Source organism: Mytilus edulis, chromosome 4, assembly GCF_963676685.1.
Source record: "Mytilus edulis chromosome 4, xbMytEdul2.2, whole genome shotgun sequence".
NCBI lineage: Eukaryota > Metazoa > Mollusca > Bivalvia > Mytilida > Mytilidae > Mytilus > Mytilus edulis.
In genome coordinates, this window is record NC_092347.1 from 15,486,877 (window position 1) to 15,631,055 (window position 144,179).

Here is a 144,179-nt window from a genome sequence, read left to right on the forward strand (position 1 = left end):
ACAGATACGTCATCTCTACATTTAGTAATATATAGTGGACGTCTTAACACAAGCTTGGGATTCAAATGCCCTTTTACAACTTGCACAGATTTACATTTTAGTTGTACTTTGGGGTTCATATCTTCAAAGGTCTTCAGTCCTGATATTTTGATGGGATGGTAAAAGCTACCTGCATTGTCTGTTGATAGAGATGACTCAACAAATAGCTTCATTTTAGTTCTTCCAGTTTCAACTGATTTTAACAGTGAATATTCAATGTCGTGACTTGCAAAGAGACCAGTTGAAATGCAAATGAGCTGACGGGGTGATTATCAACGTCAAATAGATTTGTCATATTTTCTGTTATATAAACAATTAGGTCTTGTACATGTTTTTCATCCCTTTTCATTGCAGCTGGTTTTGCTGCATCGTGACATTGGTCATCAACCTGGACAAGACACGAACGTGCTCTCATTGCCGATGTTATCTGACTAAGCACATGCCTTGTAAGATTCCATCTTATCAATGTAGCCTTCTTCCTTGTTAAACCAACAATGCCTCTAATGTATTGACCTCACTCAAAAACAACCTAAACACATCATCTTGTCTTTTCCTTACAGCATTCATTAAGGTTGTAAAACCTCTATCAGTTGTCATACTGAGAGTCTCTTGTGCAATATTTTGACATATTAAAAAGCGTTGCCAATTTATGGACATGCGACCGCGCTTCATTGGAGGTGACGCACATTTCACAAGACTTGGACACTCATCCATGATGTACTATTTTGTTTCCCTCCATGTTTTGAAACTGGAGTTGTAATACAAGACTGGTACCTTAATATACGTACCCTAATATAATAATAATATAATGTTATATTATAGGCGCAAAACAAGGATTCGGAGGTTTTTAATGCACCTACCTAACACACGGCTATATGATATATCATTTGAAAGGTCTTTAATAGTACTATTAGAATTGCCTGGTCGTCAAATTGGGAAATGGTCACAATTTTCTAAAAACGGCAAAAAAGGGGGGAAAATATAAGTCATAATTTAAGTACACAACCATTTATTTCAACTGGTAGAGTTATTACAAAAACACAAAATTGATAATAATATACATATTTACATTGAATAACAGTGAGGCAAATTAAACTTTATGTTGCCCCTTTGCTCAAATGCTCTTTCGCTATTAGTCACTGGTATCGTTTTCATCTTCATCATCGTCATTCATTTGATCTTCGAGGTCGGTGTCCTCTTTACAATATATATTTTGGCAGGTATCACTACCCTGACATGGACAAAGCTCAGAGGAAGACATCTACTGCTCTCGGCAAATACATGACGTGCTACATATATATTTCTCCTTGCAAGAAAATAGTAAATCTTGCAGGAAATCGGACTTCATCATGCCGAAAAAGTAGACTGGATCCGGGCCAGGTGAACTCTTCTTCCATCCGTATTCATAAGGAGACAAATGATTAGGGTGATCGAGATGTGAGGACATCCACATTTTCGTTTGAAGACATGACCGCAAAACATGTTCCTTAAATGCAGGTTCGCTTGGTGGCAATCGCAACAAACTTGTGTCTTTGCATGTTGCAAGTTTAACACATAACTTGTTTAGGTCAACATATGATGAAGCGAATTTGTCTTTTGGGTTATACAAGCTTGAAATAAGCTCTCTGGTTACTGACAATGATGAGGAAAAATCAATCGTGTCAAAGTTTTGGAGATTTGTAAACTTACTCGGAGATTTTCTTATCAACTTGAATACAGTCTTTTTGCCGAAAATAAATATGGCGGTAGTGGTTTATCAACCAGGTAAAGCATGAACTACAGGGAGAATGTTAACTAGTAAAAGTGAAAGATTTACTTAACTCATGAATTGGTATGTACCTTCTACAGTCCCTTAGAGAATTAGTTGACCCCGTCAAAAAACACATTTGTTCAGTCGACACAAGAACCTTGAAATAATGAACACAGAGCAAAAGCACATCTGTATCGGAACACTTGATTATGATTCGTCCCCTTATATTCAACTGCTGAAAGATTTTATCAGAGTGTATAACATGAAGCAAGATTCTTTTTTCTGCTTCTTCGTGCGAACAGAAAAGGTCTGGGAGAGCGATTACATTCTCATTAGAGAGTTGTTGCACTATTTCTGGATTGGGAAATGCACCGGCAAGAACCAATTATTTTCCTCCTTGAACATATGAGACAAATTTCTGCTCAGATAATCACCAAGGAAAGTAATCAGAGCTTGATTGATTTTGTTGCCTGATAGAAATTTTGTCCAGTCTGGAACAGTTCGGCCTTCAGCGATTTGCTAAACTTTTGGCGTAGTTGTTATTGCCGATCGTCTATGTCGCTCTACTGATTTTATGTAATGTTCAGTGTCATAGCGATCGAAGAAAACAACAACCTTGTTTGTACCTGCATAATGTAAGATTTGGTCAAGTCTCCGAATGTGGACATCCTTTTAAAATCAAATGACTGAACTAAGTTCATGCCATCTATTATTAGTACGGTAACACTGTGGTCGAATAGAGGAATGTAAGGGACTGATCCTACTAAATTTTCCAATTCATGGGCAAGATCAGACTTATTTGTCTTCCTCATAGTTCCAACGTCATGAAATAATGCAGTGGGAATGGGACAAATTGGATAGGACAAGTCAGTTTCCACAGATACGTCATCTCTACATTTAGTAATAGATAGTGGACGTCTTAACACAAGCTTGGGATTCAAATGCCCTTTTACAACTTGCACAGATTTACATTTTAGTTGTACTTTGGGGTTCATATCTTCAAAGGTCTTCAGTCCTGATATTTTGATGGGATGGTAAAAGCTACCTGCATTGTCTGTTGATAGAGATGACTCAACAAATAGCTTCATTTTAGTTCTTCCAGTTTCAACTGATTTTAACAGTGAATATTCAATGTCGTGACTTGCAAAGAGACCAGTTGAAATGCAAATGAGCTGACGGGGTGATTATCAACGTCAAATAGATTTGTCATATTTTCTGTTATATAAACAATTAGGTCTTGTACATGTTTTTCATCCCTTTTCATTGCAGCTGGTTTTGCTGCATCGTGACATTGGTCATCAACCTGGACAAGACACGAACGTGCTCTCATTGCCGATGTTATCTGACTAAGCACATGCCTTGTAAGATTCCATCTTATCAATGTAGCCTTCTTCCTTGTTAAACCAACAATGCCTCTAATGTATTGACCTCACTCAAAAACAACCTAAACACATCATCTTGTCTTTTCCTTACAGCATTCATTAAGGTTGTAAAACCTCTATCAGTTGTCATACTGAGAGTCTCTTGTGCAATATTTTGACATATTAAAAAGCGTTGCCAATTTATGGACATGCGACCGCGCTTCATTGGAGATGACGCACATTTCACAAGACTTGGACACTCATCCATGATGAGAAATTATGATAATATTTAAGAATATACTATTCTACAAAATGCAGTCTGCTGCTTACATATCACATGCCAATATTGTTAGTAATGCTTAAAATGGTCTTTCGGTAACACATATACGAATATTGATTTAGTAATATGTTAAAACAAGACTTGTGTTTTGGGGCAACTCAAATGTTACCTGTGCATAATAGACACTCAATTTATATGAATTTTGAGCGTGTGGGATAAACACAATACAGATCCGGAATACCGTTTGAAAATGCAGATTTTAGAGAAGTCGTCAAACATTTATTATCAGTCATTGAGCTTTGATGTGTGTCTTTTCAAGGTATATGGAAATTCTAAAAACAAAACATATGAGAGATTTAATAAGTCATTGACACTGACAATCTTAAAAAAGATGGTATTTATTTTTACATTTTAGGGTTGGTCTGACAGATGCCTCTGAATTAACTATTTTTTTTTATAAAATCTTCTTTTTTTTTGATTCGATGTCTTTTTAGAATGTAATCAAAGCTATCTTAGATAAAAATGAAAAATATATTTACAACAATGCCGATATATTCAATGTTAAATGTCACCGTATAATCCAAATCATTTCGATATGTCTGTGTTCTCGCGAGATTTGCAAGAAACGTGACCATAGGGAACTTTGACGACCACCCAAATCGTACGCCCTAGAAGTTTTTCTTTCAATTGATACCAAAATTAGCTGTGTGTTAGATATGTGCATTAAAAACCTTAACGAGAGGCTTTTTCTCAAATCGGCGCTCGCCTATTAAGGTATATAGGGGGAAAAAATCTGAGACAGGTGCCTGTGTCAAGCTAGGTAGGTTAACAACATTCTACTCATGCATTCTTTAGAATTTTAACTATTGTCCAGTGATTTGCTGGCTAGTCTACAGCATGTTCGACGATGAATTGTCCAATAGATTGACAAAGAATCTGTTCGCAGTGAAAGAGGGTCTTCAAAAACACTGTGAAACTGTTTTGTGTGTAGTGAAATTAATCATATGTGGATTCTAAAATACTGCTGAGAACTTCTGGTTAATTTTAAATCTCGATTTTTCTCTGAAATTAATTCAATCAAAACCTTTTACTTTTCCAACCATGTATATACCGCCATTCCCCATGTGAAATTAAAAGATCATCGAAAACAAATAATCAACATTACATTTCAACATAAAAATGGTAGCATACGCTATAAAATTATTACTTTTGGATACCATACTGAATATTTTGTTAATAGTAAACAAAAAGGTAAAACATGTTACACCGAGGAACAAGTGATCAGCCTATGCTTGAGTTTCTTATTGATAACATATTTGTTGATGTCGGAGATTCTCTTTTTCAACAATTTGTCGGCATTCCCATGGGAACGAACTGTGCTGCTCTCCTTGACGATCACTTCTTATTTTCATATGAGTCGGCGTTTCATAGAATCCAGATTATTTAATTTCACATTCAGATATATTTATGATGTCCATTCCATTAACAATCGAAAATGTTCTGGTTGGGCTCTATTAATATAGCCTATTTAATAGAACTAAAAATTAATGAAACGACAGACTCGGCTTTCTCTGCCTCGTTTTAAGACTTATAAATCGAATTTGATATAAGCGGTCATCTAAGTACCATATTTTATGACACACGAGAAGATTTAAATTTTGAAATTATCAATTCCCCCCACCGTAGTCACCAATATACCGACTTCACCTGCATATGGGATATACATTTCCCAACTCATTCGGTATTCAAGAGCTTAAATTACAGCTGCATGCTACTCAGACATTGTAAAACGTCACCAGTGTCTTAACAATAAGTTGGTAAACAGGGTTATGTCAAAGAACGTTTGGTCCTTTTTCTAAAAGAAATTCATCGAAAGATACCAAGACCCTTTTGATAAATATTCCGTATGAACTTCAAAAATAATACACGATGGCCTTGAAGCATAGATTCTACGTTGTTTGTCGTCTTGATATGCGTTATAGTGTTCATATATTTGTTTTTGAAAATTAGTACTCTAACTGTTTAGTCTATTGTTTTGTAAAATTCATTAGACGTGGCTCGGTACTTCTACATCCCGCCGTTGTGTTATTGTGCTATGGTACATTTTTTTATATGACTTTTAATTTTGCTAATATGCTTTGTCTATATGCCTTTTTTTTGTTGTTGATATGTTTATTTGTTTGTTTTTCTAGTGATAAAGATTATAACACAATGTTGACTGCTGTTCCCCTATTTTTGACATTTTTACCTATTATGCCTGTTTTTTTGTTCACACATTGTTGTCAATATAATGATCTTTTTTTTTGCGACTATCATACAAGTCAGAGTTTTAGTTCGGTTCAATTCCCAGTGTTCTACATCAGAATTTGAATTGCCTGTACCAAGTCAGGAATATGACAGTTGTTATCCATTCATGTGATGTGTTTGAGCTTTTGATTTTGCCATTTGATTAGAGACTTTCAGTTTTGAATTTTCCTCGGAGTTCGATATTTTTGTTATTTTACTTTTTTAGCACTACTGTTGCGATTTAAAAAAAAATTTAAATGGAAAAAAAATCAAGAAAGTGCTCTTAGATTCATCTAGGAAGATTTCAATGATAGTTCATACGAAAAAAACTGCTAGAAAAGTCAGAATTAACTTCTTTAAAAATAAGAAGAATACATATCTACAGAATCGTTTAAAACAATTCACAAAATACGACCAAGCTATCTTCGTGATTTATTTGATATTGAAATTAATAATTATATGCTAACTTTTATATGTCATTTATGAAATATTACCTTGCAATGTATGATTGAAATAGTATTGTTTTCATGACTTTTTGTATGTGTGTAAATATTTAGTTTTTCAGTCGATTTGAAAAGATCACTAAAGCATGTGTTTATGTAGTTTATTGAATATCGACTAAATCAAATAAAACTTTAAATTGAATTGAAATCTAGTCGATACCATTTCCAAAAATAGTAACATCTAGTCAATATCATGAATTCCAATTGCATATCATAAAATAAAAAGACATAAAGACATTCGTTTTGTTTTATCATTGGATTTGCCATTTGATTGGGGACTTTCCGTTCTGAATTTTCCTAAGAGATCAGTATTTTTGTGATTTTATTTTTTCCAAAAATACAAACACCGAGTCAATTACATCATTTTCAAACATACACTTTTTTTTAATGTTAATATATGTAAATTAAGGGCTTTCACTCTGTCAATACGTTTTATATGAACCTGTTATATTATTTTGAACATCGGGACTTCGTACATGTTCAATTCTATCTGAACAGGTCCAAGTATAATGTATTGATCTCGTCAAAAGTCAATAATTTATAAACCAATGAACTTGAACAGAAACATACCACACCATTTTTTTAAAGGGATATTTCCAGTTTTCGGACATGAGATACCTACGAAGAGATTTTTGGAAAAAGAAACCTTTTGAATAAATATCATCCATACTTAACGTAATTTTGTTAATTTTGTTAACAGATATTGTACATGGAAAGTCTTCCTATAAGACTTACGAGTCATGCTTAAAAAGGCGATTATTTTGTAGAACACTAATAAAAAATGAAATGAAGTTTGATTTTTTGTTGAAAAGGTAAAAGTAAAATGTACGTGTTATAACTTAAGTATTTATAACTGTTTCATCTCATTTGTCCTGAATGAGGAAATAACAGACAACCACAAGAGACACTATAAACATGTAATACACACAAAAAAATGACGTTTTTAGGATGGGTTACATGTTTTTACACAACAGATACATATGTAATACATTTGTTACACCAACAACTGAATGATACACGTAAATAACATATAACACAAAGAACACGTTCCTGTTATGATCACACCTACTTATATAAATCATACAGTAGTTTGTATCTAAGATTTTTTCCTTGTGTGTTTACAGTCTTCCCTTTCTAAGTGCAGTAGCCGGAGGCTGATTTTAACTGTTATACAAACTACCAAAAGCGTTATGGTTGACGCACAATAAATTTTTCATATAGCATAAAAGTCAAAATTTGTTTCATCGTTGATGGTTTACGCATCACCTGGCTTTGTGATATAATTAATAGTTTACCTGTATATCGCTATATTTAGTATTCAATCTACCGACTATGTAAGATATATTGCAAATTTTGGATCATCGGGAGGAAATTATTTTTCTTGGCATATTTCTGTTTATGTCCGACTTTTAAGAAATAATGGTAAGTAATTACTATTTACACTTAGTTCCTTTTCAAAAAGACTTGGGTTCATTCAAGTCTTTTATATAGTGAATTTTCTCTCCGATTTATTTCATTCTATCATCTATTTCAATAGTGCATATGTTAGTTTTCCAGAGATATAACAAATCTAGCGAAATTTTAAAAGAATACATTTTCCTCAAAATGAAAATATAGATTCATACATTTGCTGAAAAAATAAAAGAGACGGAATTATGGGTAATTCACCCTAATTGACATAAGAATAATACTTATTTGATTTTTTGTAAGTAAGACACACGCAGCAAGGTTCTCTTATACTAATATGTTTGACTGAAAAAGAAATGCAGTCTGATTATTATGATATTAGCAATATATATTTGGATGGGATAAACTCTTTGGTGGTGATACATTATTGACTAGGACATTGAGAGCAATACTCAAAAGTTTTTAAAATATTTTACGGAAAATATCATATAAAGAGGAAACCATGAAATGCACATATTACTTTAAAGTTTAATAACGAAAAAATACCCCTCCCCCACCACACACAAACAAAAGATAAATTATAATAAAAAATAATAACCCAGTTTCATATTATAACATATGAAACATATGGTTTACACAGTAAGCGTAAAACAAATTCCATGTATGCATATTGTCAATATTGTGTTGCATACGGGCAGACGACAAGGTTGTCATGTGTGGGTTTACGTTTAAACTCAATTTAATATTTCGTCTAGCATATGTTCTTTTCTTAGGCTTTTTAGTAATTATTACTATTAATAAAAATGATCATATTCTGATCAGTTAATAGGTAGCCATAAAGACAAACTATTATTTCAACTTTGGAAAATTTGTCAAAGTTGAGGAGCTAAATTAATTTATGACATAAAGAGTTGATACCAAGTAGAATATAAACCATGATGAGAATGCCAACAATCGAAATATTTTTTTTTTTTTTTTTTTTTTTTTAACAAAATCTTAAAGATGTTTACATTGCAAGGCAGGAACATTGACAAGTGGATAGACACAGCATTTTAAAGCATGACAGTAATAGTAGAGATATGCATAGGTCGAGTAAACACGTGCCCATTATTATTTCGCATTGGGATACACAAAAAAAAAAAAAAAAATAGAAATACCAGGAATAATAATAAAACAAATTTTTGTTTGTTTCATTTAACAAAATTTACAATTTGGTTTTGCCCTGGAGTCTATTCGGGTTTAGTTTTCTGTAATTAGTTAATACTTCAGTTTCTTTATGTATATCTCTTTCATATTCATTCGATAAAATTTACTGTTTGCAATAGCATGAATTGTTCTATATAATAAGAATGTTCTTATCCCGGGCATAAAAACAATGCCGTATTTGGCGAAACCTTTTCAACTTTTAATCTTCAGTGTTGTACAACTTTGTTCTTTTTTCACTTTCGATCTTTTATATCTGGGCGTCACTTGTAAGTCTTGTGTGGACAAGGCGCGTTTTTTGGCGTATTGAATTTTAAACCTGATGCTTTTTGTTATCTATTAATCATGTTTTTCTTTGTCTAACATGTTCTATTAATTTGTATTGTAGTCCTGTAATATTATGTTGTCATTTCAATGTTATATTTAACTTTGCCATTAAAGTGCGAGGTTTGGCATGCCACAAAACCAGGTTCAACCCACCACTTTTATTCCCCTTTAAAAGTGTCCTGTACCAAGTCAGGAAGATGGCCATTGTTATATTATTGTTCGTTTCTGTGTGTGTTGCATTTAAACGTTGAGTCGTTTGTGTTTTCTCTTAATTCTTGAGAAATTGAGATAAGACGTGGCACGATACTTGTCTATCCCAAATTCATGTATTTGGTTTTCATGTTATATTTGTTATTCTCGTGGTGTTTTGTCTAATGCTTGGTCCGTTTCTGTGTGTGTTACGTTTCAGTGTTATGTCGTTGTTCTCCTCTTATATTTAATGCGTTTCCCTCGGTTTTAGTTTGTTACCCCGATTTTGTTTTTTGTCCATGGATTTATGAGTTTTGAACAGCGGTATACTACTGTTGCCTTTATTTATCTACTTAATCGTAAGAAATCGATCTAGACTTGCATCTAGAGATTTACAGTAAGGGTCAGTTGAGAACAAAACTTTACGACAAAATAGATCATTCCAGCTCCAAAATGTTATCTTTCTATAAATATGTATCAACATTCCAACAGCTCTGCATATGGAATATATGTATCCGAATTGATACTATATAACTGACCTTACATTTCCTATCATGATTTCCTTGATAGAGGATTACTGCTAGCAAGGAACCTTTTTAGCCAAGAGTCCCAATCGTTCTTCAAAACGTTTACCACGTCATCACAATTTCGTTGACCCATATGGCAGATCATTTTCACAGATGACGACGGATATTTTCCAATTGTCGTCATCACAATCATGTCATCTTTTCATCGAACGTGACCTACCGAATGTTTTATCACCGAGTTCGTATTAACATGAGCAACGCGACGGGTGTCTCAAGTGGAGCAAGATCTACTTACTCTTCCAAAGCACCTGATATTACCCCGATTTCCGGTGGGGTTGCTCTAGTCTTAAGTTTTTATGTTCTGTTTTGTAAACTACTGATTTTGATCGTTTTATTCTTAGCTATGTACTAATCAGTTTGTTTCCGACAAATGAATTTGAATGTCCCTTTGGACCTTTTCGCATTTAGTTAAAGTTTTGTTGTTGTTTATTTGACGTCCAGTGGTTAAAATATTTGATTCTTCAAATTAATATGTAATTTATTTTTATACCTCCATACTTAAATAAAAATTGGTTTTAGAATACAGATATTATAGGTGATGTTCATTCATGTGTAGATTTATGTATATATTAGAGAAGACGTTAGTAAGTTGAAAAACTTGTGTCTAATCCATTTGTCATTTTTGAACAATAAAATATGTTTAAACTAAATATATTTGATTTACATTCAGGACGGTAAATAATTATTAAATATAAATCAATACGGAAATAATTTTGAAATACTATTTATAAATGGATAGGGAGAGATCAAAAAGTGTTTTATAGCGTACAGTGGACCTAAACTCTCCCTTCATGAAGCATAGTATACTAAACATTCAAATTTCGTTCTGAGAGGGCTGTGTTTTGATACATTCACACAACCAAATGATAGTAACTTTTTAAGTATTGGATTTGTGTATAATACTGTAACATTAAAGTGTGGTTGTTCAAATCGTAAAATGTCATTAAAAGATCATGTTCAGGTCGTCTTTTCGCGCTTAAAAACCACACTCCATTCATTAGGTGTCCAACCAAATCCATTTTATCAACAAGGAAAATATCAATATGAAGTTAGGGCTTAAGAATATTGACAAGCATCCGATGACATGTAAAGGGTAACGATCCTGGATTGTAGTCATAGACTATGGAAGATGGTTTAAATTTGTGAACCTTGTGTATTTATACATATTAATGATAAACGTTGTATATATTTGTATAATAAAATGACACGTCTCAAATGTATGAAGCCAAATAATGGCCTAATATCAATCTTTATCTGATGTTAAAAGTTCATGCATTCGCATGTACATTAATATCATTGAATTAATTATCAAATATCAGGCAATAACAGAAATTGCACCTGTCTCAAGTAAGGTGCCTCTGGCTTAAGTTAGTCTTGTATGTTTTTTTTTCCTTATCTTAGTTCATTGTAAAGCCATTTTCCCTGAAGTAGCACATATTTGTGTTTAGGGGCCAGCTAAAGCCTGTCTCCGGGTGCTGGATTTTCTTGCTACGTTGAAGACCAATTGGTGGCCTTGTGCTGTTTTCTGCTATTTGGTCGGGTTGTTGTCTCTTTAATAAGGGAAAAATAAAGGCAACAGTAGTATATGGCTGTTTAAAAATCATAAATCGATTGAGAGAAAAAAAATCCGGGAACATTCCCAAGTCCCATTCTCAATTTTATTCTCTATATGCAGAATAATATTTCATTGCTAAATAGATCTAATCGTAGAACTTTTAAGATAAATAGATAAACAAATAAATAAACAAGTAATTGAAATCAGCGTAGTATGATCATCTCTAATAAATAAAATCATTCATCCAAAAATGTATTCAAATGACATGTTCAATTAAGAAAAATAATATTCCAAAATATAATAGGTTGGTGATCAAGGCATCAATGATCATTATGTTATTAATGAAGACATGAATATAGATCATTGTATACGAACAATAGAATTTTGAGGCAGAATTGAATTTAAAGAATTATTAACGGATAATGTAACTTAAACTAAAACTTATTTTTGTCTGCATATATATTTTGAAACAGGTAATTCAGGAAAACAAAATTTTTTTAAGATACGTTTAAAAAAAAATAATTATATGTTAAAATTGTTGCATAAAGTAAAAAAAAAGGTGATGTGGTATGATTGGCAAGGAGACAACTCTTCACAAAAACAAGTATGAGAACAACAACAGGTCAACGAACGACCTTCAATGGACAACACTCATACCATTATGGTAAAATAAGCCGTAAAAGATATGAATAACTGTCGTTTGTTTCAAAAGATTATCCTATTGTATGAAAGTCTAAAGATATTAGTCAAATAATAGATATGATAATAATAATAATAATAATAATAATAATAATAATAATAATAATAATAATAGTAATAATAATAATAATAATAATAATAATAATAATTATAATAATAATAATAATAATAATAATAATAATAATAAATAAATATGTTTAAGTTGATTAAAACCAGAGGAATATTAAAGAATTTTTTTGTTAATTCAGCATTCTTGAACATTAAGAAATTATACACATTCTATGTTGTAGAATGATGTATACAAAACTTGACACATATTTACTAACTATATATATTTTAATGACAAACATATTCATGTAAAAAGCCAAAAATATACAGAACTTATAATATATGTATCGGACCAAGGTCAACACTTAAAATGTATATTTTTGACACATAATAATTGATGATTTAATATAAAAACCAATAGATGTTACATCAATAATATTGAATTATAGCAATTCCACCGTGAATTATAAGTTATGTACATATTTCATCAATAATAGAATAATAGACATTCCATCGTATATTATGTATACTGTAGATAATACATCAATAAAAGAATGATGGAAATTTCATTGTATATTACTGATATTGTATAGCTGAACTGTATATATTAAGTTATAACAAAGTTGACCCAAGATGAACTTGTCGATTCTTGTAGGTCCATTTGTGTCACAAACCTCTTAATATATCTACCTTATGAATTCGTTAGGTTCGGACGCAGGAAATTCATACTATTTTTCATTCACAAATTCCAGATTTTCAAAAATCAAGATTGAATCGTTCCCGATTATCAGTTCACACGAGTGCGTCGGACACATATAATTGATAGAGTGTTGTTTTTCATTTATAAGCACTAGGTCGATAACACTGCTGGTGGACTGACAGTTTTCGAGGGTTTCAGCTGCTCAGTATTCAGTGCTTTGGAAGGAAATATGTGTAATCTTCCAACTTACTCAGGCAATATTGGCCTCAGATGAATTTGACATAATTTTCTATGTCATTTTAGTAATATAGCATCTACTAACGTTTCTACGTGTCTACACTTCCTTTTTACATGTTTAGATCGGAGTCTTATTAATAATTGAAAATCTGGAAATGCTTATCGGGCAAACGAAACGTGTTAAGTGCTACTTTCATTTCCATTTCTTATAGAATAATCGAAATTCAACCTGTACCAAGTCAGGAATATGACCATTTAGACATTTGATGTGTTTGAGCTTATGTGTTTGTCATTTGATTGGAACTTTTCCTTTTGAATTTATCTTTGAGTTTAGTATTTTTGTGATTTTACTTTTTAGTATCATGACTAAAAAGTAAAATCAGAAAAACACTAGAGATGAGCTGTAAATATTACATTTCTACAGTACATTCTGTTGGAAGTTTGATTGTATTATAAATAAAGGCAACAGTAGTATACCGCTGTTCTAAATTCATAAATTGATTGAGAAAAAAACATATCCGGGTTTCAAATTAAAACTGAGGAAAAAACATCAAATATAAGAGGAGAACTACGACACAATAGAAACACAACATTAAAATGTATCACACACAAAAACGAACTATTATATAGCAATGGATATTTTCCTGACTTGGTACAGGACATTTTTAGAAAAAAAATATGGCGGGTTGAACCTGGTTTTTGGGCTAGCCAAACCTCTAGCTCTTATGGAAATGGAAAATATAACTTTAAAATGACAACATTACATGACAGAACTACTAGTCCGGCGGCTACAAGCATATTTCAGACGAATTGTGCACAATCTGCTACAAGCATGAAATTTGGCATAGACCTTCCTCAACTATTACTCTTTCATTTCAGATAGGGAGGCATTTGAAAAAAATGTCTCACTTCCGGTTAAATTCAAAATGGCGGACATCGTACTTAAATCAGCCAAATATTGAAGGCTAGCATGTGAATAGGTGTTATTATCATCCTACTATCATAATATTTGGTACAAACCTTTGTTTTTTACTACTTTTGGATATATTATATAGATTAGTGGTCTTAAAAATCCCTACTTCCGGTAAAATCCACCATGGCGGACATTGTACTAAAATAAGCTTATTTTTTAGGGAAGGTATTGAAATGTGTTTAACGTATTGCTACCATCATTACATTGTGCAGGAACCTTTCTTTGGTGCTTCTCATTGATGCAATGTATAAGACCTATTTCTTTTAAAGCCTTACTTCCGGTAAAATCCAAAATGGCGGACATAGAAATATCAATTTATTATTTAAATATTCAATTTTTTTCAAATTGTTCTTTGTACTGGTCATTCAACTTATGGCTTTAAGTTATCCCCAAAACCACTTATTCTATTCTGTTGTAAAAATTTAAATACAAATTTGACATTTCCGGTAAAAAAAAATGGCGTAAATTTCAATGATGAGTCTTTAATCCATTTCTTCGATATATAGTTTTGGATAGATTGATTAAAACAAAATAAAATCACTATAGTACTAAAACATTTATAAAATTACTACTATTTGGACAAAAATACATGTTTATTCACGGTCACTCCAACATGCACACAAAGCAGTGCACGAGAGACCCGATGTTCAACATTAAAGTCGACCACGGCATCCTTTCTTTTATCCACAATGTACAAGCTTCTGTCAAAATGATGAGAACGAGTTTTTTTTAAAAGGGATCCTCTTTGTTCCTTCGCCACCCATTAACGCCTGGGCTGGGTAGCATAAGAGCCAATCCCACGCTCGTCCCCCTTAACACCCGCCTTAGTTTATTGCACGTTTTACATGCTGGAAAAGACTATACCAAGTTGAGGGAATAGCCTCAATTAGCCCTCCATATTGTGCAAACAGTTATTTTATTACTTCGTTAGCTCCATCTGATAAGTTTGTGCGATCTTACAGTAAAACCCCGGTGATTTAGGCTGATCAAGCATCATTCTATATGTTAAAGTCAGATGTTCAAATGCCATCAATATCTCCCAAGCAGTCTGTTTCCCTTTTCAAGCAAACATGGAACCGTTTCACCACCGGTAAGGGCATAGATCACAATAAGTGTGTGAGATCACTCGTTGCCTAGTGCATTTAAAGCCATTGACATTAATCCAAAGTTAATTGCTCTCCTAAACCAAATCCATAGTTCGTCTACCCCCATGTCACGGAATACAGAAACAGTAATGACAACATCATCAGTAACGACTGTTCGAGTCATGACTCAGTTAAGTCTGTGTTTTACTGCATCAGATACATGCATCATGATTCTTTTGTCAGCTTCTTAATGTGAACATGATGCTAAACTTGAAATACATCACGTTATGGATAACACTGAACATAAATAAAAATTAATAAAAAACCTTGAAACTGTAACAAGAGTGGATAAAGTCTTGGATGAGTATGGTAGTTGTAGCTACAAATACTCAGGATGTTCAGTATTATCCACCACATGATGATGTTTCAAGTTGATCACTATGTACACGAAGAGACTGACACTAGAATCAAGATGGATGTCTCTGATGCAAGGAAACACAAACTTAACTGAGTCATGACTCGAACAGTCTATGCTGATGTCATTGCTTTTTCGCTATACTATGACATAGGGGCAGACGAACCTTGGTTTATATTTGCAAGTGGCAAAAGCTTTAGATATATATCTATCCATGACCTTTCATATGCACTAGGCATTGAGAGATTACACGTTCGCCGGAAAAGGAACTTCTTTGGTCACATGGATGGTGTTTGGAGATGTGACTTTAGCATTTAGAATGATGATTGATCAGCCAACAACATCAGCTATGGATTTGATAATGTCATTGATAAAACGGTACGTGGGTTTGTTGTAAGATCGATGAAACTTATCAGATGGGGTTAACCAAGCAGGAAAACATGTGTTTTTGGAAGAGAAAAGACTTACTGATGCTATTCCCACGACTCGGTCTAGTCCAGACGATTATAAATGGCGAAGGAAAAAATATGAACCATGGTAACCCTTTTGGACAACTCTTTGTGAGGCTTCTTCATCTTATCAGGAGCTTGTACATTATGGATGTAAGAGACAATATCACAGTCTTTGTCGATTGTGAATAAACATGTATCTGCGTCCTAACGAGTATACTGATTGGGTATTATGTCCTTACTTTAATAAAATATCTTGAAACTATAACATGAGTGGTCTTGGATGAGTATGGTAGTTGTAGCAACAAATGCTCAGGATATTCTATCTCATCCACCACATGATGTATTTCAAGTTAAGCACTAAGTTCACATTAAGAGGCAGACACTAGAATCATGGTGCATGTGTCTGATGCAGTGAAACACGAATTTGAACGAGTCATGATTCGAACAGGCGTTACTGATGATGCGGTCATTATTTTTTTCGCTATTTCGTGACATAGGGGTAGACGAACTATGGATTGTGTTTGGGAGGGCAAAAACACTTTGGACTAATATTCATCAATGGCGTTTCAAATGCACTAGGCAATGAGTGATCACACACACTTATTGTGATCCATGCCTTTACCGGTTGTGATACGGTTCTCTCTTCGCTTGTAAAAGGGCAAAAAGGAAGGCTTATTGAGGCTATTCCCTCAACATGGTCTCAACATGGTCTCGTCATTCCAACATACTAAGGCATGTGTTTAGGGGGACGAGTCTGGAATTGGCCCTTATGGTCGGGCCCAAGTCGAGGCGCTAAAAGATGGCAAAGGGACAAAGAGGATCCCTTTTAAAAAACTCTGAGGTCTCATCATTTTGTCAGAAGCTTGTACATTGTGGATGGAAGAAAGGCTGCCGCGGTCATTGTTAATTGGGAAACTCGGGTGTCCCGTGCACTGCCTTCTGTGCATGTGGGGTGTCCGTGAATAAACATGTATTTTTGACCAAATAGTAGTGATTTAAAAAATGTTTCAGTACTTAAGTTATTTAATATTGTTTTAATCGGTCTATCCAAAACTCTTCAAGGAAGATATGGATTGAGGACTCATCTTTGAAATTTAGGCCATATTGTTTTTTTTCCGGAAGTGTTAAGATTTTATTTGACCCTTTACAACATAATAGAATTAGTGGTTTTGGGGATAACCTAAGGCCAAAACTGTAATGACCAGCACAAAAAAAAACATTTAGAAAAAAAAATGAATGTTAAAATAAGAAACTGATATTTCTATGTCCGCCATTTTGGATAATACCAGAAGTAAGGGTTTTAAAGACATATGTCTCATACATTGTAACCATGAGAAGCACCAAAGAAAAGGTTCCTGCACAATGTTATGATAGTAGCAATTCGTTAAAACACATTTCAAGTACCCTCCCTAAAAAATAAGCTTATTGTAGTACAATGTCCGCCATGTTAGCTTTTAACGGAAGTAGGGGTTTTTAAGACCACTAATCTATATAATATATCCAAAAATAGTAAAAAACAAAGGTTAGTACCAAATTATATGATAGTAGCATGATAATAACACATTTTCACATGCTAGCCTTCGATATTGGGCTGATTTAAGTACGATGTCCGCCATGTTGAATTTAACCGGAAGTGAAACATTTTTTTCAAATGCCTCCCTATCTGAAATGAAAGAGTAATAGTTTAGGAAGGTCTATGCCAAGTTTTATGCTTGTAGCAGGATGTGTACAATTTTTCACAAAGCCGCCGTACTATACAGTACAAATTAATGCAAGAACATTCAGGACAACGAAATACACAAATAAACATTACAATAGGACATTTCGACATGCTAATAGTTATCAAAGTACCAGAAAATAGTAAAGAAAGCCAAACAGGTACAAAATTCAAAAAAATGGTGCAAAATACAATTAAGGTTATCTATGCCTTGGATAAGAAAATCCTATGTATTTATAATTCTTACTTTTGAAAACAGTTAATTTATAAAAACTACCATATAATTGATGTTCATGTCAACACCGAAGTGGTGACTTACCACAGAATAAAAAATAAACATGTAAAACAAAAAACGAAAGCACATAAAACAGCACAAAATAACCTTGCATTGTCAACTACAGAATAATGATATAAGTATCATGTAATTCTGCTTCCATCCTGAGCAAACGAAAATGTGAATATAATTTTTGTGTCGTGTTAATTTTGTAGTCATATTTGCGGTTCATGTTAAAACTTTTCTTTTAGAAATCCCAACTGTTCGGATTTTTTCAAAATAATTAGCTTTTAAAAACAATAGAATATATTGATAAGGGGTTAATAAAGGAACTTAAAAGAGCAACACAAAAAATTATATAGGTCAATGTGCTTGTTTTCGAGATAAAAGCCTTTGAAATTTGGCGGGAAAATGTTCTCTCTTGACTTTCGATAGCTTTATCATCGAGAAGTTTTACAGATAGCTTATCATTATACATGTAAAAGATTTATTAAAAGAAAAATGTGGGTCATTGGGCAAAAATGTTTAAGGCCTTCAAATGGATAAAACCAAAGGATTCCGAAAATCTGACAAAATTTTTAAAACAAGTTGTACTCGCTGCTAAACAAGAAAATAGCTCGGTGAGCATCACTTTTCGTCCTGTTTCTAAAACTCGTACAAAGAAATTTGATAAATTCCAACATTGTAACATAATGTTTGTATATAATAAAATGATAATGTGATAGAATTTAAGTGTAATTTTAATTTCCGAAGACTTGATATATACACCCCTGATGGCTGACTGTCCCCAAAGGGTATCATCAATTCAGTAGTCATAGCTTTGGTACTGACATGATTTATAACATACTATTATAAAATTCACGTTGATAAATTATGAAATTAGGAAGAAGTTAATGTTCCAACTTCCTCAGGCAAAGTCAACCTTAGATGAATTTGGTTACTCTTATGTTATGTCCCGTTTGGTTATATAGCTCGATCATACTTACGGTTTACGTTCAAACGTTTAGTTATAGCCTTATTGTTATAGTAAATTGAGAAAATTGCAATAATAGCTCGTAGTGTATATACTGTTATTTTCACTTATATCAATAATAGAATGGTGAAAATTCTGTGAAATTATATTTCTAATAATAGAAAGATGACTCTGACGCTTTAAATTATAATAAATATACGACTTTTTTGAAAATTAATAAAATTCAACACTTCCTCTTAGACCTAAGATCTAAAGTCAGATATGCTTCTTATTGCCCATCAACCTTTTGTTGTCATTCATTGCAAGCCAAGGTGATCTGTTGTGAACATATAAGAATAATTTTATACCATAATTATACGATTGGAAATAAAAAAGGAAATACGAAAACTGTCGGCGAGTTTTTTCATACTCAGCAAATTTTAATGTAGTCATTATTCAAAATATTTTTCTTGGTGATGAATCGACTGCGGCTTTAAAGATTGAATATGGAACAGTTTATCATCTTTATGACATAATTTCTGGTTTTGTCATGTTTTCGGCTTTCTGTATAAAACACTTGATGCAATTGCCACGTGGTTAAGGGATAATTGTCATTGTGCATGCAAGCCAGTGACATAAAACAATCATAAATAACATGACTGAGAGCATAACATAACTAAACGACCCAAATAGAACTTATAAATCGTCTTAAAAAGTATTTACAAAAATAACAAACTCGAAGGAAAATTTAAAAAGGGATAAGTCTATAGAAAGTGACAAAATTAAATGATACCGAAAAATTCCAAAAACACTGGTTGCTAGGCGAATGGTACTATTGGTGAAAACCAGAACTGGTACCGACCCATTGACAATCAAATGACATATTACGGTTGATTCATGCAAATTGGGATATCCTATCCCGGTCGATGGCCATGGTTTATGCGATTTAAACGGTTTTCATCTGTTGAGACATGGATTTATTGTTTTTCAGCGAAGGGATGCAACTTATATTCATTTTTTTGTCTTATTTTACACTTAGGTTATTCACAAATTCTTGAAAGCGGATTAGTAAAATCCAACCAAATTTGCACAGAACCCTCAGAACATAAAGGCGTGCACCTGCTGTTGTAAATTTTAGTATGAACGATTCTGGAGTGGGGACTGAGTTTTCCCATACCAATACAAGGACGGGGCCATTAAAGCTTAAATCTAACTGAAAGTTATGCGAATTCAATGATTCAGCGACCCAATGACACATATACACACCCGAGAAAAAGGTGGAGGATTTAAAGACTATATGGTTACCATACGGCTGTAAAAAAAAGAAAAAGAACCCCAGCAATTGGATGTAAGCTAGAGAAGACTAAATTTGAAACAATTCAAAAGATAAACAAACTGCTCGACTTAAGTAAATGAAAATCAAATATAACAGACATCAATCAATGACATCTTCTAAATTATGGACTTCTGACTTGGAACAGGTTCAAGAAAACATGTCGGGGTTGTACGTGTTGGTGAGTGCTCAACCTCCACTAACATGAAACAGTTATGTTACTACATGACATAAGAACAAACTTTAAAGATTTAATTGAAAGGGATTGTTTCACCAGACCGGCATTGTAATACACAAAACGTTACAAAAAGACCAATGTCAAAAAACAGTACACACGGTTACTGAAAGATATTTCAAAATCACTATCAACTAATAATAAATCATGTTTCCTAAGATTGCAATATTATTCGGTGCACATCTAACATATTTAGTCAAACGACCCATCACTAGTCTGAACTTATTCTTACAGGTTTCCAGTTTGACACTGTAATTTTATTAGTAATTAGATTTTTGCATATTGTTTTTTTTTAATTGATTTTGTAATCAATAATTAAAACAAACTTTAAAATATTATTATACACCTATGTACATGGGCTGTCCTACATTTATGTGAATACCTTTGTTAGTTTTTATGTGTTTTGTATACCAATCTGATGAGTTACTAGTAAGACCTTTTAAACCGATTTCTACAGTCTTGGTCTTTGGTTGTGCTGTTTCACTTTTGTCCCAGGATATGAGGAGAGATGAACGCCAGCAGACCTGTTGTTCAGTGGTTGTCGTTTGTTGTTATATATCATAATTGATTTTTATTTACTATTTTGTACATTAGTCTTAAAGGTTTCCAGTTTGACACTGTTATTTCTTTAGTAATTAGATCTTTGCATATTGTTTTTCTTTTAAATTGATTTTGTTATCAATAATTAAAACAAAACTTTAAATTATTATTATACACCTATGTACATGGGCTGTCCTACATTTATGTGAATACCTTTATTTTGGCATTGCAATAGGTCACGTTTTTCTCAGACTGTTTATGACGTCTTCCAATTGAATGTGTAATGATTGATATTTTAGATACGTGATTTGTTTTATTACTTGATATTTGTTTTGCACTAGCTTTTGGTAACTGTGAGTAATCGCAGATGTGCACTTTGTGTCTTTTGTTTTTTTGTTAGTTCTTTATGTGTTTTGTATACCAATCTGATGAGTTACTAGTAAGACCTTTTAAACCGATTTCTATAGTCTTGGTCTTTGGTTGTGCTGTTTCACTGTTAATTTTTATTTACTATTTTGTACATTAGTTGTTAGTTTCTTGTCTGCAATATTTTAAAATGGATTTGCTAATTATGTGACCTATAGTTGTTACTTCTGCATCGTTTAGTCTCTGGTGGACAGTCGTATAATTGGCAGTCACACCACTTTTTCTCATATTTATATGACTGAAAGAAAGCACGACTGTGACATAGTGCTATGTCAATATTCAAGTACCAACGTGGTTTTGGACCGTTAGTGTTCATAACTGTACAACAATATCCACCTTACTATGTTACAATTGATTCAAAACAACACCAATGCAAGTACAGTTGTTAATCCGCAACTCCTTATAAACCACTCAATTGAATTTTACCAAACTTGCATACATTGTTTGCAAGATACTGACCCTGAAGTGAAGGACCTGATAAATTCTCATCTGAGTTATTTATTGGGTTTTCATAAACATGAATTAATATAGAGTTATGAGATGTATTATGATAGCAGATGGGACAAATATCCAACAACGTTCAAATGAAGCGGTATGAAGTAACTTTGTCGTTTCGGTTTCTAAACTATTTGCAGATTGCAGGCAAAACGTCATCTTAGGATCTTTGATTTTTCAACTGCCATCAGTTAACTTCTTTCAAATATCTCAATATGCATGACTGTTTTTTAAAGATTGAAACTATCAGATGCACTAAACGAATGTAATTTATACAATGTAACAGTTGTAACTGCCACAATGAATTAGTTTTACTGGTCAACTGAAAAGCAAACCTTAACAATAGAATAATAAATCTTATGAAACAGTTTTCCTATGATTTATTTATTTAGAAGAAAAAAAACCGAGGGGAATCTATGACAATTAATTTTAATTACTTATTAGAAGATGTTCAAACAGTAAGTAAACATACTTGTGGTCTCATTATGCAACATCCGTAGGTATAATTCAATGTCATGTGGTACATAAAAACGTACAAATAATTGAATTATTAATATGGTTTTTAATCAACTTACTTGTCACGATTGAAAAACGCAAAATTTATAAATGAAATAATGAATAATGCAATAAATATTGTGTAGTATTAATGAAGGAATTACATGAAAACGGATGTTTAATGACCAGAAAAACAAAAATTGTGAAGATGTACTTATGTTTTATATATTGCCATAATAAAAAGTAAAATAACAAATATCAAACTCAAGGGAAAAATTTTAAAAAGGAAAGTCCTTATTCAATTTGTTAAATCAATGCACAAGCACATCAAACGAATGGAACGCAACTATCATACTCCTGACTCAGTACAGTCATGACAACAGTTATGATTATTATAATCTGCTGCTTGGTCTTTTTTTGAGTTTGTTTGATTTATTTTGTAATAAAATGACCCATTATGATACCAAAATTTACCATACCTGAATTCGATAAGCATTATAAGATTAAATTTAGCACTTCTACTTTGATTTACCCTCACAAGAAAAGATAGAACATTAACATTTTAAAGCCAGGGATGTATAAACCCGTAGAAACGTTGGGAGTTATATGACCAAAACAGGCCTAAAAGAAATAGCAAAATTATAAAGTCAATTGTGAGTGAGTTGGAACATAAAACGTATTCAATAACCTTATCACAAATACAAGAATTGAAATTTTATACTTGCGCCAGACCACGTGTTTCATTTACAAAAGATTCATCAGTGACGCTTGAATCGAGTGTTAAAACGGCCAAATAAAGTACGAAGTTTGAGAGCATTGTGAATAAAAAATTATGTTCCTGAGATAGAAAATTTTTGGAAACAGCTGCTTTATAATTATGACCACATCAATGATAATTTATGTCAACACAGAAGTGCTGTCTACTGGGCTGGTGATACCATTGGAGAATAAAAACTATGCGTGTTGCGATAGTTTTCATGGGTTCCCTTTTTATGTTGCAATATATTTATTATGTATCATTTACCACACCAAAGTCAAATTATTATTCAAAATAAAACTTATAATAAAAAAGATTTAAAAAACGTGATTTAGAGCGGAAACCTTAAGTTCATCATGAAGTTTAATATGCTTTAAAACCGATACATTATTACATATAACAGTTATGACCACGGAAATCAATCATCGTTCTCTCTGATTATTTTAATTTTAAACCTCGTAAATGTCAATTTGTTCATGGCCAATGAGAACCATTGCAATCTGTTGGAAATCTCATTTATAGCTTAACCACATATCAGAAGCTTTGTTTTATTATTTAATTTATTTGATTCATAAATTTAAATCTATTTGGAATAAAATGAACTCCGTTTCAATGGACGTAAGTATACATTTTTAGTAAATACATTAACACAGTTTTCATGCTTCAATGTTAACTTTTAAAAATTGTATCTATAAAAGTATAAGTATCAATTATCATCATACTGAATAATAAAATGTTACATGTTAGTTCATATTAAAGTGCAACAAAACATTGAAGAATGAAGAAGGTTAATGCAATTTTATGTTTGAAATCTTATGTCTAGCTTTGTTTTGTTCAATTTATTTGATAAGAATAAAACAAAAAAGCCATTGATTAGAATACCAAGGACTTACTTGGTTTTTTTTTTAATTCACTGCTATTTTATTACTTGGTAATTAGATAACTAAAAATGAGGTCGTGGTCGTTCTGTTTGGGAACTTTAAAAGCTTCAAGTTAAGTTAATCATTGTTAAGGTTTAAACATGCTCTGAGACGTTTCCATCTTTTCAAACGCAATAATTGAGCATACCTGACGAAGGTTATATGTATGCACGGTAACCATAATAATCTAAATTATCGCACCGTGGGTAAATTATCACGTTGTGATTGGTTTACCGCCGTCACGTGGTGACCCCTTATTAGACCGTAGGGGGTTAGTAAATTTCATAGGGGATTCATGACGCGTTAACGGTGACGTCATCTATTAATGTTGATGTGTTTCACATCATTGTTTATTTTTCAACAAAACGCAGCAGAAAAAGTCTAGCGTGCGATAAATTCGTTATACGGTTAACTATTGACCCCCTACGGATCCATAGAGGGTGAATAAAATCCATAGGGGACTCGGCCTCCGGCCTCACCCCCTATGGATTTTTACTAACCCTCTATGGATCCGTAGGGGGTCAGAAGCGAACCATATAACTTATAATATTCGATTTTTGGTAACATGTCATGAATGTAATACATTTATTAAGGTATGTTAAAATCTAATTAAACTTTGAAATCTTAACATACATTTATATAAGGTTATATTAACAATTTTAAAGAAAAGTAATAATATCAACGACAGACAAATACTATTATGAAGATGCAGATGAGGTTGCATAATAGTAAATAATGGCGTGCTAACATATAAGTGAAAAATAATGAAACCAAATTAAAGAGAGAATATTGACCAAAATAGTTATATATAAAGATAAAATTCAAAACACCCTCGCCCAAATTTAGACATTCAAATATGCTGGGTTTTTCTTTTATTAAAATATTTGACATGAAAGTTTCACAGAGGCCAATTCAGAATTTGATGTATGGGCGAACGTAACTACACATATATATATATATATTGGAAGTTATCAGTTGAACATCATTTTCTAATTAATCTACCTACATCCTAATTTTTTATTGACATGAACTTTGCATGTTTCTGTCAGCCCTGTTGTCACTATCAACAAATTATTGCCTGAAATTCAGCATAAAACCTTAAACAATGTTAAGTTAACAACCACGAGGAAAGAAACGAAGAGATTTTTTCGTATGTTTACATGTTCTCCAAAAGAGGTGTTAGTTACCAAAGGAATATTTAATTCATAAATCGGTATTGACATTGACATGGCATAACAAAAACGACGAAAAGAAAAACAACAGTTCAGAAAATCAATATAAAAAAGACTGAGCAACACGAACCCCACCAAAACCCGGGGGGTGATTTCAGGTGCTCCGAAAAAATTCTAAATTATTTTATCACGATAAGTTTCATTTGTTTGCAGAAGTCAAATCTCTTTGACATGCATAATCTGCGTTAACCCCAAAGTGAACAGAAGTTGCTGGTAGCAATCAAATTGACAAGAATAAGGATATGTTGTTTTATTTATTTTAGTTCTGATATATTGTTTATACTTGATCATAATATCTGTCATTATATCAATTACAAAACATTTTGTTTATTTGATCTCTAGACAAAAATGTACATATAATTAAACGTCCAAATTCCCAAAATGAAAATATTTTTATATCTTTTTAGATATTTTTGTCTAATTACAATCAATACCATCTTCTAGAAACGGAAATAAAACTATTTAGATTCAATTACCCTGAAATGAGTATCAATAATTACGTATAAGATTTGGTGTGAGTGCCCATGAGACAACTTTCCATCCATGTCACAATTTGGAAAAGTAAACCATTATAGGTCAAATTACGACCTTCAATAAGGAGCTTTAGCTCACACTGTACAGAAAGGTATTTATATAAAGGGCTCTACAAATTGCTAGTGTAAAACCCTTTAAACATGAAAATCTTTTAAAAAAATACTAGTAACGAGAAACACTTATGAACCACATCAACAAACGACAACCACTTGACACCAGGTGCCTAACTTAGGACAGGTGCATTAGACGTTTTAATAGGCGCCCACCTCCACCCAACCTGAAACAATACTGTAACATCACAACATAAAAAATACTTACTATAAAATTTCTCTTGAAATGGCTTAACTCAATCAAAAGACATATAAACAAAATCAAGTGAACATACACCGAACGAATGAATTTGATCTATTACACAATGTAAATACAAAATTAATAAACAAGGGGGTTAGATGTGACAGAATATCAGAAGGACAAGTTGTGAACCATAACCTAGTTCAGAATAACGCCAAAGAAAATAATGTACACAGGTGGATAAAACCATACAATTTGTTTTTAATAATTATATTTTTGTTTTTTTCCAGGTTGTTCTGTCTTATTGGCTGACACTCCTTAGTTCGTTTCTCATCTTTGTGGCTCAAGGTAAGCTTGATAGAGTTATACTTATTAACACCGAGTCACTCATTGATCTACAGACAGTTTCTTGCCACTGAAGTTAATATTTTTTTTGATGGGTCTTACATTGATAAAAAGTACACTATTCTTGATCCAATATAATATTTTTTTTGCTAAGTCAGCAAAAGATTTATCCTAAACGAAAGTATGAGTATTGCACCTTACACATTCAATCAACTTTATGAAGTGTAAAAATATGACTATAGGTGGCACGGTAGTATTTGCATTCCAGAATTTAGGTTGCTCTTTTGTGTACCCTACTTAGGTAAATGTATCTAAACAGTGTGATTGGACAAAAATACAGTATCAACTGAACATACTTTCCCAAACTGAGGGATGAATCAGGTGTAGAAAAATATGAAATAATTTTACATACAGATGAAAATGAATTTTTGAGAATTTTTTTAAATTTTGTATTCACTGCACCATAAAAGACCTAAAATTACTAGTGGCCTTATGTTTCTAAAAATAGCAAAAAAAGTAAACGGTCATGATACATATTCAAATTCATTTCTGAATAGTAAAATGAAAGTACTTCAGTTAAGTGTGAATGTAGATTTTTTTGCAGTGTTAGAAAGTGGTGAAAATTCTAAAAAGGCTATCATTATCCCTATGGGCCAGGAAATACTACCGTGCCACCTATAGCATACGTGTAAATTTACAGACAGACAGCTACACCGCCATCAAAATGACTTACTCATCTCATTATGTTTTGATTATAAATGAGCTATGACTGACGTATACTAATTACTGCAAAATATTTATTAAATAGAAGGGGAATGATAAATCGAAGGTTAAATTATATACTTGATTAAAAATGAATAAATTCATAGGCTGCTTTGTCTGTGGTTTTTGGGACATGAAACAGGCAACAATACCGTCATTTCTAATATAAATGACAAAAACATACTAAATTAATTCTCCAGAATATTTTGAACACTTTTTGCAGTCGGCTCTTTGAACTATCATTTAATATTATTATTGGTTTGGTCATACTTATAAATAAACTGTATCCACAAAAAATACATTAGCTGTATTATATGGCCGTTTTAATTTTAAGTTTCGCTGTGTGTATGTTTTAGAAAAAAAAGAACTTGTTTTATTCTCAATCCGGTCAATCCACTCTATCCACTCTATCAAATATGATCTATTGTCTAGTTAAGCTGCTAACATGTGTCTACTAACAATCTATCATGTTTGTTGTTATATGATATTATGTCAGTTAACATCAAGTAGTTATCAAAGGTATCAAGCTAATAATTTGATACGCCAGATTCTCGTTTCGTCTACATAAGACCTATCAGTGACGCTTAGATCAAAATAGTTAGAAAGCTAAACAAGAATAAAGTTAAAAAGTAGTGAGGCCCCAAACTTTAAAAAAAGTTGTGCTAAATACGGCCTAGGTAAGAAAAACTGCTACTAATTTTCTGATTAAACAATTGTTCTCGATGCCTAAAATGAAATATATCCATGGAACAGTCTGCTGTTCTGTTTTGACATAAATTATCATTGAAGGATAATCTCAATTACAATTTCATAAAATCTCGTTTTGTTAGAAATACGTAGAATTTTCTACCCCAGAAACAGACCTAACACTTGCTTACAATATTTGACAAATCTTTAAGAATTATTTACTCTCAATGCTCTTTATCTTTTTACTTTATTTTGACTTTTAACTTTTGTGATTAGAGCGTCGATGTCAATAATTATTCTATGCATTGCTATCATAAAGGAAACGCGCGTCTGTTGTATCAATTATAAGCCTGGTATCTTTGATGAAGTGTTTTCATACATAGTCTGTGATCTGTCATATTTTATAACATCATCAAGACATAGATGTTAGACACATAGAAACAAATGGACATGTTCACTTAATGTTGTCTTGTGTATTTTATAGGTTCTGAAGCAAGTAGATGGATATCAAGAAACATAAATGATTATAGACGTCCACCATTTCGTCAGCCACCACCTCTTGACATCCATCCGGATTATGGACCCGATTACGGTCAAACCTATCGCCAGGATCCATCTTTCGCCCCTAGATACAATATGATTCCAACGACACCTCCTTCGTTTTATGAGTTTTTCGATCCTATTTCTGGTGTACACAAAAAGATTATAAATCATTTCGACCACCAGAGACCATCTTATCGACCATATCCACAAGATTATACCAGATCTTTAAGATTAAGGGATGCCTCTCCTTTTCCGTCGACATATGAAAAGAAGCAGTTCCAAAATACATACAACGCGCCACATGAAAATTCATATGCAAATGATAAACAATTTTATTCAGACTTTGCTACGAGAAGACACAAAAGTTTTATGAACAATGCCCAATTTTCGGGGCAATTAAAGGGAAACGGCATTAATGACGACTTTGTAATTTATCTGATGGGTGATTGGAAAGGCTACAGAGGCTAGACATACGTAGCATTACAAAATCTTCATGAAATTCCAGAACTGCTACAATCGTGTGTTTACAACAAAAGGGGGGATAAGAGGATAGAAATACATAATAAAAATAGTTAAACCTTATTTCGAGCAAACTACTATCTACACATATTTGTGAACCCTTAATTGCCCCCTGATTTTCAAACTTTTTCTAATATACCATAGCTGCCAATTCCCCTTGTAGTTCTAAAACACAAACAAGATATTAACAGAAACTTTGTTCGTGTTCCAGTGGAATTCCATGTGTCAATGACTGACTACTAAGTGAATCAGACAAAATGTTCCATAATGAGTTGTGAACAGTCTTAAAATATTGTTAAACACTAGTAACAAAAGTCTTAAATCAGGGCCATGAATATAAATTCACTCCCTTTCGTGTTTGTTTTATTTTTTATTATGTAATTAAAATATTATAAACAATAGTGAATACGAAGTTCGCATAGGAATGTAAATGTGCTTTATATTTGTTTGTCTTTTTGTTGTGTGGACAGATCTAGCCAAATATATATATTAGTTTCGCTTAGAATAAGATACAATGTCTACTGTTATTACGTTTGACAAATATATATGCTCCTGTTGAATGCAAGTTTTGCTCCTCAAGCCTTTGGAATCGAGTGCATATTAATCAAATATCGACCAGTTTTATTCCGATTCCTTTCGCTCGAAATGTGTGTCTGTATATAACTGGACTTAGGTACATTAGCTTAACATAGGTATACTACAATCTTTATATTTATTTTAGAAACAAGCGACATATACGAATAAAAATTTTAAAAAATAATGTCTTTTCTCTACCACTGAGTTTAGGACTCTGCTTGGTTGTCTGATAATCCAATAAGTTATCATAGGTCATTTAGTGTATAACTAACAAGAATGAACATGTTAAGCATTAAGAATACGATGAGTCTGTATTCTTTTTTCCCTTTAATCTTAAAAAAGTGCCTATGTCGAACGTTCGGCTTATGCAGGTACTTGTATGTACATATTGCAGACCAATGAGTACCATGTACTTGGAACGTCTAAGTACACATGCTATGTTCGGTTCTTGCATTGGTAATATTCATCGATGAATTTTCTTTCCATAAATCAGTTCTATCGTACACATTCAAAAATGAACATGACAGAACATTGTCCATGGAATTATAGTCATGAGAATATTGTGTCAAAATCAACTAGTAACAGGTAATAATTTGTCCTTGTCTAAATTTGAATAAACTTATAAAAATGAACATAGATTACCAACAATATCCATTTTTTTGAGAGGTCTGTCAACATTCGACAGGGTACATCATGTCAATTCAGTTGAAAATATCACAATAGGGATCTAATTGGTTAATTATAAAGACGAATATAAACAACAGTAGTAAACCGCTGTCAAAAGTCATAAATCGGTTGAGAGAAAACAAACCCGGGTTACAAACTTAAACCGAAGGAAACACATCAACTATATGAGGAAAACAACAAAACAACAGAAACACTGAAGTGCAACAAAAGGCAGACGAAAATGCAGCATACATAGAAAGGAACTATAAGATAACAACTGTAATATTCCTGACATGGTACAGGACATATAAAGAAAAAATGGTGGGTTGAACCTTGCAGATCAGACCATAATGTTGGTGTCTGAAAATAACATATACATCTCTCACTATTATAGATACAAACACTTTTGATAACCGTTAGATTAGATTAGTGTCAATTATAGTTGTTGTTATAAATTTTCCAACCGTAGAAGATTCATTGAAAAGATATATAAGGCCTATGGTTGTATCATAAATGTCAATTAAAAAATTACGGAGATATGGCATAACTGCCGTTAAGAAACTATCCAACAAGTACTTAATGATAAGGATGTATACAATATCAGGTCACCGAACGTCCTTCAACAATGAACACAACTAATATTTCATAATCACTGGTGGGTGTGAAAAAATAACACTGGAACAAATTCAGTTATAACTCTAAAGGTATTTTTTAGGTTACTCACAATTTCAATTTCTAAATATAATTTTTTTAAACTATTTGTCAACTGTTGATCAAATTTTGGAATAAAATCAACATCTGGAAGTCCAAATATTGAAAAATTATGCAAACTTAAAACTTAAAATAAGAGCATGTATTGTAAAACACAAGTGGAGCAGATACTACGCATAGTGCGGTGACTGAAGGCAGTTTATAAGCTTATCCTTGTTTTTGTTGTTTAATCTCTATTTGTCGTGTTGCTCAATCTATTATTGTAGTAGATACTAGCAATTTTATCTCATGAGATCTACTTCTACTCGAAATACCATATCCAACAGATATCAACGCGATGTAAACAATATTGAATAAAACACATACATTAGAGTAAGCTGTATAACACGCCAGGATGACACAGTTGGAAAAACAATTCAAAATAGAGAATCAATAGCTTTAGGTGAAATGCTTAAATTAATTTTCTCGAAAACAAATGCGACAAAAATCAACACAAGAGAACCACTCGATTAACGGTTCCTGACTTAGGACAGGTAAAGAATGTGGATGGGTTAAACATGCATGCTATGTCATTGTGCTGAATGGACTAAATTTTAATTCACATGGTTTCTTTATATATGTCTTTAATTTCCTCTTGTTTGTTTTAGGTATTGTTTTCCAAACTAAAATTTCAATGAACATGTTTTATAGAATTTTAGGACCATCCAAATGCTATCTCAATTCAAGAACTAATGGTGCATATACTAGTTTTCACAACTTTAATGAAGGTGACGAGATCAACATTGGAATTGTTTAACTGTAATTACCTACTCTTGTGGCAATGAATGACAGTCTGCCAAATAGACTGTGAAAAATGAATGTATAATTAATTTCACTATGGTATTTACACACTATTGACACCACTTGTATGATAAAAAAATGTCCTTGCAATATTATCTTGGTGGGCTATTTAACATAAATATAAAGATTTTCTCTGTCATTAAAAATTTACGAAAGGGACTAACGTAGGTGTTATGTCATTCCAATTTTGACATATGAACATACTTGACCTATAATATATTGCATATACTTATACTGTCCTTTATTACTCTTGATGAATATAAGTAATTTGCAATTGTCTTTGAAAAAGTTTATTCCAACCAATATTAACTATTTTAAAACATATTTTAATGAATTCCCAATGACAGAAAAATACCTTAAAAATGCAGAAAATTTTCCATTAATATTTCTGAATCTCTCAGTTTTTCAAGCGCAATTTGTTAAAAAAATCTAAATAGCTTGTAGTAATTCAAGTAGGCATATTTGAAAAGAACAAAAGTAACAAATAAACAATAGCATAAGCATGTCTTTGAAAAATGACTTTTATTCCATGTTCGTATTATTTTTGTAGGGTTTTCTATATGGTTTTGATTTTGAATAAAACAGCATATTCACATGTAGAAAAAAACATATAGCATGTACTGTTATGATCAAATGTTTGATGTACTAGAAGAAAAATGATATTCAACGCTCTAAACGTCACGTGCTTTTATATGTAACATTATGGTAAAATATTTGATTTAGATTTAGACGATAAATGTCATTGAATGATTTGTTGATTCTTAGAATATGGAACAAAACAATTGCGATCTTTTGTCTCAGTAAATATGTGTTTTAAATGACCAATGTCGATTAACCACATATTTACCACATCAAAAGACAGTACTTGTATGCAACTTGATACAATACAAATTACGAGATGTCTGTCCATTAATGTTTAACATCGAGCAAAACCTGTACCGTGATACTGTGACCTGATTTATACAACATCAATGAACGATATTTTAAAGAATAAAATTTAAGTTTCTTCCTAACGAACTTTGATAAATTAATGTGATCAAAAATATTTGCATCTATCCCATAAAAATTGATAAAAACATAAAGACTCATATCTTTTGGTTATATTACTGATTTCAATGTTGAATTCTGTACATGCATTTTCCATTTCCATCTCAGAAAGTATAATTGGTGCTTGGTTAAAAAAGTATGAACATTTCCTACTAAATTATTTAAAGTTAGTTTTATTGTAGACATGTTCTGAATATTATATTCAAATAATGATAACTAGTAAGATTGATTGAGACCAGACTCGGTGCATCAATAAAGAAAAACCCAAAAAACTAATAACAAATAGGTCAATGTCTCAACATTTGCTGGGTTGCAATATTTGTGACTAATCGAAATAAAATGTTTGCAATGTATGCATTTTACAATTGTGAAGGAAAAATGAGAGAAATTTCCCCATTCAAATTTATAAAAGCAGGGCGTTTTCATGAATATCAGGGAATGTATGTAATGTTTGTTTGATATTTGAGGGATCATCGCTGTAAATGTTATTGGAGTTGAATAATTAATACCTTTAAAAATTTTGCTTCAGTAAAAAGTTTAAAAAAGCTTCAAAGTCCGGATAAATGTGAACAAATTTTTCAAGTTCATATTCGATTCATGAGTTTGAATTTCCTTTTTTGTAACTTTTGCCTCTCTTCGCCAAACATTAATAATAGTAGATGTATGTATACAATCTTTATATGAAATCTTTAACTCTTAGCGTGTATGCAAACTGTAGGAGAGGTCAAAACGGCCAACTAACTCGTGATGCCGTCCATAAAAAAATGGCAAAAATAACTTCAACAACTAAAAAAGACAAATTAAAAAAAAAACAACACTGTAGCAGAAATTTCATTAATTTGGTAAAAAAATCAATTAGTTCTAATGTCTGAAAAATTTAGGTTAAAAATCCTCATACAATTATTTTATGTTATCAATGCACAACTTTAATACTATCTAATTTTCCAGTGAAGTTTCAGGGATAGGGATTGACAACTTTTGTAGGAATTGATTACATACATTGAGTACTCACGTTACCCTGTCCATTCCTCAGTGACAACGTTGTTCGCATTTTGTTCTGTTTTCTATTTTTACCACTTCTATAAAGGGATTAAGATATCAAAGGTAAAGCCAAACATATTAAGTCGAAAACATATTGCACAATGTCATGTAATGGTAAAAAATAAACCGACCAAGAGAAAAAAAAATGTCTTCAAAACACAACAGACTGCAGACAGAGCAGAATAAACACCTTATGAAACAGAGTAACATGTGGAACCCGAAGTGTCGATCCTCTTAGTACAAACCTGTCGATACATCTGATTCGGTGGGTCACATTTAAGGATAAGAGGACGGAATTGAGGTAAGGACAATTAGAACATATCCATTGTTATATGTGACACAGATATTCCATAATAATAACATTAGATGTATGTTTCATTATAATACTTTATTCTGAATGGCTAACTGTACATCACGTGTTAATCCTGAAGCAATTGCATTACTCAATAAAACTTTTCATGCATGATAACACGTGGTCCCACAATAAAGTGCACATGTAAATTAAATAAAAAAAAATATAAAATTCGTGTTTTCATGATCATAGCTAAAAATGTAATTATAAGTATTGAATGCTTCTTTTTGTAACTTCATAGGGTTGTAAAAGCGTTGACCATGCGCATATTTTTAGAATGAAGCGCATCCGTTCTTCATACAAAATGTACTTCGGTCAACGCTTCTACACCCCAATGAAGTTACAAAGGAAGCATTCAATTCTTAAATAAGCAAATAAGTGATGTCGTCCGTACACTTTTCAAAGGGACGATCCCCACTTCATCAATACAATATGAGAATTGAAAATTAAAAAAAAAGGACAAGAAATAAAACGAAAACATTAGGTCACCAATAAATTACAAAAGACCATCCAAACGCAAAAAGTAAATAAATTATACATGAATTAAACAATAAAATTACTACATCAAACAAACAAAATAGATGAGTTCATGTAAACACGGTTATGGTGTTTTAAAAATCCAAGGTCTATGTCGCTTGATTGGTATATATATTGTATATGTATTAACCTGAATGGTTATATGTATTTATACGTGATAAAAACCTATAACGTAATGATGTCATTTAAAATATAATGTCGAATATCCAGCCTTTGTTACATGCAAGAGAGTTTTAATATAGTACAAAAGACTCGTCATAAATTCTACAAAATGAAGAGAGAAGTATATAGGGCGTTTTAAATCTGTTTTATTTATGTACATGTAAGTTACTCTGTCAGTCAAGGCTGTGGTATGTCAGATGTATTATTAATGTCATTGATCACATCTTAACTCTTTCCGAAATTCAATTATGTATATTTTTTATCACTTATAATTTACATAACATTTGGATTGCGATTCAATAAACAAATAATACATAAAAAAAAGATTACGTGTAATTACTGACACAGTGACACTCGTGTACAATAGGGTTCTGTTCTTTTTAACTAACCACACACCATGTGCTACCAGCTACTCCTATAAATTATATTTAGTGTCAACGATTTGAAAACAATACAAATACATTTTGAATTACTTCTACCAAAAGCTCAAAGTATATAGATAAAAAATAAAAAGGAAGATCTAAATCTAATTAACATCTTATAATTTTTTACGAATTGTTTGATTGGTTGTTGCTATCTTGCTTTCTTAACAGACAATAAAAAATGTGTCATGTACATTCATTCGACAGAATTCTTTATCACAGGGTGGCTTAATGTAACGTATTTATTTGATAATACAACGTCTTGGTACATCTGTATTACGTTTTTTCTCTTCTCGGTAGTTAGTATTACTAGTAATACAGGATAATTGTTTTGTTTATCAAGAGGTAACGTTAACTGCCCTTCTGGTATCTTTCGTTCCTCTTTTCATGAATGAGGAATCTTGGTTCATCCATTGGTGGAGTTGTAAAATTTTGCATTTTCAAGTGCAACATAGATATACATTCAACAATGTTCAAAATGAATAAGGTGAACGATTGATATTCATTTTTTTAATATGCTCCATCCGTTTGTATGTGTGTGTTAATTTTAAAAACCGTTTCATAACCTACATTTCGGTGTTTAATTTTGTTTCTTCCAGAATCAATTAACAATATCTACATTCCACATGTGTTTGTATTTCTTTTTTCATGCTTTAACCTCACGAATTTGATCTGAAGATGGCGGAGTTCTAACGGGATATCACATGGTTTAGGACACGAGATGACAATAACTAAAATGATAGACATTTGAAAGCTTTTATAAGATAAATGTTTTAATTTTTGATAGAAACGTCATATGCACGTGTTTATAGAAAAACCTTTAAAGTTTAAAACTTATTCAACTTTTTTAAAGAAGTTTCATATGACTTTATATAGGAATGAGATGTGCTTGATAAACTACTAAGAAACTGTTGATATAATATGAAGCAAGACCTATATGTAATATGTGTGAATGAAAGGCAACAAACGTTTACCAATGTTCGAAACTTGTAAATCAGTTTTGAATATGCATAACCAAGATTAAAAAAAAAGTTAAAACTAAATTGAATTAACTCATAACAAAGTGAGACAGATGGCGTCCATATAGTTAATGAATGCTCCATTCATATAGCGAATTAAAACTCAGTTAGAATATTATAATAGGGGACAGGATATACTAGATAGGATTTAACGACTTTTCTAGTATATGTCCAATAAGATCACAGACCATAAAATATGTTTATCAGACAAATACACTTCAGGAAATCACGGTGCAGGAAATGCTTACCCTTCCGGAGCACATGATTTCACTCCCAGTTTTTAGTGGAGTTATATAAGTTGTTTCTTATTTGTTATTTATAACTGTTGATGTAAATGTCCTTTGGTTTTTTCAGTCTTTTTTTACTCCATGGTTTTGATTGTTATCGTCTTTTACAAAATTGCGGAAGCGCCCTATGCAATTGATATCTAAAAGTTTACATGAAATGAGTAGCGAGACGGATGCAACTTTGGACTGAGGACAAATCTTCCTTCCATAAAAGCTAAAAGAAAATAATTATCATTGTTATTATGCCGGGAATTGAGAAGAAATAGCTGTTACGATTGCGACACGAACTATCAGTTTTTTTTCTATTGAATTTCTAATGATCAATATTCTAAAAAATACTTTTCTAACTATCTTTTCGGTCTACCTTTGAAAATACAGTTGAACTTGTGGATATTTCTGAGTGAATCAAATAAATCAGAATATGCAAAATGATCATAATTTTTTACCAGCTTTCATGTGCATGATACAATTTGTCGAGTTATCACAGCAAACGAGTTGAAAAGATCTTTATTATCCGATTTATCGTAGTGTATTTGTCTGCTTTTCATGACAAAACAATACCATTATTCAATTGATTTGCAAACTGGAATAAGACTTAAGTTCGGTTTAAACTTATATCAACGTCGGGTTCAACATAATGACGTCTAGGATAAATATAGATTAAAATGATTAAGACTGGTGCGTTCAATAGGGCTACGTAGTGTTTGAATACTGAATGTATAGCTAACCTAGCTTTTATATAGATTAAGATAGTATAACACATCATATATAATCTAAATTTGTTAAAACGTATGACATATTATTATAAAGATATTTATCTATGTCATTGCATGCAAAGAAATTTATACAAAGACTGGCACAATGTTTAAGCAGAAATAGAAATATTTCCATTCAAGATGGCTTACAATCGACATATGTTTTGAATTTGCTTTGCTGAATATAGGTAGATATCATACTTGCAGAAAATATGTGGGTTCATGCTGCAAATTTGATTGGTTGCCTTGACAGAGTATCGCTTATATATTTATACCCTGTGAACAAAAACGAAGATCATAATAGTACATAATGTTGAAATCAGTTAGATATAAGACAAACTTGTAAATGCAGTTATCGCAATATGAGGGAAAGTAATCTCATACTCTGTACGCAGTACTTGTATTGTAATAAACCAATAACCAAAAAAAACAAAACAAACCATAACAATAAGAAGTAGACACGATTTCAAAGTGATATATGAATGGAAAAATTAATGAGTTGGTAAGCCACAAATCAATTAACAAAATTAAAACTATCCAGAAGACCTTAACGTTAAAGTATTTGAATTTTGGCTAAGACAAGCGGAAGAATCATGTCTGTTTTCGTCAAACTTGATAAATTTACAAAGAAGCATTGAAAAAAAATCAAGTCAAGGATGAAAAAAAACATTAAGGTTTAATTTGTTTCAGACAATGACGAAAATTAGACTTGACATATACTATTTCAATAATCTTCGATGCAATGTTCAAGATGCTACAAAAACATTATTATACATTGTAACAATTGTAGATAAAGAACATTTGTTGTGAAAAGGTGACAGCCAGACGTCTGTTTTTACTTAATAGTCCGAGTGCTGATAGCTATCATAATTATTTTACTATATTGTTGTCATGTATTATAAAACATTTGAGGCTACATGTTAAAAAAAAAACCAAATACATTTGAAAAAGACTTATTTACTGACTCGTCTTCAGGAATAAATTCTAATATATAAATGTACTTTTTATTATAGCAATAATACCGAACTTCAAGGTAAATTCATAACGAATTCAAATGGCAAAATCAAAATCTCAAACCTTGGAGGGGGAGGGGTCTCAAACACATCAAACGAATAGAAACAACTGCCGTATTATTGCCTTGTATTCATATTTGTTTTACATTCCTTAATATATCTTGTATCCAGATATCAATTCTGGTAATCCTTTAGTCTGTCAATACATATATTTTGGTAATGCACGAAAGCATGTTTTTCTCAATTGCGTAGGCCTTTACAATAAAACCATTTTGAAGTGAACTGAATGACATTTTTGTCTGGAAAAATTTATATGTTATTAGTTGAAATTGGTCATTGAACGAGCTTTCGACAATGGAAAATTAAAAACTTTTAACCTCATTCTTTATATTTCTTTATTAAGTTCTGACAATAACTGATTAGCAATATAAATGATCAAAATTAAAATCATTAAATTGTTAATTTGCAAAATTATATAATATACTTTAGATAACATACATGTCTATATTCCGTGTTTTGGTTACCAAATATGTAGTCATCGAAAGTTAAAGTCACATTAAAGTTTAGAAATTACATGAATATAGTGTGGAATATTTACAAATTGATAAAATAAATGAATTGGTTTTATGTAAAAAGTGTGTGAGTGATTGATACTGAATAGTAAATTAATTGCTAAACATGTCAGCTGTGTGAAATAATAAACAATAAATAAACTAAATTAGAAATATTAATAATAGCAGTAGACTTTTTTTTCATATTGCCGTCTTTTTGGAAAAGTCTAATAAACTATGAATAAACCTCTAAATTAAAAATTTTAATAACAGCAGTTTTTTTTATATTAACGTTTTTTACTGCTGAATATAGTATTTGGCTTTAGGTTTCCTAATTTGTGGCAAGACATTCTGGTACTTGTTAAAGAAAGAGGAAAAAAATGTCCATTTACAAATGGCAATATCAAAAGCTTAAACACAGCAAAGAATGGAAAACAACTGTCATATTCCTGACTGGGGATATCAATATAATCTTTATATTGTGTTATATCTGTACTAATGCTGATTTTGTGTCGGATGACTTAAAAGGGAAAGAAAGAAAATATCACTTTCTCAATTGTATGTTTCTCTAGTGCTTTTCTTTTTATCAGGAACGCCTACGACAATAAAAGTCAAAAGCCATAAATGCATAACTACCGACACACACGAAGAGCTGTATAACCAACGGGACCCACAAATGATATCTAAATCCGTCTACTTTTACTGAGGGAATTATAACTTTAGCTTCTTGCTTATTTTATGAGACTTAAATGTCGGTAAGCTGCTGTTATTTTAATTAACAAAATAATACACATTCTGATAAAATCACGTACGAGTTTAAAATTATTGATTTCGACATCGAGGAACCGTTTAAAAACCCAGACCTTATAACAAGGCAATCACAAGTAGGTGAAAATGTCTCTTCAATGTAAAACATGTACGTACTAGCATTAACTAGTATATTCATTAAAAAACAAGTCATTAAAGAGCGTTTTCTAGATAAAACGCGTGCCTGTCGTACAAATTATTAACCTGGTATCTTTGATGTTTTTTTGTGTACACTAGATGTCACAATATTATTGTTTTTAGGATAGACAAAAAGTCGTTAAGACTCGAGAATATCAATGAATCTACTGACCTACCTGATAAGTGCAAGCTTTCAAATTAAACATAAAAAACTGTACAAAGATCTGGACTAAAATCCTAATTTGAGTAGTGTAGCTTATTTTGTATCGAATGGACAAAATATAAATGCTACAATTCATAAAAGAAATTCGATTATTTAATAATTGATTACAGCGGCGTTAACATTGTCAGGGTCTGTCTTTGCAAATGGGATGTTAGAAGTTATAATTGCATTGACAGTCATTACCAACAAAAGAACATCAAAGTATAACAGGTTATAAAGCTAGTATGACATTTGATGTTCGTGGCAATGATATACAACATTCACGTTTCAAAAGAGGGACAGTCAAATAGTTATCAAAGGTACCAGGATTATAATTTAGTACGCCAGACGCGCGTTTCGTCTACATAAAGACTCATCAGTGACGCTCATATCAAAATATTTATAAAGCAAAACAAATAAAAGGAGAGCAAAGTACATTGAGGATCTAAAATTCCAAAAAGTTGTGCCAAATACGTCTAAGGTAATCTATCATAAATCAAAAATAAACTCACAACGCCATGGCTAAAAATGAAAAAGACAAACAGACAAACAATAGTACACATGACATAGTTCAGAATTCACTAGCCAAAATATACTGCTTACTAGTATTTAAAATTACGGATTCGAATATTTAATTATTTTTTCACCGCAATGCCTGACGTCTGTCAAATTTGTCTGTTATAAAACTGTACAAATCTGACGTCTTTCACTTTTCTATATATACCAGAATTTAGTTCCCCCAATAAAGTAATCACCTGGGAGAATATTCCATATTGTTTTAAATAAAAGCTGATAGAAGGGGCCAAGCGTTTTCGGGCAGCATAGAAGGAATAGTTGGTTACATATCGCGTAGCCGTTGTTAATTGACATACATATGTTATAACTTAAAGTTTGTATTTCGAGCTTCGAGACAAAGTTGTTGATCGGTTCGATTGTGTTGAGCATTTCATTATAAATCTTCTGATAATTCCGTTTCCATATTGAAGCCTTCATTGATGATTGTAGCTGGCTCCCTTGTTATTAGTTTCGTTAGTAAAATAACACGTACCATATTTTTTAAGCCAGATAGTTCACAGGAATCTGTTAATCCATGCTTTGAGAGTTTAGGCGTTAATATATGCTAAACGGAGAAGTGGCATTTATCTTAGATCAGATAACAATTAAGTTGCTATTTGTGGCTCCTCAAACTAAATTTGATATACATGGCTGGTAATTATATCGGTTTGATTGAATTGGGTGCCAGGGTCAGGTTTATGATACATTGCTCAGTTTTTAAGACCAGGTTCAACTCTCTCTCCCCCTGCCATTTTTTTTTTCCAAAATAAGGAATATGGCAGTTTTTATCAAAAACTCAGTTTTTATGTATGTTGGCGTTTGTTCTTAATGTAGTTTAGTGTTTCCCTCGGTTGTAACACGGATTTGTTTGCGCATAATCCACTTTTGACTATTGAACAGCGGTATACTTCTGTTGCCTTTATATAGTCGATAGGACTTCATTAAATTCCTAAAAATAAAAGGATCAACGTAGTACTGTCGGATGACATTGTTGGTTTGACTTTCTGACAAATAGCCTTTTCTGAACACAATACAGGACCTGTTAGAAAAATATCTGTCTTCCTAGAAAAACAAATAACCTTATCAATTTGCTACCTTGCTATAGCATTATGTATAATTAAGTCATGATAGATAATAAGAGAGCAACTTTTATAAATACAAGGATTTGACTTGGAAATTTAGTAAAACTTGTACCTGTAGAAACATTATAGTACGATCGAAATATACATCAGCCTAATTTATACAATGAAACACGCGTCGGCGTACTAAATTATATACCTAATATCTTTGACGAGTTTCAACATTGATACGGTCTTTTTCTATTGTTCTGTTCCTAAAACTTTTTAAAATATTTGAAATACTTTTTATCCCAGTCAATGATTACCACATATTTGACATTTCTTTTGAAAGTTTGCTGCTCAATGCTCTTCAACTTCGTTTCTCAACTGTTTTGATTCGAGCGCCACTTATGCGCTTTGTTCAACCTGGTGTACTACTTCATAAGCATGATACCTTTGATGGGTTTTTAGAAAGGAAAAATTTAAAGGTTGTCATATTCATGTCAGTGATAGTAACCAAATAATAAGGATAAAATTATGATTGTAATTGCATTATCATGTAAATTAATCAACAGTTTGACAAGAAGGTAATGTCTTAGATGCACTCAAATCATTTTTTATTCAGAAAAGAGACAAGTTTTGTATTAGTTAACGTTAACAACTTTTCAAGGTTAATTGTCAGTATAAAAGGGTTAGATATTTCCATAAACTTTAAATCGATCATTTTTTAAGCCACTGCCTGTCTATAATGATATATTTGATAACGATTTGTTCAACAGTCTCAAAAGTATGACATATCATGACAACCAAATAAACTAAATCTTTCTTTTGTCTTTTTATAATGTTATGTGATCGAAAGAATATATACAGTACACTATAGGAAAAAAACAAAAACGCAGACACAATCAAACAGATAGCCTCTTCATAACTTAAAATGTAGATCATTCGAAAAAAATATATCTTTTATCAAACCTGTCTGAAAGGTTATTTCTTTTAATTTTTAATAAATATCGTTAAAGACACAACAAAATAAACAACTCTATATTTGTTTTCTGGTGTTTGGAACGCAACCAAAACCCGTTTTAGATCTCTTCACGGAGTTAAATACCGACATGTATGATAACATGGCAAAATAAATGAGGCCGTATATTTTTTTTCCCCCTACATTTTACCATGCTGGAGCTTTTTATAGACAAAACTGCATTACATGGTTTGATATTTGTTGTAGGCCACATTGCACCATGCCTTATATAGCTGTTTAAGTCATGGTTCTTCTAGTATGGATAGATTGTCTCATTTGCAACTCTCTCCTTAGGCTATGGTTACATGATCTAGCTATTCAAACGCACATGTTCAGTAAACGTACTGCACCATATATGCGCTTTTCGACAATTAATATCTCTGTTGATCGAGATAAAAAAAAATGGAGATAAAAACTCTATATTTTCAAATATGCCGAAATATTATAAATATATCTTTTCTATGAAAATCATATAACTTGAAACTACAAAAATAGCGATTTTTTTTTTATATAAAATTTCAAATGTTTTGAAAACCATGAAATTAATCCGGACAAACTTCTACGTCATTTGGTTTCTGTGAGAAGGTTGTCGCATTGGAATTCGTATCACATCGTGTAATTTAAAAAATAAAGTTCAGTTTAATATCAATACTTGAACGATTTACAAGTTAATTATAAAAAAAAACTCAGCAAAAAAAGCCAACCTCAAAACAACAACAACAACAAACATCCACGTAAATATGGTAACCATGAGTAATGTCTACAGAAAAAAAATATATCATAAAATCATTTAAAAAACTTAAAGCACAAAATATTTTGATATTTAAGAATCTAACTGATTCATTGTAAAATGATTTTTTTTATATAGAAAGTACAAGGAAAGTATCATTTTTCTTTATGATTTGCATCTCGAGGAAATAGTTCGGCGTCAATAAAACCTCAAAAATAAATAAAAAAAATAATGATATCATCAAATACAATACATGTATTTATACTTTAAATACGTCACATCACATTTTACCAACAATTTTTACCACTACATCAATTATATGGTATACTGTTTTGTATGTTTTGTTAAAAACTCAAATATATTTGTCTACTTCTGGAATTAAATTATGCTTGACATGAATATTGACGATTTAAAAAAATCACTCTGACGGGAAATGAGTGTGCAGGAATGGCCTTTCAACAGACCAAAATCGGGTAAAGCAGAGATTTGTTGAAAGAGTTACTAGTATATGTTACTCTACAGTAAAAACACAACTTTCAGTATTAAATGTTCCATTGTCGACCGGACATATATATAAAAAGAAAATGTGATTTGATTGCCAATGAGACAAATGACATAGATATTATCAGCTGTTTATTATTCACCAATATGATCCGTACTTAATTTCTTTTCGTTGATACAAATGATGGGCAGAAAAAAAGTATATAGCAAACTCGAAACAAGATATTTTTTTTAGTATCCCTGGCAGTACTAGGGGACAGATGAAATACGAAAGAGGTAATCAACTTTTCACATTTCATGCACTAACGTTTTTGCAGACTTCAAGTGAAGGTCACGATGTCATAACCCTTGCATGAGCAATTTCTCTTTGTCCCGAATACTAGTATTATGAACGGAGTCTACCTTACGATTAACCGATCTTTAATATTCCGTTATAATTTCTTTTGTATTTTTGAAAAATCCTTTTATAGTATGTATCCCTTCGGCCGCTTAATTACACATGCGAAATGCTAGTACGCAAAAGGATAAATTGTTTTACTTTTCCATCAGTCGTTGTTTTACTTTTCCATCAGTCGTTGTATTCGGATTCCATCAGTCGTTGTATTCGGATTCCATCAGTCGTTGTATTCGGATTTCATCAGTCGTTGTATTCAGATTCCATCAGTCCTTGTATTCCGATTCCTTCAGTCGTTGTATTCAGATTCCATCAGCAGTTGTATTCAGATTCCACCAGCGGTTCTATTCGGATTCCCGTTGTTTGTTGATTCCATCAGTCGTTGTATTCAGATTCCATCAGCCGTTGTATTCAGATTCCACCAGCGGTTCTATTCGGACTCCACCAGCGATTCTATTTGGAGTCCATCAGTCCTTGTATTCGGATTCCATCAGTCGTTGTCGTCGGATTCCATCAACCGTTGTATTCGGATTCCATCAGCAGTTGTGTTCAGATTCAATCAGCCGTTGTTTTCGGATTCCATCAGCAGTTGCATTCAGATTCAATATTAGCCGTTGTATATTCATATTCAGTCAGCCGTTGTATTCGGATTCTATCAGTCGTTTTATTCGGATTCCATCAGTTGTTTTTTTTTTCGTTTTCCATCAATCGTTGTATGGATCTAGACTAAGTGTTAATCAATTATCTTATTTACAGGGATCACAACGGTACGATTGGAACTTCAAATACGATTCACCATACTTTAGAAGTCTGCTTCTTTTTTTCATATATATGATAACCCTTTAAAGAACTCTTTTAGGATAAGTAGCTATATATACAGGTGGCATAATGCAAGGGAATATTTCAAACCCTAACCAGCATCTAGTAGTGTTCTAAATTTTTAACCATTTATTCCTGTCAACCAACTATGCAGTAAAAATATTAATTTTCGTCCAAAAAATTAATGAAAAATTTGCCACTAGACGTTATGAAAAACAATGAATCAATCATAATTATCCATTCTAGATGAAACATTTTTTTTTTAAATTACCCTTCACGAAGAAGTTTGAAAGAAAATTTGTCAGTTGAAAACACAGAGGGTTCTAACGAACGGAAAATTCAAAACATAATATTAAGGTAAACTTTGAAGATCAGATATAAAGAAAAGAACCAAAAATATAGCTATATAGAGCAAGAAATTAAATCAGAGCTATGCACGAGGGAGAGGAATTAAAGAAAATTGTAATTTACATTTATATTGGTTACAGGGAGATAACTACAACTTAGAAAAAGAATAAACCAAACAATTGGTTGATATGCTTATTTCAGTAACCTCGAAAATGTTTTGAAAAATTTCAAACTTAAATAAAAGTTGGATTCTTGGTTACTTACATATGGTGAAAAAAAGCTCCCAAACATCGCTGATATTTCATTTTCTTGCAAGAAATAATTCGAGATCACTGCATTCTTTTTATAACTTTAATTTGACCATTGGTTGGAGATGGCCGTGTATGTATACTTGAGACCTTGAGCATATTCATTGAAACAATATACAATTATGGCCCGTTGAAGAGGTGAATATCCAAAATTGTCAACACGAGAAGGTTATTTCATTGAGGGCGCATTGGAAAGGCCTTTCGAACACTTCTTTGGACACAACAGTCAACACAAACACACCAGCTGAAAATACCTTTAACGGCTTTGTGTTCTAGAATTTCTCGAATGTACAACAAAGGTGGAATCTTTTTGTAAAATATTGATGGCCCTGAAAAGGACCGTTTATAAGAGACACGGCTGCTGGCACTCTTTTCATGACCACTGCCTTATTTCCATTTCTCTCGGTGGGCTTCCAGTGTAACGTAAACGCTGCCATTTTGTTTATTTACGTCTGTGACGTCATTTTCATGGGAGGTAACTCAAGTACAAATCAACAAACTGAAAAGGTTATTATACCTTTCATATATTTTAAACAATTCTATTGGGTGAAACGTTATCACGTGACATGGAATAATTCAGTTGTTTTTCATTCAATTGCAAGGAAGGACGAATAACCCTAAAAATTTGCACCAGCGGTGAATAACCCTATTATTCACCGGCGAATAACCTTTTCAGTTTGTTGATTTGTACTTGAGTTACCTCCCATGAAAATGACGTCACAGACGTAAATAAACAACATGGCAGCGTTCACGTTACACTGGAAGCCCACCGAGAGAAATGGAAATACGGCAGTGGTCATGAAAAGAGTGCCAGCAGCCGTGTCTCTTATAAACGGTCCTTTTCAGGGCCATCAATATTTTACAAAAAGATTCTACCTTTGTTGTACATTCGAGAAATTCTAGAACACAAAGCCGTTAAAGGTATTTTCAGCTGGTGTGTTTGTGTTGACTGTTGTGTAAAGTCCAAAGAAGTGTTCGAAAGGCCTTTCCAATGCGCCCTCAATGAAATAACCTTCTCGTGTTGACAATTTTGGATATTCACCTCTTCAACGGGCCATAATTGTATAATGTCAAGAGGGAAAAGGGAAATAATTAAGTCACCAGTACTAACCGTTCTGTTGTCTGAAACTGAGTCCCACACACAAACACACAAATCACATGGTTATACAGGTGTATAATTATGATTTACGTATTGTATTGTATGCAGTCTACTCCTAAAATACGGACAAAATGCCGAGTTCATTTTCGATCTATGAGTTTGACTGTCCCTCTGGTATCTTTCGCCCCTCTTTTATTTAGTACCATTTATTGTTCATTAAGAACTTTTTAAAATTCTAGTTAATATTTTATAATGTTATTAATCAAATGAAAGAGTTTGAGTTACTTTGATAGGCATGATTATGGTATTGGTATAGCTAAAGCCCCTTTAAGGCATATACCATTTAGCATTTTTTTTCTATTTTAAGGGAAGGATATAAACATATGATTATGTGGCAGTATGTGAAAAAAAAAAGATGGGACAACAATTAAATATAAGACCAGTCATTCGATTGAATTACTAATTAAAAAAAAATATTACGAGATCAACTTTGAAATGATAGTGCTATACTATTACGTCCTTATTGTTAAGAATTTTAAGGTTCTTTTTTCCGAGGGAGTTAAATTTGGAAGTAATTTTTGGGGAGATTTTAAGCCATTTGACACTTGTCGCAAGTTTCTGAACGGTAAAGGTGACGGAAGAGTACTTGATGCCAGAAAATGACTAAAAAGGACCAAAAGAAGCTTTGATTTGATATGATGCATTTCCATGATTTACACTCACACGGCTGGTAATCTACACACGCAGAACATTTGGTTCTGCAATGAAAACCGTGAGAGGATTTTCCGGTTGTGCTTGAGTAGAGCAATTGTCACCGCTTCGAAAGGTATATACATTTCTAAATCGCAATTTTCTTATTCGACTGATCAAAATATTGAAAATCGGAGAATGCTATGCTGTGGTGAATACTTTAACGAAGAGATACATGTATCATTTACTGTTGTACGTGGAGTTGAACTCCTAAAAAATCAGTTGCCGCACGAGAATTTGCCTAAAAAAGTGACATTTCGATTTTAAAATGGCTCTAATTACAGACCCACTAGTTCAAATTTACTTTTTATTCGGTCAATGGGTATGGATGTCGTTTTGGAAGGCGTGGACGCTGTCCAGTGTTGATCGACATCTTAATAAATCTAAAAACCTCATATTTGCATTATGACATGCGTGAGGGGATCGGTTTTGATTGAGGACATCGTGAATGCGTGAGGGGACGTGAAATCATAATATTGTATCCAAATTATGAGTATTTGAAAGTTGCCTAAATGTGGTCAGATTGTTTATGAAAAAACACATTTGTGTGCATTTACAAAATTAATGAGATAGAATTTTGAAATACATTGTGGGAAGATAGGTTTTAGGAACAATAAAAGGAAATATTTTGTCAACGATTTGTTTCTAGCTACAAATAAAAGTTGAAAAATTTCATATCAGCCCAGTATATATTTTTTACGAAAAGAGTTAACTCCCCTTGTATTGCGTATTTTTTTAAAAAATGGATCGCTAAAACACAAATTTTGATATTCAGTTGAATATTTTGATTTAAACAATACATCACAAAGTTTTCTGTATATGAATAAACAGTACCAATAAATTGCAAATATGTCTCCAATAAAGGCAACAGTAGTAAACCGTTGTCGAAATTCATAAATTGATTGAGAAAAAACAAATTCGGACTACAAACTAAAACTGAGGGAAACACATCAAATATAAGAGGAAAACTACGACACAACAACAACATAAATTTAAACTTTAACACACACAGAAACGAATTACAATTTAACAATGGCCATTTTCCGGACTTGGCACAGGACATTTTAAGAAAAAATGGTGGGATGAACCCGGCTTCTACGGCAATGGTAAATATATCAGTTAAAGACAACATTAAATGACAGGACTACAATACAAATAAATGATAGAACATATAGCACAGAGAAACACTCCAATTATAGCTATCAAAAGGTACCAGGTTTAAAAAACACTTATATGTCAGACGCGTCTTTCGTCAACACACGGCTTACCAGTGACGCTCAGATGAAAAAAGTTTGAAAGCCAAGACAAGTACGTTGAGGACCAAAAGTTCCAAAAAGTTGTGTCTAATACGGCTAGGGTTTCTGTCTGGAATAAGAACATCCTTGTTATTTCGAATAATTCATAATTTTGCAACCAGTGATGTTTTATATAATGACAATATAATAGATATACATGATAAAATCGAAGTGGTGACTAACTACACAATAAAAACGGATACCTAAAATTACCTAAACCAGCACATAAAAATTCACAGCCGAGTTAGCCAAAACCATAAACGCCAAAAGTGGCGTAATATGTGAATTTCTTAAACAATATCCCAAAAATAGGATAGACTGAATTCAGGATTAGATTTGCAATACTGATATAACATTTATCAATAACAATGAACATTACAATATTAATTAATATCAAATTGTGGTAGTAAACTATATCGATTATTTGCCCAAATCCACGAATTTGGACACATATTTGAAATTTATTGGTTAGACTTTTATTCATAAAAAGAAAACATGGTCATTTATTGTTATTTCAAAATTCTATCTCATAATTTTTATTTATGCACACAAATTTGTTTTTTCATAAACAATCTAACCATATTGAGGCAACTTTCAACGACTGATAGCTTGAATATAGAGATATGATTTCAAGTCCCCTCACGCATTCACGATGTCCTCAATCAGAACCGATTCCCTCACGCATGACAACTTGATAATATGAGGTTTTTAGATGTCGATACCAAGTACTCCTGTTTACGAATCTCCAATGGTTGAACAAAATAGACAATATCAGCAATTCCCTAACATACAGAATCCAAACTTCTTACAAGCCTCTCCAACATCATCAACCTTAGGCTTTTTTCCTGGTACCCCTCACAATACTTACATGCAGCCAATGATGCACTCGACTATGAATCCAACGTTTTTAGATAACGGAGGGAAACTTGATATGCTAACCCAAAAAGTAGACATGATATGTGAGAAAATATCAAATATTGACAAGCTAACCGAAAAACTAAATAAATTTGATAAAACGGTAAACAGTATGGTCAAAAGTGTCGAGAGTATCAATAAACGAGTCGACGAGGTTGAAAAAGGTTTGAACTTTATTAATACAGAATTTGAAAATAACAAAAAGGATGTCCGAGAAGTAAAAAAAAACCTGACTGAGATACGCTCTGAAAACGAAGAAGCAATCGAAACTATTGCTAAACTACAAAAAGATTTCGACGACCTCAACGAAAAACAACTAGATCAACAAACTAGGGCGATGCGGGAAAATTTGGTTTTTACAGGTATCCCAATGCACGACAAAAATGAACTGTCAGATGACACTGAAAAAATCATTCAAAATTTTATGACAACTGAATTGAAAATGTCAACCTTACCAGAGTTTCATAGGGCTCATCGTTTTGGAAAGGAGTACACCGAAAAACATTCTGACGGGTCAATTAAGTTTATTACTAAACCTATAGTGTGTAGATTTGTGAATTACAAACAGAGAGAACTAGTACGAAAAGCCGCTCGTGAACTTAAAGATACGAAATACGGCATAAACGAACAGTTCCCAAAGGAAATAAACGAGCGCAGGAAGGCTCTGTGGCCCCACTTTCAAGAGGCACGCCGACAAAAGAAAAAGGCCTTCTTTAAGAGAGACCGGCTATTCATTGACGGGAATGAGTTTTTACCGATAAACAACACACACCGTGTTATGGATACAGACGAAAGACAGACGCGTTCAAGCCATCCACAAAAAGACCAAGGTGCTCGACCAAAAGAATTCAACCAGCCGAAAAATTCACAACCCCGTAGAGGACCCCGAAAAGGCCCGCACTAGGTATACCGTGGAGGATTAAACAGTACCGTTAGAAATGACCAATGTAAACAAACTAGCGACCTTCACTCTTGTTCATTACCTGTAAATAAAGATATTGATGTTCACAATAAAACTATTGAAATCCTTTCATTAAATGTATGTGGTATTAAAACGAAACTTTTGTATCCGGAATTTAAGTCATTATTAGATAAACATGACATTGTATGTTTAACAGAAACGAAACTAGATGATGTAGACGAAATAGATTGTGATAATTTTATTTTTCATTATAAAAACAGAAAGAAGCTAGCAAATCACAAATCTGGTGGTATTGCTTTGGGTTTTAAGAAATATTTAGACAAGTATATTAAATATATTCAGTCAGATTGCCAATTTGTACTTTGGTTTAGTATAGACAAAAAAGTTTTAGATTTACCAAAAGATGCTATTTTTGGAATTATATATATCCCACCGATAAATACTTCATATACATCAGAAGATGCATTTACTGAAATTGAATTTGAATTACAAAATTTTTGTAGTAAAACAAACTATATTACTATGCTTGGTGATTTTAATAGTCGCACGGGAAATTTGTCTGATTTTTATAACATTGATAAAGATAGTTCTTTTGAAAATAATTTCACAGATTATAATGAATTAAGTGATGTTGATGTTTTAGATGAACTTGGTATACCAAGGCTTAGAAATAGTATAGATACTGTAGTAAATGGGTATGGAAGAAAATTTATTGATTTCTGTAAAAATAACAGAATGTTTATTCTTAACGGTAGACTGGAAGAAAACAAAACAGGTAGTCCAACTAGTAGAAATTCTAGCGTAATTGACTATGCGTTGAGTTCTACTCATTTTCTATACAACATTTGTAAACTTGAAGTGTTAAATTTTTGTAAACTATTTTCAGATGTACACTCTCCTTTGTCTCTTCAATTGTATACAAATAATGAAATAAATGACAAATTGTTAACAGAAATATTTTGTTGTGGTGACGAAAGAGTTAATAAATGGGAAAATGAAAAATGTAATGAGTATAAGAACAATATAGATAGAAATAAAGTTGATGATATATGTAATAGATTGTCTGCATATGTAAATGATGTAAATAATGTTACTAAATATGATATGAATAACATTGTTACTGATATTTGTGATACTTTAACCGAATCTGCCAAGGCAACATTCGGAACTACGACATTTAATAAAACTATGTTTAAGTGCTCAAAGAACCAGTTTAGTAAAGACTGGTACAATAAAGATTGTAAAAAAGCGCAACGAGAATTTAGAAAATCTAAGAGGTTATACAAACATTATGGGTCGAACATTTTTAAAGAACGACTTAGACAAAGTGAATTATATTATAAAAAAGTTATGGATGTTAATATTAAGAATCATAATACTGAAATGAGTAAAAAGATGAAGGAATTAAAAACAAAAAATCCAAAAGAATTTTGGAAATTGTTCAATAGAGGTAGAAAAAGAGAGAAAAGCAATATTTCACTGCAAAACCTATTTGATTTTTTCAAGGACTTAAACAAAAATAAGTTCGAAAATGAGTTTTTGATAGAAAACGATGTAAATTCTGATACAGTAAATGACAATTTGAATTGTCCAATAACCCGGGATGAAATTTTGAAAGCTGTAAAAAAAGCTAAAAATAATAAATCACCGGGTGAAGACCAAGTTATAAATGAATATATTGCTTCTTCTCTTGATTGTATGGTTGATATTTATGTACATTTATTTAATATTGTATTTGATACGGGAATCCTGCCTGAGGCTTGGCTTATTGGAAATGTTATACCTATTTTCAAAAACAAGGGGAGTAAATTAGACGCAAAAAATTATAGGCCGATTACACTTTTGTCATGTCTAGGGAAAGTTTTCACGTCAATTCTTAACGACAGACTTGGGGATTTTGTTGAAAATTATAACATCTTAAATGAAAACCAAGCAGGTTTCCGGCAAGGTTATTCCACAACGGATCATGTTTTTTCATTATATGCTTTATTTGAATTATTACGGGTGAAAAAGAAGAAATTATTTTGTGTATTTGTCGACTTCGAAAAAGCTTTTGATTTTATTCATCGAAACTCATTATTTTTCAAACTGATATTAAACCATGTGAACGGAAAATTTCTAAGAATTATTAAAAATATGTATGATGATGTCAAATCTAGAATTGTTCATAATTCAGAAGTTTCTGATGTCTTTGCTTGTGAAACAGGAGTTAGACAAGGGGAAAACCTTTCTCCTTTACTTTTCTCCTTGTATCTAAACGATTTACAAGAATTTTTAGAAAATTCTAATATTGAAGGAATTCAGTCTGTAACAAAAGATATTGAAAATGAACTTTTTGTATATTTTAAATTTTTTCTGTTATTGTATGCTGATGATACAATACTACTTGCTGAATCTAGCCATGATTTACAATGTATGTTGGACAAATTTTCAGAATATTGTAAACAATGGAAATTGAAAATAAATATAAATAAAACGAAAGTTATGATATTTTCAAAAGGTAGAATACCTAGAAATTTGTTATTTAATATAGATGGAAATGAAATTGAGATAGTCAGTAGCTATAAATATCTTGGTATTATTTTTTCTAGAAGTGGGTCATTTCTTTCCACCAGAAAATATCTACGTGACCAGGCGATTAAAGCAATGTATGCTGTAATAAAAAAATCCAGATTAAATAACTTGTCGATCGAGTGCCAACTCGATATGTTTGATAAGGCTATTGTTCCTATACTAACTTATGGGTGTGAGATATGGGGATTTGAAAATTTAGATATTCTTGAGAGAGTTCATTTGCGTTTTTGCAAACATATATTGAGGTTAAAAAATTCAACCCCCAATTTTATGGTCTATGGGGAATTGGGAAGATACCCGATTTCAGTTACCGTCAAGTCACGTATGATTAATTTCTGGTGTCGTTTACAAGAAGGGAAAGAGAGCAAACTATCATGTTTATTATATAAGCTGTTATATGTAAATCTCAATAACTATGGTTATGATAGTAAATGGATATTATATATAAAGAAAATTTTTGATGACTGTGGAATGTCAAATATATGGCAAAGTCACAACCTTTTTGAGAAACGTTGGGTTGTATTGAGTGTTCAGCAAAGATTAAGAGATCAGTTCATTCAAGAATGGTCAACAGAAATGAACAATTCGCCCAAGGGGCTGTGTTATAGATTGTACAAAAATGTTTTTAAATTTGAACACTATTTATCAGTACTACCATTTAATTTATTAATAACCTTATGTAAATTTAGATGTGGGAATAACCGTTTGCCCATTGAGACGGGAAGGTGGCGCAACATCCCAAGATATGAAAGATTGTGTCACCTTTGCGCCTCAGCTGACATTGGTGATGAATACCATTATATCATGTCATGTAATTATTTCAAAGATGAAAGATGCAAATACTTACCACAATATTGTAATAAAAATATAAATGTTATCAAATTCAAACAAGTATATTCAACCCAAAATATTGTTGAGCTTGAGAAACTTTGTAGATTTATTAAATCTATTTCTGTGAAAGTCTATCCTCCTGGTTAATACAACTATGTGTTTATTTATCATTTGTGTAAATATTTATCATATTAATTTGTATTTCACACATGCTATATCTTATATATGTAATATATATTATTGTAATATCTTCTCTGTAACTATGTATTTGGTTTATGAGAATAAAGATCATTCATTCAGATTTATTAAGATGTCTATCAACACCGGACAGCGTCCACGCCGCCAAAAACGACATGCATACCCATTGACTGAATAAAAAGTAAATTTGAACTTGTAGGTCTGTTAATAGAACCATTTCAAAATCTAAATGTCACTTTTTTAGGCAAATTCTCGTGCGGCAACTGATTTTGTAGGAGTTCAACTCCACGTACAATAGTAAATGATACATGTATCTCTTCGTTAAAGTAATCACCACAGCATAGCATTCTCCGATTTTCAATATTTTGATCAGTCGAATAAGAAAATTGCGAGTTAGAAATGTACATACCTTTTGAAGCGGTGACAATTACTCCACTCAAGCACAACCGGAAAATCCTCTCACGGTTTTCATTGCAGAACCAAATGTTCTGCGTGTGTAGATTACCAGCCGTGACTCAGCACATATAATAATAAAAAAAAGCAATAACTTATCAGCATACATACACTGGTGTTAATTGAATGAAATATCTAAATAAAATACTATAAAGAATAAATGAGAATATTAAACATATAAATTACGATTTTATATAAATTTAACAAATTCTGATACAATGATACTGCGACGCACAACGAAAAGATAAAAAAGGAGCACCATAAACTATCAATATTTAGCTTATTTTGATCCTTAACTAATGCTCTTCCGACTTATAGTATCACTTTTAAATTCTTAATTTATTTAATTTCACCTAAGTACATCCTGAAGTGTACGGTGTATTTTTAAAGTGTAGGTTTATTTATAGAACTTGTGAAGTAGGTTAAAACTTATATAACCATGCTATTTAATTCATGGACATAATGATTCAATGGACATAATGATTCAATGGACATATTTAGAGCTTCTTATATTTATAACTGTGGGGTTATTTACATGGCTATGGATACGATCAAGAAGACCGATCAATTATCCGCCAGGCCCAACGCCTCTTCCGCTGATAGGGAACTTTTATAACATTTCTGATGGAGATTTTCTTAAAGCAGTCCGGGATATCAGGAAAAAACATGGCGATATTTTTAGCATGTCACTTGGAGCCTATTGGGTGATTGTTGTCAATGGTGCCGATAACATTCGTGAATTGCTAAACTCTAGAGGAGAAAAGATGTTAGACAGACCACCAATTTATATATTAAAATTAAACGACAGTTATGGTAAGTTGTTCTTATGAAATTCGAATTGAGGAAACATTTCCCCTAGTATCGATTAATTTATCGACATAGTAAACGGACACATATACGGGTATGGTGTGTATAGTGTGTTGCGTACATTGCGTATGATATCAGTATATTGTGAATATTCTTAAGCAAAAGACTCAATACTTATGGTATTTTTCTCTTTGCTCTTGACATAAAATATATGCAATATATAGTCTGCTTTGCAATCTGTGACTAAGAACTAACAAAGGGAGGGGGGGGGGGGGGGTCAACAAACATGGCAGCCTTATTTATCGACATGTATACAATTTTAGCTATTTATGACTTAACGAAAAATATGTCAGTTTTTTTACCTATCATCTTTCGGACTTTTTATATTATGTATTACAATTATCATCTTTAACTCAAACTTTTCCACATAATTATCTTTTGTTTTAAAATGTATGTTTCTTATAATTCGATGATGGACTTCGTATCTACGTGTCAAAAACAGTTTTAAGCAGATTATCTTAAAAATTGACAATAATTGCTTAATCCGTAGATACGTGTATGTCTTAACCATTCTGTTTTATATAATTTGTAAAAATAACTTATATTCAGTTTTGGAAACGTTCACAACCGTAAACACCGGACTAAACATTGTAACATCGTTTTTATATTATTGTTGGATCGTTTAGATTGTTAAACTTTATACCGACTTGAATCTTCATTTGATAGCCAGCAAATAATCTGATTATATCTTTAATTCAAGAAAGAACCATTTAAACAAATTTGGATGAGAAGACTGTAAAGTGGCAATTTAACACAAAAGACAAAAAAAAAACCCTCTGTTAAAAAGAAAAACGACAAAAAGACAACAACAGTCCAATAAACACCACAAATTAGACTATCAGAGCAACACAAACCCGACAGAAAATCGAGGTCACCTGTGCTCCAGAAGGATATAAAACTCCTTTATACACCATATAAACTTTATTTAGTGAATTAAAAAGAAAACCGATGAATTTGCCTGATTACGTATGCTAAATGCTTTAAGATTATTTTATGTGTTCTGGACTCTGTGGTATAAAATATTTGAGCCTCTCAATAAATGGGAAGTTCTTAGTGTCAGTTCGTAAGCACGTCTTACTAGAATAACCTTCATAAAGATACACTTTAGACAACACCATATAGACATTCGAAATGTTCGTAAAAAACTAGCTACAGATACAACTTTTGAATATTACAGCTCTCATTCGATTGAAAGAATAATGTTGGTATTATATTGTTATGGCATTTATTTAATTTATTAGTCCCCTCTTTTAATATGTTTTGATAGCTTAGACTGCAGTTATACACATAAAACATAAATTATCTTTCTTTCAGCACAACAGTCCTATATATTGTTGAATTTTTAAACTGCATAATGTATTATTTACCTCGTTGTTGTATAGTTCTAGGCTTATGAACTCAAAACAATAAGTCCAACCCAGCAAAAAATGTGTCTGTACTAGTCTGACAGCAAACTCTGCCGTGGTGAACATTTTTCTTATGTGTGTGGGTTTTTAAATTTTTTTTTATTAGTAATTAGAGAACTTGGTGTTTGCAGATCTTTGAATGTTGCTATTTTTAATTCATAACAATTTATTATAGAAATGGGTCGATTAAAAGCTTGACATATTGTACGGCGTAAAATTACAGACTTATGTTGTTCTCCATGTGTCTGTTATTTATTAATGTCGCTGAATTGCTTTCTCATTGCCCTTCACCACCCTTTCTTCATAATGAACTATAAAATAGTGTGTCTTGATCTAAGCCAATCTAATGAACTCTTTTTTACATAATAGTACCAGTTTCGACAATCTTATAGTTTTTGGATACGATTGCTTTTAGGCAATCTGTAGACTTATACAATTGACTCAGTGCCATGCCCTCACGTCAACCGTTTTATTCTAAACATCAAAGAACATCTCAGATTCTTGGGATTGTCTTGCTTTAAATGGTATAAAAAAACAAAAGGATTGAATTTAAACAACTGTCCTATAATTTTCTTCTCATAGTCTTCATGTTTCGATATTTCCTTTGACCTGTATGCGTGTTTTTAACAACACCGAAAATCAGAATTAAGCAGTACTTATATTTAGTGTTTTTATAAATTTAGAAAACGTCAGAGGGAATACCCCAGTTTAGATAACATGCCAGAGTTCTCTGAATTCCGATCGATAAATCTATTTCTGTCATATAAGAACTGAAGTGGAGTTCTCTTATATGTCACGTTATGAAACTGATTTTTGATATTGTACTTCCATAAAGAAATGGAGGTCGTTTAATTAACATTTGGTATCATCTTTGGGTGCTATAAACAGTTTCGTATAAAAAAAACTAGGGTTTATTCCCCGACTAAAAATAACCATGGAGGGAAACTGTACTGGTAAGTCGTTGAGAGTTCAACTGTTTATTGGTATAGACCTCCGGAGAGGGTAAAAAACTGAAAATACAAAATAACAAACATAAGCATACTATTGAGTCAATAAATGTCAAAAAGTAGTACATTCACAAAGAAAATGGTTCCATAGTTCGATACAAGTAACTCTTGTACACTACACTTCGAAAAACAACATCAATTTATCAGAAAAAGGTTACACGTAAGTATCTATATATGCAATAAAAAGTGCAGAGCGTAGAGCGATGGTCTTACCTCGTGCGCAACGCCAGAGGGAGTTATTGATCTTGTTCAAAGAACTAAACAAACTTTATATGACAATGGCAGACTTAGATTGCATAAAGTTGCATCTAACAGCTGGTTAGTGCTCGAAGCATTTCATTCAGATGACCTTGCCAAAAATCTCAAGGACCTTGACCTTGGATCGGCAGATCTTCCGATGCAGAGGAGCTTAGGTCTCTCATGGAACACAGAACTGGACGAGTTCACCTTTAGAGTATCTTCTGACATCAAGCCATTTACACGCCGCGGAGTTCTGTCAACAATTAACAGTCTGTATGACCCAGTTGGCTTTGCTGCACCAGTGATAATAAGAGGCAAATTACTCATGCGCCAGATGCTCTCATCTTCATCTACTTCTGATTGGGACGATCCACTTCCAGAACTTCTAAATCAACAATGGGAATCTTGGGTACAATCATTGAGCGAACTTGAAAATTTTCGTATATCTAGAAAGTACAATGGACCTTCATTTGTCAATAGTGTTAAACGAGAAATTCACATATTCTCAGACGCTTCTAAAGATGCAATAGCAGCTGTCGCATATATCAAACTTTATAGCGCAAATACTGTTAACACTAGCTTTCTTCTCGGAAAAGCCAAAGTTGCCCCGTCTCATGGACACACAATTCCACGTCTGGAACTGTGCGCTGCAGTCTTAGCAGCAGAGCTATCTGACATTATTCGAGATCAATTAGATATCGACCCAGATGATTTTTATTATTATACAGACAGTCGTGTAGTACTTGGATATCTGACAAACGAAACAAGATGCTTCTACATATATGTTGGTAACAGGGTAAGCCGAATTCGTTCTTCATGTCAACCTACTCAGTGGTCTCATGTGTCTACCAATGACAACCCAGCTGATTTAGCTACTAGGTCCATCAGCACGAAAGATCTTCCAGAGAGTCTTTGGATAAAGGGCCCTAACTTGCTCTCGATTAAAACTGTGCGGTACTGTAGTTCTAGAAAATTCGAGCGTGACCCTTGTCTACATCGATAAAACACAAAAATAAATCCTAATATGTGGGATTGACAAATACAGAATGGAATTTAAAGGGCAAATGCATACATAAAAAAATACAAACAGTACTGTAAATTCACAGCGGCAATATTTTTTCATGTCGTGCGTAAATGAGCACCAATAATCAAAAATGAGCTTGCATAAAATGTATAGTTCAACAATATGCACAACGATATAAAAAATGAGCACAAATATAAAAGGTAAACTTACTCTAGTGGTGGATTAAACTTCAAATAGAAAAACAACGTGATTCAGTTTTGACAAATATCGAGGGATAAAGGAGACTGGGGAGTGAAATGATACAAAAAGGACGACATGGTCAATTCGGCACTTTACCAAAACAGTACAGAAACCCCTGTTTATTTACTCAATTGGTGAAAAAGTATCATGTTTTTTGTATTTGATTGTAAAAAGTAGTTAATTAGTTTTCAATTAAAACAGGTTGAATCATTGAAATAATTTTAAAAATTATATCAACTTTACATGTTTTGAGGGGAGACAACACTGTAAATATCCTGTTTTTTTTGGCAGTGAAAATTGAAAACTTATTTGCAGCCACTGTAGCTCTTTTCGGAGCAGGATACCATACCCTGAAACAAGATTTTTTTGAAAGGCCAGGTACAAAACCTACAAATTTCATAGTTTTGATTATGTAAAATGTTCATGGATCATGTCTTCATGGGTGTGCACATGACCTGGTTTCATGTTTTTTATGTACAAATTAGACCTTTTTTTTTCCATGTTCATTGGATGGAATTTTTTTAATATATAAAATGTACACATTTTTTTTTAATTTCATTATAAACTAGAGAACATTCTTATTCCAGTGATATCTAGTTTTATACAAGTATCTTTATAAATCAGTCCACCACTGATGGTCAGTTATGCATGGTCCTTCAAAATGTGACGTCATAGGAAAAAAACTGTTGATAGCACCTTTTGCTACAAATCACAAGTCTAGGGTTGTTTAGGTAATTATGCGCATGCGTATAGTTTTCTTGACTTGAATGGGTATCAGATTGAATGGTTGCTCTGGATTCCCCACTCCATTGATTAATTTGTAACTTACGAGATCCTTTCTATGATTGTCTTCTATTGAGGATTATTATAGTTGCATAATTTTAAATCATATGCTTAATTTAAATTAAAATGAATGTAGCCCACAACGCAAAGACGTAACTAGAACACCCCTTCAGCCAAAATGGAGTCTTCCATATTATCGCTTCGAGTTGTCTCCCTTCCGTAAGTAACTACAGTCAAACGACGATACGTCGAGAAAAAATAACTTGTTCTGTCGTAAGTTACAAATTAATCAATGGAGTGGGGAATCCATGTACTAATGTGAATTTTTGACTTCATCAAAAACTACCTTGACCAAACACTTTTACCTGAAGCGGAACAGACCGACGAACGGACAGACGAAAGGACGGACGGACGAACGAACGGAAGTACAGACCAGAACACATAATGCCCCTTTACTATCGTAGTTGGGGCATAACAATAATAAAACTACATGTATATATGTTTTTGTACCAATAACGGTCCCTTGTTTACATTGATTTGATCAATTTGTGTTTCTAGGTATCCCGTCAGCAAGCGGAAGATTATGGAAAGAACATAGAACATTTGCTTTGAACAAATTGAAGAATTTTGGATTTGGTAAGCGCAATTTTGAATCCAGGATTTTAGAAGAAGTAGAAGTATTTTTAGATGCCCTGAAAGGATTCAAGGAAAAGCCTGTCGATTTAAGAGACATAATTAACATAAGTATATCCAATAATGTTATGTCAATTGTGATTGGACGAAGATTCGATTATGACGATCCTAAATTCAAATATTACATTGACCTTCTGGGTCATAATTTCAGAAATTTGGAAGTAGCAGGTGTGTTGGCATTCTTACCCGAGATTTTCACCAAAATACCAGGTGATCCCTTCGGAGCTCACAAGCTAGACGATCTTATTGCTAAAACTAGAGAGTTTTATATTAACGAAGTAAAGGAGCACAAGGAACATTTCGACGATAACAACATCAACGATTTTATTGATGCTTTTATCAAAGAAATGAGAGAAAGAAAAGACGAAGAGGACACCACTTTTACAGGTAAAGCTGAATTGATATATTGTTTAACTTTTTATAATAAATTTTAGAGGGTTATCGTATTGAGAAGTGAAACGCGACTTCATAATGGACTTATGGAACTTCATACTAAAAATTTGCACACCATTAACGCTTTTCCACCCTATAAAATTACGATATGAAGGATCTAATTCTTTTAATTCATTCATGTGCTTCAAGCATGAAATTACGAGTTGTATTAAAATGCTCCTTGGTTTTCGTATGCATTGTATAGTGATGCTTGTCATAATATTTTTGATTTAATAGATAAGTACAACTTGATTTTGGAATGCCTCGCATTTGTTTTAAAGCGATCATAATAATACGGACTTTTATGAAACAAGCATGTAACTACTTACCAACAAATCCGTTAAGAACAATGTTTATGGATATTTTTTCTTAGAATTCATGGGTTTATCAATAAAACCCAAAACAAACAATGAACGAACGAACAAACAAAAACCATTTTTTAAAAATAAAAATAGACACAGCCCATTCATACAAACCATTAAGTAAGAAAAATACGTTACATTTATTAAATATTCAATAGTAAAAAGTATATATTCAACGGTATTCTATCATGTCTTAATGAAAGAAAGTATGAGGATTAAAGACCAAAAAACAAAAAACAAAAAAGTAGTCGAAGAAAGACGAAAAAACACCGCGAACTAACAAAAACAAAAGCGGAGAGACAAACCAGTATCACATTAACATACCTTCCTACACCTTTCCCACATAAACCGGAAATGACTCGAGTGCATAAAAAGGTTAAGTTAGATCGAAAATATACTGACAATGCAATGGCTAAAAGGAAAAAAGACGAACAGACAAATAAAAGTTCACATGACACAACATAGAAAACTAAAGACCAAGCATTACAAAACCGGTCTACCAAAAACTGGGAATGATCTCAGGTGCTCCGGAAGGGTTAGCAGATCCTGCTTCACATGTGGCACCCGTCGTTTTAATCATGTTATTACAAACCCGGTAAATAGTCCAATTCGGCAGGTCACATGCTAGTCTCACACCACATCTTCCTATATCCATGTAAAATATGATTACCCGAATATTTTGAACATGCTTGACATGGACTAATGTGTCATTGATTTTCTACAGATAAGCAGCTGACTGCAGTTGTTGGAGACCTTTTCTCAACAGGAACAGAAACTACATCCACAACAATCATGTGGGCAATCCTATACCTAATTCGCAATAAACATATTCAAGACAAGATGCACCAAGAAATTGTAGACGTTGTCGGACATTCTCGTTTACCAAATATGGCGGACAAACCACACCTACCATACTGTGAGGCTGTTATACTGGAGTCATTACGATTAGGAAACATAGTTCCATTTGCTATTCCATACTATGTAACTGAGGATTTCGAATACAAAGGATATATGTTTCCGAAAGGAGCCATCATATTTCTAAGCATTGATTCTGCTTTATCAAGTGAGGAAACATTTCCAAACAGCGATGAATTTAATCCGGACCGTTTTATTGATGCAGATGGCAATCTACATAGTCAAGAGAAAATTCTAGCTTTCTCAGCAGGTACAAAGAATACAAAATTTATTTTAATTAAAAGACTAACAATTTGCTGATCCTACTTACAAACTTCCCTAATTAAAAGAATGTTATTTTTTCCCTCAAAATGCTGACAAAATATTGTAAATAACACTTCTATTTTATTCACCAATGAACGATAAGCTGGTATATTCGCTTTAGTGAACTTTGCTGACTTGAAAAGTAGCTTGAATATTTGGAAAATTCTTTGGCTGATCTTCAACTAGAATTTATTTTTTAAATGTTTCTAATTGCAGGTAGGAGGGTCTGTCTTGGAGAATCTTTAGCCAGAATGGAGTTGTTTTTGTATCTGACGTCAATGGTGCAAAGATATGAGTTTCTCTCACCGGAAGGACAGAATCCACCCTCTACTAAAGGACACTTAGGTATAACTCGCACACCATTACCATATGACTGTAGAGCTGTTCTACGTAGCTGACATTGCACACAATTAAATGTAGCTCGGAACTGTAGATATATGCTACATAACTGACGACAAGCATTGATTAGAAGGAGACAGAAACTCTGGAATTCTGATGCTTATATTTATCAATGCAATTTATTTTAATTATATTAGAATTCATCTGAACATATGTGTAAACTTACTCCGCATGCAGTAACTAGGCCTCCGAAAGAGAAGAGACTTGGGTTTTAGGTAATAGGAGTACCAGGGGGTGAAACTCCCCGTCCGAAAATTATAATACTATAGGGGTCAAAATATATCTTGTTACATCCGTTTTTGTATCATATAATTAATCTATTTTGTTTCATTATATTACCGTAAAAAGAACTGCATTAGTCTTTCATAGCCGGCTGACAGATTCTTGCCACGAATTTTGTACCATCAAATGTGTATCTATTTACTGTAGGTGACATGCTTATTATTTTAAATATCGGTACAAGTGTGTGTGTTCAACGCTTCATAAACATAACACACATTTTCGATAACGCTTTAATAAAGCCCAAAGAATGGAACTTAGTAACTGTCTGTGAATGCTAGTTCGACCTTTTTTGTACCCCTAACATCCCACCGTATGACTAATTTTTTGAAATTGAATCATTAATTTGTTTTGCTAATGTTATAAACGCATAACGCCCGAATCAATAATTACACAAATTTAATACTCTCGAGCCATATTTACCATGTTAAGTTATGTGAACGTCTTTTCCTTTCGCAAGAATGAATTACTCCAGGAATCAAATCGTCAGTCTGCAAAGGTCTTTCCTGTGTGAGCTGTGAATGCTCGTTAAATGATATTTACCTAGTAAGTTGAGATATTCAAATTAGTTTATTTATAATTAACTTTGCGCACTGATAATGTGGAACAAGATCCATTTTCCTTTTACTGGAAATAAATTATTGCAGAATCACATGCCGGTTGAAACATTGTGTAGTACAGAAGCTGCATGTCACCATTAATTACTATTTGAAGTATACATTACTCAATTCTTGATATGAAAATGCAAGAATGTTTTCTACCCCTGCATTCCTAGCTTTTACCAATTTTCTTCCTTTTCTTTTTTATTGTTATCAGTAGTTTTACGGGCCTGCTTAGGGAAAACACATTTGAAATCGTGTTCAATATATTTTTGTCTATACTAGCAATCAGATGTAACGTAATTTCTTTTTACCAATATTACATTAATCTTATAGTTATGGGAGAACCTCTAGTTCTTATAGTTAATTACAACTTTCGGCTTCATGAGATTATTTCCGATATTTATAAAATATCCCCCCGTATATGGAACCCCGATATAAATAAACTCATCATAGATACGAGAACTGGCATTTTATATTTGCACGTGACGCGTGTTTCGTCTACAAAAGACTGAACAGCGACGCTCGAATAAAAAAAGTAAAAAAGGCCAAATAAAGTACGAAGTTGAAGAGCATTGAGGACCAAAAATTCCTAAAAGTTTTGCAAAAATAACAGCTAAGGTAATCTATTCCTGAGATAGAAAAGCCGAAGTATTTCAAAAATTAAACGTTTTGTAAACAGGTAATTTATAATTATGACCATTAATTTATTATAATTTTTTTTATTATTATTCAAAGGATCTAAGCATAAACAGACAGAAATTTCTTAAAGGTACACAAAATATAAGCCTGTCTGAGTTTAAACGCTCAAATCAAGTGCTTGATTTTTTTGTTAATATGTCTTGATTGAGTTAAGCTATTCCAATTGATATTTTATATTGTGTCTTTCTTTGTTGTGATGTTATACTATTGTTTCAGGTAAGGGGCAAGGTTGGTATCTATCAAAATTGTTGGGTTTCCCCGTTTCAATGGTTATACATGCATTAGTCATTTTTCGGACTCTTTATAACTTGCTGTTTGATGTGAGCCAAGGGTCCGTGTTGAAGGCCTGACCTATAATAATTTACTTTTACATATTGTGACTTGGATTAAGAGTCGTCTCATTGACACTCATACCACATCTTCTATCTATCTACTTGCTACTGTTTATACTATCATGGTTTATTCTATTCAATATCGAAAGCATACAGGTATGATCTGTATGTTGAAATGAAGGGCTCTAACATTGATACCCTTTCTTCACTGAGAGTATTGGCAAACATTTATAGATATTGTAGTTCAGGTTGGATAGCCTTCTTCACTGAGAGTAATGGCATACATTTATATAGTTCAGGTTGATTATATCAACAAAACCTCATTTTGTAAAACACCAATTTTAACCATGTTTTACTGAGATTTTGTACTTGAAATGTCGGTAAGACAAGCATCTATGTACATGTAGCCATCAGAGGAGGATTCTTGGTATATTCCATCCCTAAAACGATAAAAATAGTACTTTATTAATCATAATGGAGGAAAACACATCCCAAAGTAGCACGATCATCACAAAGGGCACCATTGAACTATGCAGTATGCGTCTTGTAGAAAATTTTGGTGACGTTCAGAGGAATGTTAAAAGACAGAGGGTTAAAACTTCCTCCGCTTGGGTTAGAATATTTTCCTTTGCATGATTTTCTACAATATTGTCAAGTATATATTCACTTCAATTTCGCTTCTTCCGAACCAAATACATTGAAATAAATATATTCCTTACAACATTTGTTATACTATTATCTTGTTTGTTTTCGATAAGATTGTGTTAATTGACTTCATCATTTGAACATTTTATGAATTTTTTTATTTAAGTTATAGTAAATAAAGATATCATTGCTAGAGACAGTCTCAGCTGATTTCATAACATTTCTCAATGGACCTTTTTTAATATTTTGTTGTTTGAAAGATAAAACTAGAGGCTCTCAAGAGCCTGTGTCGCTCACTTTGGTCTATGTGCATATTAAACAATGGACACAGATAAATTCATGACAAAATTGTGTTTTGGTGATCATGATGGGTTTGTAGATCTTACTTCACTGGACATTTTTCTTGCTACAATTATCTATCTATAATGAACTTGGCTCAGTAATTACAGTGGAATATATATATTCTAAAAATTTACAAAAATTTACAAAAATTGATGAAAATTTAAAAAAAATGATTATAAGGGGCATTTACTCCTTAAGGGGTAAACTGACAATTTTGGTCATGTGACTTATTTGTAGATCTTACTTTGCTGAACATTATTGCTGTTTACAGTTTATCTCTATCTATTATAATATTCAAGATAATAACCAAAAACTGCAAAATTTCCTTAAAATTACTAATTCTTGGGCAGCAACCCAACAACAGGTTGTCTGTTTTGTCTGAAAATTTCAGGGCAGATAGATCTTCATCTGATAAACAATTTATCTCCTGTCAGATTTGCTCTAAATTTTTTGGTTTCAGAGATATAAGCTAAAATCTAGATTTCGTCCCTATATACTATTTTTAGCCATGGCGGCCATCTTGGTTGGTTGGCAGGGTCACGCCACATATTTTTAAAACTAGATATCCAAATGATGATTGTGGCCAAGTTTGGTCAAATTTGGCCCAGTAGTTTCAGAGGAGAAGACTTTTGAAAAGAATACTAAAATTTAAAAAAAATGGTTAAAAATTGACTATAAAGGGCAACAACTCCTTAATGGGTTAACTGACAATTTTGGTCATGTTGACTTATTTGTAGATCTTACTTTGCTGAACATTATTACAGTTTATCTCTATCTATTATTATGTTCAAGATAATAACCAAAAACTGCAAAATTTCCTTAAAATTACTAATTCAGGGGCAGCATCCCAACAACGGGTTGTCCGATTTGTCTGAAAATTTCAGGGCAGATAGATCTTGACCTAATAGATTATTTCACCCCCTCAGATTTGCTCTAAATGCTTTGGTTTCAGAGATATAAGCCAAAATCTACATTTCGCCCCTATATACTATTTCTAGCCATGGCGGCCATCTTGGTTGGTTGACAGGGTCACGACACATATTTTTAAAACTATATACCCAAATGATAATTGTGGCCAAGTTTGGTCAAATTTGGCCCAGTAGTTTCAGAGGAGAAGATTTTTGTAAAGATTACCAAGATTTACGAAAAATGGTTAAAAATTGACTATAAAGGGGTCAAATGACCATTTCGGTCATGTTGACGTATTTGTAAATCTTACTTTGCTGAGCATTATTGCTGTTTAAAATTTATCTTTATCTATAACAATATTCAAGATAATAACCAAAAACAGTATAATTTCCTTAAAATTACCAATTTAGAGGCAGCAACCCAACAACGGGTTGTCCGATTCATCTGAAAATTCAGGGCAGATAGATCTTGACTTGATAAACAATTTTACCCCTGTCAGATTAGCTCTAAATGCTTTGGTTTTTGAGTTATCAGTCAAAAACCGCATTTTACCCCTATGTACTATTTTTAGCCATGGCGGCCATCTTGGTTGGTTCGCCGGGTCACCGGACACATTTTTTAAACTAGATACCCCAATGATGATTGTGGCCAAGTTTGGTTTAATTTGGACCAGTAGTTTCAGAGGTGAAGATTTTTGTAAACGTTAACAACGACGACGGACGACGACGGACGACGACGGACGATGGACGCAAAGTGATGGGAAAAGTTCACTTGGCCCTTCGGGCCAGGTGAGGTAAAAATGAAATCAATTTATACTCATACATAAGTTTGCATTCACTTGTAAGAACTGTAACGTAATTCAATAGAAAAACATTTATGTACAACTATATCTGAAGAAAATAAGGAAAACCGCTATCAGATATGATGAGTTTACACAATACATGAAATTAACAATGTCTGTATCACATATATACTAGTATATAAATAAAACGTATCTTTCTCACAAGAGATGAAAATCGTACGTTTCAAAGCCTTTATAAAAGATGTAAGTAAAGGAATCTTACACTTATAAGCAAATTGGACTATGGAACTAGTAAAAGTGTCCGAGGACATTTCCGTAATTTCAGCAATAATTTCAAACTTCAACAGACTTACTGTAGATATTGCTAATATACCACACTGAGATATAGATATGAACTCCAATGGATACATTAGACATATACTAATAGCAAAACCCACTTACACTTCTAGTTCTATGGTCTCTTTCTTCTTGGCTGCAAAACAAATGTGTGCGGAGTTAATCTTAATAAATGTAGACAAAAAATATGTTTGAACTCTAACTCACTTTGAGTATTGTAATTGATACATGTAACACTGAACCAAAACCCTTTGCATATTCTTGTTACAAATAATTGCAACATTGTTTAATCTTCCCCATAACAAAATTATCAGAACATGTTAATAAACCTTACTATATAGAAGATTATGCAAAGCTAAAAGTTAACGGCACATCTGGCTTACCAACAGGTCGGATGTTGACTGTGTTGACTTTGTATCCTCTGAACATTTTGATACGCTATGTTGAACAAGGATTATGTGTTTCATGTTAACTACAATCGGAGATGGTACCAAGTTGTAATTTAAACTTTAAAAAATGAAAAAAAAAATGTGAAGAACCGACCACGTTTAAAGACACTGAATGTTCATTGTTAATCATACCACATCTCCTTATTTTTATATGCTATATGATCTTCAAATAAGAATTTTTGTCCTTCACACGCATGGAATACTGTGTATTCATCAAATAATATCAGTTCATGATAAATTGACTTTTCATAGAAGAAAAACGGACGAATGTTTCAGCGTGAAATTAATATAAATAGTGCGAGAAAACAAACAAATATATAACATATTTGGTCGGATACTTAATCAGAAGTTAGAATTTTAACACATTTTTTAGACCAAAAACCTGAAAGATGTTTAAAAAAATATTGAGTAAATATAAAACGTAAGAGTTGCATATTTCTAATGAGAAAAATTAGATCATATGTGCAAACATTCCTGTAGCGCGACTTTACACTAGTGTTGATGTGAATGCAGTCACAGGACTTCAAATATTTCAATGCTTTATGGGTTGATATAAAATACATTCGTTTGATGTTTTTTATCATTTCATTTTGATATTTGATTAGGAACTTTCCTTTTTAAATTTTCCTCGGAATTCAGTATTTTTGTTATATTGCTTTATATATATACATAAATAAACAACATAGAAATGAAACATAAACATTTGATTTTTTTTTGTATCTGCTGATGTTAATGTTTTTTGGCTAAATGGAGTGCCTAATCAATAATCAATAATTGCACAATAAAACACGTTTTCAAGGCTTCTTAGTGTGACAATACTATGTTTTTCATTAATATTAAATATTTGTTTAATGTAAAATTGTTTAAAACATAGTGATATATCAGAGTTTATTAGTTTGCACAAAAAGGTAATCATTATAAAAACATATGATTGCTATTTTGTATATCAATATTTCAAAACGTTATAAATGTCTTTTGGTCTTTGGTAGAAATATGTTTCATTGGCAAATATACCACATCCACTTATTCTTATATAATGACGTAATGCCATTTGAATTTTAAAGACATGAAACAATAAGATATATTAAAAATGTGTATCTAATGTAACGGTACCCAAATTGCACCGAGTACCCAAATTGCACCTATTTAGCAAAAATAGCAGCGGAAATCTTACAAGATCTCCTAGAGACTGAACAATTTGTATTTTTATGATTTGATACTATGCATGTCTTTCAACATAGATAAATATATTTATATATACACAAAACGTTCACAGTATTTATCAACAGATGAAGTGTTTACTGAAAAAGCAAACTGTACCAAAACGTCGACATCCGACGTCATCAAAACGTCATCTTTTTAAAATTAGCAAGTACAATATGTTTTAAGTATCCATTTCTTACAAAAAGAAGAGCATGGACAAATATCCAATTTTTCAAAATATTTGCAAAACAAAAAAAAAAAGCTCTGTTATTCGACTTTTGACGATGCGAATTTAAGCATGGATGCAATTTGGGTACTCCTCATTACAGAATCATTGATGGTTTGGAGGTTAGTTCAGACCAATTTTTCTATTTTTCTATGATTCCATATGAATTGAAAATGAAATTAGTGTACCTATATAATAAAGAAGGATACAGCTACAAAAAAAAAACCCACAAAATGGAAATGTTTGTCTTGATCATAAAAAAACGTAGTTGAAAAAACTGTCAAAATAGGTGCAATTTGGGTACCGTCACGTTAATGATAATAATTATAGGAAAATACGTACGATAAGTTTTACTAATATTAGAATTTTTGTATCCTCTTATGTTATTGAAAACTTTTTTTTCATTAATTTTTCTATTTGATTACGCATCTGTATCTAATTAAAGTCCATTAAACGATTTCCATCTCAATAAATCAAGTACTTTAAATACAAGTTGTTATGTGATCAGGATAAAGTGTTATATGACCTGGATTTTTCAAAATCTCATCCATATCAGTTCTGAGACATTAATATTCTCTATTCATGATATTTCTATTTTTACCTGTAACTTTTTGCCGCATTTTCTTTACAAAAACAACACAACATAGTACAACAATAAATAAAGTTGAAGCTAATGTGGCACCCAAAACAGCACCAACTATAGTAACTGATTCTGTAGTTGTTTTCTGGAGCATCATTTCTAAAACGAAATTTAAAAAAAATCAATCTTTTGCTTCTCAAGTTATGAATGTATCGCTTTTAGATAGAATGTAAAAACTGAGTTTGCATTTGAATATGTTTCTTTCAATTCTTCACTTTTTTAAAAGTATTGAAACAATTCCAGTAGTTTAAAAATAAACTACTGACTCCTATATAAAAAGCATCGCCCTTATGCATATTCCTGTTTAGTTTGGTTGGTTATGGTTGAATTACTGATAATTTCTTTATTGCTGTCTCAAAAATCCAAAAAGTCGACTTCAATCCCATTAACACTGACATAAAAAAAGAATTGAAATTCAATAACAGAATTAAGAGTGACAGGTGTGTTTCAATAACAGAATTAAGAGTGACAGGTGTGTGTCCAACAAGTGGTTATTGCTAAAACTCATCATAGAAACCAGGATTGAAATTTAGCATTTGCACCAGACACGCGTTTCGTCTACAAAATACTCATCAGTGACGCTTTGAGGAAAACTCTTTCCTAAATTTTTTGCCAAATACAGCTAAGGTAATCTATTCCTGAGGTAGAAAAGCATTAGTATTAAAAAAATTGAAAGTTTTGTAAACTGTTAAAATTAAAAATAATATTATTTTATTAATCATTAGATGTATTACCTTCTTTGACATTGATAATTTCATTCGTTGATCCAAATGAATTTTCTATAACACATTGATAAACGCCTGTAGGATCATAGGTATCTTTATAAATAGTAAGGTATGCTGTATATCCAGAGATATTTACATGTATGTTTTTGTGTAATCGCAGTGATACTTTTGTAAAGTAGATCGGTTGTGAGTACTTTGGTCCTGGCTTGATTTCCTTGTCGTTCACATACCATTTTAACTGTGAAGGAATTGGATGAGAGTAAAACATCACTTTCAAATTCATCTCAGTCCAAGTTGTCTGTGTGTATACAAGATGAGACGAAACAATTGCAGGACCTACGATATAGTACAATAATTTGTTCATTTACAACCAAATTAAAAGATAAAAAAAAAAACAATTAAAGCGCGGACAGATATGTAAGGATGTTTGCTGCTCTTGTTTGGGTCTTTCTCCTACGGGAGGCAAGACCTCATTGTTTTTCTAAATTTTTGACTAATTTGTCAGATATTCGAAATCCTCTGGTTTTATCCGTAAAGTGCCAATAGAGTTTTGCCGTTAAAAACAATGACTAAACTATCATGGTATGAATTATAATCATCGACTAACATTTTGTTCAAGTGTGATAACTATTCTTGATGCACACTTGTGTTAAAATTAGTGCATAACATGGTGACCCACACCAGTTCGTCCATTTTTAATGGCGTTTGTGATGATTTAATTTTATGTTTCTGTCTAGCGTTTTGGTAAATGTTTTTTTATCTTGTCATGATGTTTGCAGTATTTTTTCTGCGTATTTTTTTTTATAATGACTTCTTTCAGTGAAAAAGACACGTGTTTCTATAATACCATAACCATATATGGAACATATGAAACGTGAAACTGTAGTTTAATTAAGAGCAACGCCCAATAAGGATACAGATAAGGTACTCTTATGTGGGGTTCGTGTTGTTTATTCTTTAGTTTTCTATGTTGTGTCGTGTGTGCTGTTTTTTGTTTGTCTTTTTCATTTTTAGCCATGGCGTTGTCAGTTTGTTTTAGATTTATGAGTTTGACTGTCCCTTTGGTATCTTTCGTCCCTCTTTTATATGGTTACCATTTTGTTACTTATCTCATTAAAACAGGAATTTAAGTATTAACAACATATTATCTTTTAAGAAAAAAACTTATGGATTTTAAATTTTACATATGATGATTTAATGACCAAAAAAAGGTTTTATCTCGCCGTTTTAATGGTATTTCTGTACAAATGCTCTCCTAATTTGAAAGAATGTAATTGGTTAAATTTTATGAAAAAAGAGTTAATATGTCGAACTATCTTTATACCCAAACTTTGTATGCATACTTATAGAATAAATACTAACCATTAACTATCAGTGTTGTCGTCTTTTTGATGGACGGATTTCCAGGAATATCCCAAATACAAATATACTGACCTATATCCATACTACTGCAAAATGGTATAGATAAAACATGACGTGTATTATTGTACACTATTCCTCGTAAATTACGAATAAACTTTGATTTAAAAGAATGTATCCACGATCGTGGTATCGCACCTGGTACATTACTGCTACATTCCAAATCGATGCTAGGTTCAGAGTTACAATATGTATATTTTTCAAGTTTCATGCAGTCTCCGTCTTGGCACGTTTGTATTTCCTTTCCTAGTGAAACTACAACACAAAAAGCTACCAGTATCTTCATAGCCGAAGATATGGGGAAGACTCAGTGTTTTAACTTGAAAGTATATCTATACCAACTAGTCGAGTAAATATATCCGAACTGAATATCAAGATTTTCATTGCATACACATGCAAAGTTTTATATTTAAAAGAAAAGTAAAATCGAAACAGGATATGAACGAATATGATATTTCAATAGTTAAGGAACAAAAAGATTTATTGTTATAAGTATAATTTGGTAACCAGTCAAGAGAAGAAATAAAAGTAACACATCATTGATTTATGTCAACTTAAAAGAGCTTCAAGCGATATACTTTTAAAGTAATTTTGCTTCTGTATATGATAAAAACAATTTTATTTTTAAAAGTAATTTAAATACTAGGGGAACAACCTTGTCAATGAAGTTTCAGTGTCAGTCACGCAGTTTCACAAAATGATAACAATTTTATTTGCATCTTAAGTTGTAGCTTTATTATACATACTTTTTAAATTTATTTTGCCATGAAACAGATCCATGAACAGTATCTCTTCAATGTCGAATACATTTATAGTGAAGACAAAATAAATCCTTAACAAATTCTGCGGCTGATGTCACGCTATTAGATTCTCGCCATAATCGAAAAATGTTAATAACTCTCTATCATAGACCGAACTTATCAACTATCAACACTCATGACATGCTATGTTTTTATGTGTCTGTTCGTGGGAATTGACAATTGAAATGGATATCTCGTATTTCTGAGAAAGGTTTACTCCCTGTCAAAGATCACAAAATAAAATCAATTAATAATAAAAAAATCATGCATCGTAATACCAAACACTTATATACCAAATATTTAAAATAGTGAGACGAGATATATGAACAAGTGAATAATAAGTACAAAAAATGCATTTCAAATTGTATCAACAGGTCAAATTAAAACCAAAGTACGATATGAGAATACTCGAAGTTACTGAAAGCTAGTTTAAAACCAAACTTATCTCATCTTATTCTGTTAGCTTGTAGCGTTCTATCATCTTGTCTTCTTTTGTTAGTTTGTATGGTTCTAACATCTCGTCTTCCTCTTTTGGCCCGTATCGTTCCATCCATCTGTCTTCTTCTGATGTATTGTATTGTTTCATCATCTCGCTCACTTCTGTTGGCTTGTATGGTTCTAACGTCTTTTCTTCTTCTGTTGGCTTGTATCGGTCTTTCTTCTTGTCATTTTCTGTTGGCTTGTATCGTTCTATACTCTCGTCTTCTTCTGTTGGTTTGTTCTTTCCTCTGGTCTTTTTCTGTTGGCTTGTATCGTTCTTTCGTCTGGTCTTTTTCTGTTGGGTTGTATCGTTTCATCATCTCCTCTTCCTCTGTTGGTTTGTTTCGTTCCAACTTCTCCTCTTCTTCTGTTTGCTTGTTTCGTTCTTTCCTCTGGTCTTTTTCTGTTAGCATGTATCGCTTTATCAACTTCTCTTCTTCTGTTAGCGTGTATCGTTCCATCATTTCGTCTTCTTCTGTTGGCTTGTATCGTTCTCTTCTCTGGTCTTCTTCTGTTGGCATGTATCGTTTTATCATCTCGTCCTCTTCTGTTAGCGGGTTTCGTTCCATCTTCTCGTCATCTTTTGTTGGCTTGTAATGTTCTATACTCTTCTCTTCTTCTGTTGGCGTGTACCGTTCCATCTTCAAGTTTTCTTCTGTTGGCTTGTATCGTTCCATCTTCAAGTTTTCTTCTGTTGGCGTGTACCGTTCCATCTTCTCGTCTTCTTTTGTTGACGTGTACCGTTCCATCTTCAAGTTTTCGTCTGTTGGCTTGTATCGTTCTATACTCTCTCGTCTTCTTCTGTTAGCGTATATCGTTCCATCACCTTGGTTACCTCTCTTTGATTGTATCATTGTATCATTTCGTCTTCTTTTGTTCGCTCGAATCTTTTCGTCCTATCGATCGTTTCATTATTGCCTGTTCCAAATGTTTAGGATATAATGATCCGTATTTCCTTTTTCATTTTTAGTGACTATGAGGATTTTGTACATTCAGGGATTTTTGACAGTAGGGGTTTAATGCATATTATATTTGAAGATTGAGATCTTCTTCCAGGTTAATAGGCATGATCGTAAATAAGGCAAAACATCACAGTTATTTTTAACAGATATGCGCCAACTCTTATTTTGTTAGTATTGTCTACATAATTATGTACACTGTTGACTTGTTATGTTGTGAATTGATCACGTCTGTGATATTCATTTTATATGGTCCGATAATTTCCTAAAGATATTTATTGAAGACTTTCAACCATATCAATGCATTTCATAGTGTTATGAAACAAAATTGTTAATGCAAATGCATGTAATTGTCGGGTAATTAATGTGATGGATAGTCTAATATAGCGCAAGAAACAACATTGTCAATATATTGAAAAACATTTGATAACGTAGTAACTGTAATTCAATACAGGTGGTCTTTTGCAAATTCATAAGAATAGGGACAGGGCTGTTATAGCTTTTTTTCATTTCAAATTAACAATTAGACATTTACATAGAGCAAAATCATTCTACAAGGTTTAGACTGCTTCTGTGTCCAGTTTTAGTGGAACTCTTTTCTAGATTATGCCAAATAAACTCATCATACATACGATATTTAGTATCAACTAATTACAAATGATAGATATCGTGGCGAAGAATGGAGTTTCTTTTTAGTCTGCCTTTAGTTATAACAGAAGACCCCACATTTAGGGCATTTCAATACAAATTACTTCATATAATTCTGGGAACAAATACTTTACTGATGCAGTGTTAATATAGTGAAACAGAATTGTGCATTTTTTGAATGTAGATATGTTCGAACATTCTGGCTTAATTTTTTTCAAAAATTGGAAGAGGTATGTAAAATAAGATTTCACCCAATCTTATAAAGTCTAGTCTTGGGTGTGAAATATCATGTATTAAAGATATTCTTAATACATGTATTCTCATATTGAAGAGATATGTGTTTACTTATGTAGAGAATTTACAGTCCCATATGTTGCTGAAGCAATTGAATGACTTAGGCATTATTATAGAAATGACATGGTCTCTATGAGTTTGTGCTCGACCAATAAAACAATAAAAATTAAAGAAAAATAGTCAAGTATTGATAGAGATCAATGAAGATGTTTTTTGTAGTGTATTGTTAACCTAGTATTTAATTATTGGTAACAACTATGGTTAACCATATATTTTAAGTCTATTGTTGTTTGTACATCTTTATTTGTAGAATGAGATTTGAGAATGATATGAAAATAATAAAAATATATATTACAAAAAAATAAATAATTACAAATGAATGTTGGCCAGACAGTCTGGTTAAAATATTAAAAACCAAAAAGATGTTTAGCCACAAAGGAAACATCCATAGATCTATTTGAAGAAAGTCGGATAACACAATAATCTATTGTGTAAAGCAAAAATCATAATCCATTGTGAATACGCTGCAATTATAGTAATACCAATGTTATTCCTGGATGATATAGTAAAATTAATCGGAAATTACTATTCTCTTGATCTTGAATGTTTTGTATTTAAAAAGAATAAAATTTAACCCTATTTTTGTGAAGATTTAAATTGACATGTCCAACATTAACGAAACACACTCTTACATTAATTTTTTTATTTTTCCATTCAGGAGATTATGTTTATCATTGTAGAAAAAAGTAAAATCACAAAAATAATGAACTCCGAGGAAAATTTAAAATGAAAAGTCTTTCATCAAATGGCAAAATCAAAGCCCAAACACATCAAACGAATGGATAATAGTTATCAAAGGTACCAGGATTATAATTTAGTACGCCAGACGCGCGTTTCGTCTACATAAGACTCATCAGTGACGCTCATATCAAAATATTTATAAAGCCAAACAAGTACAAAGTTGAAGAGCATTGACGATCCAAAATTCCAAAAAGTTGTGCCAAATACGGCTAAGGTAATCTATGCCTGGGATAAGAAAATCCTTAGTTTTTCGTAAAATTCAATGTTTTGTAAACAGGAAATTTATAAAAATGACCACATTATTGATATTCATGTCAACACCGAAATGTTGACTACTGGGCTGGTGATACCCTCGGGGACGAAACGTCCACCAGCAGTGGCATCGACCCAGTGGTGTAAATAGTTATCAAAGGTACCAGGATTATAATTTAGTACGCCAGACGCGCGTTTCGTCTATATAAGACTCATCAGTGACGCTCATATCAAAATATTTATAAAGCCAAACAAGTACAAAGTTGAAGAGCATTGACGATCCAAAATTCCATAACAACTGGCATATTCCTGACTTGTTACAGGCACTTTCTTATGTTGAAAATGATGTACGAAACCTGGTTTTATAGCTAGCTAAACCGCTCACTTGTATGACAGTCGCGACAAATTTCTTTATATTGACAACAATTCGTGAACATCACAAACATACTTAATAGGACAAAATGTCACAAATAGGGGTACAGCAGTCAATGTTTAAGAATTGAATGCTTCTTTTTGTAACTTCATTGTGTGTAAAACCGTTGACCGAAGTACATTTTGCGCACGGTCAACGCTTTTACAACCATATGCAGTTACAAGAAGAAGCATTCAATACTTATAATTAAATTTTTTAGCTACGATCATGAAAACACGTTTTTTATCAAGTTTTTATTTAATTTACCTGTGCACTTTATTATGGGACCTCGTGACATCATGAATGATATGTTTTATTGTGTAATGAAGTTGCTTTAGGAATAACGCGAGATTGCAGAGTACCCAATCAGAATCGCGTATTACAATTATATATTCATTTTTACAACTGTATATAAACTGTACTTCTGTAGAGTTGAATATAAATTGTACTTCTGTAGAGTTGAATATAAACTGTACCTCTGTAGAGTTGAATATAAACTGTACTTCTGTAGAGTTGAATATAAACTGTACTTCTGTAGAGTTGAAAAAAAACTGTACTTCTGTAGAGTTGAATATAAACTGAACTTCTGTAGAGTTGAATATAAACTGTACTTCTGTAGAGTTGAATAAAAACTTTACTTCTGTAGAGTTGAATATAAACTGTACTTCTGTAGAGTTGAATAAAAACTGTACTTCTGTAGAGTTGAATATACACTGTACTTCTGTAGAGTTGAATATACACTGTACTTCTGTAGAGTTGAATATACACTGTACTTCTGTAGAGTTGAATATACACTGTACTTCTGTAGAGTTGAATATACACTGTACTTCTGTAGAGTTGAATATACACTGAACTTCTGTAGAGTTGAATATACACTTAACTTCTGTAGAGTTGAATATAAACTGTACTTCTGTAGAGTTGAATATAAACTGTACTTCTGTAGAGTTGAATATAAACTGTACTTCTGTAGAGATGAATAATAACTGTACTTCTGTAGAGTTGCATATAAACTGTACTTCTGTAGAGTTGAATATAAACTGTACTTCTTTAGAGTTGAATATAAACTTTACTTCTGTAGAGTTGAATATAAACTTTACTTCTGTAGAGTTGAATATAAACTTTACTTCTGTAGAGTTGAATATAAACTGTACTTCTGTAGAGTTGAATATAAACTTTACTTTTGTAGAGTTGAATATAAACTGTACTTCTGTAGAGTTGAATATGAACTTTACTTCTGTAGAGTTGAATATGAACTTTACTTCTGTAGAGTTGAATATAAACTTTACTTCTGTAGAGTTGAATATAAACTGTACGTCTGTAAAGTTGAATGTAAACTTTACTTCTGTAGAGCTGAATATAAACTTTACTTCTGTAGAGTTGAATAAAAACTGTACTTCTGTAGAGTTGAATATAAACTTTACTTCTGTAGAGTTGAATATAAACTGTACTTCTGTAGAGTTGAATATTAACTTTACTTCTGTAGAGTTGAATATAAACTGTACTTCTGTAGAGTTGAAATTAAACTGTACATCTGTATATCTGTTGAAATGCATATAGTTTATACATTTATAACATAAAGATGTATATTATCTATTCATCTATTGAAAAGTAAAATAACAAAAATATCGAACTCCATTGAATGGTGTATTTAATTATAAATCTGGTACCTTTTGATAGCTATTATTTGTGTGTTTCTATGTCTTATATGTTCTCCCATTTATTTGAGTTGTAGTCCCGTCATGCTATATTGTCATTTTAATGTTATATTTAACATTGCCATAATAGCGGGAGGTTTGGCTACCACAAAACCAGGTTCAACCCACCATTTTGTATTATATATAATAACCTGTGCCAAGTCAAGAAAATTGCCATTGTTATATTTATAGTTCATTTCTGTGTGTGTTACATTTTAGTGTTATATTTCTGTTGTGCCGTAGTTCTCCTCTTATATTTGATGTGTTTCCCTCAGTTTTAGTTTGTAACCCGCATTTGCATTTTCTCAAACGATTTATGAATTTTGAACAGCGGTATACTACTGTTGCCTTTATATATTCCTGACTTGGTAGAGACATTTTCTTATGTAGAAAATGGTGGATTTAACCTGGTTTTATATCGTATGGTTTTTACATATCTCAGTTGCTCGTGCATGTTCACACTATACGGACTTCATATACACTAGTGTGTTCAAAAGTTATGAAAAGGAAAGATTAAAAATGACACACCGTTAATTTTGGCGATACCATAATGAATTTTTTGATCTGTACGATGTGTACGTGTCTAAACTAACCAAGGACATTTGTACCACGTCCTCGGTTGTTGTTTACCATTTACGTTGAATATGACTGTTTTGCAGAGTGTAAAATCGCATTGCTATAACCAGGATCAATCCACCATGTTTTCTTAAAACGCCTGTACCAAGTCAGGAACATGTCAATTGTTATCTTATAGTTCGTTTCCGTGTGTGTTGCGTTGTAGTTTGTTTTGTTGTTGCACTGCAGTGATTCTGTTTTTACGTTTTTTTCCTCTTAGAAGTAAGGTGTTTCCCTTAGTTTTAGTTTGTAACCCGGATTTGTTTTCTCTCAATAAATTTATGACTTTCGAAAAGTATATATTACTGTTGCCTTTACTTATAGTAAGCTAACCCTAACTTGTATGACAGTTGCATTAAATTCCATATAATATGAACATCTTTTTAGATGTATATAAAATATAAAATTGGTGATGTGTATATCAACTATTAATATGCAAAGAAGTATATAGGTTCTAGTGCCATATACATATACATGCATGATATAGGTTTAAATATACAGGGAAAAGTGGCACAGTTTGAGTCTATTTATTGGCGCATTTAATACCATCAGAAATATAGAGAATGGCACAATTGATACCTTTTCAAAACTGTATTGCTTCTTTATTTAAAATCCTAAAATGATGTATTTCCCAAAGCATTTTACCTATGTTTAGTGAGTATATACCGTAAGTATAATTGCATACTTGTATCAATTAAGAAACGTTAGATAAAAACTGTGTATATACAATTTATAAAGATTTGTTTCGGTAATTCAAATAAGTTTTGGGCAATTTATTATAAGTCAAAAATGATTAACATTCTAATAATAATTGATACATGTATGATGTAAGTAATATCTGAATTACCACTTTGGTCTTCGAAGATTTGTGGAAATATACATTTTTGTTGTTATTGAATTGCTGTCTGATTGAAGTGTTCTGAAATCAGGTTTTACTACAAAAATAATGTTATATTGATAAGAGGAATGCATTTAAACGAGGTAAAAAAAAGTATTTAATTTTAAATTTATTGTTCAATGCTATTATTGTAAAGTAAAATTGTGTTTTATATTGTTAATGTTCCATTTATAAATATTTGCTATAAATTCTTGATGCTTTTAGTTATATAAGTAGATTTGACATGACTTTTGGACAAGCTATGTTGTAAACTATCCATCTAACTATTTCTGATATTATAATAGTTTATTAGTATCAATATGATGTTTAAGATGGAAATTGAGGTGCACAATTCCACAAAGACTGTTATATAATTTCTTAGTTAGTATAAGTTAAAGATATATGAATTTATGACAATTTCTATCATAATATATTATAAATATCTAATTATGTATTCTGGGTCACATTATGGTTCGTAAAATATAACGACTGAATATTTCAGGTTATGAAGCAGCTATGCATTTAAATGGGACAAAATGACACAAAATAGCAACTTCTACATCAAAAAAGTTATGTGATATTGTACTTAATTGCATATGAATGGTGGTAAAAATATATTTCAATTTGACTGTTTTAATGTTCTTCTTGACAATTTGTTTCTTAGATATTCGAACTACTCATTTCCATGTGCAAAGAATATTGATCACCCCACTTTAAATTTATCAAAAAAAAGGGAACCCCGCTTTTCCACATATATAAAAATAACTTGATCTCCCCTGCATTGTGATCAGCCCCCATTCTCAGATAATAACTGATATATCCCACTAGTTCAATACAAAATATTCATCACGAAAATCAATCAAAATTTCGTCTCTATAACTCTATTATGCCTATGGTTATAAAAAAAACCCACTAATAATGTTAAATTCAAAAGATAACAAAATATATGACGGGCCTATTGTGCCAGTTTTTAATTTGTATTTTGTTTTGTCGTTGATTCGGGGTTTTTTTTCTGTGTGAACTCTTAATATGGTTTATAGGCTGATACATGTAACACTTATTTACAGGCGAAAGGATATGATTTTGTAACTTAATTCATCTTCCAAGGTTAAGCTGTTTCTCTATAAAAATCGCGGTTTCTGGCGTATCTTGTATGCCGCCGAATTTTACGAAATTTGTCGGTCTATAAAGATTCATAAAATTCTGAAATAGAACTGTGTACGACTTTTATTAAATTACATTTTCACTTCGGACCGACAAAAAATCAACTTCTTGATAAAAATTAAATTATCAAGAAAAGAACGCCAAGATTAACACCATAGGATATGTCATTCGTATTTGATATACACAATGTACTTTATTCTTGACAAAAATGTCAAATAATTTCATTGAAAAAGCCCTTATGAATACATTTTTAATGATGTCATTGAGACAAATATACATTATATGTCTTTTACCTTATATTCTTTTTTATATTTTTGATATATATACATGCCAAATAAACTCATCATATAAACCAGGATTAAAATTTTATTTTTACACCAGACGCGCGTTTCTCCTACAAAAGACTCATCAGTGACCCTCGAATAAAAAAATGTTAAAAAGGCCAAACAAAGTACAAAGTTGAAGAGCATTGGGACCAAATATTCCACAAATTTTCTCCAAATACAGCTAAGGTAATCTAAGAGATTTTTCCCTATTCGTTACTTTACAGATAAAACGCAGATTGCATAATGTGAAGGTCAAACTCATCACGTACTTTATTATTTATTGTCCAATCAGAACTTCGTTAGCTGAACTCTCTGCCTTTCTATTGTAAGCTTATGTCAATCATATTTGCAATGTATGAGCAAACATTAATACAACCAAAACAAAGCAAGTTAGACAACCAAAAGTATGTCCTTCGAGATTTTGGAAATCAGCTTGCTTGATTACCTCATTTTCAATTTGATGTTTTAAAAAGACAAAAATAAGATTTATAATACTTAGGCGATCCAGTTAAATTGGGCGATGTTCAATTTTCAATTTAGAGATAGTATACATTGGTTTTACTTTTCAATTTTTATGTAATATCCTAGAGTTGCTGAAAGTAGGTAATCATTAAATTACTGACAATAATTGATTCTACCGTAGGTTAGTCATCAACGTTTTTTTCGACTAATGCACGTCATCTTAAATGTCGAGAATAATGTAAATATCCTTTGAACTAAAAATTTTAAACAGTTAACTTTTCTTGAGTATAACTTATCGTATGTGTACAACTTCATATGTTTTCGGGTTTGTATAGAGTCCTTTCGTAGTATTTCTCCTGTAAATTTATACATCATTTTATGACAATTTATAAACTATATATTAATATCCCATAGTTTCATTTAAATTACTTATTGTACAATGATATTGTCGTTTTTTGTTAGTTTTTATTGTCTGTTTTCCCACATTTGTGTCTCCACTTTAACTGTCGGTCTTCAAAAACATTGAGGGGCATCGGTGTAGTTACAACTGTATTAACTAGCCAGTCAGCACTGAGGTTGTGAGTTCGAACCCCGTTCGTGCTGTTGCACTCGACTCCAATCTTAAATGATAACGATTACTCTCAAATCGTACGTTCGAGTTAATTTGACCTGTTGATACAATTTGTAATACTTTTTTGTCATTTATTGTTTAATTTTTAAAGTTATATCTCGTCTCTCTAATTGTAATTTAAAGATACCAGCTGTGATGACTGATAGGTATTACTATAAATGTTCACTCCTGTAAAGTGTGGAATAGTTGTAGCAGTGAGGGTTTAAATAGGATATTAAACTTACAAAAGAGAGCTGCTAGATTAATACTAGAAACAGACCCTTTCGCTCCTTCTGCGCCCTAATTCAAACACTTAAACTGGATGACAGTTGAACAGAGAATAAAATATCACAAGTTTGTGATAACATTTAAGTGCATTAAAAATGATGCACCATCATATCTTACTAACAAGTTTCATTATGCTTCAGACAGAAATCTATACCCCTTGAGAAATGCTGTTCAAGGAAAGCTCATACTCCCTAAACCAAAAACAGAATTGTTCACATTTTTTGTATGTATTCTGTACCGTTCTTGTGGAATAATTTGCCAATACCGTTAAGAAATATTACAAATGTTAATTCTTTCAAATACAAAATAACAGATCATTTATTGAAATCAACCTAGCTGTATAAATAATATCAAAAACTGATTATGTCATCATGTTTATTTTTTCATCACTTTTCATCAAGTTGTATTGAACATTATTATCATACTTGACTTTTTATACTAATGTATGCAATGTATATGTTTGCAATTTGTTTCGGTTTTTCATGATGAGGGCCTAAGGGAAGATTAGTTATATAGCTAACTGTGTATTGTTGTTGTTAATCGTACTATGAACAACAAAATTATTCATTTTCTAAAACATATTTCCGTTCACCATTACTCTACCATTTTTTTTCTTTTACCTGTGCAAATTATTTTTTTTGGCGGCATTTTGTTCAAGGTTTATATCGTTATATCGTGTACATGGCGGCATTTTGTTAAATGATATGGTTGACTTTCTGAAATTGTTTATTATCTCACCCCTGATTTTATTGATTTTGTATTTACATTGTGTCAAAGATCAAATTTAATCGGTTCTTGTAAATTCATTTGTTTGTTTTCATATGTCTTTTGATTGAGTTAAGCCATTTTAATTGATACTTTATAATGAGACTGTCAATGATGTGATGCTACACTATTGTTCCAGGTAAGGGTGAAGTTTTGTACCTATTGAAACGTTTAAAGCCGCTGCATTTGTTTACACTTGTCCTCAGTCAGGAACCTGATGTTCAGTGGTTGTCCTTGTGGTTCATAAATGTTTCTCGACTATCGTTTTTTATATATACATATTAGACCGTTGGTTTACCCGTTTGAGATTCTTTAATATATTTTGAAGTTTAGTGTGACGTCTGGATTATCGCTATACTAATACATATTTTTGTTTTTAGGGGCCAGCTGAAGTTGGTCTTCGGGTGCGGGATTTTATCGCTGTATTAAAGACCCATTGGTTGTCTTCGTCTGTGTTCTGCTCTTTGGTAGTGTTGTGTCTCTTTGACACATTCCCAATTTTTATTCTCTATTTTATTGATAAATGTTGAAAGCCGAACAAGGCCATAAAGAGGTTTACATCCTCTTTTTCGGATAGTTGTTTGATTTACAATACCACATCTCTTTATTTTTGTTTGTCTCAAGATCTCGAAACAATAAACATCAATCGGTTGGTATACATATTCGATGAGTAGATACAGTGAAACCTGTTTTAAGAGACACTTAAGAAAAACAAAAAAAGTCTCTTAAGAGAGGTAGTCTTTTAATACAGGTTAAATTTATATGAAATGTACTACAGAGAGATTTTAAATTAACGGTCTTATCTCACAGTTTTTTGCCTAATACAGGTGGTCTTTTGAACAGGTTTTACTGTATACTTACACTTTAAAATCTGGGGGTTTAATTGAATGTGATTGATAGCTGTTACACCTCCTAACTGAACAAGATTAAGACACTCTCCCACACCATTTAATATATATTCGTAGGCACCTACTGAGATACTAGTATAACCAAGTTGTCATAGAACAGTAAAATGGAAATTGTAAAAATAATAACTATTGCGGGAGGAAAGAAAGCTATTTATCTTTTATAAGAAATGTTAGACGGAACAAATTCAAGATATAATTGTTTATTAACAGGTTGAGGGTGGCAAGCAAATGCAGGGGGACAGGAAAACATTCAATAAAACTGTATATTACTAGTAGTTCCAGTAGGTTAAAGACTTGCCTTAATTATATAATTGAAAAGACTCATACGTAGACTTTTAAAAGGTTTTACTGCTTTTCCAAGCAATTTGAATGAAAAAAGTCAGATTTCTGATTGTTTACACAATTCAATCAAAAAGTTATACGGCTATCTGACACAAAGAATACTGTATTTTACCTGTCAGCCTTGACGGTTTCAGATAGAACTTTTAGAATTTGTTTATATTAGTATTTTTCAATCCGTGTTTCTGTGTCTTTTTGAATTTGCAAATCCTTTTTGAAATAAGACATGATGGTTCTTTTCGGACCTTTATTAAACAAAGCACGATGCCTATTCCAATTAAAAAAATCATCATTAGATAGTTTAAACATTTCAACTAACATGTCTGCATTTGGTATTGTGTAAAAGTGTATGAACAACCCGGTAATAAGATTTATTCGGAAGGTCACATTTGTAGTTATGTAGATATGTTCACATGGAAAGAATTCTTGAAACGGAATCTGAAATATCACCACCATCAACAGAGCTGCAGATGCCAATAAATACTTGGAATTTTATAAGCTTCGGAATAAACTTTGGCAATGGTAAAATGATGTTCTTTTTCGATGGAAACATAATAAAACATGTTAATTATCGTCTGGACGTTATCTTTGTTATTCCTGGCATTTTGATTGTTGGTGGTATGTTTGATGAACGAAAACCTAATTTGAAAGGCAGAGTTGCATGCGTTGGATTTTACATTGATGTTAAATATTCAGAGCAAAGTGATTCATATTCATTTTGCAAGAATTGGAATTCAGTGCAAAGTAAGTTTTATAATTTCTAAAATTTGGAAATGATAAGAACAGTTACTTAATCCTGTAAAATGATACAAAAGAGTCAAATTCTTAAAACTTATGTTATTTTTATTTTTAAAGGGGCATTAGCATTAGCTGTGCCGCGGTTGACAATGTTTTCTCAGAGTAATAGTCTGCTCTATCACCCTCACATCTATGTTTTATTGATATAATACTAGTTTTAAGAAGATAATATAGCACTTTTACTCATTTTTTTTAAAAAACTTACTAATAATGTTAATAACAGAAAACAATATGATTTAAACATAATTCTTTGTCAGACCAACCTGTGACATAGAATAGTTTAGGAAAAAGGAATGTTGCCATTAATTAGATTAAGGAATAATAAAATTAGGTTATGTTTCATTATGATACGTTATTTTGATAGGCTATCAGCAATATCCCGTCTTCTGAAATTGACATTCATTACACAATGAAATTTAAAACATTCATGATGACACAAGTTCCCACAATAAAGTGCACAGGTAAACTAAAGAAAAAATGATAAAAATCGTGTTTTCATGATCGTAGCTAAAAAATGTAATTATAAGTATTGAATGCCTCTTTTTGTAATTTCATAGGGTTGTAAAAGCGTTGACCGGGCGTTTATTTTTAGAATAAAATTCAAAATGTACTTCGGTCAATGATTTTATATCCCAATGATTTTACAAAAAAGAAGCATTTAATTCTTAAATGAAACATTGTGGCAGTCTTTTTAAAGCTTGATGGCAAAAATCTCTTCAAATTTTATATTACTAATTTCTGCAGACAATCATCACGTAAAAGTATGTTTTATGTTATTTAATACATTTATTATGATTCTAAAATTAAAGGAACCAGGAAATTACCATTTATTTATATCCATCTAATAGGTTAAGCCTTTCTCAACAGACTTTTATAGTTTGTTCTTATATGTACTGTTACACCACTGTTCCAGGTTAGGGGAATATTGGGATCCCATTTAAAATTTTAACCCCGCCACATTCTGTTTGTTTGCAATGTGAAGAGTTGTCTCATTGGCAATCATACAACAACTTCTTTTTTTATTTCTTTATCTTTTTTCTCTATCAGGTAATTCGTTGCATAAACATTTTTGTCTGGAATAAAACTTGCCAAAACAATTGAACATTGAACATTGCATTTTGTCTTACGACGGAATTCCAAACTGACTAAACACCAACATCACTGTACATTGTCCATGTAGTTCCAATAAAAATAAAGTACGAACTCATCTTTGTGTGATAAATACCAGTTGCACAGAAATAGATTCATTGTGTATGTATGAACCATGTTCTAACGTATTCGCAACCTATAATAAATAACAACTATTTAACAGTTTTGCTTTGTTTCAATTTAGACATATCAGATTGTTCAACACCACAAGCAATCCAAAGAACTGAAACAGAGGCTGGTTATTTCACGAAGGAAATAAATATTTAACTCAGTACTTGGAACATGATGTCAACAAGTTCGGAATGTTCTCAGCTTCGATTCGCTCTATCATGTCAGAGAGACAAAAGATGCTGGTTTTTTTTAGGTACGAGCCATCAGCGACAGGAAGTTCCTTTTTGTACTTTGTATGATAGCAGTATTCACTGAACTTTTTATTTATTCCTTGTAATTAGTAAAACGGATTATCAATTTAATTATTAGGAGATGTGTGCTGTTGTATCTAGTGTGATCTTAAGGAATTATAGTATTATATACGAAGAGCTGCCACTGTCAGCTCAATATTTGATTGTTGTAATAAAGATGCACCAACAAAAACATCGATTACAGTTTAGTTATACAAAATATAATAGTTTAACATATTTTACAATTTTCATAAAAATGAAAATTAGGTTCAGGCTGAAATTTTGTTCTCCAACTCTAATGCATTGCAATAAGAAAATAAAAGATTTCAGTGATCTTAAAAAGAATTGAAATTAAAAAGAAAAAAGAAAACAGAAATGAATTAATTCCAAGAAGTATTTCAACATGTCAGAAGTATAACACAATTTAATTATTTTTTTTTATACGTACAAGCGTAATAGTCCAAATCCTTACGTACAACAAGGTGAATGACTTATATATAACTGAAATGGATACTAACATATGTTTTAATGTGGAACATTTGGTCGTGCACAACTGCCTGTGTACAAATCTGATATCAAAAGCTTGTAATACACGCTTAATTTTAATTTGATTCTTGTCTACATACCTTTTAGTGTTTCTTTGATAAATTTGACGTGGCTCTGTACTTATGCACCCCGTATATTGTGCTATTGTAAATCTATGTTGTATTCTTGTCTTTCGTTTTTGCTAATGTGCTTTGTCTACATGTCGTTTTATGTTTCTCTGATACATATATGACGCGACTCCGTAATTATACATCCCATCATTGTGGTATTGTACTATAGTACATTTTTTGAATTCTTGTCTTTAATTTTTGCAAATATATTTTTTCTATTGTTTTTATAGTGATTAAGATTATAACACAATGTTGACTGCTGTACCCCTATTTTTTGACATTTTTACCTATAATGTCTGTTAGTTTTGTTTACAAATCTTTGTCAATATAATTGAATTTGATGCGACTGTCTTACAAGTGAAAGGTTTAGCAAGCTTCAAAACCAGGTTTAATTCACCATTTTCCACAAAAAATTATGCCTGTACCTGGTCAGTTATATGGAAGTTCTTATCCATTCGTTTCATGTGTTAAAGCTTTTGATTTTGCATTTTGATTAGGGACTTTCTTTATTAATTTTTCCTCGGAGTTCAGTATTTTTGTGATTTTACTTTTTGGTAGCTCTGCGTAACTAAATATTGTACGCAGCAAATTTGACATTTGCCGATTGTCCGTTACTAAATTCCGTCAACTTGTTGCTTTCAAATGACATATAGTGCTTTTACGATTGTTTTCCCCAAACATAACTATTACTGGCTTAGTTTACTTGCTATATTGCTCAAACGGTTCTCATTGTATTAGTGCTTGTAATTATTGTATCGCTTTTTTAATAAAATAAGGATTATTATTTAAGCTATTTATATATATAATTAGTTATTCATTAAAGACAACCGTATGAATGTTACAGAACAGAAAATAACGATTCATTCATAGAAAAAAATCTTTGCTGTCCTAAGTATTTGCAAAAATGTAAACACAGATAAAGAAAGAGGGGTTACCAAGTTTTCTGTAAGCCCTCTTTTCGATAAGATGATGAAAAATAACTAAAAAATATAGGCTTAGATAAGAATTTTAGAGGCAACAAGGCAAGGTATGGACTTTGCTCATTGTTCAAAGCCGTACGATGACCTATGTTTTCTGTGTCATATGGTCTCTTGTGGAGATTTGTCTCATTGCCACTGATTGTAAACAGACACATACATAACAACATTGGGATATTTTTACTTAAAAGTTCCATATTAGTCGCTAACTAAAAGAGGGGCGAAAGACACGAGAGGGACCACAAAGTCGAAAATAAACTCACAACGTCATGGCTTAAAAAGAAAAAGACCAATAGACTAACAATGGACACAAAACACAACATTGAAAACTCAAGACTGGACAACCCGAAACCCATCAAAAACTGCATGTGATTTTATGTGTTCCGAAAGGTAAGCACATCCTGCCCTACAAGTGGCACCTGTCGTGATGCTCATGTGAGTAAATTTTCAGTTGTGAGTCTAACTCGGTAGGTAACACACAAGAAAAGGGGACGAAATTGTGTAGACGGCATAAGGAACATAACTGCCAGTATCTGTGAAACGAATATTCAATAATGGTTAACCGACAGGTGATGGCATCCTTAAAACTACGATGGAATAATTTCAACTTCAAAACTTTTATATCTTAAAATATCTTCCGTGTGAGTAGCAACACTCTATCTAATAAATCATAATAGGAAATACAACCCCCTGAAATATCGAATCAAATGAAAGATATATGAGGTTAGTAAAAGTAATGACGAATTATGGTAAAAATAACGGTAGCGATAAATAATTTGCTCAATTTGACGTTAATTGTAGCTACAAATTAAGATGATTTGACGGATGACAATAAACAAGATAGGCCCATTTGACGCTAACAGTTACAAAAAAGGTCGATTGACGTTTGACTGATGACCAAAAAAAAACAATTTAGGCGCATTTGACGTTAAATTGACAAAAAAAAAAAAAAAAATTACTCTTTTGATAAAGGACAACCATACCTTATAAATGCTGCGTATGCTGGTGCGCTGCTGGTATGTTGCTTCATAGAAATGAAAAGTTCACAATTGGGAAGCAGAAATCATCTTTTTGTCGTAAAGTTTTGTTTTAAACCGAATATCATTTTCAATTTCTAGGTGTAACAAAAGATGTGAGGCAGATTTAACTGTATCTGTTGTATCGTTTTTCTCGTATGTTTAAAAAAGCGATTAAAGAGAGACACCTTTAGGTAAAAAAACAAAAAAATGAGCGAAAAAAAAAGAAAAATGTACTCATCATACTCACAACATGAATTTCTGTGATGACTTGGTTTTTTCGTTTTAATTGTTCTACATTTGTGCCGTTTATAGTGGACTACGCGGTATAGGCTTTGCTCATTTCTGCGTTATTTGGTCTTGTTAAAAGTTTTTATTTTACCGGTACTACATGCTTGATGCCACAACTTAAAAACGATTATCAACATTGCAATAAAAAAAAGCGTCACAAGAAAAACTAAACTTTCTTCTCTCTTCTTTGCTTACGTGACTCTTCAAATTCATAACGCTATCAATATAGTTCTGATATCAGCGGGAATGCTAAATGTTTCTATAATCAATCCGAGTTGAATTGGCTACACAAAACAACTTACAAATATAGATTTATTTCATATTCAAGCCATTGTTCCACTGCTAAATTGTCTATTCTACTTACTAGTACACTTCGTACTAAATTGTTCAAATAAGTCCTTTGAAATAGTGGCAATAATTACTTTTGGAATATCAAAAACTCGGTGGAAGCACTTGATAAATTGCATGCATATATTGATGATTTTTTTTCTACCCTATATACCACTTTGCCTCATATTCTTATTAAGAAAAAAAATCACATTTCTAATAAATTGGGCATTTAAAAAGTCAGAATGCGAAGAAATACTCTTTAATGTAATTTTTTAGTAGCAACAAACAAAAGAACTATGTCAATTGGACATGCTTTGATACTATATATGCCCTTGAATATTTACTTGATAACATTTTTGTTCGCTTTAGAGATTACGTCTATCGTCAAGTTATTGGAATTCCAATGGAGACTAACTGTGCACCACTTATTACGGACCTGTTTTTGTATTGTTATGAGTTACAATTTATGACTAAAATTAGCAAAGACCCATCGAAACAACATTTGATACAAAAATTTAACAATACTTTTAGATATTTGGATGATGTACTGGCTCTCAATAATTTAGATTTAAGTATGTATACTGAAGAAATTTATCCTGATGATCTTACTTTAAATAAAGCTAATACTAACAATGACCACTGCACTTTCCTTGATCTTTATATCTATATCATTAACGGGAAGCTTAATATTAAAATGTATGATAAAAAAGATGATTTTTCATTTCCTAATGTTAATTATTCATTTTTAGATGGTGATGTTCCGTTGTCACCATCTTATGGTGTTTATATATTCCAACTTGTACGATTCGCTCGTGTATGTAACAACGTATTAGATCTTGGCGAGAGAAACTTATGTATTACTGAAAAATGATTACACAAGGGTTTTCGATATCACAAACTAGTCAAAACATTTACTAAATTTTATCATCGGTATAAGGAAATCATTCGTAAATATAACTCTACATGCATTCATCTTGAACGTTCAGGTATTTGACATCCAATCTTTTATGGTAATATTCTTTACAAAGCACAAAAAATGTCAGTATTCACCTCAAAAGCTTACAAAACCTTTAAACAGACTTATTTAGAAGGGATATAGTTACGATACTGGTGTCAGGTCATTACAGATTGCATATTTTGACTTTAATATTGATTCACTTATAGGGTCTTTGCATCGGAATTAAACATATTTTTCTTAAACCAGTTGTTGGCATGACACGGGTTGTGTTCTTTTATATATTTCATGATGGTATAATACTAAACCCCTAACAGAAGGGATTGTGCCTGATATTCATATATATGATGAAGACATAATCTTTCAATCAGTTTAATTGAGGTCTGGTGCTGGCATGTCAGTAACTGCTAGTAGTCTGTTGTTTATGTATCATTGTCATTTTGTTTATTTTCTTTTGTTTCATATTCTGACATCGGACTCGAATTTCTCTTGAAAATGAGTTTTACTGTGCGTATTGTTGTGCGTTGGTTTTTTCTACATTGGCTAGAGGTATAGGGGAAGGGTTGAAATCTCAAAAACATGTTTAACCTAGCCGCAATTTTGCACCTGTTCCAAGTCAGGAGCCTCTGGTCTTTGTTAGTCTTGTAGGATTTTTAATTTTAGTTTCTTATGTATAATTCGGAGTTAAGTATGACGCTCATTACCACTGAACTAGTATACATATTTGTTTAGGGAGCAGCTGAAGGACGCCTCCGGGTGCGGGAGTTACTCGCTACATTGAAGACCCGTTTGTGGCCTTCGGCTGCTGCCTGCTCTATGGTCGGTGTTGTTGTCGCTTAGACACATTCCCCATTACGATTCTAAATTTCATCTGATGTCGTATATAACTGATAACGCCATGGCTAAAAAGGACGAAAAATCAACTGAACTCCGAGGAAAATTCAAAACGGAAAGTCCATAAGCAAATAGCAAAATCAAAAGCTCAAACACATTAAACGAATAGACAACAACTGTCTAATTCCTGACTTAGAACAGGCATTTTCTTAAAACGAAAGCTATAAAAGAAACGACATGTTTTGCAGTCTTAGATCAGAAGGGAAGTGTTATCTGTAATTATAATTTTCCGCGTGTCGAAGTATAGAGGGAAATTGTTGTACTAACAGTTTTTTCAATATATGTATGGACACGTGATATTAATTGTAGTATCACGTGAATGGTCATTTTTCGCGGGTTAATTTCCCTATCAGACCATTCTCTCGCCAACTTCGAACTGGTCAAGTTCAGATTTAATGTTGGTTCATTATTGTTTGATTTTTTCTTGTTTTTGTGCTATATATTGGTATTTTTGTTTGCTATTACATATTTTGATGATATTTTGTTTATGTAAACATAAGCTAACTTTCAGTATTGTCCAAATACACCTCTCGAGATGATCCTCCGAGCATTAGCTATAGGGTTTGGACACAGGTTTCCATATCGACTAAGGTAACTTGGTTGTTGGTTTTTCCTGGCCGGCGGGTCGTTTATGACGGAGTCAATGTTTTCATTTTGTATTGAAAGCATTGTTTATATGTATATACATATCATTGCAAAATATTATGTTTGTTATGATAGATTATAATAAAATCCGGTGTCCTTCTAGTCTTGTGGGCGATCGGCAATTATAAATTGTGTTTGATATATTTATTGTTATATATAAGTATAGTGTGTACTTTAACTGATTGTGTCTGATTATGACATTTGACTGATAATGAACTGATTGTATAATAGTAGTGCATGCATAGCAAGAGACGCAATCCATGACAACCTAACCGATCCTGCTTCTTTAAGAGTTCTTGCGATTCCCTCCATTTTTACGTCACCATTGTTTGTCCTCTTATTCGAATTAACTACTGCTGCCTTAATTTACTAGTATTGTGATTTATAGTTTTTCATGTGTTTAGAATGTTAGTATATACGTAATTTACTATGATAATAGTGCGTAACTTAAAGCAAGAACACTGATGCTTTAATTTTTAATTTAGCAAGATATTTGATTGGTAATGTACAAATATGACCAAAGTCAATTAATTTCATAACAAATGTATATATAACGTAGCAATCTTTAATATTTTGTATCAATTCGAATACAATCCTAGTAACTAGACCATTTTCATGATTTTGTATACATTCATTCTGCTGTTCGATGAAATGCCACCATGTATACTACATCTCCTTATTTCTACAATGTGCAGGAATGTCGATTTTAAAAATAATATTTATCACTGTATATAATGTTACGCAATGTATAGCTCATGTCGATGTCATTTTCAACACGCGATTACATATAATCCTTTCCGATCGGTGATAGCGTACGTCTTAATCGGAAATTTGAAAAATTCTAAAAGTGTCTCCGACAATTAGACATGATTTGAACACAGATATATTGAAAAGATATATTTGAAGCACTCAAATACACATAGTGCATTTCTATTTTCGAAATTAATTTCTTGTTTATCCGGGTTGTATTATTGAATATCTAAACACACTGAATATTGATATCCGATTAATAATTATAAATCGTATTTGGAAAAAAAATCAAACTATTCCAAAAGTTAACTTAAATCATAGGCAGAAGAAGGAGAGTAGATGTAAAAATATGAAAAATAGGTTAGATTAACTGTTTGACAATTTCAATAATTAATATTTAATAAAGGTAACAGTAGTTTACCGCTGTTCGAAATTCAAAAATCGATTGAGAGAAAACAACTTAAAACACGTCAACTATAAGAGGAAAACAACGAAACAACAGAAACACTAAAGTGTAACAAAAACAAACCGACAATTTGACACACACAGAAACGAACTATGAGATAGCAATTGCCATTTGCCTGACTTGGTACAGGATATTGTTAAACGTACCAATCGACATTTTAAAAAGTTATCGCATGATTCAAACCTCTCTACTCTAGATTCGTTTACATCCAAATACAGTTTTATAAACAACTGTGTCAATGTAATATGGTAAATGATATATTTCGTAGTTATAGTAAGGCTTGACAGGTTCTTTGCAAATATCTATAAGCAAATGGACAGCACTGTGTTTGATGTTTTGAATTAGTTTAAGTCACAGTGAGGCTTTTAATTATGGTTCATACACTCATTTCTTTGGTTCAATTGTGAACAGTTTTAACGAAACTCTTTAATAGATTAGGCGACATTTTCGCATTGATAAACCCTAGAAACGAGATACATGTAGTATTAACAGATTACAAATAAAGTCATCATAGATAACCAGGATTTAAATATTGAATTAACGCTAGACGCGCGTTTCGTCTACAAAAGACTCATCAGTGACTCTCGATTCCAAAAAGTAAAAAAGGCCAAATAAATTTTTCAATAAATCAAAGTTTTGATTGATTGTTGTTTTTTTTTTTATTGTTGGTTGCTTAACATCCAGTGGCAAATATTTCATGCATATTCAGGACGAGAACAAGTTCACAATAAATACAATAGGTAGGCATTGTCAAAATAGATGCCATCTGTGATGATGGTCACGGAAATTTGGACTGCCACTGGAAAATAAGGGTATATTGGATAGGGACAGAAATTTTGCCTTGAAACAGGCCACATACGGACCCCTCAAAGAGTTGTTGCAAGGGTTCTTAACGTGCAAAGAGCGTGGCACTCTCTTTAAACGAGACATAGGCTATAACGTCCCCATTCTGACCGGAAGTGACTGCGAAGTTGATAAATCCCGCACACAAAGTTTTCTAAACAGCTAATTTATAAATATAAGTATGAATATGAATTGACAATATAAATTAAAAAAGATAGTGCAATAATTTCTTCGATTATCTAAATGAAAAACGTAGAAATGCTACAAAGATTTCAGCCACCACAGGACATACCCATACATCTACTTCACAAGATGTTGTATAAAACATTTGAGTCATTGTGATCACGCTGCATTTAGTAATATCAATGTTATTTCCTGGGTGATATAGTTAAATCGATCGGAAATAATCATTTTCTTGATTTTAAATGATTTGTGTTCAAAAAGAAATATAATTGAACCCTATGTATGTGAATATTTAATTGACACTAGAACACACCCGTATATCGCGGGTCCGTGACTGAATTAAAGTATATAACTATGCGCAAGCCTTATTTTAGTATTAGTATTGTCATCTGATAAAGTCATGCTGATTATAAGATACACAGTTTTCTCTGCTTTCAAATCTTTCTGTTTGAACCCGTCGAACTGGAACTTATCAATTATTGATAATATTAATTATTTGGAAAACAGAAGGTCCTGGAATGGAGTATTTTTTAATCAACAGCATTGTCCTATATTAGTTATAAATATTGAATTCTTTGATTCGCTGTTTTACATGACGTAAAACAGCTAACAAATTGAAAACTGTACATATACGCCTTATTTTAGTCCAGATTTTTAGTATTCGTATTGTTATCTTAGAAAGTCTAACTGATTAAAATACTACAATAGGTAACAATTTGACAATTTTAAAAGTAGTGTCAACCCTGTGATTATGACCCGTGTAATACTATATAGCATATTAATCCTGAATACACCGTTTGGTGGTGCGCCTGTCAGATGCGGAACGTACAGATAAGGTAATCGGTAACAGGTGAATATACTATTGGTATCGGTATCAGACTCGACCCGGAACTTCTTAATTATTGGCAATATTAATTACGTGGAAAACAAAAGGGCCTGGAGTGGTGTAATTTTTAATCTACACCTTTGTACTATATTAGTTATAGGCCTATATAAAGTTGAATTTTTTTATTCGTCGTTTTCACGTGATGACGACTGACAAATTGGACCTCGTAATTTTAGTATTATAGATGCCCAACACTTCCGCTACACAGTCTTACATTGGTTCGGTTTTTTTTTCCTTTCAGGATATAATGTTAATCATTATAGCATCGCATCGCGGCTGCTGAATGCATAGCTTGAAGATGCACCGAGCATCCTGTTTTCTTTTCGATATTGTTCGTGTCTTCTTGAGATCTTTGTGTAGAGGTCTTTTACTTTTTGGAATATTGTCTTAGCACTTTTGTCATAGTGTAATTACTGGCTGAATCAATACTTGCTTTGTCTAATTTCGTTTAGTTTATTAAACTGTTTAATTCAAAATTGCAGTGATAGAGTTTTCCTCACATTCTCAGGGAACAATAATTTTATATTGTTGGTGTTAATTTCAGTAATGGTCTAACGTCTGCCTCATTTTAACTCTGTTTCAATAGATTAATATCTGACAATCATACCGCATCTCCTAGTTTTCTTATCATTATTTCCAGTGGTTTTAAATTTCGAAATCTTAAAATAAAATTTAAAAAAAAATTGATATTATAAAACCATGTACATTAATTTCCGGTAAATGTCAAATACATTAGATGGTTTAAGATCTTTAACTTAGGATATACATGGTACAGTTAACAGTGCAGCTGTAAAATGTCAAAGACAGAGACAAAATGTTCGTAAAGAAGGCGTTAACATGATCCATATTCTTATCTCAGATGAATAAATAAAAGTTACTTCGTTTTCTTACCGCAGCAGCTGATCTCAAAAACAGAAAGCTTTAAAATGAAAATAACACATTTTACATTTCGTACGTCTGTATCACTTATATTACTTTAACTTTATCAAGTACACTAACAGAAAAAACAACAACATGAAAGTTGTTGACATATATTAAAATACCTGAATAAAGAAGGAAATGTATGATAAAAAATTTCGAATGATGAAAGTAACACTACGATTTGTATGCGTTCGAAGCGCCTTTCTCGATGTTACCTTCATTAGGAACGCTAAATGCAAAACATTTGTAGGCCAAGTAGGTATAAGACCTGTAACAATGTAATGGCCTGACCACTAAGTATAACCGACGATTTGGCTCAAGCAGAAAAGACTATCAGGTGCTGATACTTTAATCAAGAGTCAATCTAACAACTGGTAAAAAGCTGAAAAACAAATAAAATACAATTTTACAATGTGTTAAATTAATGTTTCTAGTGTATGAAATGTCCAAAATAATTGATAGCACAGTCCGTTGAATCCGAGAAAATGTTGTACTTTCAAGAACGGTTACAAAATGTACATTTCCAGTACTTCACGGAGAAAAGGTTCAATCATACGAAAGGCAATTTGAAGGTTTTAAATACAATGTTATATAATTAACTCACTCTGTAGTTAGCCACGAATTGTGTTCAAGATGACGTCTCGACGAAATGTTCCTCGTGATTGTAATGACCTTGAAGTTTTTCTGTAATGGATACGTGTGAGAGAGGGAAAGGTAGCGACGGTACGATGTTTTAACGTTCTTATAAGGTTAAAGATGAATAATCCTCCTAGACTGGAACACATAAATAGATTAAGAATATAATCAAACGAACTATATAAATTACGGAACGGTGTAACAGAATACAAGTTAAGCTCTACTTGATTCAAATGCTAAATCACTCCAAAGTCATCTTCACCTTGTATATAATTTCGCTACATCGTCTCTCAGCAGCCAACAACTTCGCTGCTAAATGATTAAACAATTCTGATGATTTCACTGTCCTTAATGAAATCAATAAGTGTCATGTACTTAAATTATGAGTTTTATATGGTTACACTTTTGACTAAACATAGTTTTAGTCATTCTTCTACACCTGATTCGTCAAAGCAAAAATGTTCGTCAAGATAATATTTCTAATTTCAAACAAATTCGTTGCACCCTATGGTGACTATCAATCAGTGAGTTCTAATTCCCCTTTTTATATTCCTTATGATTACCAAATATTTTTTTTTCTGGTTTTACTTTCTTATCATCATAATGAAGAAATAAAATCAACTGGAATTTTCAATAGGTGTAAATTAAAATATTGGTTAAAATTTTTAAGGCAAAATCAATTGATTATCTTTCTCTAAGGAAATACATTCATAACAAATTTTTAATAGATCAAGTTAATGGACGAGCTATTGATTATGGGGTTAAACTTCTTTGAAAATATCATCTTGACTATTCCTAGATATTAATGTAGTCTAAGAGCGTTTTACTTTAATTACACATCGACCAACAGTAAAAGAAATGGGTATACATGCATTTTGTGATTTCATTTTGTAGATATGTTTTAGTACTTATGTGTCGATCTGAAAGCAAACGCGTAATCGAGTAGAAAATCTTACCGAACAGACATCCCTGGTTTTCACATTAGACAAAACACTTTTTTTTTTAAAGTATAATTCAAATGAATGGTAGGTTTAGTATTTAGTCAAATGGATTGCTGATAAATATAACTTATAGTTGTTATGGTTCCCTTTTTATTACAAATTATTGCAACAATGGACATGCACTATCTCGGTTTTGGTGATTAACTACGATTTTCCCGATAGCCATGTTTGTTATACGCATGTGAATTCTTGACTAAATGTCTTGAGAATACAAGAAAGAAAACGAAACAACCTATGCATACAGATTCACCTCGAAATTAATACACTCATCGTTCAACTTGACATCAGTAATAATATTGTGTACGGCAGACTTGCGTTTAGTCTAAAAGACTCATTAAAGACGATGGAATAAAAAGGAGTCAAATGAAGTACAAAGTTCAATCGCATTGAAAACCACAATTTCAGAAATATATGTCACTAAGACAAGTGTGGAATATATAACATTAGCTGTATTCGGCTTAATATTTAGTAATGTTTGGTCCTCAATGCTATGATGTTAACATTTCTGTATCATTGAATTCAACAAACCATCTACGTATTTTATCATTCTGTAATAACAAGGAACTTCTAGTTATCTTGGTCATCAAACACTACAAATTGTATAACTGGTGTTAATGTTGCAACGTTGCAAAAATCTTTACATGTTGTTAAAGTATAAAATCGGATTTCATTTCAATTATTGTATTCCTCCAACTTTCTTTCAATCTAAATTTTTGAAAAAAGGTTGCACTCAACAAATAGTACGGTGACCGAGTTAGGAAAAGTCGCTTATTTAAGGAGTTTAATTGTCATTCGGACTATACGGCTATAAATCACAGTATCGATAGTTGAAAGGTTAATCTAAACATTTTGACTTGTCGTCAAAAAATCGTACGGTGCAATTTTTGTAAAATGGGCTTTGAAATGCGTTAGTTAACTTGAACACAAAATCGACGTAGAAAAGTGTTGAGGTCTAAGTTGTAAAATAACATCCGTGATATGATTTCTGTTATTATATACAATGTTGTTACACCTTATTTTAACGATTTCAAATAAAGTTTAGCAAAATTAACCCGTTATTTAAGAGTTTATGAAAAGATTAACACTACGAACATTTTGCATTGAATAGAGTACGTTTCAATTTAATTTCATAATTTTTTTAACGCAAAATGTAGAATAATTCACATTTATATGATATCTAATACCTTTATTAATCCATAATATCAAATTCGTTTATATCAGAAACATTATTTCAGCAATTCAAGCCAGATATAAGTTTTAACGCTCATACGACGGAGCTAGTCGAAGATCATATATACAGCCTATTATAGATACATATAAGCAAAGGGAATGTGCTGTATCAACTACATTCAAATACTAGGATGTGTTCCTTGAAGCAGTAGACATTTGCTGTCAAATGTTAGAGTAGAACGAGTTGGAAATTTGTCACTTCCTTGAGATCGTCATCTCAAATGTAACCTCATGTTTTTGTAACCAACCGTACCAATTACTGAAGGTGTATGCAAGTTTACATACTTGATATGCTTCAACTTTTTGAGAATTTAATAGATGGCTACTTTGCTTTCAGACAGACTCCTGGACATTTCAACGATTCATGGAAAGACACGGCAACAGAAGGACCGTTCTAGAAGCCTAAATGGGATCAGGTGGCACTGTGGGCATAACAAATCAAAAGTCTGCGCTTGTTAAGTGGACCCTTTCTAGACATTTCTAAGAATCTCTAAGTCGTGTAACGCTGAAAAGTGCTGGAATTGCTGCAAATAATGCATTATCACAAGGGGAAATAAAGCTAAAAGCAATTAAAAGAGGTGAACATGTTATTGCATTGTGGACCATCTGCATGATCCACGACTGATCCCTTTGATGTGGAATCCCATCCTCCGTGTCTATTAACATCTCTTCAAGAATGCATGCTACACGAGATATTCGAGATTCTTTGCTCACAGCTGTATAGGAAGGCTTGAAAATGTCTAAAATTCTATCACTAGTGCTCTTTCTTTAGATACAGGCAAGGAGTCTTTATAGTCCAATGTCAAAGTCAAAACTAAAAACGTTTTACAATATGGCCAGAAAAACAAACATTAGATATAAATCGGAGGAAATACTTTTAGCTCAAATAAATCCATAACTTGTATTTAGACGTTCACTGATTTTGGCAAAATGTAGAGATGATGTTACCATAGAACATGTGCTGTCGCACCCTGTAGGTCCCATTCCAAATTCCTTTTTTCAAGATGACGGCACCATGAGAAAATCATGCAAGTCTGATTTGGCGAAGCAATTAGAATCTGAGTCTCTTGTGCACTTTCCATACCCTTCTTTGTACCATCACTTTCAACTTACATCAGAGATGGTATGGCATTGGTTCAATGTATTGATATTAAGAAAGGTAAAACATTCGGTGATCTTGCAGCTGACTATTAAAACATATGGTCTGATGGATATCTATAGCGCACACAGTAGCAGATGTTTTTGACCGCTACGACATGAACAACTCTATAACGTCTGCCGAAAGGGAACGCTGCACAAAGACTACAGCTACCACCAAAGTGTATAAGATTATTGAGGGGAGAAGTATTCCTGACTGCAAAACTTTGACAAATCCCTTATGATTCCATCTGATGTGAGCTTTGCATAGCCAAAACGTTTGTAAATTCCGAAATTGTCAAAGTTATTCATACCAACACTGTTAATGGCAGTAGTAACTTGCTTAGCACTCAAGAGGAGACCTAAGCTGATACTCAATGCCTTAAACTTTGACACGAAGTTTAGAGAAATGGGAAAAAGCGAAAGAACAAGCATACAGACCTCTGATACAAATGTGTTTGTTCTGTGTGTTCGTGTTCACTACTATAAATATATGACACATTCAAGCGATTTGTGGGTGCAGATGGGGAGCATTAGCAGAGATTTTCACCCATTCACTTACTATGTGACTGTTTTCCCCAACAATTTGTAAACTACTAACTGCTGTACATGCCCTACCGGATGCGACACAACTTTGTCTCTGTTTGGAGTAGGTAAACAAACTATCTACCAGACTTTGAAGGACACGCATGACTATTTCAGTGGTTTTTAGAGTTTCGATAATATTGCCAAAGAAAGCTCTATGATCAGAAAAATCTCTTTAAAACCATTTCATTATAATTATTATCCAATGCGCGTCAAGCTTGCCGCTAGTAAAGATGTAAGTTTAGTCAGATTACCTCTCTGTGAGGCGGCACTGGAACAGCATGTTTTACGTACAGCGTTTCAAACTAAAAACTTAGACCGCATAACACATTGCTAAACCCCCTATTAAGTCAATTTTACAATACGACTGGTGATAGTTAAATGATTCATTACACCCCGTGTATTGTAAAGGGCATCTGTCAGCAGAGTTCTTACAGGATCTTGTGTTTTCATTGAAAGGAAAATCTCCATGTAAAATAGTCATGTGTTTGTTCACAACAACACCCTACATGTCCGGAACTTTGCTCCTGGAAAGTTCAGAATTATGTAGACATTTCAAATGATGCCCTTGACAGGTGAACCAAAAGATACTTCTGGCATAATTATGTTGTGTGGATCTCTTTGATTGGATTTTTGATTGTAACTGTTTTCGAGGTATTGAGTGCTTTTTAGTATTAATGAATTACATGAATGAGTTTAGGCAAAATGCGCCTTCATGATAGTAGGCTTCAGTTAAAATAATAATAGTTATCCTTTATGTGCTGACGTTGAATGTCAACCAGCAAGATAACTTCTGTAACTTTAACAGAATATGTGTATAATAGATCAAGTGTTTGAAAAACGCCCATTTCAAGAATAAATCGATTTCCTAATCTTTTTTTTTTACATTTTCGAGGTAATTCATTGTTAATTGATTTGAAAAAAAATGTCTGTGTCTGAAATTTAAACTTAATTGTTGTATATATCTTCAAATTTTAAAAGTATGGAAGAAGAAAAAAAAATTCATTGTTAATTGATTTGAAAAAAATGTCTGTATCTGAAATTTAAACTTAATTGTTGTATATATCTTCAAATTTTTAAAGTATGGAAGAAGATAAAAGAAAAAAAGAATTTGATCTTTGACCTTATTTTATGTAAAACTGTCACCATATTTCTTTTTGACGACATCGATATTTCAAAAGTACTCAGTTTTCCGAATCCAATGATATATGATATAGCCATATAGTATGTTTGACGATTAAATCTAAAAAATGTTGGGTCTGGTCACCGTACTAAAAGTATATCGAGCTAATCTGCGTTCGACTGCAATGACTTAAAACAAGTTAATTGTATAAAATGACAGTAGAAAGTACATCTGTTACACAAAGAACGTCTCGTCCTTTTTCTAAAAAAGTTCATCGGAAGGTAACAAGACCTTGTTGATAAATATTCTGTATCAACTTCACAAATAATACATGATGGTCTTGATGTATAGATTATGCGTGTTTATCATCTTAACAACGTGTTATATTGTTCTTTCATTTGTCTTTGTTCTATTATTAATATATCTTTTACTGTTTGGATTGTTTTCTATCATATCCATTTGACGTGGCTCGGTACTTAACATCCCGTCAATGTGTTTGTATTATCTTTCATTTGTGCTGGTATGTTTTGTATATGCGACTTTTTGTGTTTCTTTGGTTCTTATAACGTGACTCTGTACTTTAAAAGATCCCGTCATAATGTTATTGTTCTATTATAAATAAGAAAATACGTTGAACGACAGACGACAAAATTAATGGTATTAACCATTTGTGGATTCTTAGAAATTCTAAAGAACTTCTGGGCAATTTTAAATCTCGGTCTATTTCTGAAATTAATTCGAACATACTTTTGATCTTTTTAACCCTGTATGCCAACATTTCCCATTTGAAATTATTAAATTGTTTTGTATAGACATTGAACGAAAACAATTCTTCCTATTTGACCTATAAATTTTCTGACGCCTCACACGCGAAGCAATGAATGTGTTTTTAATTTGAATGATGCTTTTGTGCTTTTTTTGTAAAATTGTTTTTTTTTAAATTGTAACACAGTGAATACTGCTGTACCTATATTTTGACTATTTTATTTATTATGTCTGTTTTATTCACGCATCTTAGTAAATATAACGGGATTTGATGAGACTGTCATACAAGTGAGAGGTTTAGCGACATAAAACCAGGTTCAACCCACTATTTTCTACATTTGAAAACACCTGTACCAAGTCAGGAATATGACAGTTGTTGTCCATTCGTTTTTGATGTGTTATGTCATTTGATTTTGTCATGTGATAAGAGACTTTCCGATTGAATTTTCCTCAGAGTTCAGTATTTTTGTGATTTTACTTTTTACTAGCATTTCTAAATACATAGACTGAAGTAGAAGAGTGAATTAATGATATGCAATACAAATTTTAACATTTTTACGCATGCGTCTGGATTCAAGCTTTATTTGCTTAAAAATCAGATATTAATTAGAGGAATGTTTTCATGTACCACATGCTTTATGGATTAAAGGATGGAGACAATTAAATGTTTGCGCAAATCAATTTCTAAATCAGTGTTTGGCATTAAATTTTGTTTGAGTTTACGCTTCCGTGCATTTTCATTTTAGTCAAGTTATGTAATATGTTACGGCGTGTTTGGAATGAATAGTGCTGTCTGCAATTGAAACATATATACGGTAAGTTAATACATGCACCATAAAAAGTATTTCTTTGGTTTGAATACTTTGATACAACAGGTTGAATTTATTTATATAATTATTTTTTTTAATTTACACATGAACATAATAATAAGTTATATACACTTTTATGTATAAAAGTTTTAAACAAGAAACAGAAGATATCTATACTATTAAACGAGAAGACCTCATTTTGTGTGTCGCTTCTCTTCTTTCCACAATAAATTAATCAACACGCTTCTGTGTCCTATAGGTACAGTACATAGTCGCATTTGTCATCCATTCATATGATTATTCAGATTGAGTGATTTTGGGAGAAAAACGAGAAAAAAATCATTCGGATATTGTCCCGTCGTTGGACGAAATTTTAAGTCAGATTAGACTTCCGGTTTACTTTTTTCTGTATACTCTGAACATACATATACTACGAATAAAGTGTATTTTAATTCTATGCTGTCATTTTCAAGTTTACTATCCACGACGGTCACAGAGTTTATTAAATGGAGAGGGTCTGTATACTATATCAATTGACCACCATGGATCAAATAGTAAACTTAGAATTGAAAGTAAATCATGACACTTTATTAATGATGATGTTCATAATATACAGATAAGCGCTAAAATTATTCATGTGAACTTTTGATACCTTTTCTGAAACTCTCCAGTCATTAAATCTTTTACAAAATTCATTGATTACATAAAAAAAAGATGTGGTATGATTAACATGTTGAGACGTCACAACTCTCCACAAGAGACCAAAATGACACAGAAATTAACAACTATAGGTCACCGTACGGTCTTCAACAACGAGCAAAGCCAATACTGAGCTTGAAAAGGCCCCGAAATGACGATGTAAATCAATTCAAACGAGAAAACTAGCGGCCTTATTTATGTACAAAAAATGAACGAAGACATAAACAAATGACAACCACTGAACTACAGGCTCCCGTTACTTAAATGTTTATAACATACTAAATGAATGTTCATATTGAAATTGAAAGAAAACCAAAAATTAGGAATTTTGGAAATGAAGGAGGAGGGATAAAATATACAATAACTGTGGTGTCTGTTGATTTTTTTGCTTTTTTGTCAGTAAAGGAGTCCTTGGGATCCAGCATTTCTCTGCTCTACTAAGTATTTTATCGTTATAAAATTATTTTTTTTTCTATTATTAAGTTTTCTTTTTAATAATGTTTTAGTAATATCACATTGGTTTGTTCCATTGATAATTTGCTTCTATAAATATAGAATTTTGTTAACAGAATTATCAAGTTTGTAATGTCATTTTTATCTTTTTTTTTTGGTTAGAATATCAAATAAAACCAAATCAATATTTAAAGTTAGTTCTATTTCTGTCTTCTAAAATATCCAGGAGTAAAGGTCTTCCCATGATTTTGATATATATGGACAAGTCCAGAATATATGTTCTATTGTTTCGACCCCTCCGCACCCACAACTACACTTATTTGTATCTTTTTTTTTAAAGAAAAGTTTATTTGTGCCTAAAATTCTATGTATTATTCTGTATTGAAACCACTGCAATTTTGAAATCTTGGTAACATAAAAGGGCAATACATGGATATTTTTCTAATTGTAATTTGTATTGAGAAATGATGACCATTTTTGTTCACATTTTGGTAAATTGATGCCATGAAAACTGGTGGCGTTATCAAAATAAATTTAACACTGTTGCATTAAAATTTATAATTCTTTATGCGGTAAAACTCTAATTGTAAGTTCATTTGGCACAACCTTTTGGAATGTTTGGTCCTCAATTCTCTTCAACTTTATATTTGTTTGGCTTTCTAACTTATTTGACCTGAGCGTTACTGTAACTTACTGATAAGTCTAATGTGGATGAAACGCAAGTCTGGCGTATCAAATTATAAGATTAATAATGATTTGAGTAATTGATTGCCTGAATCATACATCATCATATACATGTATATCGACTGCAGTTGTACTTGCCGGCACCATACATCAACATGACAATCAGTTCAGTTGTATCTGTCTGCATCATACGTCAACATAATAATCATATTGGGCTTCCTGAATCATACACGAACCTAAACGGCTATATCTGGCTAAATGATGCATCAAAAAGATACTCATCTTCGGCTGTATCTGGCTGAATCATGCATCAAAAAGATACTCATCTGCGGTTGTGCAGTGTCTACCCGCATCAAACATCAACATGATAACCAACTTTGGCGTATCTGCCTGCATCATACATAAACAAGAAAATCATCTTTGGCTTGTCTGCCTGCATTAAACATTAACATGATTATAATCTTTGATTGTATCTGTCTGGTTCCTACATTAACATGAAAATCATTGTTGATTGTATCTGCTTGCATCAAATATAAACATGACTTTCACTGTCTGCATACTACGTTGAGACGATGACATGTTAATCATTTACAATTGTATTCGGCTGCAATATACGTTGACATGGGAATCATCTAAGCTGAATATGTGCGCATCATACATGAATATGATGATCATATTCAGTTGTATCTGTCTGTATCATACATCTACAGGATAATTATGTTCAGCCGTATATGTGAAGATCATATATGGACACAAGCATCATATTTGTATTTTTACGTGTTTGTAATAAATAATGGCTGCATCTTACGTTTACATAGAAATCATGATTGTATCTATCTAGATCATACGATCTCGTGAAAACCATCTGCAGCTGTATCTGTCTGAATCAATCGTAAGCTGTATGAACATCTTTAACCGATCTGCCTGAATCAATCGTAAACTGTGTAAAAATGTTTGCATGCTCATACGCGGACTTCACTTATCATCCAGAGGAATCTGCAATTGTTAGGAAAATTAAAATGAGGAATATTGTGAAAGGGATGTATATAGATATGTGATATATATGTTAAATTTTTCTTTTGCGTTGAGTTCTTTTGTTACTAGTACCTAATCTGGAATCGCACTCAGACTCATTTTAAACTTACTTTTTATGTGCGCATTATTTTGTGTTTGTTTATTCTACATGTGCTAGAAGTATACAGGAGGGTTAAGATCTCACAAATCATGTCTAACCAACTGCATTTTTGCGGCTCTCCCAATTCACTTTTGTTTGGGGTACAGCTGAAGACCTCCAGCGGGTTTGTTATTTTCTTGCTTTTTTGAACACCCATTGGTTGCTTTTGGGCTCTTTAGTCGGATAGACGTATTTTTGACACATTCCTCATTTGCATTCTCAATTTTAAATATGTTGTTAGTTACAATACAGTTTACCTAATTTATAATCACCCCTTTCGTGATGGCGGTGTTAGTGTTTCTGTGGTAACGAAGTAAAACAGTTACAGCTCAAATTAAAGAATATCAGGAAGTAAGCCATTAAAATCCATATAAATGGATTAAGATAAATTATTTTAGTTGGGCAGTATAAAACTTTACAAATGCCAAGTATTTCTGCATTTGAAACAAAGACAAATTCTGCAATTGCTTTTTTAAAACAAATTTAACAAAGACTAATAAGGGAAAATCAATGGCGGTATTACACCTAATAGCTGTGTAACATATTACTTTTCGTTCATTATTTCATTATTTTGTTCATAATATAGGCTAGATTTGTTCTAATTGAAGATTGAAATAGAGTATATGTACAAGGATATGTTATTGTGAAATGTTCAGTCATCTGGAAAGGTCAGAATTGGAAAATTAAAATAAAACAAGAAATTTAAGGTAAAAAGTGCTTTTAAGGGTATACGATACAGTAGAGATCCCTCGTTGATTTTTTCCTAAAATTTTGATAGTAGGTCAATTTTAATGTGTACTTTCCAAATATGAAAAGAAAAAAGTACCTTCATGACTTACTTTTTGAGATAATTTGGTTCGAAATTTGCATATTTGGAAGAAAATTCCCGAAAATTCATAAATAATGACTTTTAAAGAAAGTAACAATACTTTTGAACAAAAAGTCATAACTTAACCGGGTTTTTTGTAAAACGTTCCCTTGATCCATGGCAGCTACATGCTGGAACAAGTTTAAGGTTAAACCAAATTATCATTTTCCGGATTTAGATTGATATATGCGAAATGAAGAAATTGACCATATTTTTGCGTCTTTTCGGAAGTGCAGAAAAAAATTGATCGTTGATTTTTTCTTGAAATTTTGGGGGAGTGTTCTTGAAACAGTACTTGATTGATTGCAAAAGAAAAAAATATGGGTCCATGTGCTTGTTTTTTCAATAAAAGCCATATACCTTAAATTTTTACGACGTCTGTCAGTATAGCGCTAAATTACGTTATATAAAGTTTTAATCGCACCAACGTCGTGTAATCATTCCCGCCGTACACGACTACGCTGTCAAGTATATGAAGGTGTTTTCCAAAGCGTTGATACTTATCATAAAAATTCATAAGATGGTTATTCATAAAATCGCTAAACATTTGTGCTAAACATGAGGCTAAACATTTACGAAACGGAATTTGGACAGGAACCTTTTCATAATAAAAAAAAAGGATATAAAAAAGGATCCCAGCAGATTACTTTGTCAGATGTACGGCAAAATAGAAAAATCTTATAGAAGTATACAGGTGCAGCTCCGTACGACATTAGTTTTAAATTGCTTCATGTACCGAAAGAGGATAGCCAACATTATTGCACAGGCCCTAACATGGTAAAATGTGAACCAACTATAAATTAAGTGAGGTGATACCATTAATTAACAACCGTATAACCTTCAACAATGACAAAACCTGTCAGCTTTAAAAGGCCCCGACGTACTTGGATTTTTTTTCTTTTTACATTAAAAAAATAATCATCTTTCAAATTTAGATTATAAGGAGTACTTCTTGTTCTATAGTTTGAGCTGTTTTGTGCAATTTCATGTCATAATTGCCTCAGTCGACTGAAAATGAAGTTGTAGTATAACATTTTATAGGAAGTACAGCAGCTAGTATATTAGAGAATAATATTCAAGGATGTCTTTATCGATAGATAAGTTGCATTACCTTTCATACGGCGTAACTGTGTGAATATAGCGTACTTGTATGTCTAGAAGTAGAGCTATATTGAAAACACTTTATTTGTTCTTCTGTCCGATGGTCTAACTATAATTGTGTTACTTTTCTCGGAAACAACGCTACTGCATGACTTCATAATTGCTCATCAGCTTGACAGCGACGAGTTTTAACGTGTGTACACTTTCTGATCTGTCTGTCTGTCTGCAATTAGTGTACATTTGTCGATACTTCAATTTATATCTCTCAATACATTGAAGTACAAAAGGGAGATGCTTATACAAATAAGAAGACGTGGTATGATTACCAATGAGGCAAATCTCAACCAGAGATCAAATGACAAAGACGTAAACGACTATAGGACATCGGATGGCCTTCAACAATGTTTAAGACCCATACCGCATAGTCAGCTATGAAAAGACCCTATATGACAAATGTAAAACAACTCAAACGGGAAACTTACGGCCTGAGTTAAGTACAAAACAATGAACGAAATACAAATATGATATACAATAACAAACGACACCATGAATTGCAAGCCCCTTTAACAGCATGTGAACGGACGTTTTCTTGTTTTGTTCTATAACATCCAGATTGATATACACAAAAAATAAACCAATTAAACAAACTAACGTGTGACAATTCTGCATCTATTGGCAATATTTTGCTTAAATTCAAAACAAAAACGACACCAATGTAATTTTTTTAAATCTTTTTAACGGACTTTTATTGACACCTTTTCTACATACACATATACACATATGATATTTTTAAGAAATCAATTAAACTCTGCAATTTTTTTTTAATGTACCAAGGCAAGTCCAGACCAGGATGATAGACTTCTTTATTTATAATTTTATTTACGAATAGGGGTGTTGTACGACCTTGTCCACCATGAGGGTCTCGAATATGCAGTCGGTTTTGTTATTTTATTGATTGTCTGTTAAATTCGGCCGTACAATAACAATTCACCATTCAATTTGCAGTCTACCCAATGCTATACAAGAAGAAAAAAATAAAGACACAAACTATTTTGATTCTGATTATCTTTCAATTCAAGATAGTATTATTGACTTCATTATCAATGAATGAAAATATATGTTCTCGTCATGAAAAATATTGCACAGCTGTACCGTACGCCGTAGTAATGACTTTTGTGTATGGATTTCAAATCTTCCAACACTAGACCTGATTTGGCCACCCTACGGGTTCATACGTTTTCTCATTTTTTAGTTTCATTAAAATAACATGTTGATATCATAAATGTTCAATTAAATATTCGCCGCTGGACATTAAGCAGATATTAATAGATATAGGAAGATGTGGTATGAGTGGCAATGAGACAACTCTCAATCCAGGTAACAATTTATAAAAGTAAACCATTATAGGTCAAGGTACGGCCTTCAACACGGATCCTTGGCTCACACCAAACAGCAAGCTATAAAGGGCCCTAAAAATTACTAGTGTAGAACCATTCAAACGGGAAAACCAACGGTCCAATCTATATAAAATCTATACTCATAATTAGCTATTGCAGCTTTTGTCATGTTTGTGCTGATGTCAAAAATAGCAGGTTCTTTTGTTCCGTAATGTGTCTTATTTGTTAAAATGTTATTCAGCATGTTACAGTTTAAGCAACGAATAGTAGGAAAGCTCCGAAAACCTTGCAATTTTTCTTTCTCTTAGTACGTTGAGCAGATTCTGTTTGGCCGTACAGTTTTGGCAGTTATTCAGTGCTTTTGCCAGACTAAAAGGCTCCACAATTTTTCTTCCGTCTTTCCATGTTATACTGTCAGAACTCTCTTCTGTGTCTTTTACCTTTTCTTTTCAATTCGTCATGCAAAGTTGTATTTGATTTATTTTTGTTCATCTCCAGTATTTCCTTTGATCTCACTGCTCTTCGGCGGATTTCGCCGTCTTTTAGAAACAACATGGCCGCTTTTTTAGCAGGTACTTTTTTGAAATTCGCGAACCTGATTATGACGTCAGTGAATATTTCGCGAAAATATGACTTCATTTAAAGCGACGAAATGTTAACGTTCTTATTAGAAACATCGCGAAATTATGTACAACGTTCTGGTTACCAACGTCGCGAAAACAACACGAAAAGTTTTGAAAACATTATTATCTGCCCTTGCTACTGTAGCGTATTCCCTTAATTTAACCTCTGCTATATAATAAGCAGCAATCAATCTTTGTTAAAACATTGACTTCTAATCGTGTACATCTAGACCGTTGAATGCTTATTGCTCATTATCTAAATCCAAAGAAGGAAAACAATCTTTTTCTTTTGTTTGCAACGACATGATAATGTGGGAATAAAAAAAATAACGGACAAGACGTGAGTGTTTCTGTGTTAACGAAGTAAAACATAATTGTTACAGTTCAAATTAAAGAATACCAGGGAGAAAGCCATAGAAATCCATATAAATTGACAAAGATAATTCATTTTAGTTGTATTAAGGTTTTTTTGCATTTGTAATTAAATGAATATTGAACCGCCATATTTTTTTTTATCTTTTGTTAACTTGATATAATGAATGACTAATATATGTTTCCATAATATATTGCACATTGTAATCACTAATTATTTTTTACGGTACGTAGTGGCTATTAAAGAATATAAACCAAAAAAGAAAAGATAATCATCAATAAATCATATCCTAAATATTGGCGTTTAATTGTTGTCTTATTGACCAACATACCACACCTCCAATTTCAAGTTGAAAACATTTAAATGTACATCATACACTCATATAAGCGTATATAGCAAAAGTCATTAAAAATTAATAGGCACAAAAGGAAAAAAACAGAATTGCAATTTTCTTATTCGTAGTCATCTCAAATTCAAAGTTCGACTTCGTAAATATGCTGCGACTCCAGACATGGCAAACCCCGAATAACTTAACTTAGAACAAGGACTATATTAATATTCTGAGATGTTTTATCAATAACTAAGCCAGGTCATTATTTGTTTACCGATAATACAGTGTTCACTGCATGTTGTAACACAAGTTAACAATTTATGATCATCTCTTGGGTTGTTTTTGAAAGACCACTTTTTAGAGGAACTTAGCTGTGCATTGACAAGAGTAGGTTAAATACCATACAATACATTGTTTTGCGAAAGAAAACAGGTTTGTCAGTGATTATACGAATATTAGGTATTGGCGTCGAAATACCTTTTAATTGGATAACGAAAAATTCAGACGCCTTTTGTTTTGTAAATCTGATTTCAAGTCCAACTAATTAACTTTTTTTTGTGTTATTTGTTTGTTGTCTAGTGAACGTGTTTTTATTCGTTTATCAATTTACCAAAGGATATGGAACTGACAAAAATATTCGTCAATCTAAGCATAGTTTTCTTTGACTGTCTATGCCGTTAAAATACTAAATCCCTGGGATGTGTTTTAGATGATTTTAGTCTCAGGTGCATGATTTTTATTATTAATTCTGTTTGGCTTTTAAATATCTGTCAGTAAGTGCAAGTACTCTCAAATCGTAGGTTCTTGTTAGTTAGACCACTTGATACTTGTAATGCTTTTTTGTTATCTAATGATTATTAATTCAGGGTTAGTTCTGGTCTGTACACCAGCTTTGATAAGTGTTTGGTATAACAATACATTTTAACTTCTCGTATATATACTATAAACATCAAAACAATTTATTTTTAAAAATATTTTTTTCTCCATTTGAACTGTATTACACTAGTCATTTTTTTGGCCCTTTATAGCTTGCTGTTCGTTGTGAGACAAGACTCTGTGTTGAAGGCAGTACTTTGACCTATAATGGTTTACTTTTATAAATTGTGACTTGGATGGAGAGTTGTCTCATTTACATCCATACCAAATCTTCTTATTCCTATTAAGTCTCTTTGATTTTATTCTCAGTCGGTTAATATGTGGTTTTCTGTATACTTTATACTAAGCAAAAGAAACATCATATCCTTTATCGGATTAAGAATGATATGGTAATGATTTTTTTTCCGGAGATGGACAACACTTTCATGAACTGATTTGTGCATATAAATTGACGTACACAGACTGCCAGGCTAAAATAAAAAAGCAGAGAACTCCGTACTATTAGATCGGAATTAATGACTTCCTTGCTTTTCAACTCGTTTTTTTGTGAGACAATACAGTAAAACTAAAAAGACTCGTTGATCCGGTTAAATGGAGCGGGGATCATTTTTTTTTATTCAAAAATAGAATAAAAGGAATTTTACTTTCCTGTTTCATAACATTCTGAAGTTTCTGAGGCATGAATGTTTATATTAAAAAAAACCTCACACAATCAAAAACAGATATATTTTATACTGAAGATAAGTCTTCAAAGTGTAGTTTTTTAAAAATTAATACGTGTCATCCACTATATCGAGATAATTGTAAATTTCCTGAAAAATATATCATTTGATTTTGAAAGAATTTTATTCAGTTATTTCGAAATACTCCTGAGAATAACTTATTGTATGTGTACTACTTCACATTTTTAGCTCACCTAGCCCGAAGGGCCAAGTAACTTTTCTCATCACCTTGCGTCCGGCGTCCGGTGTCGTCCGGCGTCGTCGTCCGTCGTCGTAAACTTTTACAAAAATCTTCTCCTCTGAAACTACTGGGCCAAATTAAACCAAACGTGGCTTCAATCATCATTAGGGGATCTAGTTTAAAAAATGTGTCCAATGACCCGGCAAACCAACCAAGATGGCCGCCATGGCTAAAAAAGAAGATAGGGGTAAATTGCAGTTTTTGGCTTATAACTCAAAGACCCAAAGCATTTAGAGCAAATATGACAGGGATTTAATTGTTTATCAGGTCAAGATCTATCTGCCCTGAAATTTTCAGATTGATCGGACAACCCGATGTTAGGTTGCTGCCCATGAATTGGTAATTTTAAGGAAATTTTGCCATTTTTTGTTATTATCTTGAATATTATTATAGATAGAGATAAACTGTAAAAAGCAATAATGTACAGCAAAGTAAAACCTAAAAATAAGTCAACATGGCCAAAATGGTCAATTGACCCCCGAAGGAGTAATTGTCCTTTATAGTTTCATAAAATTTGTAAAGTTTTACTAACTTTTTCCACTGAAACTACTGGACCAAGTTCATTATAGATAGAGATAATTGTAAGCAGCAAAAATGTTCAGTAAAGTAAGATGTACAAACACATCACCATCACCAAAACACAATTTTGTCATGAATCCATCTGCGTCCTTTGTTTAATATTCACATAGACCAAGGTGAGCGACACAGGCTCTTTAGAGCCTCTAGTTCTTCAGTTTATCGAGTCCTTCCATATCATTTGTCCTGTATATTCCTACATAATGTCCAGTTAATCCATAAAACATATATCAATGAATCTTATAATCATACATCTTTTATGTAAACAAACATTCATATTTTCGAGAACGTATGTATGTTGAATAATGCATACCCGTTTAAGGTATTGTACCGGACCTGTTTCAATTATCACTCGGTTAATATTAGAGGTTTCCAGATTTGCTACGTATCAGGTACGGTTGGTACGTAACACAACCGTTGGTGTTGTTTGGGAGGTTTCATTTAATGCATGAGATTATTGTATGTATCATGATGAAAATAAAGAAACAAAATTGCATATCAGTGATAAAAACCTTAATCTTTTATTTTATAACGATTTCTCTGCTTCTAGAAAATCTTGCACGTGATTTTATACGATAAAATTTATTTTGTGCACAAGAGAATGAATCAAACAGTCCTTACTGGAACTGAGTTGCCTCGACCTTTATATTCTAAAAATAGATTTGCGTTTTTGTATGGCTATGTTTTTGTTTTCTGTATATATTGAGAAAAGGATTAGAATAAAGAATGTTTTCTAATACTCAAATATAAATTGGAATAATTAGAAATTACTTATTAATAATATCTTACTTGTACCTTACTGGTGTCGTTAATGACTAGATAGACGGATCCAGGAGGAGGGGGCTTGCCCCCCCCCCCCCCCTTTCGTGGCAAAAAATTGGTTGATTATATAGGGAATCACTGAATGCATGCATGGAGCGCCCCCCCCTTTTATGAAAAGTTCTAGATGCGTCACTAAACTAGTACACGTGCTTATGGCAAAAATGAGTTCAAAATTGTGTTGATTTCTCATTAAAATAATTTTTTATTAATTAAACTATCTTTTCGATCATTGGAGCAAAAATTTTTCATAAAACGCAACACACATTGTAAAACTATCGATCTATGATCTTTTTCCTTATATTTTGTCACTGAACTTTTTAATAAAATTGTTGATTATATTAATTACTTAAAGAATAAATATAAATTTTATGACACTAACGAAATTCATTTTTTGAGTCGAAATAATTATCATCACGATGTTACTTCATCGTGCTCGCTTATTATTATCATTATGTCACTAGATATTGTTATTACATTAATATTTGTAAATATTGTCGCGAGTAAAATTGTGTATTGCACATGCCTGGGAGTAGTATAATATAATCTACGAGGAGTAATGTTAAACCAATATCCATCCATTAATCCTTTTGTCGTACAGCATTGCCAAAAAAACTTCATACAACACAGCGCATTTTGTTCACTGATAACGGCAATAACTTGACGCTATATTTACACTTAGTCTAATGCAATATGAATATGTCTTTCTAACTCTTCGTAATGTTGTACGGAAAATACTATGTTGCTATATAATGTCTTTTCCACCATTGAAAACTGATTTATGGACTCAAAATTAAGGATTATTTTCATCGGTTGGTAAAGGTTTTTATGTTATTTGTTCAGGTTTATATGTACTAGTATCATGAATACGATACTACTTAAAATAGATAGCTTCAGATTTTCTGAGTTTTCTCTCTCGGCTAACTGCGAAAAAGATATATGAACAGTTGTGTTTCTAAAATTTATATAGCATATTGATTTTATGAGGGTTTTTTTTATAAAGAAAAACTTTAAGCCCGACGGTAAAGATAATTGTCCAAACAGGAAGGATGTCAAGTAAATACGATATCAGCCATATCTTTATGCATAATTGTTCAAATTGAAGATGTAAACGACCTTGTATTTTTTATAATTTCTTTCCGGACGTCTGATTTTTTTTTTTATCTTTATTTAATTCTTCAACATATATATATACAACAGATATATTACATATAACACAAAATTATCACAAGGCAATGTTATTTAAAAGTATAATGACAAAGATAATCAGTACAATAATTAGAAAATCAAACGTTTTGACACCTTCGGTTTTTTGTAACAGAGTATTAATTTTTATAAAGTATGTCTCCCTGGACTTTTTTATTATCTTGATTCAATATCCATTGACATAGGTTTTAGACCTCACGCGTACCGACTGAACAACGATTTGGTTTTATATTAGTTTTGTCATTTTTCTTTTGTTATTTAGGTCAATTTATTTTGTTCAAATTCATTTTATTTGATCATGTTTTCTAAAAACTAACCAAAATGAATACAAAACTTTAACATTTTACAATGATACATAAAGTTATTACAAACAAAATTTATAAAGTTTTAAATTTGTTTTGTAATTTAGCTTCTTTATATCTATGTAGTTTCACGGGGAGATAACTCTTAACTATAGAATAGAATAGAATAGAATATTTTATTTACCAAATTAGGGCCCCAGGAGGGCATATGATACAGACAATATTATTATAAACAATAACATATGCAATACACACACAGTAAAGATATGTAACAAGTGTTATAAAAATAATAAAATAAAATAATATAACACAGAAAATACACTCAACGAAATAGTAGCAATGTATTATTATTCAATGAATACTATGTTGAAAATGACTCAAGTGCACCCGGTAAGTGTATCTTCACTTTGAGAAGACAAACATGAGGCATTAGTAGTTTGTGCGGAGAAATGTCAATATATAAAAATACAAAAAAATACAAAAAGAACCCAATAAAAAACAAAGCAATTAAGCACTCCCACATTTGACTATGAGGTATACTGCAAATAACAAAGTTTATTTAATAAAGGATATTTAATATGACTTATCTGCAGAAAGCACCAAGAGTCGGTGCTTAAAGGGGAGTCCCTACTTGTACTTAATGCAGATGAGTCAAGCTCCTTAATTATTGAAAATATATTTTTAAAACATATTTCTAAGATTATAGATTATGTGTCCAGCCAGCAAAGATCATCAAGGGACGGTGCCAAAGAATTTGAAATTCTTCTTATGATCTGTGCAGGCTTAACAGGGTATCCAAATTCATATTAAAGAGTTATAATGAATTAGTTATTGCAGATTAAGTTGTACTTTAATTCTTAAGTATCTTCTATATATTTGTAAAATGCAAATAGTACATTAGGATCCTCATTATTCATTATCCAAATTAATTTGTTATCAATATTTAAATTTTGAAAGTTTGGACATGATTTTAATATATTTTTCATCATTTCCTCTCTTTTTAATAAATGAGTGTCACATTTAAATAAAAAATGAACTTCATCCTCAACCTCACCTGAGGTGCACCTGAGACAAATTCGGTTTTGTCGAAGAGTACCCTGGTATCTACCAGATTCAATTTGCAATTTGTGAGCAGATATTCTTAATCTAGTAATACATTTCCTTTGCTCAAAATGTCGAATTATTGACAAATAATTTTCAAAACCATAGTTGCACTTGAATGTTACATAAGTTCGTAGTTTACCATCTTTATGTTTGTCTAGCTGTTTTTTCCACAATGCAGTATAGTATCCCTTAACTATCTGACCACAGTGTTGTTTAAATGTTGAGTATTTTTCAAGAATATGTTTTTCTATGCCTGACATTTTTTCCCTTAAAATATTAATTGATCCATACCAAGAGTTTTTTTTTGTTTCAAATAGCTTTTTAGAACAATTATATGCAGCTTTTAACAAGGGAAATGATGAGCCAATATTTTCTAAACGATGCCAATATCCTAAAACATGTTTGACTATATCATAGTGAAGTGGAAAACGGCCTAATTCAGACAAAACTGCAAAGTTTGTACTCTTCCTATTAACGCCTAAAATATATTTGCAGAATTTAATATGAAGTTTTTCACAAAGTATCCTTGAGTAAATTGTATCCACTGTTATGTTTTCTTTTTTTAAACGTGCAGTAAAGGGATTGAAATATCCCCAAATTTCACACCCATATAAAAGTATAGGCTTTATTGTATGGTCAAAAACATGAATTGCATTTTTAACAGTAGGATTATGCACTAAAAAATCATTACATAGTTTGAAGTATGCTTTTAAGGCTCTTTGGTATAAATCATTCTGAGCATATGAAAAAGAACATGATGCATTAAATTGGATACCCAAATATTTATAATTAGATACACACTCCAGCTCATCTTTGTTGAAAATAAATTTTTGAGAGATATGTCTGCCTGCCTTGTTGAATATCAACACCTTAGTTTTTTTAGTATTTATATCTAAGCACCAGTCATTGCAAAAATTATGAAGTTCATTTAATTTCTCTTGTAGTCCTTCAGCTGAGTTAGATAAAATTACAATGTCATCAGCATACATAAGGCAATGAATGAGTTTGCCATCCAGCATAATTGGATCTCTGGTTCGTGTAAAATAGTCTGGAAGGCTATTTATAAATATTTTAAACAAGTTAGGACTCAAGTTATCTCCTTGTTTAACACCAAGCTTTGTTTGAAAGAATTCAGTTATTTTATCATGTATTTTTATACAAGATCTAGTTTCAAGATACATATTCTTTATAACGCTATAAAACCTTGAACTAACCCCAATCTCTAACAGCTTAATTCTAATTCCTGTATGTATTACTTTATCAAAAGCTTTATGAAAATCAACAAAGCAAGCAAACACTCTCCCATCCTTAGTATTACAGTATTTATCAAAAATACATTTTAAAACAAACATATGGTCAGATGTTCTTGCCTTTCTTGTGAAACCTATTTGACAATCATTAATTACATTATTTTCTTCTAAAAAACTATCCAACCTTATATTAAGTATACTGTTAAAAAGCTTACCAATTGCATTAGTGATTGTTAGTCCTCTATAATTATTTGGGTCAGTGACTTCACCTGACTTATGTAATACTGTAATATAACCTTCGGTCCAATTTCTTGGGTATAATCCATGAGACAGACAAGAATTAAATATTTTTGAAAGAGACGATAGTAAAACATTTTGACTGTGTTTAATCATATTGTTTGAAATGTTATCCAAGCCTGGTGATTTGTTACAACGTAGTTTAGAAATGGCAAAAGAAATTTCTTTCTCTGTTATAAGTTTATCAAGATTATTAAAACAAACATTTTTTTCAAGATTTTCTAGCTTTTTTTCCAACTTAGCCACTCTTTCTTTGAATGACTCATGTAATTGATATAATGCATTGAAATGTGAAACCCACACAGATGGTGCCACAGCAGAACTATGGTCCTTATCATCATTATTTTTTAAATCATTAATTAACTTCCAATAAGATTTAGGATTATCATCATGTAGATTCTGTAACTGCTCAACAAGTGATTTTTTATATTCTTTATACTTAAATTTTCTAAGTTTAGAATATTGCTTATTAAGCTTATAATAGTGACCTCTCACTAATGGGTCATAAGGAAATTTTGAATATATTTTACCGTAACTTATTAATTTGTTTCGAAGATGGTACAAATCTCCATCAAACCATTTTTTTGTCTTTATTTTCTTATTTCTTAGTTTATTTCTTTTTAAAGAATTAGTAGCAGCAGACAGGAAAATATGTGATAATTCTGCTGCAGCCTCATCGACAGAGGATTGAGACTCTTTGATTATACTTTTATTAAATGTATCAATTTGTGTTTGTATATCTGGTAATAATAGAGCTGTCTAAAAGTTTGTAGGTGATTCATCTGACCATATGAAATTTGGAGATTTATCAAACATATTAATATTACAATCATTATCATCAACAGTAAATTTACTTGACATTTCCCATTCCAGTATACAATGACAATCTGAAATAGTAGGCATAAAGTTGTGAACATAAAAATATAAAATTTGATCCAGAATACTCTCCGACACCATCACATAGTCAACCACACTACTGCCGTTTGGCGTATAACATGTGTACTTTCCAAAAACATCCCCTAGGACTCGACCATTTAGTATCCTTAACTGGTTTAGAATACAGAGATCTAATAGACTCTTTCCCCTTGAATCAATTGTTGTATCACTGCTTTGTCTTTTCAAGATTTGCTTATCAATTGGATAGTTATCAAAAAGAGGTAAATAAGATTGATCATCATTTAAAATATAATAAGGGGAATTGGCAATTCTTGCATTAAAATCACCACACAGTAAAACATTACCCATTTTCATATATTTTGCAGTTTCCTGTTCTAAACATTCAGTAATGTCCCGGTCGAGTCCCTGAGTATATGATGACATTGAGGGTGGGTTATACACTACACACATATATAAGTCTTTTTGAAAACCAAAAAAATCCTTTTCTAACTTTATCCACATAATGTCAGTACAAGTGTTTTTGAGAATTTTTACATAAGGTTTGATATTTTTTTTAACTAATACTGCCAACCCACCAAAAAATCTGTTGTTTGCCCTAGTTTTAGGTCTACATACATTATAACAATTAAAAGGACCTATTCTATGAATATTGGACTCATATCCAATGTGTGTTTCAGCAAAAAAAGCCAAATCATATTTATCAATTTTGTTTAAGAAAAGGGGATCATCCGTTTTGTTACCCTCCTTGTTCATAAGGCCCCCTAAATTAAGAAAGCACATTTTTAATGATGTGACTGTTCTTGGTGACATAGTCCCTTCTATTCTTGTATTTATTTTAAATATCAAAGAAATTTAAAAACAAAATGAAAAAGAGTTATTTAAATACTTTCCAAGTATATAAATATTTTATAAACAATATGATAAAGAATATATGCAAAAAGATAAACCTTTTTATAAGGTGCCAATTAAAGAATTAGAATTAAATGGCCGTCAAGTTAAATCAGTTGTTTTTGTCCTTGACTTGATTTTGATTCCTTTTTTTATCTTTCTTTTTATAAACTTAGTTAGTAGTGTACCAAAATTCCCTTGTGTGCAATTCACACATTCAATTGTAATAAAGGGAATAAAATTAAGGCAATCCTTGCGTTATTTGATATTCACTATGTTATTTAGAACTAAGTTGAATTTATATATGACTTTTAACTTTTCAAATAATAATGAACAATATTAAAAGTTTACAATATAATGTTTGTTCATTTATGACATCCTGAATTTTATATGGAAAACAAAAAAAAATAGAACATGCAAGTTCTACTGCATATACATGTATTTGTAATAAAAAGAGAATTATGTGATATGAATATGAACAATATACATTGTATATGTGTAGAATAAAATTGACATTAGTATTATTATACAAAGTTAATCTGAATCTCCACGGCCACGGCCACGACCTCTACCTCTTCCTCGTCTGTTGCGCGATTGGCTCCTAGGTCGACGAGTGGGTGGGAGCGGAATATTGAGAATTTGGTGTACTGCTTGTTTTATGTTTGATGCCAGAAATGACACACCTTTATCGTTTAAGTGATACAGGTCATTTTGTAATAAATCCTCGTTCGCTTGACCTTCATAGTACATGTTATTATGTTCTATTAGTTGGAATTTCTTAAGCTCTGTGTAATGCCTTCCATAGAAATTCTGTTTGATGAGAGCATTAACAATCTGCCCATTAGTGTGGTGCATCATGTCATCCTTTCTTGGTGTAGCAAGTGATATTATACATTTAACTTCACACCATTTCTCTTGAATAGTGGATATAAGTGCAAACAGCTCACATGCACAATTCTGTGGGGTTTTTGTCTTTAGATCGTTGGTAAGTATGTGTAAAACAACAACAGCTGGTGGAGTTTGAGGATTATAACCAAGGATATATTCATTTGTTTTATCCAGAGTAAAGCATATTTCCTTAATAGCATCTATACTTGGCGATAATTTACTTTCATTGATCCCACGAATATTTGACGTTCCTATTAGAAGGACACTAGGTTTCCAAATTGGTTGTTGGTCAACTTGTTCTTTAGTCTGGTGTTGTGACTTGGATGTTGCAGTTCCAGCGTGTTGACCAGAAATATCCATTGATGATGAAATTTGACTTTTCAGGTTGAGTATTTCATCCATCGCTTTATCCAACTGTAACCTTAAATTGTGCTCAGATTCATGAAGTGTTTGTAGTTCTTGGTTTTTTATAATAAGCCTATTTGCATTAAAGTCAAGCTCGGAGTTTGTTGATGAGACAAGTTTTTCTAATTCCTTTCTAGTCTCTACTAGCAGATTTCTACTATGAATATTCAAATCGTCATACTGACATTTTAGAAGCGTAACATTCCCCTTTTCAATTTGTAGTTGTGACTTCAGTGAATCTTTTTCTTCTTGTAATGTTTTGATTTTTTGTTGTACTGATTGTAATTCTTTAGACAGAGTATCCTTATCAGTGCTCTTTTGGTCAAGTTGAGACTGACCTTGCAAAAGAAGTATTTTGCACCCATTAACAGCTTCTACTATAGTTGTAGTGTCTTTTTCCTGACTAATTTGAAGTTTGCATATAGTGTCAAGGAAGCATTGTTGAAGACGAGACAAATTGACTTCAGTTTGTGAAGGGGTATCTGCTGCATTGTTATTATTATCAATTTTTGGGTTGGTTGGTTTTAGGTTTTGTGAAACTTCAGATTTTTCTTCATTTATATTGTTAGCATCAGTCTTGGTTTGTTTTTCTGAAACCGTCATTACTTGATCATTTATTGTTTGCTGTGTGACCACTTCATTAGGTTCACGACCTTCGATTGTTTTCAAGGAGGTCTCGTCATTTTCACATGTATCTAACAGCTTCATTATTTCAATCAGAATTGGGAAATCTTTTTCAACAAAGGAGAGGTAGTTACTTCCTTGTACTCTAATAGTACCTGTTGTTACAAAAAAGGTGACATTATATTTCAAGATATGTTCACTTGGATCTCTGATTTCTATTAATATGGAGTTAGCAACATCATGTCTGTCAGACCATCTTTCTGGTACATCTGACCATTTTATTACATTATCTTTTTGATTACCCATATTGTCAAAGTAAAGCAGGCTGAGAGCCTTTATCCAGGGTTGTATTCCATTTACAGAAGTGTGAAATGTAATCATATGGGCACTTTCTTCGTACATATTTACATCAATAGCCTCAAATTGACATTTCTTTGCTTTACCGGTACGCTTATTCAGTTTTATTGGTAAACAATTTGATGGGTATTCTGTATCTATCTTTGACATATCCGTGTCAATTTTAATGTTTTTTAAGACTTCGTTGCCGTCCCAGGACGCCATTTTGGAAATCCAAATTTACAACGTGTTCAAGAGTTTATGGTTTCGACAAGTACACGTACTGTCTTGTATCTTGACTTTAAAAGTGTGTAGGCTGCTATAAAAGTATTTAAGTCTATTAATTGTATGTGTTTGCTCGCCCTCTACCATATATATTCAGGATTATCATTCAGTTTTCAGCCGCGTGAAAAATGCACAGCCATTGTGTAAAGGGAGGTAATCGACTATAAACCTTTCGTATCAACGGTTACTTGCAACGGTTGCTTGAAAGCATAATCGAGTGCACACACTATTGTTTCCTACGAATACAAGAAGAAAACCACATGAAATTAGTCCCAAATTACAGCTAAAAATTCTCAAAACAGTTCTGCATATGATTCCTAAAACATGTGTTGATATAAAGTGTATGCATCAATAATTTTCAAAAGTTAAATGACGGCTCCCACTTCGTACTACGGTTGGTACGGTCGCAAATCTGGAAACCTCTAATATGTGGTTTTCTGTCTTTTGTGTACTACGCAAACGAGACATCATTTCCTTGATCGGATTAGGAATGAACGGTAATATTGCTATTTTTTCATGTTTCCGTGGATGGACAACATTTTCTTGAACTAATGTGTCTATAAAGTCATTTGCAAAGACTTCAGGCTGTGGATATATATTGTATATAAGTAACGTTGAGAGCAAAATTGAAAAGGTCCAAATAAGTTGATCTACTTGTATCAGGTTTATTTAAACTGTTTTGTTCCAAAAGTACTGATGTCGTCTCACTTTTTCCTTTATTCCGACACACTGAGGGGATTTTGTAAAAACTGTGACTGGCACGGTGTTGCATATGTGAGACCGTCCGTGATAACACTGTGTGGCGCTTAGTTCTGTCTTGGACTGGAGGAAAGTGGGTGAAAAATATTAAAATTAGTTACAAAGGAACCACTTTAATTTTCTTGTCACGTATCACGACAGCAATATCGAAAACGGGACGTTTTTTCAGTGTAGATGCTGAGAGAGAGCATAGTAAAATATAAAAGAAAAGAGGCTTTTGTTACAATCTGCAGCTTCTTGTCAAAACAACTTATTCACAGTTCGAATGAGAGAGTGTCTTCGAGGAAGGCCTACATTTGATAATATTTGTATCCTCTAATACCAATTGAATAACTTTACTAGATGTGGCTAAAGTAAATGGGATTGTTTAATGTAACACCTTAATCAATGGGAAAATTGTTGTTTTAACTTGTTAAAGGTAGAAATCACTTTGTACCTAAAAATTGATAAACAAAATTAAAATAAAAACAAACAAATAGAATAGAATTAAATGACTGTAATTGTAAAGTCAACTCTGTTGATAAGCATTCATTCAGAGTAATTCATAAAATCAGAAAGAACATTTGGTGGATACTCTTCATGAATAGAAAATCAAATTTTCAAATTTGAAATATATATCATTGCTCACTTACAAGTGATTTTATGTTTTGCTGATGACGTAACATGTAATAAAAACGGTCTAAAGTACATCATTTCAAGTTGAAAACGAACTTTTATTAATGATACCGCATTTACTTTACAAGACAGGCAAATCTTAATTTGATAAATAAAACTTTCTTTACAACTAACATCCGTAAAAAATCTCTTCTCTATATAATATAAATGTACTCTATTATGATCGATCTGATGATAAATTAAAAAAAAACCTAATAAAATTAGTCTATTAAGTTAAAACTTTGCTGATGATCTAGTACATCAGATCGGAATTAACGACTTCCCTGCTTTTCAATCCGATTTTTTTTAAGAGACAATGAAGTTAAACATAAAAGACATGTGGATCCGGTTAAATGAAGCGGATATCAATTTTTATTCAGAGATAGTATAAAAGGATTCTAAATTTCCTGTTTCATAATATTCCAGAGTTTCTGAAAGTGAAGATGAAATTACTGCGCTAGTTATTTTTATAAAAAAACTCATCAAATTAAAAACAGATGTAACAATGGATTCTACAATGTAGGTAAGTCCTCGAATTTTTTTTTAAATTAATTATCTACATTTACAATATCGAGAATAATGTTAATATCCTGAGATATCATGTGATATTATATTTTTATTCATTTATTGAAAAATATTCTGTGCCACTTCAAGTTTTCTCTTCGGTAAGTCCAGTCCTTCTAAATAAATCATTTGTCTTGTTTATTAACGTCACTAAGACAATATATATTATATAATAATGAACCACATGGTCAACTTTATTTTAATTTTAAAAAGCCGTTGATTATATTCTTGTAAGTTTTTATTGGCTGTATTTTGCGGAGAGTATACCACGTCTGTCATTGTCTGTGTCGCCTCTTTTACTGTTAGTTTTACAAATACACAGCTGTTTCTTTGTAGAAATCTTTTATATATTTCAACACAAAGTGGTGCAGTGGACTGTCTTAAAATTGGAGTGAGTTGAGAGTGAGTTGAGTGAGTCAAAGGCCTCATTCCCCTTCGTTTTTATGTTTTCGTTAAAATACTCGCAGATCTTTACTTACACCGAAGATTATATCCTTTTGATGGACATATTTTTTATATGTATCGATTCCGAAGACATTTTTATTTTATCTTGTTTTAGTCCATATAAAATTGAAATTGTTCTTTCCAGTCAGATATTAGATTTAAACTGTCTTATTTTTATGGTAAACTCTCCTTGACAACATTTATTTAAGTTTCTGAAATAATAAAAAAGTTTATAGACAGGTTGCAGATATTCCTTTGGGCACATGTTGTGCTCTTTTAGTAGCAGATTTGTTCTTTTACTGTTTAAATCACAGTTTATGGCCAAAGCCAGTAAAGATCACACAAATTTACGATAAAAGGAATGAATTTTCTTTCACTGTTGTTACTTTTCCTTTTTAAGACTGCGATATCCATTTGGCCCAGTCGTACAGTCTATATATCCAAACTTGTTCGCTATGCTCCTGTCTGTAGTGACATCTTTGATTTCAAATATCGTAATCTATGTAATACTAGTTAGTTATTCGAACGGGATAGCACATCCTTACTGTTACTGGGAAAGCATTTACCGAGCCCCGGAAATTTAGATACGATCAGTGTTACCTTATGAATTCTGTATGAAAACAGGTTAGCTATTCAAGACTATAAATAAATATTTGACAGTTGTGTTCATTGGTGTAAGTATCTATTTTAACTAAAATCATACTAAATATTACACATATTTATTTTCCCGGTACTACAATATGTCGATACTCTTTTTTTGGCATTGCACAAGGTCATGATTTTTTCTCTGACAGTTAATAACGTTTTTACACTACATCAATTAGATTTGGGATGTGTACTGTTTGATATATTTTACTTCAAAACACGATTTTTTTTATCAGTTGTTATTGGCTTCGTGGTCAGTAATTGATAGTACTCTCAGATCTGCTCGTACGTAATGGTAGTGTCGTTTTAGTTGTGAGGAATGAGGAATGGATAAATACCCTTCCTAGTCCTATCTTAGTTTCTGATGAGTTAAGCCATTTCGACTATTTTTTATAGTCTGGTCTTATGTTGTGCTGCTACACCTATGTCCCAATTTGGGAAGGTTTGAGTGCTCACAACAGCTAATTTTGTAACGTAGGAATAAATTTGGTTTTACCTTATCTAACTTATCAAAAGTAAGACACAATATTACGCCTTTATCATAATTAGTTTATAAACATATATTTTTTTTAATTTTAGGCTTCTTTCTGAGATCCTTTAACCCAGTTGTAAAAACAGTATAATGGAAGTTGTACATTTACTAATTGCTGTTGGAGGTAAGATTTTTATCCTATTTTGATAAGAAATTTAAGACGGAACAAAACCAATATATAGTATGGGGTAACGGAAGGCAAGCAAAGCGGAGGGGGTATATTATATAGCTTATAAGACAAAAGATAAGCAATAAAACATGGTGTTAAGGTTGAGTTGGGTTTAAAATAGACCTGAGGAATATGAAAACAATATTTAACTTAAGAAGGGAACAGGATATTAACGTAACATATTTTTGTTTTCATTGTGAGGGATGTAAAATCTTATTATATAACGTTAAAGATAATACAGAAGCATCTGAGATTAGTTTGGAGTTTGGGTTTATAAAGGATATAACGAGAAAAGGGCATTTGACATGGGAAAATTTGTTTCTGTATATCAACTATATTTAAGTACTAGTACTTTTAAAGATTGGCTTTATAATATAATTTGTTACTCATGTTATTACAAACCTGGTTATAAGTTTAATAAGGTAGGTAAAATGCGGGAAAAAGGGACGCGTTTGTTCAGTCGACACAAGGAACATATCCGGATGAAATATAGATATTTTCTAAGCTACACTGAAAAAAAAACCATAAACATATTAACTTTCCACTCCATTATAAATATAGATTAGTTATTAAATTGTTTTAAATATTATTTTAGTGATCAGTACATCAAATATTGTCTTTGCAAACGACCCAACCTGTCTGTGGCCCCTTGACAACAGTACATTTACAACCGAGATTCAGGTATCCCCTGCAGATCCTATTGATCCTGATCAGTGTGGACGAATATTTGGAAGTCAACCCCCAGCTTATCCGAACCCAGTTATCGAACTTGATGGAATGACTCCTGTTGACTTGGTAGTTGATGCAACTATTGATTCCAGCCAAGATTATTCATTTTCAATGATGGTGAGACCAACCAATGATACTGGAGCATTGTTACACTATAAACCAGACAATTCAACACAACAATTAAAAGAACTTGCTTTATATATCTCTGGAGGATATATTCACATGGAAAGAATTCTTGATTCCGAACCAGCTGAAATATCATCACCATCAATGCAGCAAAAGATGCAAATAAATATCTGGCATTATATAACTTTCGGAATAGACATAAGCAATGGTAAAATGGTCATCAGTTTAAACGGAGACGAAATATCAGATGCTAACAGTTATCTTGGCAATGTTAACTTTGTTATTCCCGGGATTTTGCGAGTTGGCGGTATGTTTGATCAACGAAACCCTAATTTACAGGGTAAGGTGGCATGTGTGGCATTTTATTATGGTGTAAAAAAGCCAGCGAAAGATGATTCAGAATCATTTTGCAAGGCTGGGACATGGACAAACAGTAAGTTTCATAGTGTATCTCAAGTAAAGAATTATAAATAAGCTCATCATAGATGCCAGGATCAAAATTCTATATTTACGCCAGTCGCGAGTTTCGTTTAAAAAAAGACTCATCAGTGTCGCTCGAATCAAGCGCAAGTTAAAAGCCCCAAATTAGAATGGATAGTAGATGTCAAATTCATATTCACCAACACGACTCAAATTCTTAAATTTGATTTATAACCATGTAAAATATTTATTAAAATTATAAAAAGTGAAAAATAATCATTTACAGGGCATAGGCTCGATAATATGTAACTTGTTTTCTTGACGCCATCTCATGAACTGTAAATCGAGTTGACCCTCGAAGATCTCCGATGGTCATATAAGCGATATTAACATAAATAGAAATAGAAAGTGAACTCGTGCAATTTGAATTTTCTAGATCCGTTTAACTTCAAACTAGTATTAAAGATGAAAAATATATTTTACTCATCGCTTTTATCTATATGAAACTTTTTGTGGATCGGATCAGTCAATCAAATGTTTTGTCTCTTTGTTTCTCTTTCCATGTTGACATTCTTTTAAATATTCAAACACGCACACATCATGCGTTATACATAAAGTAAGGGGTTAAATTGAAGTTCACATAAAAACGGAATCAATAAGTACGTGTTATTTACCTTTAAGTGAATCCTTCATCATTAATGTTTCTTAGCTTAATTTGACAAAAATGAAACATACTGACTGCTAAACTAAAAGCGAATTATTATTTCACTATTTCACACCCATTAATGATTGAACCAAAACAATCATACATTAGATTTTTTTTTATATATCTTACAAAGCCAGGTTTACCTCATCATTTTCTTCAAAAATGCCTGTACAAAATCAGGAATATAATATCGTTTGTAGAAATCTTGGATTGAATTAAACATCAGAAATCAATAAAACATTACAAAACGCTTCTTCTTGTTTTAAGACTATATTTCAATTTGATTAAAAGCAAAGATAGCTTAACCTTATGCATGTATTTCCTGTAGATTTCTTTGTTTAATACCTGTTGTCCAGAATAGATTTGTATCGTTTTAAAAACCATGTCCTATGTATTGGCAACACCTCAACACTTATTGATAAAAATACATCTGAACAATTTATGATTTGTTTCAATTTAGACGAACCTGACTGTTCAACACCACAAGCAGTCCAAAGATCTGAAACAGCGGCTGGTTATTTTATGATGGAAACAAATATTCAGCTGAGTACATTGAACCAGATATCAACAATTCCGAAATGTACACAGCTTCAATGCGCTGTATCATGCCTGAGACATCAAAGTTGCTGGTATTATAGGTATGAGCCATCAGCGTCAGAATGTTCACAATGTACTTTGTATGATAGCAGTGTTACTTCTTGGAAGGGAACGGGTGCAGGAGACAATTTCTTATATAAATGGAAATAGAAATAGCACTTGTACAATTTGGTTTCACATCAAACTAAACACCTTCGTTACAGACCTTATAAAAATATTACTTTTATTATATTAATAATTTTATTTCTTAATTGTTTTTGTTTTATAAAGGATCAAATTTACAGACAAAACAGACCATTATAATGTCGGCATATCTGACAATATTTTTGCTACAGTGACAATCTACGACGATTTTATTTACGACAACAATTCCATTAGAAACGATATCTTTTCAACTTGTAGCTGTTATGTTTTGATATAACTCACAGAAATATGCTTTATTTGTTGGCAGTGTCGCAAAACAAGAAAGTTCTTTCCATTCCCATGATTTGAAAGGACTACTATTCTAGAGTCTGATTCTTTTAAGGAGAAGTTTATCGATGTGTCAGATGTTGAATACTTAGTATGGCATACATAGAGATTTTCCGTGTCAGTTCAAGGTTTGATTGTCGTGAATAAAGACTTACCATGGGTTAACTCAATACAGTTTGATTATTTCATCTGAATAACTCATGATATGTTTAAACATATTGTATCGTCCAAAACAATTCGACACATGTTTTTCAACTTAAAAAGTCTTTCCCATCTCATATGCAATGCATTTACAAAATAGCAATTTCATTGATATCAAAAGGGTATAAAATCAAAGTGAACTAGGATTTCGCGCAATAACTTTGTTTCAGTAGAAAAGGTAAATTCAGTCAAATGACTCAGAAAGAAATGATCACATTTTTCACAAGTCAGCTGTGATTTGTGGACATCATAGGCCAATGAAAGAAAGTTAATACTAAGTATGTACACGATCAATTCAAAATCGACCAATTGATCATTCCTACTCAACGTAAACTAATTTCGACACGATGAATGGCTTATATATTTGAAACAGAACTAATGTATGTCTTGAAAGGTGGCGTACCATAAAAAGATCGTGTTGTGTTAACTGTAGTTCTACAAAAAACATATGTTGGATGCATATCAACTAAGATTTGTCATATATGTATCGTATACCTTAAAAATCAACTGGTATAAATATGTCGTAAAGACTCTTTTTTCTTTTGCTGCAAATTTAGATGCAGAAAAAGAAAAAGCTAATACAATTCTTTTGAATCTAGTAGCACGTTATTTAGAGTGGAAACAAAAACTTTTGTCGTAATTTGATAATATTTGAGGTGGTGAACATGGTGAAAGATATAATTATTCGTTCGTTCAAGTTTAGCTGTTCGAATTGAAATACATTTTTTTTAACATTCGATTAACGCTGGATTTTGAAATAAGTCAAAAACTTAAACTAGAAAAAATATTATATGTAAAACAACACAATAAACGAAAATAAATATAAAAGACAGCATTAACGACAACCAAGGAATAACAGGTTCCATGCATGGGACATAACTATATTAATTGCTGCAACAATACAACAAATATACATTAGATAGATCGAATAAATTTATTTTATAATTTTAACATCGCTTTTAATATTTGTTCATTTATGAATCAGTGTGTGTTGAATATGTTTGTTTTACAACCAAATCAATAAAATACGATAACTTTAAAAGTTTGTAAACATTTACATCAAATTTCCCTCTTATTCGCGTTTATTTCCTAAAATAATGTATCAATTTGAAACATTACCTAAATAACATCGATGAAGATAATTGCTCAGCACTTGAACAAGGTTATCGAATAAAGTTTAGACTATTAAAAGTTAAATTTTTTTTTTTATTGTTTTTCGTTAAAATCGACGGCAGTTCATTGCAAGTCAGTCATTCCGTCTTTGATAACAAAGCGTTGCTATCCAGTTTACATCGTTCTCCATATTTGGCTGCTTTTATAGGCAATGATAAAGGTTTGATTTGCATATATGGCGTGGCACTGACCTTATACTACTGTTATTGTACTATGGTAGATGTTTGTATAATTGCTTTTAATTTTTACTAATATGCTTGTGCATGCTTGTTTGTTTTTATAGTGATTAACACTATAACACATGTTGACTGTTGTACCCCTATTTTGGCATGATAACCTGTTATGTCTGATTGTTTTGTTCGCACATCGTTGTCAATATAATAGAATATGATGCGACTGTCATACAAGTGAGAAGTGAGCTAGCTTTAAAACGAGGTTAAATCCACCATTTTCTACATACGAAAATGTCTGTACCAAGTCGGAATATGACCATTGGTATCCGTTCGTTTGATGTGTTTGAGCTTTTGAATTTGATTAGAGACTTTCCTTTTTTAATATTTTTCATTGGAGTTCAGTATGTTTGCGATTTTAACTTTTTTAGACAAAATTATTACATAAAGTTTAGTTAAAATTCCTAATTATACATTGGTATTGACATTATATCAAAGATGCAACGTCCCTGACTTAGACCTAAATTCTGCCTAACATTATCAATTGGAAGATCATACTAATATCACTGTACTAGTATACATATTTTAAGGGGCCAGCTTAGGAACACCTACGGGTGCGGGAGTTTCTCGCTACATTGAAGACCCATTGGTGGACTTCGGCTGTTGTATGCTCTGTGGTCGGGTTGATGTCGATTTGACACATTCCCCATTTCCTTTCTCATTTTTATTTCCTATTATTTCTATATAAATGACGTAGTTATTAAGTTACAGTAATATATATACAAATATGTATACTAGTAATTTTGTCATTTGGTTAGTTAGGTGCATATTATAACTTTGTATGTGTGGTTTTGATATTTGATAATATATTTACATTTATTTTTATATGCGTTTTTTATGACAAATGTATGCACTTGAAATTGAAAATTTATATACATAGTTCAATATTATTGACAGACAAATACATTGCAGTATTGGTAAATTATTCTCTTATACTAAATATTTAATCAGTAAACATCCTTTTTTATATGCTTTGATTTTTATTTGATGAGAGGAACATAAGTGCGATAAAATAATCCTTGTATTAAAAATGAAATTAAACAAATTGTATAAAATGCTTTATTAAGTGCATGTCCTCCTAATTAAATTCGATTAGAATCGATTTTTTCATTTCTTTTTTTCAGAAAACCTTTACCAACAAATGTATTTTGATACATTATTGTTTAATTCTAATATTCCTTTCAATGTTTTCATGTTTTATAAATAAAGGCAACAGTAGTATACCGCTGTTCAAACTCATAAATCCATGGACAAAAAACAAAATCGGGGTTACAAACTAAAACTGAGGGAAACTCATAAATATAAGAGGAAAACAACGACACAGCACTACAATGAAACTAACACACACAGAAACGGACCAAGCATCAGACAAAATCCCACGAGAATAACAAATATAACATCAAAACCAAATACATGAATTTGGGATAGACAAGTACCGTGACACGTCTTATCGCAATGTCAATTTACACTCAAAAATAAGAGAAAACAAACGACGCAACGTTTACACACAGAAACGAACTATAATATAACAATGGCCATATTCCTGACTTGGTACAGGACATTTTTAAAGGAAAAAATGGTGGGTTGAACCTGGTTTTGTGGCATGCCAAACCTCGCACTTTAATGGCAATGTTAAATATAACATAGAAATGACAACATAATATTAAAGGACTAATAAATAGGAAAACGTATTAGACAAAGAAACACATGATTAATGAATAACAAAAAGCATCAGGTTTAAAATTTAATACGCCAAAAACGCGCCTCGTCCACACAAGACTCATCAGTGACGCCCAGATATAAAAGATCGAAAGCGAAAAAAAGTACAAAGTTGTACAGCACTGAAGATCAAAAGTTGAAAAAGGTTGTGTCAAATACGGTTAAGTTTTTATACTTGGGATAGAACAATTAATGCTATTGCAAACAGTAAATTTTATCAAATGAATATAACAGATATACATAATGAAACTGAAGTATTAACTCATTACATAAAAAAAACACGAATACATAATGAATGACCAACACAGAATAGACACACCCGACTCAGTCCAGGCCTCAATGCAGTAAATTATGAAAATGACGTCACATACGATGGTGAAAAGGCATTAAAAATTACGTCACATGCGATATCTCAAAAGTAAGATAGAATTAGGATTGATTCAAGATTAAAATATATTGCATTACTTAATAATAGCAATTAACTATAGCATAGGCGGATCCAGGGGGGGGGGCGGGCCCCCCTTTCGTGGGATGATTATATAGGGAATCATTGAAGCATGACTTGAGCGGGCCCCCTCTTAGGTAAGTCAGCCCCCCCCCCCCCCGCACTTAGGAAAAGTTCTGGATCCGCCACTGTATAATATATATATGTGCAGTTTGTTATGAATCCAACTTCAAACGTAAATTATCGTACAGATTATGTTGACCAAAATTAAATCTAATAAATGACCGCGGTGATTAATTTTTGTTTCCATAACACATACATATAATAGAAAAGACGTCAACACATTTGACAAAATCCGATGAGAATTACAAATATAACATTAAACATTTAAACTAAATACATGAATTTGGGATAGACAAGTACCGTAACACGTCTTATAGTAATGCGAATTCACACTCAGGAAAACAGTCACAATCGGGAATAAGTCACGTTTGGTAATTAAAAGATTAGACGACATAATGACAAACCACAATCTACCATGTGGTAAAAATGTCCTTAGCTAGTTTGGTTAAACACACATCGTATGGATCCACCAATTCGTGATGGTGTCCATAAAATTTACGGAGTGTCAACTTTAATCTGTCCTCCTCATAACTTTGTCGGAGAAGTTTCTGCGTAAGTAGCACACTCCTGTATATGAAGTCTTATAAAACGTGATACAAAACGATTTAAGGACATTCTATCAAAAAAGACGAAGGATACAAAATAGACATTCAAATGAACAAGTCGAAAATAAACTGACACAGCTATGACATAAACATCTAACTTACGGTAGTAGAAATAACTTGCAGATCATTATATCAACATCTAGGGTACAAGTCATCTTGGATTTAACAAAACTCGGATTTTATTATAAAGTTCTCAATTCGTGTATTGCGACAAATCAGACCGCCTATTTAGACATTAGAACCACCAATAAATGAACCTATGATTGATATGATTGAAATAGTCTATAAAGACAACTCGGACGTGCAACTTAGAACAAATTGAATCGTCTAACAAAACAACTCTGAACGCAAAACAACTCAGACAATTTGAACCGTCTATCAAACGGATAAGTCGTACCTCCAATTTATAGGGTTTGGTAGTTAAGCCATTTTATTAAGACAAAATAAAACAATAATTTCAAAACGTCTATTCAAGGCATCTCTGGACCTTATATGAAAAAAAACTTTGGATCTCAGTTGAAGACAACTGCAACCGTATGTTATAGGCATGATCCTGGTCTACGAAAACAATAACTAATTGGTAAAAGATTGTATTCGTTATTGCTGTTCTTCAATGTTTCTGCTGTTTTGTTGTTTCCTCATATATTTGTTGTGTTCCCCTCAGTTTTAGTTTGTAACCCGGATTTGTTTTCTCTCAATCGATTTATGACTTTTGAACAGTAGTGTTCTACTGTTGCCTTATTTTTTTCCTTTACTTTATTTGGAAGGCAGGATATGTAACCGGGTATACATTCCTTCCCACTACAAATACAAAATACAAAAACTCACCACCTATACCAGCGGAGCTTTATATAAAAATAAAAAATACTCGTCGTACACATTTCAGTTTAACTTGCAATCAATTTTAATCGTAAGATTTTTTTCTGAAAATATGTCGTCTACCAAATGATCATCAGTGTCGCACAAATAACAAAAGTTAAAGAAACAAAATAAAATACGAAATTGAAGAACAAAAAATTTCGATTGGTTTTGCTAAATACCGCTAAGGTAATCTATCGCTGGGCTAGAATATTCTTAATATTTCGAAAATAATCGATGGTTTGTTAACGGTTTATTTACAAATATGACTATTACAATGATCATTCCATGCCAACACAGACATGCTTACAACATATACGTGATGACTACTGTGATAATCTCATAGGCGCAGAACACCATTAATGGTTGCCTATTTAAATGCATGAAACATCTTTACTCGTGGAATGTTTTCGGTGTTGACATGAATATCAATTATATGGTAATTTTCATAAATTTCCTGTTAACAAAACTATGAATTTTTCATATCTCAGGAATAGATTACCTAAGCTGTATTTTGCACAACTTTTTTTGGAATTTAGGGTTTTCAATGCTCCTCAACTTTGTGCTTGTTTGGCTTTATAACTTTTTTTATCTGAGCGACACTGACGAGTCTTTTGTAGAGGAAACGCGCGTCTGGCGTATTAAATTATAATCTGGTACCTTTTATAACTATTTGCACCACTGGGTCGATGCCACTGCTGGTGAACGTTTCGTCCCCGAGGGTATCACCAGCCCAGTAGTCAGCACTTCGGTGTTGACATGAATATCAATTATATGGTAATTTTTTTTATAAATTTCCTGTTTACAAAGTTATGAATTTTTCGAAAAACAAAGGATTTGCATATCTCAAGAATAGATTATCTTAGCTGTATTTGGCACAACTTTTTTTGGAATTTTGGGTCCTCAATGCTCTTCAACTTTGTACTTGTTTGGCTTTATAACTTTATTATATCTGAGCGTTAGTGATGAGTCTTATGTAGACGACACACGCGTCTTGCGTGTTAAATTATAATCCTAGTACCTTTGATACGGTCTACATTTATTTTCCCATTTCGATTCAATGTATGAGGCCTCGACACACGTATAATGATCACGGTTGGAATTTAAAACTACCCTTTCTAAGACACAAATCGCGGAGAACGACAGATATGTTTCCCTTTCCGTTATCATCGTTCCGCTACTAGTTTCTTTGTTAACGACATCACCGGAGGCGATTTATCATGGACTTTTGCCATGAACTACATTTGTTTTAAACATATTTATTTATTAATATTGTTCTGCTAATAGTAGTAATAATCGACTAAAAATTATACAAGTGGCAATTTTTGCCTATATATATACATATATAGTGGAAATCCTGTCAAAAACAAATCCTTGTAAATATAAAAGATAGCACAAGTACTTCAAGAAAATTAAAAATATAACATTTCTGAAAAAAAATGTCATGTATCAGTTATCAATAATACTTAATAATGACTTACTTATTTTGCATGAACACCAGTATTTGCTACCCGTTTTGCTGGGATTTGTTTTGTTTACTTAACTGTATATTTAGCTTTTTATTATTATATGGACGACTTTGTACAGCGCTGTACTCCTTTTAGCATGTTTAGTATTGTACCCGTCTATCTGCTATCGTTTTATTCATGTCTTGATTTCATTTTTTCATCATGTTACATTAAGAAGGAGAAATGAACTAGTTCAGTGTCTAAACCACACCGGCAAAATTTGTTCGGACTCGATGGTATCTAACATCCGGCACAATGACGGAACATTAATAGACAGAAGAAAGCTAGGTTTCTCCTATTTTCTTATATTTTTTATGATATAGAGGAATCTACATACATATACAACTATTTTCTATTGTGATATGCAATATTTTCTACAACCGTTCTATATTAACGGAGAAATAAGTAAAAATGCATGTCAAAATGACGAATTGAGTGAACCTTGCCTCGAAATTGTTTAATTTCTCGTTAAATTGTTCACATTGTACGCAAATAAAGGTACGGGAAGATAGATATTGACACGGAGATTGCAAAACTAGTCATTATGAGCATCTCAATACTTGTATTTCTGTGTATGGAACGAAAGAAATGGGTCATGTCAAATTAAAATACACCGGTTTCGTCATTGTTGTTTCTACACAATCACCCGGTTTCGTCTATATATATCACCCGGTTTTTTATATTATTCTAAAACCAACAATTTATGAAAAGCAACGTTAATACAGATCTGAAAATTGTCTTTAAATTTAAATATATATTTATTATAAAGTAAACTTGGCGTGTTTACATTTATTTACATAGGTAATTATAGTATTACACATTTTCCTAATGAAAGGCGTATCCGTTATTTCACTGATCTTCAAACTAATTTTAAGCAAACACTGATATCTAATTATTTTTTTAACATTAACATTATGATATTTTTTATAGGTTTTGAGATGCATCGCAATAATTGATATATTTACAAAAAAAACCTAAATAACGCCTAATAAAAAACAATTAAAACATCACCAAAAAGTATGCAGAAGTTAAGATTTATATTATTAAGAAGTGTGTAAAGTTTGATGCAATTTGAGATATGGCGCGACATGTTAAAAAAAACACACTCCTGTTTTACTTACAAAGTTTTGTAACTCAAAAAGATTTAATTTGATTTTCACTAAAAGGTTTACAGATCGTTTGACCATTCCAAGAAATAACTTTGTTAAGTTTCATGAAAACTAGATAAGCTGTTCTCAAGTTACGGTGCAACATGTTTACGCTGGACTGAAGGATAGACGGATAGATAGACGGACGGACAGAATGACTGATAGATGGAGGAACGGACGGATGGAAGGAAGGACAGACGGATAGACGGACGGATGTATACAATAATACGTCCTGTCAAAATTGTGACGGGCGTGTAAAAACGCAATGAAATGAAAAAAAACCTCTTCATTAGAGGTCAATAAGTTTTATTAGGATATCGGCCAAATCGATTTATTTGTATGAGTGATGAAAAAAAAAACTTTTCCTGTTGGGTCAAGTGAGCTAAAAACAGTCAAGAATTCCAAACAAAATTACACCGATCTTGAATTTTAAAAAAAATGTGTAACAACTGAAAATTTCAAATTTCACGAACCGGATCGGACATAGCAAACAACTTCACTGGTGGTTTTTTTTTTCAATAAAAAAAAATAAGACATATTATTTATTTTTAAGTGTACGCACTGACATGTCACAAATGCTTAAATGGTCGCAATTCAATTTATGATGAAGGTCTGTGGCCGAAGGAAAAATAATATAGAAATGAGGTCAAGGGCAAGGGCAATGGACATATGGCAAATAAGGAAAAAAATCGTTAGATCTGTGTTCCATACTTGTATATGTTACAGTCAAACCTTCTAACTTTTGACATATGCAGCTTTATACAAATAGTTCAAAACGCTATGAATTCAAATCACTTAGTGTCGCTTGTTTAAAAATATCAATGAGAATGTTTATAATAAACATAATCAAACTCACATAATCCGATTTCGCGGGTGTCCCTGTTTTCTTATTTCTTACAATATTTTAATTCGGTATACACTTTATAAGATAAGTAGCGAATCTAGAAGACGTATAGATTGCACCCCCTCCCCTTTCCCCCGACCCCACCTTTGATGCATGGTAGCTGTAATCCTTTTCTTCCTATAAACATTCATTTTCGATGTCGATTATGCATGCATATATACATTTGTCTTATCATCAACGTTTATCCTTAAGAAGATTTATTTTTAACGATCATAGAAAAGATTACATACATAGAATGATTAGATTACTTATAAAGGTGTCCATCCTATTGTACGAGAAAATCACATATCAAGTGTGTGTTTCGATTTTTCAAGACCGTAAAATTTAACTCTAATTTCTAGTTTAAACATATTTTCCATAATTCATATAGAAAACGCATATTTGAGAGCTTTAACCTCAATTTGCATTATAACCTTCATTTCTATCTATTCTGCTGTTAAAAATTTTTGTATGCAAAATAAAATTAAAATTATTTGTGTTCTATAAGAGTAGGAATTCTAGTGTTTGCTTATTATTTATTTGAATCTGAGACTAATCATATAAATAATAAGCCGTTGTCCTGTGAAAGAACTTGTTTTCCAACGACCCGGTCACAAAACTCCTTTTTTAACACTGAAGTTAAATTATCTATTATAATGCAATGCGATTATGAATTTTTTTTTATTTGACCAAACCGGGTTATGCATTGTGAAATCTTTGACCAAACCTGGTGGTAAACATTGACAAAACCGGCCAGTTCCATTTTGACATGACCCATTTCTTTCGTTCCATACTCAGAAATACAAGTATTGAGATGTTCATAAAAACAAGTTTTGCAATCTCCGTGTCAGTATCTATCTTCTCGTACCTTTCTTTCCGTACAATATGACCAATTTAACGAGAAATTAAACAATTTCGAGGCAAGGTTCACTCAATTCGTCATTTTGACATGCATTTTTACTTATTTCTCCGTTAATATAGAACGGTTGTAGAAAATATTGCATATCATAATAGAAAATAGTTGTATATGTATATAGATTCTTCGATAGCATAAAAAAAATAAGAAAATAAGGAGAAACCTGGCTTTCTTCTGTCTATTAATGTTCCGTCATTGTGCTGGATGTTAGATACCATCGAGTCCGAACAAATTTTGCCGGTGTGGTTTAGACACAGTGTAGTTTAACCCATTACAAGGTTGCCGTCATTAAGTCCGAAGATGACAATACATAATATAACCTGCAATTAGGTAGATACATCTAAGAATGTAAGGCATGGAATTTATTGAATACTCCGAGTTATAAACGCAATTCATCAAGCTTTATCTGTTTTCTCTCCTTTGACAATTCTTGTTGATACATTGATTAATTAATGGCTTTTAATACTTAGCCTTATTTTTGTTTAATTCATTGATGATTTCTTAAAATCTTAAACCATCAAAGAAATTTAAAGAGCAAATCAAATTTCATTGTTTTATATTGATTTTATTTTGTTTTTCGACACGTCATTTCTGGAACATTAAATAACCTTCATAAACAATGATTAAAACTCAACTCTAAATCTTTATACGAAATTATGTTAATAAACTCATCATATTTACCAGGATTACGCCGGACACGCGTTTTGTCTACTAAAGACTCATCAGTGATGTCCGAAACCAGAAAAGATCAGAAAGTCAAATGAAGAACGAAGTTGAAGAGCACTGCGAACCAAAATTTATAAAAGTTTTGCCAAATACAGCTAGGTTAATCTATCCCTGAAGTAGAAAAGCCTCAGTATTTCATAAATTCAAAATTAACAGTAAATTCATAATATATCAAATTGAGAAAGGAAATGGGGAATGTGTCAAAGCGACAACAACCCGATCATAGAGCATACAACATCCGAAGGCCACCAATGGGTCTTAAATGTAGCGAGAATTCCCGCAACCGTAGGTGTCCTTCAACTGGCCCCTAAAAAATATGTATACTAGTACAGTGATAATGGACGTCATACTAAACTCCGAATTATACACAAGGAACTAAAATTAAAAATCACTAACAAAGTCCAGAGGCTCCTGACTTGGGACAGGCGCAAAATTGCGGCGGGGTTAAACATGTTTACGAGATCTCAACCCTCCCCCTATACCTCTAGCCAATGTAGAAAAGTAAACGCATAACAATAAGCACATTAAAAGTCAGTTCAAGAGAAGTCCGAGTCCGATGTCAAAAGATGTAACAAAAGAAAATAAATAAAATGACAATAATACATAAACAGCTCCAGACCTAAATTAAACTGATTGAAAGATTATGTCTTCATCATATGAATATCAGGCACAATCCCTCCCGTTAGAGGTTTAGTATCAACGATAACTCATGTCAACACAGAAGTGTTTACTACTGGGATGGTGATACCCTCGGGAAATTAAAACTCCACTAGAGGTTGCATCGACCCAGTGGTTGTAAATAAACTCATCATAGATACAAATTGATATTTTATATTTGCCCCAGACGCGTGTTTTGTCTACAAAAGTGCTATAAAATGTATGTTATTATGCCAAATTATGTTGTAACAAACCATGATTTTGATTATGATATGTCGCATACGACCATGGTTTTGGTCATAAGATATTTCTAACAGACCATGTAGTTGGTCATTAGGTATGGGTTGTAGAGACCATGTATTTGGTCAATAGATGTTGTTAACAGATCATGTACTTGGTTTTTATATTATTTCTGGACCATGTTTTTGGTCAATAGATATTGGTAACAGACCATGATTTTGGTCAATATATATGATTTTCAGACCATGAATTTGGTCAAAAGCTGTTGGTAACAGAGCATGATGTTGGTCAATATATATCATGTATATTACTTTAAGACCATGTATTTGGTCAATATATATCATGTACATTACTTTAAGACCATGTATTTGGTCAATAGATATTAGTAACAAACCCTTCATTTGGTCATCATGTATAACATATTAAGGTCGATAGAATATAATTTTAAGTTATATAAATTTTGTAGATTTTTTTTGTAGATATATACATTTTGACGTATATGATGTGGCAGTTTTAAAGATGGCTGAATGGAAAAACAATCAAAGTAAAATAAGTTCAAACAGATTAGAAAACATCTGTAAGGGTTCCGCGGAACCCAGTGTCTCGCCTACTTTTGCTGTAAATCGCAGGCTCAACAAAAATGAAATAAAATTCAATAAAAATATTCCTCTTGATACAATCTTTTGATTGTAAGAAGCTTCTGTCCAAGTTTGGTAAAAATCCAGGATAGTTAATGAATCTAATAAATGTTTTAAAAACTTTAACTGCAGACTGTACATGTATGTAATGTTAACTGGAAGAAAATATAAGTCCATTTAAAAGTAAAATACGGAAAAAATGGATTTATATTTTTACAAAATTTACTTCTGGATACTATCTTTCGATCATAATTAAGCTTCTGTCCAAGTTTGATACAAACCCAGGATAGTTTAAGAAAGTTATTAAAATTTTAAAAACTTTAACCACAGAGTGAATGTAATGTTTCCCCGCAGAAAAACTAAGTCCATTCAAAAGTAAAATATGGAAAAATGGATTTATTTTT

The 144,179-nt window shown here is 32.1% G+C and overlaps 6 protein-coding genes across 7 annotated transcripts; 4 read left to right on the top strand and 2 right to left on the bottom strand.

The window, feature by feature from the left end:
* The first annotated feature begins 7,353 nt into the window (after positions 1-7,353).
* On the top strand, positions 7,354-29,216 carry LOC139519065 (uncharacterized). Of its 2 annotated transcripts, none has more exons than XM_071310842.1 (3): positions 7,354-7,641; positions 26,588-26,645; positions 28,576-29,216. In XM_071310842.1, exons 1-3 carry the CDS (start codon positions 7,639-7,641, stop codon positions 29,100-29,102), a joined length of 588 nt encoding a protein of 195 aa, XP_071166943.1. In that variant the 5' UTR covers positions 7,354-7,638; the 3' UTR covers positions 29,103-29,216. The 2 variants fall into 2 exon arrangements, with proteins under 2 accessions (XP_071166943.1, XP_071166942.1); XM_071310841.1 differs by lacking the exon at positions 7,354-7,641 and adding an exon at positions 23,799-23,938.
* A 20,653-nt stretch (positions 29,217-49,869) lies between these two features.
* LOC139521273 (repetitive organellar protein-like) lies at positions 49,870-54,439 on the top strand. The gene is made up of 3 exons (XM_071314743.1): positions 49,870-50,947; positions 51,191-53,407; positions 54,258-54,439. The coding sequence occupies exons 1-3, from the start codon at positions 49,870-49,872 to the stop codon at positions 54,437-54,439; spliced, it is 3,477 nt and encodes a 1,158-aa protein (XP_071170844.1).
* A 934-nt stretch (positions 54,440-55,373) lies between these two features.
* Positions 55,374-64,071, top strand: LOC139519066 (cytochrome P450 2C20-like). Its single transcript, XM_071310843.1, has 4 exons — positions 55,374-55,863; positions 61,176-61,697; positions 62,829-63,269; positions 63,539-64,071. Exons 1-4 carry the CDS (start codon positions 55,521-55,523, stop codon positions 63,718-63,720), a joined length of 1,488 nt encoding a protein of 495 aa, XP_071166944.1. The 5' UTR covers positions 55,374-55,520; the 3' UTR covers positions 63,721-64,071.
* Positions 64,072-65,739: 1,668 nt separating this feature from the next.
* Positions 65,740-73,748, bottom strand: LOC139519068 (kin of IRRE-like protein 3). The gene is made up of 5 exons (XM_071310844.1): positions 73,273-73,748; positions 71,920-72,246; positions 71,147-71,284; positions 68,773-68,803; positions 65,740-66,073 (listed from the first exon to the last, which is right to left on the bottom strand). The coding sequence occupies exons 1-5, from the start codon at positions 73,613-73,615 to the stop codon at positions 65,986-65,988; spliced, it is 927 nt and encodes a 308-aa protein (XP_071166945.1). The 5' UTR covers positions 73,616-73,748; the 3' UTR covers positions 65,740-65,985.
* Positions 73,749-74,794: 1,046 nt separating this feature from the next.
* LOC139521274 (nucleolar protein 58-like) lies at positions 74,795-75,463 on the bottom strand. Its single transcript, XM_071314744.1, has one exon. The coding sequence runs from the start codon at positions 75,461-75,463 to the stop codon at positions 74,795-74,797; it is 669 nt and encodes a 222-aa protein (XP_071170845.1).
* Positions 75,464-105,397: 29,934 nt separating this feature from the next.
* LOC139521709 (uncharacterized) lies at positions 105,398-134,412 on the top strand. The gene is made up of 4 exons (XM_071315261.1): positions 105,398-105,476; positions 128,535-128,611; positions 129,252-129,944; positions 131,098-134,412. Exons 2-4 carry the CDS (start codon positions 128,578-128,580, stop codon positions 131,382-131,384), a joined length of 1,014 nt encoding a protein of 337 aa, XP_071171362.1. The 5' UTR covers positions 105,398-105,476; positions 128,535-128,577; the 3' UTR covers positions 131,385-134,412.
* The last annotated feature ends 9,767 nt before the right edge of the window (positions 134,413-144,179 follow it).

What these genes read in the sequence shown, in the direction of transcription:
- LOC139519066 (XM_071310843.1), top strand. Translation starts at nt 55,521, where the DNA reads ATGGACATAATGATTCAATGGACATATTTAGAGCTTCTTATATTTATA. An exon ending in AGAGGACACCACTTTTACAG is followed by an intron (nt 61,698 to 62,828) that starts GTAAAGCTGAAT and finishes GATTTTCTACAG; the next exon opens with ATAAGCAGCTGACTGCAGTT. An exon ending in AATTCTAGCTTTCTCAGCAG is followed by an intron (nt 63,270 to 63,538) that starts GTACAAAGAATA and finishes TTCTAATTGCAG; the next exon opens with GTAGGAGGGTCTGTCTTGGA.
- LOC139521709 (XM_071315261.1), top strand. Translation starts at nt 128,578, where the DNA reads ATGGAAGTTGTACATTTACTAATTGCTGTTGGAG. An exon ending in TTTACTAATTGCTGTTGGAG is followed by an intron (nt 128,612 to 129,251) that starts GTAAGATTTTTA and finishes ATATTATTTTAG; the next exon opens with TGATCAGTACATCAAATATT. An exon ending in GGCTGGGACATGGACAAACA is followed by an intron (nt 129,945 to 131,097) that starts GTAAGTTTCATA and finishes GTTTCAATTTAG; the next exon opens with ACGAACCTGACTGTTCAACA.
- LOC139519068 (XM_071310844.1), bottom strand. Translation starts at nt 73,615, where the DNA reads ATGAAGATACTGGTAGCTTTTTGTGTTGTAGTTTCACTAGGAAAGGAA. An exon ending in AATGCGGCAAAAAGTTACAG is followed by an intron (nt 68,804 to 71,146) that starts GTAAAAATAGAA and finishes TTTGTTTTGCAG; the next exon opens with CCAAGAAGAAAGAGACCATA. An exon ending in GAGACCATAGAACTAGAAGT is followed by an intron (nt 66,074 to 68,772) that starts GTAAGTGGGTTT and finishes TTATCGTTTTAG; the next exon opens with GGATGGAATATACCAAGAAT.
- LOC139519065 (XM_071310841.1), top strand. Translation starts at nt 23,918, where the DNA reads ATGAACTCCGTTTCAATGGAC. An exon ending in TGAACTCCGTTTCAATGGAC is followed by an intron (nt 23,939 to 26,587) that starts GTAAGTATACAT and finishes GTTTTTTTCCAG; the next exon opens with GTTGTTCTGTCTTATTGGCT. An exon ending in TCTCATCTTTGTGGCTCAAG is followed by an intron (nt 26,646 to 28,575) that starts GTAAGCTTGATA and finishes TGTATTTTATAG; the next exon opens with GTTCTGAAGCAAGTAGATGG.
- LOC139521273 (XM_071314743.1), top strand. Translation starts at nt 49,870, where the DNA reads ATGTCGATACCAAGTACTCCTGTTTACGAATCTCCAATGGTTGAACAA. An exon ending in GCCGAAAAATTCACAACCCC is followed by an intron (nt 50,948 to 51,190) that starts GTAGAGGACCCC and finishes TATGTTTAACAG; the next exon opens with AAACGAAACTAGATGATGTA. An exon ending in ATCTAGCCATGATTTACAAT is followed by an intron (nt 53,408 to 54,257) that starts GTATGTTGGACA and finishes ATGTAAATTTAG; the next exon opens with ATGTGGGAATAACCGTTTGC.
- LOC139521274 (XM_071314744.1), bottom strand. Translation starts at nt 75,463, where the DNA reads ATGATACAATCAAAGAGAGGTAACCAAGGTGATGGAACGATATACGCT.